General features: G+C 37.8%; 5 protein-coding genes and 1 long non-coding RNA gene across 20 annotated transcripts in view; 4 read left to right on the forward strand and 2 right to left on the reverse strand.

The window, feature by feature from the left end:
• Positions 1–13564: 13564 nt before the first annotated feature.
• On the forward strand, positions 13565–97068 carry LOC113117268 (gephyrin-like). Of its 12 annotated transcripts, XR_003294143.1 has the most exons (27): positions 13566–13808; positions 43825–43903; positions 49289–49346; positions 49994–50086; positions 54677–54771; positions 54909–54975; positions 58901–59173; positions 59429–59545; positions 62349–62480; positions 74304–74345; positions 75405–75518; positions 77753–77815; positions 79416–79458; positions 79543–79680; positions 87020–87112; positions 88223–88278; positions 88719–88838; positions 89335–89393; positions 89769–89922; positions 90016–90137; positions 91012–91099; positions 91563–91636; positions 92967–93031; positions 95123–95176; positions 95280–95328; positions 96439–96535; positions 96708–97068. XR_003294143.1 is itself a non-coding variant. In XM_026285823.1 (26 exons), the coding sequence occupies exons 1-26, from the start codon at positions 13745–13747 to the stop codon at positions 96839–96841; spliced, it is 2544 nt and encodes an 847-aa protein (XP_026141608.1). In that variant the 5' UTR covers positions 13575–13744; the 3' UTR covers positions 96842–97068. The 12 variants fall into 12 exon arrangements, 11 of the variants coding, with proteins under 11 accessions (XP_026141618.1, XP_026141614.1, XP_026141608.1 ...); XM_026285823.1 differs by lacking the exon at positions 95123–95176 and having other exon boundaries at positions 13575–13808; positions 95225–95328; XM_026285825.1 differs by lacking the exon at positions 95123–95176 and having other exon boundaries at positions 13745–13808; positions 75444–75518; positions 95225–95328; positions 96708–96847.
• Positions 13870–16484, forward strand: LOC113117270 (protein ALP1-like). The gene is made up of 2 exons (XM_026285835.1): positions 13870–15161; positions 15249–16484. The coding sequence occupies exons 1-2, from the start codon at positions 14845–14847 to the stop codon at positions 16168–16170; spliced, it is 1239 nt and encodes a 412-aa protein (XP_026141620.1). The 5' UTR covers positions 13870–14844; the 3' UTR covers positions 16171–16484.
• Positions 16692–43248, reverse strand: LOC113117271 (uncharacterized). 3 transcript variants are annotated; one of them, XM_026285837.1, is made up of 4 exons: positions 42960–43243; positions 17999–20865; positions 17763–17919; positions 16692–17430 (listed from the first exon to the last, which is right to left on the reverse strand). In XM_026285837.1, exons 2-4 carry the CDS (start codon positions 18141–18143, stop codon positions 16923–16925), a joined length of 810 nt encoding a protein of 269 aa, XP_026141622.1. In that variant the 5' UTR covers positions 18144–20865; positions 42960–43243; the 3' UTR covers positions 16692–16922. The 3 variants fall into 3 exon arrangements, with proteins under 3 accessions (XP_026141622.1, XP_026141624.1, XP_026141621.1); XM_026285839.1 differs by lacking the exon at positions 17999–20865 and having other exon boundaries at positions 42960–43248; XM_026285836.1 differs by lacking the exon at positions 42960–43243 and having other exon boundaries at positions 17999–21762.
• A 1716-nt stretch (positions 97069–98784) lies between the features above and the next one.
• On the forward strand, positions 98785–128500 carry pals1a (protein associated with LIN7 1, MAGUK p55 family member a). The gene is made up of 15 exons (XM_026285840.1): positions 98785–98940; positions 108466–108590; positions 114009–114534; positions 116332–116540; positions 122754–122831; positions 123053–123202; positions 123300–123461; positions 123606–123683; positions 123780–123963; positions 124057–124128; positions 124214–124285; positions 124410–124577; positions 124642–124844; positions 125066–125176; positions 126254–128500. The coding sequence occupies exons 3-15, from the start codon at positions 114075–114077 to the stop codon at positions 126428–126430; spliced, it is 2124 nt and encodes a 707-aa protein (XP_026141625.1). The 5' UTR covers positions 98785–98940; positions 108466–108590; positions 114009–114074; the 3' UTR covers positions 126431–128500.
• A 477-nt stretch (positions 128501–128977) lies between these two features.
• Positions 128978–132420, forward strand: eif2s1a (eukaryotic translation initiation factor 2, subunit 1 alpha a). 2 transcript variants are annotated; one of them, XM_026285841.1, is made up of 7 exons: positions 128978–129157; positions 129458–129705; positions 129800–129879; positions 130496–130647; positions 130755–130959; positions 131671–131814; positions 131917–132420. In XM_026285841.1, exons 2-7 carry the CDS (start codon positions 129465–129467, stop codon positions 132040–132042), a joined length of 948 nt encoding a protein of 315 aa, XP_026141626.1. In that variant the 5' UTR covers positions 128978–129157; positions 129458–129464; the 3' UTR covers positions 132043–132420. The 2 variants fall into 2 exon arrangements, with proteins under 2 accessions (XP_026141626.1, XP_026141627.1); XM_026285842.1 differs by having other exon boundaries at positions 128984–129118.
• A 10494-nt stretch (positions 132421–142914) lies between these two features.
• Positions 142915–144179, reverse strand: part of LOC113117274 (uncharacterized) — a 10194-nt gene continuing 8929 nt past the window's right edge. Inside the window, exon 3 of the long non-coding RNA XR_003294144.1 lies at positions 142915–144179. This exon is cut by the window's right edge and continues 700 nt beyond it. This is a non-coding gene — a long non-coding RNA (uncharacterized LOC113117274).

The raw sequence follows: 144179 nt of genomic DNA on the forward strand, positions 1-144179 counted from the left end.
ATGTTTGATGGTATCAAAAGACCAAAACGTGCAGAGCGGATGTGTGTCTGCATTCCATGTACCTGAGTAGGAGAATGAGAGAGCGCGAATGTGATAAAACACAGAGGAGAGGAAAAATAGCCAGGGGGATGCCTTATGGGGTGTGTTTTAAAAAAAAACCGAAAACTCTGGTTTTACTTTGAAGCATAATTGGCCACTTCGCTACAGATGCAACAACTGAGGGTCCCTTTGCTGTTCTCTAAGCCTGCAGAAGACTGAAGATCAAAGAAGATGTGATGGACATCCTCCCCATGGAGATGGAGCGTGTGTGTGTGTGTGTGCTGCATGGGTATATATCACCATCTGTAGAATATGAAAACACAGTGCATACGTGAATCTACAGATTAGAGATTTTACTGCTAAATCATAAATGGATAAGATGTGAACACATGCTAATTCATTTACATCAATTATAACCCTTTGCTTAATTGAACATTCTCTATTAGATCATTTTAAATTGATTGCTTTTGTTTATGTTTATTTATAGAGACACTAGATAATTTGAAGAACATGATGACAAACTAATTTGAAGTTAAGTTCAAATGCTTGGCAGCCGCTTGACCGCCGTGAGTTTTGGAGCTGGTAAGCAACCACTTATCGAACACCTAGTAACATTGTAGCAAGTGTATAAAACAAAATGCTAAAACACTCAGAGCATTCATCATACATACATTTTCTCAAAACCCCTTAGCAGCACTGTGGCAACTAACGGTGGCTTGATACCATTTTCCAGAACTGATCCTGATCCAATACCAACAAATTTGAGTATCAGACAATACCGATCCGATACCAGAACAGTTTTTTTTTAAATCAGTGTAAAACATCTGTAACTTAGTGTGTTGATCTGATCATCACTCTTTTGTGTTACACACCATCTACTAAATATAGACAACTTCATTATAAAGAAAAATAATTTCTTTATTAAAGAATAAAGCATAGATTTAAAATAACAAAATATATATATAATATAATCATAATATGACAAAAATACTTTTATAAAATTCAGTAGCAAAAGTTGCTCTAGAAAAATCATGAGCGCAAAATTTTATAAAATCTAAACATTTAGTGAAAAAATATTATTAATCGGAGAAAAAATGAAAGTAAATAGGTGCAGGACTAAATCTGGTAAAATGTAAAATGTAGCTCTTTGTATTTTTGTAAAATACATTCATGAAAAACAATAAATATATTTCTATATAAATATATACTATACAATTAAAATACGTTTTTGAGTAGTAATGTTAATTTAGTAATGAAGCAGCAGCATATGATAGATAAGATAGATTGAGAAAGGCTATTAATAATCTTTCATTGCGCAAAAGTATTATGATTTGAAATGCTCAATACAGAGCTGCACAAAGCACTTTATGCGCATCCCGTGCACAGAATGATGCGCTTGAAGCAACATGGAGACACAGCACGCAGCTCTCTGCATAGAAAAGTTCAAAGCACCTAGGGTAGAAATATTGATGCGTAGTGTATTAAATCTTTGGGATAGTTTGGGTTTTAAATTTCAGTTACTGTGCAGGTGAAGAAAAATTCATAATGCACTCTACTCCAGTGTAAAGATCTAACGAATATCCGGTAGAAAAGTAACATAATTTAGAAACAGCACTAAACTACAGCAAGATAAAGTCCTTTTATGAATAACCATTGATCTTTATCTACAGATCAAGTGTAATAATAGGAACATAGAATCATCTTGGAGAGAGTTTCATCGTCTTGACTGTCATTGCCAAATGCAACAAGGATTGAATGCAGAATGGAGGATGACAGACAGCCACAGCGGAGAGGATTTTATGTGAACTTGACTTAAATTATCTGTACCTCACATTAAACTATGGAATGTTCTCAGAACACCTCAAATATAGTGCAGAAAAACTGAACCGATATCTGATCCGACAGAAGATGCCAGTATTGGAGTGATGCTGATACTGAAAATCCTCTAGTGGCAAACACCCATAAGACGTTAGCAACTGCATATGCCCTAAAACTCTCAACACTGTAGCAATGCCTTGGCAACACCTATCAAAACCATACCAACTGGAGAGCAATGTCTGAAAAAAACTGTGAACACCTTAACAACACCCTAGCAACCACTGAGTAAATTCATTAGCAACACCCTGGCAACCACATAGCAACATGCTAATGCATTTGGAACACCTTTAACGACACCATGTTAACCACATAGCATTGCACTAAGATTTAGAACACCAGAAAACAATCGACAAAACCCCTAGCAACAACACTGTGCTTAAACACTTAGAATACCTTAGCAACGCCTAAGCACCATAGAAACCACATGGCATTGCACTAAAACTAAGAACACCACAGAGATGCCCTTGAAACAATCGACAAAACCTTAACTACAACATAACATGCCTAAAACACTCAAAACGCCTTAGTAACACCCTGGAAACGACACAAAACACCACAGAAACCACATGGCAATGCACTGAAACTTAGAACACAAACATGCCCTGAAAACAATCAAGCAAAACCCTAGCAGTGACATAGCAACATGCTAAAACATTTAGATCACCATAGCAAAGCCCTGGAAACTGCTTATAACACCCTAGCGACTGCATATAAATGTGCATAAGGTACTAAAACCTCTTAGCAACACCCGGGCAATCACTTATAAGACTGTAACAACTGCATGCTAAGACTAAAAACAGCTTAGCAATGCCCAGCAATGCACTCAAACTAAGAACACTCAGAATACCTTAGCAAGACCCTAGCAACTACTCAGAACACCTTAGAAACCACATACCAATAGACTAAAACTCAGAAAACTGTAGCAACACCTTGGCAACAACCATCAAAACCATAGCAACTGCATCGCAAAGTCTGAAACCCCAGGAACACATATCAACAGCATGCTAAGAACACATTCTGAACATCTTAGCCACACATTGTGGTGAATTATGTGGCAAGCAGCACATTTTCTTCATCTTCTTATCTTTCACCCACTCCCTTTGCTCATCCTTCTCATAAGTCTGAGACTCTCATAACTTGTGTGAGTGAGTGAGTGAGAGGGAGGGAAAGAGAGAGATTACATGTTGAGGGATAATTGGAGTCACACAGAGATACAGTGTTCATAATTACAGTGCTTACCTCAGTACAGCAGGTTGCTCTCACACTTTCTCAGTAATACAATAATAAAGATCAGAGTGGTGTTTTCACAGGCCGAGGCTCATTGTGGGTTATGAGACCTGCACTTGTAACCCAACTATATCTCGTGACCGCACAAGTATATTGCACTTTAAATTGAGGCGCAGCTGTAAATCTGGACATAAGAGCAAGCAATCAGACTAGTGAGGTTAGGTGCTTTTCACAGCTCAGAGATCACAACATGGGTCTTACTCTGATCTACCACTCTGTTCATTTATGTTTTCTCACCCCTCAAGCAGTTCCTGTACCTCACAAGCATTGTTACCAGCTAAGCCTCCTCCTCTTCTCCATCATTTTTTCTCTCAAATTTCAGCCTCCTATTCAGGGTTGTTATAGTTAACTAAATGTAAACCCATTAAAAAAGATAATTATATATATATATATATATATATATATATATATATATATATATATATATATATATATATATATATATATATATTACTTTAAATTTAGATAATATATAAAACAAAATAAAAAAACTAAATAGATTTTATTTTAGCTAGTTGTTAAGATAATAATTATAACTGTCATTTAACTTAAACTTGATGTACTTGGAGTACATTTATGTAAAAACACTTTTACATAAAATGAAAATGAAAACGGGAAACATAAAAACACAAATTAATTCAACATATTATTATGATACTCATTTATACTAAAAATAAATGTTTAAATGTTTGTCAGATTAAGCACACATTGAGCTCAACGGGTTTACATGGGTTTCTGATCCCTGTTATAAAGCACTAGATGTTTCTTAAAGATATAGTCCACCCTTAAAATACAAATTCTGTCATCAATTATTCACTCTCATGTCATTACAAACCTGTATGGTTTTCTTCTATGGAAAAATATTTAAAAAACATTTTTTAAATGTTGGTAGCCAACATTTGGGTTTCACCCATTGACTTCCAAAGTTTGGACACAAAATTCAAAAGTCAATCCGACCTGAATTAGTTTTTGGTATTTTGAACAGAAGGTTGAAGTCAGAACTGTTTGATTACCAACATTCTTCAAAATATCTTCTTTTGTGTTCAACAGAAGAAGGAAATTCATACTGATTTGGAACGACATTATATAATTGATATATACATACTTAAATGTAGATGCACTAATTTGACATAAAACCATCAGAGATCTGAATTAATCCTAATGTACTTATATATATTACCATTATAGTCTGTAAAATAATGCTAGTTATGCCTCATTTGCCTTTACGATTGACATTTTTAAATATATTTTCAAGAGCTCATTTAAAAATTAGGTCATGCAGTTCTTGTTTTATGATTGTGGCACCGTCTCCACTGCTATATGCCAAAATGGTGGCCAAAGCAGAACAAATAAGTGAAGATGTAACCGACTGGCATGAACAGGTATTCTGGAGTCATAACCTTCCAGCCCAACACCTTTCATCAGCTCGCTGCTGCCATCTACTGGCTAATTATATTGCTTATATCAGTGTGGCACTGCAAAACAACGAGCCTGAAGGAGTGTGATGGTGAGCACAGCACAATTCAGTGATGTGTGGACCTTCTGTGTCAACAGTATTTCAGTAAACACATCTTGTAAAGAGAGAGCATGAACGTTTTTATCATTTAAGCCTTTCACATAGTAGCATCCATAATTCTTTGAATTTTATGTTACAATGTATTCCCAAAAACCTTTTTATCTGTGGATCATATATTGTTCTTGTCCCAATAACAAAAAATGATATTTTCTCAGCACTTCCTCATATAACACCAGTCACCATTTTGCACAGTTGCTTGCCTGATAGTTTTATTTTGTTCTGTTGTGACAAGAGCCACTGTCTAAAAAGACCTCAACACTATGTTATAAAGCCTCAATTAGTCATGATAATAGGATGACAGTTTTGCATTCTGGAAGGGTAATGGCTTGTTTTAATTGTGCATTTGCATGAGTGCGCTCTGCGTGGAGGTGAGGGGTGGGCCTCATATGAGAAACATTTACTCAGCGCTTGATTAAAAGAATAGACACACTTAATTGTTGAGAATTGAATAATGAGCCTTTATTCTATTTACTGGATTATGGAGCCTTTTAGCGGTCCCCCGCTGATAATTTCAGAGGACGCTCAGGTCACACAGTATTGTCTTGTTGGGAGGTGAGGTGAGCAGGTCTTTGGAGATGAGCAATATTAATGAGCTGGATGCCTTCGTAATAAGCAGAAACTGAACCAAGACTAACAGTTATAGAGTAAAAAAAAAAAAAAAAGACAAAACTAAACCGAAAACACCCAGTGACAGTGAAAACATAAATAACAAGTAAAATAAAAAATCCATACCTATGATTAAAGTAAAGGTTTGAGTAAAACCAGATAAGGTAATGATTCAGAAAATACCATTTAAAATTTTACACAGTGTGATTAGGGTGCTGTTTTTCTTCTTCTTCTTCTTTAATTCTCAAGAAATACAAAACTCAAAAGGAATTTTTGAGTTAAATGCCGGTGGATTGCATGGTGAGGCATTTATCTGAGCATTTTCACTGGTTATGTAGTTGCTGTGCATTTTACTTGTGGCTTGATTAAAATTACTATCATTGAGTCAAAGCGTGTACAGTATGAAAATAATGAATTGTTAGTGTGAAGATGTGTGACGACAGCCACCGGCTCCATCCAAAGCCCTTCCCCCCTTTATCTTCTGCTGCTCAGACAAATCAATGCCGAAATGAATTCTGATTAACTTAAAGCTCACTTTTTTGCGGTCAGAGCAATGTCCAGCGATGGATGTTTGTCTCGCTGGCTGTAACTCATTTGAAATCCAATTACAACAAAACCGTAGTGGAAAGACGCTAAGCTGAAACACTCTAAGATGAAAAATGAATCGGTAGAACGTTAGGTCTGCTAGAGCTGTTTGGCGAGGCCGGCCGATACTCGAGCACAATCTCGGTTAGGTCATACTCGCTGGAAATGCACATTACGCTGACATTAGCATAAATGGGTTATCGATTCTCATTGAAGGTAACCTTCAGTCCTGTCCTGTGGAATTAGGGCCGGAGAGCTTGTGTAGGTGTGCGCATGCGAGCGAGGGACAGTAATGAAGATGTGACCTTTCGGGTTGATCCCTCCTGCCCCCGACGACCCTCACCTCTACAAGTGCACCCCTGTGTCACAGTGTCATCTGCTCCATTTCCAGACATGTAGCTTTCTTTCACGATCTGTCAGCGAACAGCCTTCTCAAGTTCTACACAGGGATTTTTGAAAGCCTGTCTTAAAGGCATGAGTCGATGTCCTTCCCATCATGGAGTGATGGAAGAGGGGAAAAAAGTGAGTGATGGGTTGGGGAGGGGGACATGCAGCGGAGATTGACCAACGAGGAGAGGAGATCAGTAAATAACAGTCACCCCAGGGGCCGTGTCTGGGGTGCCTTCTCATCTGGCCCCCAGTCAATTTAATTTAAATGTAAATTTCAGGGATGCGTGGCGTTAAAAGGCTTATATTAGCAAAAAGGGAAAAGTTAATGAATGTATTTCAATCTCTGTAACCACACAGCCTTGCTCATTTACCTCCCGGAATATATGAGCGGTGCTGCTCGAAATTGGGACCGGGGTAATATATGTGCTCTCCAACAACCCACTTAAACCAGCCTTCACGATCCCCTATCCAGTCCACCATCTCTGGTTATGCAGAGACCGTGTTTGAGTTTTACTGTATATTAAAGAGATGATGCTATAACAGCGACATTTTTTAAAATGAAACCTTAAAGATATGTCCAGGTCGGAAACCCAAGACCAAAAGATAAAATAATTGAATCTACTATTTGTATAGGATTTGTTTGTTGATTTATTTATTTTAGTGCTGGGCAACAATTAATCATGATTAATCGCATTCAAAATAAAAGTTTTTGTTTATGTAATATGTGTGTACTGTGTATAATGATTATGTGTATACAAATACACAAACATGCATTTATATATGTAAAAAAAATGTTTATATATATATATATATATATATATATATATATATATATATATATATATATAAATAATATGAATATAACATTGTTTATAATATGTTATATACGACTCACATAAGATTTATATGCAGTACCGGTCAAAAATTCATGAAGGATCATGCTGTGAAGACTGGAGCAAATGCTGCTGAAAATTCATTTTTGCCAGCACAAAATATATTAAAATAAAGAAAATAGTTATTTTGAATTGTAATAATATTTCACAATATTACCGTTTTTACTGCATTTTTATGAAATAAATGCAGCCTTGTTTTTTTTATTAAACTGCTTCACATATATTTAAATTATATATATATATATATATATATATATATATATATATATATATACAGTATAAAATATTACAGTAACGAGAATGAGACAGTTTCGACATCTGAGCTGTTGAGCTGTTGAACAGTATGGTTATGCTGCTACACCAGCTAAACCAGCACTAACCAGCCCGGACCAGCAAGAAAATTCATGCAAGAGAGGCAGGAGGATGCTGAAAAGACACTGGTGAGGAAGACAGCGAGATTGAGAGGATGGGGGAGGTGAGAGAACAGACTAGCAGAGCAGTCTTAGGAACAGGGTTCACAGGCTAGTGCCTACTTGGAATTCTGGTTGGTTAAAATTCTGCCTGCATACAATATGTGTGAATTGGAGAGCAGTCTCATCTAAGAGTGCTAAGGCTTTCCTCACAGAGTGCCAACAGCAGGAAATGTTCACGTCAGCTGCAGTGAGAGGCCTTCCTGTGTTATTGCAATACACACACATTCAGTAAAGCAGAGGACGGTCAGACATAGACACTGAAAAGATACTGTCAAAGAGTTATGGAGTAATAGCTAAAATCCGTCAAATTCTAATTATTCTGCTCTTCTCTGGCTTGAACTAAAACTCCAATAGTGATGTCAGAGAAAAAAAGCACCTATATACTGTACTGTACTATATGCTTTTTTTTTTTTTTTTTTTTTTTTTTTTAAGAATAAGATTTAATATTTGTATTATATTTAATTTATTTCAAAGTTTTTAATGAAGGTCACTTTAAAACTTTCTTGGAAAACTTTTTCACCCAAACTTTATCAATTAGTTTTACTACTTTTAAATGCCTTTTATCTGTAGATTTATTGTTTTATACTGTACTTGTCCCATACTTCCTATCTTTAAAAATTATACAGAAAATTATAACAAGCTTAAATTATGTTAGTTAAACAAGAATGAAATAATAAAAAAAAAAACTATCGCAGTATTTATGTGAAACATATTTATATCCGAATTTCTGTATACTGTTATAGATTTTATTCATATTTTGAATACATTTTTATCTTTATATTTTCTGTTTTCATTTTCATTTTGGTTGAAGGTTAATTAATTTAGTTGTGTGTGTCTGTATAGTTTTTATTCATTTTTATTTTCAGTTTTAGTTATTTTAGAACATCAACATAGACTAAATAAAAATTAGAAAATTAGCCTTGGCAACAAGCTGAAATGTAAAGTTTTTTTCAAATTATTTTATTTTGGTTCATTTTGGTTAAATTTGGGGTATGTATATTTCCGCCCAGTGGACGGCGACGGCTCCTCCAGTTTTGGGCAGCCGGCAGGAGTCCCCCGTTCCCTGCTCCTCCCCGTTCCGGTGGATGGCAGCAGGCTCCGGCCCCCTGGCAAACAGCGCAGACTCCTCCGCTCCCTCACGGACGGCAGCCGCCCCTCCATGTCCCCGGCAACTCGCTCCATCCCACCGCCTCGAGCGTCCATGGCGGCACACTTCATCGCCAGCTCGAGGGCACCGCGGATTCACCACAGCGGTGAGGGATCTTCAGCAGCGCGTCCCTCCTTCTCCCGGGCTTCGGCACCACTGTAATGATAAAATCTCCATACTCATCGGGAAGAAGGAGGCGGGAACCGGCGGACAATCCAATAACATTTTAATAATTCAAAATAAACACAAAACAGCGCACCAGCCCCTCACGGACGACTGGTGTGCATAAATAAACACCAAAACATAAAATATTGCCCAGGCCTGGTCCTCTCTCGTCCTTCACTATCGTCGCTCCAGTTTTATATCCTTCCATCTCCTCTGTGGGACTCAGGACCAGCGGTGTGGCGCAGGTGTAGCTCATCTCCAATCACTACACCTGGCCTCACTCCTCGTTCCCACATCTCTCGGCCCCGCCCCACTCGTCACAAATATATGCTGGCTTTTGCTTGAATATGCTCTTGTGCCATGTTTGCTTGTTTGTTCATCTGCAAACGTATTGTTGTTCCCTTCAGCTTTGATAAAGACACATTCATTTCCACACACTATAAACCTGGAGCATCTTAACTTCCTCAACTGTCTATTTCAAGCGTCAGCTCCCAAAGTGTGTCCAAAAAGTAAGACAATATACTTAAAGCTGCAGTCGGTAACTTTTGAGGCTCTTGCGGTTAATAGACAGAACTGCTTGCTTCTTGCGGAAGAACATCGTAGCCGGAACTACTTCTCCCTGTTTAAGTCTATGAAGAATCACAAAGGTACTGGGTTACTCCGCCGCGGTACCTACCCGAAGGAATCTAAAATAATCAGAATATGAACACTTATTATAGGTGCACCCTAGTGATTCAGGACAAGCTAAAAACACGGTTTGGAAAATGGATTTATGGTGTACTTGCTTATTATATACATTTTTCTACATTTTGAACACAAACAAAGTTACGGACCGCAGCTCTGATTGGTTGTTTTTTACCGGGAGCGCATGGGTTTCTGCAAATGGCAATAGGACCACTGGGAGGAGCCAGAGGAGCTTGATTTTTTTCACAGATTATCTACTGTCAGGACATAATGACAGGTTTAATAAATATGTAAAAAATATATTTTTACAAAAGTTACCCGCTGCATCTTTAATACAGATACAGTAGACTCCACTATAATAGTTGCCTGGGTTGCATATGTATGTGAGTAACGGAGCTACTAAAAAAGTTTTATATACACAGTTTTAAAACAACCGGAGCTGACTAAAGTGCTTTACAACACTATACCAACAATAGGCAAATTAAAACTTTAAAATTACACATTAAGTATACACAGAATATACACAAGCTGAAAAACTGTGTGGCGTTCCTGAGAACAATGTCAAAGACAAGTTTGTCATGGGATATCGAACGGCAATGAAAATAAATAGGTCTTTAGAGTGGATTAAAAGCAGACAAGGTTGGGGCAGTTCTGATTTGAGAAGGGAAACTAATGCAAAGTTTTGGGCTGACAACAGAAAAGGCACGGTCAACTCTTGTTTTTAGTCTTGTCCTAGGAACATGCAGCAAGTCAGAATTAGTAGATCTGAGGGTTCTTGACAAAGTATGAGGCTGTAAAAACTCGGTTGAGTACAGTGGGGCCAGATTGTGAAGAGATTTTGAAACAAATAATAGAATTTCAAAATCAGTTCTGTCCTTGACTGGAAGCCAATGAGGTGAGATTAAAACCGGTGTAATAGTCTCATATTTGCACTTTCCGTTAAGAAACCAAGACTAACTGCAGACGAGAAACTGAGGAACACCAACAGAGAATTATCTATTTTTAATTCCAGAAATGTTTAAATGTCATTTCACTCGGTGTCAGTTTCACCACAAAATGCTACTGAGCACAATTCATTTGAGAGTGTGCAAGCACCTATACAGCCAATAGTGTTTGCATTTCATTTATATATTTTAGAGATGGAAGGATGGATTGTGATTTCTATGCTGGGTATTTTTGTGCTCTGCCAGCAGAAAACAGCCGCTCATTTTGTTGGGCTTGATCTTGTTGCCAATTAAGAATGCTTAAATAACGACCTGAAAAGAGCTGTTGTCCTCCTAGGAGGCCTGTGCTGACGTGCTGACTTTTCACTCAACTCCAGTAAAGTCTGACGTCCTGCATGGGGTTACATGGTGAGCCCTGATCTAGATTTAGCTGTGCTTGGCTGAAAATCTCTCGATGATCCTTGCAACAGCAGAAAATGGTTACTTCTAATAACACCACAGCAAACATTCATGTCTATTAATGGACAAGACACAAGCTTCCCCACAGCTTTCACTGGTACTGTATTTCCCATAATGCTCTTGTGCACGTTAATAAAGCTGAAGTGCTTCTACCGGAGCTGTGCACCTCAGTGCCGGAACTAAGCTTGTGATTCTGTGATGCAATAAAGTGTGTAATTAATTTCTGATACCGGTACCAACTCCCCCGGATTTGTCCCGCACTGATACTCCAATAATATTATCACTAAACATCAACCCTTAAAGGAATATTCCAGGCTCAGTACTTGTTAATCACAATCCACAGCATTTGTGAAATGAAGTTACCATAAAAGTTGATTTTGTCTTGTGTCTTTTTTTCTCTCTCTGTGCATACAGTGGAAGTAAACTGGGACAGTTTTAGGATTTGAAATATATTTGAAAAATTAAATAAATAATAATAATAATAATAAAAACACATCCAATTTTGATTAAAAAGCTGGCAGCTGGTTGAAAGAAATTCACTATAAAAATACTGTCACAGCTTATAATCATGTGTTTCATTGAGTGATATAATGTTAATACCTGTACATCTATTACTTGAACTAAAATCTCCCTTTTACCTTGACTTTTTCTTTGACCATTTGCAGTAATGCTGAATATGTCTGTGATATATTCAAATTCCTAAATTAATAGGCAGGCTAAATGGGAGACTCATGGTGAAATATGTGAGCTATCACTGAAACTTTCAAAATGCCAAAGGCCACAGAAAAATTGATTCTTTTGTTGTAAATCTTTGCAGCTGGGCATATTGTTGGGATACTTCTTATATTGCCCCTTCAAGCTCAAACAAACTAGAAGAAAAGTATATGATAGCACTTTTTCCTACATACTTTACAGCGGACTCATAAAAAAATCACCCAAATTATTCTCATTAATAAACCATTTTTATTATATAAATCAGTCAGTTATTTCTATCTTTTGCTCTAGTGTGTCCATAGGAAATATTAGTTTACATTTGTGGCACTGGCAACGTCTCCAAGATGCTTCAGAAAATCATTTTTTAGCTGGTGAAAATACCAGTGTTCTAATCATTTTGGCCACCACTGTAGTTTGAAAAAAATAAAATAAAATAAAATTTAATAAGTTATATAATCGGAATAAGATGTGTCTCTTGGTAAATGTGACACATATGATATCATTTTGTTCCCTATGTTAGAATTAAATTATCTGTTGACAATAGTAAAATCTCATGTGTAAACATTAGTTAATGGATTAGTTAATATGAACGAACGAACAAATATTTTACAGCATGTATCAACCGTTAATATTATTTAATAAGACAATACAGTTATTCATTGTTGTTCATGTTGCATTTACTAAAGTTAACAGTTAGCCTACTGCTTTTAGTTGTGAAAATATTGCCTTATAGTAAATGTACAAATTTTACATTAACTAAGATTAATAAATGTTATAGAAATATTGATAGTTTATTAACAAATTTACCAAATTTTTAAAACGACTTGTGGGGGGTGATAGAGGATGAAATAGCCTACAATTTTTAGAATTTAAAACTACACCATGTACATTGACAAACACATGAAATAAATAAATACATAATTTTAAATGACACAAATAACATCATCTGAATCTGCTGCTTGTTTAACTGGATTGTAATTTCATGGATTAACACTGCAACCAATTGTAGATAACCACTGATTAGACTCCCAGTCTCCACCGCACATTCATGGAAGAGGAAAACACTTGTTGTAGTGCATCAAAAGCCTTTCATTTCTTGTACATTTAGAGATTTGCGAGTAAACAGTATATTCTTGCCAGTGTTGGGAAGTTTACTTTGAAAATGTTATAGGTTACAAGTTTCCCCATTTCAAATTAATAGGTAATGTAACTATTTCAATAAATTTATTATTAAGGCAATGTAACAGAATACATGTGATTACTTTTTGATTACTTTTCTAAATTTCCAATGTTTTCAAGTCCTAATCATTTTTAAACATGTAAACCAGGCAGGGTTAACCTTACAGTAGCACTCAACACTGATTACTCCCAGACTTAAAATTTTAATCACTTTAATTGATAATAATTTAATTTAAAAGCACAGACACCACAAAATCTTGAGCAAAAGACTTGAGCACTTCTTTTTCCTTTAAGATCGTTCTGAGGTAGGCATTTAATATCATAACGAGAAATAGTTATGATACTTATTTGCATAGTTGACAGGAAACACTGGCATCTAACAATGCAATGCCTTGGTGGTAAAACAATTAATCTAAAAAAATAAAGCATATAAATAATCCCAATTAGGAAATAAAACAGTTATCAAATAAGCATGTGTGTCCTATTGTGTGTCCTAAACCACTGAAACTATGGTGTCTCTTATTGCAATTTATAAAATATTTACACGTAACTAGTTATTACCCAAACTGTGATTGTTGCCCACCAACATTATCCCCAAGCTTGTCAAATCTCCAGGGCTTGTGATCAGGGTTCGTTTGCTCTCGCCTGACTCCTCCCCCGAGTTCGATGCGCTCGTCTCTCGGCTCTGCTCAGGCTTGTCAGTGCGGGCGAGAGCGCTGCTAAACATGGCGTCGGACGGGATGATTTTAACCAACCACGACCACCAAATCCGAGTTGGAATATTGACAGGTAAATACGAAATGACAATAGCTCATTTTACACCTTGTCGCTCGTGCTGGTCTGTGCGTTCGTGCTGTCGCCCGCTGCTGTTTGTCGTGCCGGTGGTGATTCCTATCTGAGCGAGTTCTGCCCGTCTATCGCTCGCGTTCCTCGACTCATTCGCAAAAGCTGTGTGTTTATTTATCTGCATGCTCTGATATTCATTTCTACATCTATGCGATAATGTATCCGGCTCTATGAGATCTGCCTTTGGTCTGTCATGCAGCACAGCTCAGTGTCAAGACAACAGTTTGTGTGATGAATTATTCATAGATTGTACGCAAGACATCCACATACCATACAGCAGATCGTTGGAAAATCCTCTTATATCTGTGAATGAACTCTCTGGTCGCTGCCATGTGTCTGTTTATTGTTATATTAACCTGTGTGGTGGTTGAATAGTGCTGCTATGTAGATAAGTGTTGGTATCTGGAGTTGGTCACGCAGTGTTTTTTTCTTTTTTTTTTTCTCATGGATTTCTGCACAGCAGCATCTCAGCTTCGGGTTTGCATTGAGGCTGTATTTATACACATGCATGCTAATATATTAATATATACAGCGTCTCGTGCAATAGACACATCCACTCAGGAATGCACATTAAACACGACTTTCAGGGTTAGCAATAATGCTTTCACTATGCACGCGATTAAGTGGTGTTCTCGTGCATGCGTTTGAATCGTCTTCATTGATCGCATCCCAATTTTGGCTAAAAACGGGAGTGAAGCAGCCGCCTCAAGGGCCGTACACACCGGGACGAATATCGGCGCGCGTTATTCGCCAGCGTTTTCCAACACGTTTTTTGTGTTCACACCCAAGCGATTTTCGCTGACGATGAGCCGAGTGAACATGCAAATTCATTCCCTGACATTAGATGGCGCTTAATGTAAAACAGAAATACCCCTGTACACAAGGTGGCGCTGCGCAACTTTACGCTTCTTAAACTCGCTTTTCACTCAGAAGAAGAGTGCAAGTATTTACGCGCTTGTCAGAATCATACAAAGAAAACATGAATATTTCAAGCACCAGTAACTCTAGCTCCAGTTCCAGCGATGAAGAAATTATTGTTCTGTTGAATGAGGAAAGACGCCGGAAAAGACGCCGATTTTGGGTACATCCCATAGTTACGAGAAGAGAAGAACATGGGGAGTTTTATCGACTGGTACAAGAGCTGAAAATGTATCATGAGCGTTTTCGGGGGTATTTTAGAATGTCCGTCAGTGAGTTCGAAAATTTACTTCAACAACTGGCTCCCTTGCTGACGAAAGAACAGACACACTACCGTAAACCAATCGACCCAGAACAGCGTTTGGCCGTGTGTTTACGGTGAGTTCGTTTACATAATTCTTCACTTCAAAGAATGTTGTAAAAACATATGTGGAGCGTTGTTAAAAATTAGTATTTCTATTTCAGTTTTCTAAGCACTGGGGACTCGTACCGCTCTATTGCGTTCAGCTTTCGACTTGGTGTGTCAACTGTGGCTTCGATAGTGAGTGAAACCTGTGATGCATTGTGGCACTGCCTCAGAGATGAACATTTGCCAGTGCCTACTGAAGAGATGTGGAGGAGTACAGCCAGGAGATTCCATGAAAGATGGAATTTCCCTAACTGCTTGGGAGCCATGGATGGGAAACACATATTCATCCAGGCCCCTGCAAACTCTGGTTCTCTATACTTTAATTATAAAGGTACATTCTCCGTTGTATTGCTGGCCTTAGTTGATGCAGATTACCGCTTCCTGGTGGTTGATGTGGGGAGCTATGGCAGCAACAGTGATGGAGGAATCTTTGCCAATTCTGTACTGGGAAAGGCACTCAGAAATGGAACTCTGAATGTTCCCCCACCAAGTGAACTTCCAGGTGCTCCTGAGCTGGGAAAAGTTAACCATGTCATTGTGGCGGATGAAGCTTTTCCGCTGAAACCATATCTCCTCCGGCCATACCCTGGACGCCGCCTCCCCACAGACAAGAGAATTTTCAATTATCGTTTGTCTCGGGCACGGCGCATCTCTGAAAATGTATTTGGCATCCTCAGTCAACGCTTCCGGGTTTTCCAAAGAACTTTACAGGTTCAACCAAGTGTTGTTGACAAAGTTGTCAAAGCTGCTTGTGCGTTGTGCAATTATTTGCGCCCGAACGGAAATGACCAGAATCGTGCCACAGAGGATGACCATGATTGTGAGCAACCACTACAAGGCTTTGAACATTGTAGGGGGCAGCGGGCATCTGTGGAGGCCCAAAATGTCCGAGAACTGTACAAAGAGTACTTCAACTCACCAGCAGGAGAAGTTGCTTGGCAGTATGACCATGTGAACCATGCTCTGGGGAACAGATAATATCAACCTATAAATTTGAGCCATTTTAATTACATTTTCCATTGAGAAAACTGCTAGTGTATGTGTATATATACAATTTCTGTGAACTTGAATACACTATCAAATCTATTGCATCTGATTCTTCATTAATTAATATGGCAGCACTCACCACAGCAAATTAAATATTTTTGATATAACATGTTCTATCAAAGTTAAAGCATAGTTTTTTTTTGCAAAAAGTAAAGTATTTGGTCACTTCAACATATACTTATTTACAACTAAATGTAAGTTGTATTTTTGAAAATGTGTATTTTTAATAAACATTTTTACTAGCATTTTCTTTAAAATGTTCTCATTCCCTGCACAATGCTGTGCCCAAAATGGTTATGTTCCTGTAGATTGATAACTGTTGCCTATAAATGCAGTGACTCCATAATTAGCCACATAGCTATTTCAATAAGAGGTCAAGAATACTTATGTACAAATATATGCCAAATCCCAAAATATGTTACATTACTTTCAAGTCACTTATGCACAATTTCTTTTGGAAAAATGAAACATTTTTTAATGAACTACAAGTTGCAATAACAATCACAAACATAAAGTAAAAAAGGGCGTCAGAAAAGGTTGTGCAAATAAGTCACAATGACTGTAGTGCAAGTGAACAATAGTGCAAATAAACATTTATGAAACGGCCATTTTCAACTAAATTTCTTGAATGTAAAAAAACAAACAAAAAAATACAGAATTAAAATGTATACAGTAAACATCTATTAGGGTAGCCAAGAAGTTGTAGAGCAGCCATAGTTTGTTGGGGTCTGTGGGGGGACCTGATGGTAGGACACCGGTGACTGCTGTGGAAAAAAAGCAGAAGAGGCCTGGCCAAACTCAGCATCATGCAACAGCTGATGTATTTTTAATTTGACTGAAGACTGTACGGCTGGGGACAATCTCCTTAGTGCTGGTATCAAGCCAAGAGCAAACAAGTAATTTTCATCATTTTGTTGCTCTCTTCGTTGCTCTCTGCGCTCCTCTTTCTCTCTTCTGCGTTCCTCTTTCTCACTTTCCCTGGCTTCTTTGGATAAAAGGTACCGGTCCAACAAGTCTGGTGTCTCTGGCCGTTTTCTTTTGTTGAAAGTAGACCTGGTCACAGTTGGGCTGGAGAAGGATGATCCTGGAGACGTGCTTGCTGATGCTTCTTCTCTGTCGCTGACTTCTTTTTGAACCACCACTTGCTCAACCCCTTCATTCATATTTTCAGGAGAAATATTGCTGTGAACACTGTAAAGACAAATTCAGTTTACATCAGAAACAATAACTCACACTGTGGGCCATGCCACACTTCATACCCATCTTGACAAAATACTCCAGAGCTTAATGTTTAATTACTAATTTAGTTTAGATTCATACAAATTTTAATGTACCATATGTCAGGCAACAAAATTTCAGCAGAGGTTACCTATACACAGAACATAAACTAATATATTGAACTAGAGGTGTGATCGCATGGTGAACAGGGAACATGCAATGATATCATGTTAATCAATGTTTAATGTCAATGCATTATAGCAGAGCTCACACAGCTATGTATTGTAATGTTCTAATAATATTACCTTCGAAATTCAGTTGATGTTGCGAGGAACTCCATGACCTTCATAAATTTCCACGTCTTCTTGTTTTTAGCAGCCTGTCCACTTCGGCAATCATCTTCGCGCTTTTTTCGTGTATATGTATCTCGCAGGCTTTTCCATTTGTGTTTTACCTCCTCCACTACAGCACACAAACGATGGCGATTGTCAAACGTTTGTAGGAACGTACATGAAAGACAATTAAATTAAATGAAACTCACCATCAAGGCCCATTTGCTGTGCAATACCACTCCATAACAGTTCTCTTTTATCAAGATTTTTGTAATCGCTGTCACGTTTGTCATATAGTTCTTTGTGTTCCGACACCAACGAGACCAGCAACTCTACATTCATCTTGCCTTGCATCTTCTTCGTCTTATTTCTTCCCGGCAGTGTAGACGCTACTTGGCGTATATCTTCTTCGCCGTTACGTATGTGTGCTCACAGCAAGACAGTTTTGTGTTTGAGCGCCCCCAAGTTGTGTTTTACTGTAACTTCAGAAGCTCCAGACACGTGTGCAAAAGTGCCATTCTCATTGGTCGTATAGTTTTTGACGCGGTGCGTCAAACCAAAAAAACGAACCCGAAGCGTTTTTTAAAAAATGACTCTTTTACGCGTGGCGTTTTTCGCGTCGGTGTGCACACTCACATTGGCGCCCTTTGTTTAGTCACGAGGCGTTAAACGTCGGCGAATATCGCGCGCGGAATTCGTCCCGGTGTGAACAGGCCTTTATTGTTAAATATCGCTGCCGTAGCTTCCTCTCGGGAACAGGGGGAATGGGTGATGAATAGCGATGTCCGATTCGTGAACGAGTCAGATCTTTATAATGAATCTGTTCACGACTGGAGGAAGAATCTCTTCGTTTATGAGTCAGATTGGTCGAATGTCAGATCAGTCTGTCAGTCAGTGAGTGATTCTGACTCATTAACTCATCGATTCGAGAACCGTTTTTCGAACATCTAAATAATATGCAGAGTTCCATAAATAGGGTTAACCTAGAACTTAATTATGTGACAGTTGTATCAACAAGCATGAATGTTTGGTCGCATTAGCAACATTATGACAAAATGTGTCAATAGTTTAGCAGTGAGTTGGTCATCGTTGCTAATTTGTTTGACAAACTTGAACCTGCTTCGAAATGAGTGTAGGGACATTTTTTTTCGCTAAATGTACTCATTTTCTTGAATTTTGCCCTGGCAAATTTGATGATTAAAAAATAAATAAATAAAACAGCCTATATAAAACACGCAACAACTTTTACATTGGTTTTGTAAATGTTAGTGATTGTTTATGATCTGAATGATAACTACTACAAACGGAAGCAGGACACATTAAATTACAATAGTAAACTTTATTAACAAAGTTTACTTTGAAAAGCTTCATAAACCGCATTATGTGCCTTCAACTGGTTTTATTGGAAGGTTTTAGAGCATGTAACATACCACAACCGTATGTCAGGGATCACGTCGTGATGACATAAAAGAATCACTCAATCGTTTTTTTTTTAATTGGTTCTTTGCTTAAATGTAAATTAATCAGACTTGCCATCACAAGTGATGAAATGCATACACTGACTGAATGCAAATGTCAGTGACTTTGCAGTGTGTCACATATTCATGACATTCCTCTTGGTGTGTTTCGGTGAGCCTATTCCATGAGCACAAGCCTCAGAGATGCTTGTCGCGAGGGGGAATGGCATAAAACATTGTGGGAATCCCCCTCCCCCCACCACACACATACACACCCCTGTATAAGCATGACTGCTGACCAAGGGTGCTGTCCACTGTTTTTGGTGCTGAAAAGCCAACAGACTCATATTTGTGCTTGTCAAAACATTTTCCTCAGCTTTGTGGAGCCGTAACGGAAATATATTTGAAGAAAATGAGAGGGAATTTCCCGAGGACATTATACACACCCCTCCTTTTTTTTCTCTTATACTAACATCAGCTGATCTAGTCCATCATTAGTCGCAGTCACGCCTAGCCCTTCTAGGAGATTGGTTAGCATGCCTGCACTGTGTAGGGGCATTTCGTGGAAGCTCACGCTTATTGATGAGGAACTCTGTGTGTGTTGAAGTGTGTGTGTGTAAAGAAGGCTTGGAGGGAGTGAAAGTGAGTATGGATGCCTTAGAGTGAGATGAAAGTATGACCAAGCACATCGAACTATGGAACGCGCATACTTAATCGTGAGTAAGCGACACATTGTAGTTTCTAGACAGTTGTGCATTGACAAGCAAAAACCTTTTGACCTCTTGTTTATAATGTTGTAAAGTAGTGAAATGGAAACACAGCAGGGGCTATCAAAAGTGGCTTAGTCTAAAAATAGGTCTCTAAAATGTTTAAACTATGCATTAAAATTGCACACAAATAGAATTTAAATTAGAAAGGATTGATTTTGTGCTATTCAAAGTTGATTTGTTTTGGTGTGTATTTTTTTGGGTAGCAGGCGAGACCGAGTCTGCATTTCCGAGTGGTTTCCAGGCAAATGTTATCATTGTTCCAAGTGCTGTCTGGTATTAGAAATGTTTAACACATAACATTTATAGCCTGGGACATTTAGGGGGAAATATTGAATGAGTATAGAAGACAAATACAGAAATCTCTGGAGTCTCAAGGTTGTGGTTGAATGCTGAGCTTAGAGGCTTTAATTTTTGGAAGGGTGTTGATTTAGTTTTTTCATAGAATAGTAAAATATTTATGTATCCTACAAACCACCTCTGGAAGGGGATTGTGATATTGAACTGAATTTGTTGTGCTGTAAGTGCCATATATTTACTTCATTCATCAGGTTTGCTCCACCAAACATTTTTTTCCCTTCTGAATCCGTGAGCTGTAGTTGCATGCTATGGAGGGTCAGAATCATTTATCGCTAAGTCGTTGGTTCCTCTTTGATATCTGATACATGAAATGACACATAGAGAAAAAGTGCAAGCTTTTAGATCGTTTTCTCTCCAGCTCTCATCTTTCCATTCAAAGGTGCCAGCATCAGAGTTACATTCACGGCTGTGGATGCTGTCATGGCTTGTCTCTGAGGTGTTCAGAGCAATCCTCCTGGTGGACAGGGCTCCTCCTTCTGAACAGCTGTCGTGCTTCAATGAATAAACTGAAGTCAGGTACATGATTTACCCAAACGAAAGGAAAAATAATTAAAAAAAATTCACCTCATGTCATGTGCAGGGATTAGAGCTGCACGATAAATCGAAATTAAATCGAAATCATGATTAAAACAGAAGCTGTGATTGTCATGCATATATTTCAGTGAAGCACGACTCTGTGATGAGTAGTACATCTCCGTCCAAAGGCCGTAGGGCGTTCTTGCACTGAAACCCAAAATACACTTTGCAGAAGAAACCTAGGAAATCCCTAACACAACACAAAGTAACACAACACAAAGTACCGATAAGAATACCATTAAAGTACCGGACCGTTAAGCAGTACCGGTAAGAGTAGTAATACCGTTAAAACCTTAACGATACCCATCCCTAATTATTAGACAGGCTTCTATCAGTATTAGACAGACCTGTTAACAAAGTGTTAGTGCCACCTTTTCATTATATTAATGGGTATTATATGCTGCATTACTTTGTGAAGGGTTAATCCCTATGCACTCATTCCTTTGAGAAATGAGGTATGTAAAAACTATACCTTATAGCAAATTTTTGTCATCTTCCCGAGCCAATTAAGGAGGTGCTATCATTGCACATCTAAACCTCTGCGAAGAATCATGGGAGCAAAGTCTCCATCAGTTGAACCCTTTTGACATTATTTTAAAGGAAGCTTTGAAGTGGCCAATTTTGACCACAGGTTTGGAATGACCCTTCAATATGGCGGCCATGATTGTTTTCACTCCAAAGTACACATTCCAAAGGTTTCCATTTGGAACACAGTGATAGAGTGATGCACAGTGATGGGAATAACGGCGTTATAAATAACGGCGTTACTAACGGCATTACTTTTTCCAGTAACGAGTAATCTAATTGATTACTCTTCTCATCTTAATAACGCCGTTACCGTTACTGCCAAAAAATGCGGCGCGTTACTATAACTGATGATGAAGCTGTTTTTTTTTTTTCATCAGACCAACTAGATCTCTGAGCGAGAGGCAAATACTTTTTTTTACTGTTCTTCCTTGGTTAGTGGGCAGAGCACGAGACAAGCGCATAAATGCTGACGATTGGCTGAGGTAGAGTAAAATTTCATTGTAAGCCAATCAGAGGTAGAGTTGGGCGGGTTTTCGAAAGCACGCATAGTAGTGATGGGAATTCGGCTCTTTTGACTCAGCTCACTGAAAAGAGCCGGCTCTTTGGCTCACAAACGGCTCTTTAAATGACTTTGACTATAATATTTCAATTTTTATTACATAATTATTTAATTTCTATAGGCTAAATTTGAAAAAATAGAGTTGGCTCTTCAGATATGCGAGCCAGCTCCCGAAGTTCAACTAAAAAAGCCGGCTCTTAGAGTCGGCTCATTCGCGAATCGCGAACGACTCATCAAAAGCTCATTCGCGAACGAGTCGATCCATCATCATAACGCTCATTCGCGAACGACCCATCATCGGACAGGACAGGACACACAACGAACAACACAAGCCAGTCAGTCAACGAGAGACAGGTATGGCGACGAGCCCAAATAATCCAAAAGTAGCCTTCTCTAAATAGAAGTATATACATTACTTTTTCCTTCAAGAAATTAAAGAAACAATAAAAGGAAATATCAAAAGTTCCCAAAAATCTATCGTGTTATTTGCATTGATCCACTATATAAACATAATATCTACATACATGCCATTTGATTGGAGGCTAGTCTCACTTTGTCCCACAGCAACTTTTTTTTTAGATGTGTGTACAATGTTTCATGTTTCTGTTAATAATGTATTGTATTAAGTGTCCATTTCATTATAATATTCAGATTTATCATAAATAATTGAACATGCACATGTATTTTAAGTTCCTTTAAAGAGGGGTAGAGGTGGGGTCACGTTTGAGCATTTAAAATTTAATTTTACTTGAAAGTAACGCAATAGTTACTTTCTTAAGTAACTAGTTACTTTAAAAATTTGTAACTGAGTTACTAATTTAGTTACTTTTTGGAAGAAGTAACTAGTAACTGTAACTAATTACTTTTTAAAAGTAACTTGCCCAACACTGGTGATGCAGGAATTAGTTCCTACAACCAGAAATTCAAGTTTTTGAACTTTCCATTCTGTCATCCCAAAGTTAATGGATTTTTGGTTAAATGGCTGAAATAAGGACATGATTTATTTGAGCTTTTACATGTTTTGAAAAAGCTGGTTGCTGACAATTGGCTACATGGGACTGCAAAGGTTGTCTGGGACATTAAATGACACCATGACAAACCCTGACAAAACTCATCTACTCACTAGTCTGCTTTTACAGCTCTTTATATTTATACTTGTGCTCTTGCAAACTATTCCAACTCTTTAGACTAGTTTTAAATGAAGATTCAAAGAGTTGCCAGAAGCTTAGTGGTAGTGATGTTTAAGTCATATGTCGATTGTGTAGATCTTAATAGCATGATTTTAACGTTTACTACTGCTGATTGCTTTTAGGCTTCGAAATTTGTGTTCATTTTTGAAGATTAGCCTATCTTGATCTCATAAACTTCTTATTTTCTACTGTTGCCCATATTCCAATAGAACAAATCCTTTTGGCTTTTGAAGGAACCAAGTTGATGTTAATTTCCAGGTTGGCCTACAAAAATACATCATCGCTGCATTCCAATTTATTATAACAAGCACTCTATCATAGCAATCCATTAAATTCTCTAATCGTTGCATTGAATTTCTACATCCTGGTCACCTGTGAGCTGCTCTGTCCACTTGAGATCCACCTTCAGATGTAGTTGCTCATTGCCATTGTGGTGTCAAAGCATGTTAGCACCCTTGTGAAGGGTATCTTTGTGCTAACACTCAAACAGCTCTCCAAAAGTTTACACTTCAAGTCCCTTTAACACCTCCTGAAACCCTCCAGTGGCGAAGGAGCAGACACTTGAATAGCAATTGGGAACTCATGTGCCAGATTTAAAGGCAATAGAGGACCTTGTATTTGAAAGACATGGGCCTCTGCCAAGATCTAATCTCAGCTGAGCGTCAACAGTTGCCATTAATAAGCCTTAATGAAAGATAGTTCAGATGTCAGTCCCCAGGTATCGTTTCGAAGCCATCAGTATTGAATTACAGGGGCATAATTGCACAGGTGTTTGAAATTCAGACAAGATCAGCCCCGGAGAGCGCAGATAACAGAGCATTCTGGTCAGTGTTCTCAGAACGGCTCATCAAATCAAAGCAAAAGGCAAATGTGTGGCTTTTACGTAGTAGTGGTTTATGTGAATACTCTTTCACATGTAGACACAGATGACATTTTTGTGGATTTATTTATGCTCCTTTTTCTGTGACTGTAGTTACCCTTTGAGGATGTAGAATACAAATGACTTCAGCATGATGTATATATACATTTATGTTATTCGAAAGTTCAGCATCCCATAGATTTCACCACAGACGCATAAGGGTGTATTTGTGCATAGGTTTGAAGGCTACTGTCAAGTTAATGGCTATGTACTATTTAATTCCTGAGGTGTTTTGCTGTAAAAATTTCTATGCTCGTGCACAATGTTTTACGTCAATCCAGTTTCTTTGCCATCATATGGACCAACCATAGAGACCAATCGAAAGCCGTTTTCATTCTGGTAAACGCATTATGCAGAAAGTATTTTCAGTTTAGCAGATTATTAATCTATTCCATCGAGGGATTTCTGTCCAGATGTGGGCGAGATGAAATTGCATGCTCATGATAAATCCACTGCAGTTGTTATCTGCATATGTTTAGAGCTCAGATCTCTCAGCATGGGCACAAGAATTTATTTTTGAAGCGGATTATCTTTGAAGCATCTTTCTGCCGTTTAGAGAGCCATAGCTTGTACTGAGATATACTTAATGTAAGTCTCGGTTATAATGTAACCCCATGGCAATGATGTATTCTTTGAAATGCCTAAGGGGCCCACTTAGTCCAACTCGAACAGACAGAATTAAAATGGAAGTTTTTTTTTCGCAAGTACGACGCAGAGATTTACAGTTAAACACTAGGTAGCTGAGTTTAAAAAAAATGAATCTTTATTATAGCTATTATTTTACATAAAGACATTCTTTCATGCAGAGTTATTTTGGTTATTATTTTACATATACTTGTATGCATAGTTATTCATTATGTTTTGAAAATGTTTTACATAAAAGATTCTGACTTGCTAACTTTTTGTGGCTATTACATTACAAAGATGCTTGTATGATAAATTATAATTATTCTTCTTATAATTATGCAAACAAGCATGTTTTTATGACAAAAATGCCTTAGTCAAAATAATACAATTATTATTCTGACTCTTATTTTACATAATACATATTTGATATTTTACTTGCTAAGTGCCAATTTTTATATTCACATCTGTTTTATGTTATATAAGAGCCTTAAGGTCGTTAAAGATTTAGTTATTTATTGAAATGTGAGTCATGTCTTCTATGTCAATCTGCTATGACTGTTAAACATATTTTACTCGATAGTTTTTAATGTAAAACATTTTTACTCAGAGATATGTTTAACTGATGCATTTAAAAAGTAATCAGCTACAGTTAATTACATGTTTAGTATTATATTAATTGTAAAAGTTTTATGTAGTTTTTTTTTTTGTGAATTGCATGATTTATGTTATTCTTTTTGTTTTCGCCAAGATACCTTTGATGCTGACATGCATTTAAAAATAATTATATGCAAGATTTACAGTGTATTATTCCCATCTGGTTTTATCATTGTTTAATTACACATTTATTTTGTCAAGAAGGTCACCCAGCTAAGATCTCTCACTCTCCCACTCTGCTATAGGTGTCCCTGCTGACTGACAGTTCTCTGTCCTCTCGCAGTTTTCCAGCGGGGTTGGCTCCAAGGCCTGCCTCTGTTACCACACCACAAGCTCTATTCATAAATGCATAATGGCTCATGAACGTGTTGGCACTGTGTCTGTGTCCTGCTGGGGATTTGGAGCAGTGGGAAATGTGATCCAGCAGGACGTTTATACCATGCAGTCTAGCCTATGCTTCACTTCCCACTTGTACTCGGAGTGTGTGAAATTATCGGTGTGTTGTGCGTTTTACACAAACAGTGTGTTTGACCTTCACACAGCCAGACAGAAACCTAAGTTTTATTTGTTTTTCTAAGGAATAGTTCTCCCAAAAATGAACATTTTGTCCATCCAAATGTTTGCTCACCAGTGGGTGACCAATTGGTTCCGTCGTGAGAAGTGAAAAGCTGCATGTTTTTGTAGAAACATATCCATCATGAAGGCATTTTAACTTTAAGGTTCACTTCTGGCCAAAATATGAGTCCATGATCCATAATAACACTTTCTGCATTGAAAAAGTCTTTACCCTGGTCTGTTGTCCTCTCACATCAGAATCCACCAACATATGTTTAGAACGTTGGACTCTTTTTGCTTGTAAACACAGAAGAGCAGATTTCATACGAGATAACATTTTTACTGGAGGAAGTTTTATTATGGATTGTTGACTCATATATTGGCTAGAAACAATTTGTTTCTTACAGCTTTCACAGCTTTTTTTTGGGGGGGGGGGGGGTGGTTAATTGATGGAGTCATGTAGATTATTGTGATGTCTTTAGCTGATGGCAACCATTAACTGCAGAGGATCCATTGTCCATTATATAGAGAGAAATCCTAAAATGTTTTGCTCAAAAAACATAATTTCACTAGGAGTGATTCATAGAAATCAATACAGGGATGATAATAGTTGATCACCACCCAATAAAATTGTCATTTATGCATTAGCTCCGCCCACTAACGGAGAATATGGCCGTACTTAAAAGCTGAAAAAATTCAAAGCAATGTGATTTTGACAGGAAAATATAACAAAGATTATTGTTAACTTGTAGCTGAATAATTCTGCATGTTATTTAAGCCTCTCTCTCTTGCTCCCTCTCTCTCTCTGTCACTTTGCGCTACTGAGAGATAGCGATGGCGAGTTGTGCGCCTTCACACTAGAGTTTACGGTTTGCCAAATTAACACAGGTGCTCTGCGCATCCATTGACATGAACTGAAAAATATCACTGATCGCTTGATGGAGAATGAAACTCTGAAGCACTCAGTAAGAGTTTTTGGCGAGTGAAAATATATCTGTGCTAAACTTATACTCAGTCTCCAACTGGCGAGTAAACTCTAAGGATTTATTAGTCATTGGCTAATATCATTTAGTCGCCCAGAGCGAAGATTTAGTTACATATGCTAGTTATTTACTTGCAGATACATCACATTTTTTCCAAGTGTCTTCTTGGTATCCAAATGAAAGTCAGCGTGTTTACTTGTTTAGCTGGTTTTGACATGTGTTTTGCACAGACGGGGTTAGTAAGCAATTCCACTCCAGCAGTATCATGTCACCATGTGTACTGTTACGGTTACATTGTTGAAACAGTGCAGTATTTAAATGTGTGCATAGAAACCTACATGTCTCCTAGGCTTCAGTCGCTAGTATATTTACTGTTAACACATTTCTTGTTTCTTGTTAAGACACTGAGGGGGACAAGTCAGAGTCATTGTCTGTAGTAATCAATGTGATAAACAAACACATGCTGAACATAGACGTTAGGCCAGCAACTGTGATTTAAATATTAGTAGCAGAAGTGCTGTAGACATTGATTTATGTCCATGTTGCATGAAGTTTTGGTGTGGCATTTTTCAATCTTGGTGTGAGTTTTTAATTAAACATAATTATGTTTAATGAAATATTAAGCATATCTTTGTACTGAACTTTTCTCCAGGCATGAAACATTTGAGATATATTAGGGATGTATGATATTGGATTTTGCTGATATCCAGTATGCGATATATTTGTTTTGTTCTGTTTTTTTTTTTTTCTTTTGATGTTTTATATTGCTTACAGTAGCTCTGATGATGTAATCACTATTTTAATTTATTTACTTTAGTAAAATATTAAGTGGTCCAATTACTGCCTCCTCTCTTTCCCCTTAAAAAACATTTGTAAGTTATTGTTAGTTGCTTGCTCCAATATGAGTGCTAAAAATAGATTGTCTTCTATAAACATCTATGTAAATGAGAAACAGATTTTGTTTATTCATAAGAAATTGATATGCTCAAATGCTACTGAGATCCATTCCAGTATGGCAACATATCCGTCTAACAAGATATAATTATATACGATTATGACTCTTATTTCAGAGAACTCGTGCCTTTTTTGCCTCTCTAATTATCAAGAAATGACCTTTGGCCTCCCTTGTCCCATGATGCCCCGAGAGCTGGCCTTGAAATGGTGTATTTTTCACGCTGGCCCCCTGACTGCTGATTAAATGGACTTCTGAAGGGGTTCATGGCTGGTCATAAATTTATCACATGCTCAACCATTAGAGTACACAGAGCAGCACAGATAACAAGATGCGTGCAAATTACACACAGCAGTGTTTTGCATCCTTCAGAATCGAATTGAGAATGCTTTTAAAATTCCAGCTCACTTGCTGAATTTCTAATATTTTAATCAGTGATGTAAAAGCTACATATAAGAATGTGTAAAATGAATGCATACACACAGACACACTAGTGCATTGGCTAAAATGCGGCAGCGTTTGATAGTTAGCAAGCAAGAGCAGAGGCTGAAAATGAGCACGATAATCCTCATGCAGTTTTAATCTGCCTTTAATCATTACTCTCATTACACCCTCCACTGTCAACGGCACTCAAAACACACATCCGTACAACGCTAGACACATCCAACTCTGAATACATAGAAGAAGGCCTGTGTGTTTAAGAACATGGTTATGGTTTTTTGATTGGGTGAGCAAATGTTGTAATATAGAATAGCTTTTGTAATTCGTCAGATATGCTGGGTAATATATTTTTATATAAAATATTTGTATTAATCTTTTTTTTTCATGATTGTGAGCATGTCACTGGTGGTGATGTGAACATGTACACGTCACGTGTTTGGATTCAGAGTTGAATCCAACTTTTTTTTAACTTTTTATTTTTTTTTATGATGGATGGACACACTTTCTTTTGCTTGAAAATCTTCCAAATCAAACCCTTTCACTGCCATTATAAAGAGCCAGGAGATTTTTTAAATATAACTTTGTCTGAAAGAAGAAAGTCATATATACTATTGGATGGCTTGAGGGTGGGTAAATCATGGGGTCATTTTAATTTTTGGGTGAACTATGGTTTTAAGGACCTGGGTTGAGTGTTGGTCTCAGGAAACAAGATCTTGTTTCCAGTTAAGACCATCTTTATCATGAGTCACTATTACTACTTTTATTCAAATATTAACTTTTTAAATATTTTAAATTAAATCTATGTTTTTTGTAATATAAAGCACTTTAAAAAACAACAACCTTTTTTTTGCTCTTTAAATGTTAATATAGATACATTTTAAATACATTTTTTTTTTATTATTAATGTAAGTGACAAATTGACTGGACAGGCAAAAAAAAAAAAAAAAAAATCCTTATTGTTGATGCCTGAACAGCTCGGTTATATTCCGGGAACACTTCTCACAGTGAGGTAGAAACTGTATCAGTAACAGTACAAGAGGCCCATATGGTGGAAACAGACTGTGTGAGAGAGAGAATCTGCCAAAGTGTCTCAGTAATGATCTCTTCTCTTAAACATGCCTTCCCATCTGAATGTGCCTGCATTCTGTTGGCCCATGTCTGGATGAATAAATTTACTCAGGCCTTATCTGGACACAGTGTGACTGGAGCGTTTTAGATAATAGAATACAGACATTAATCACAGCCCCCCCTCACCCACGGCTAAAGGAACCCCCTTGAATCAAATTGACATGCTGCTCTTTAGGTTTGTGTAACCTGTTGGAGTGTGTGTTTCAGAGCGAATGTGATTTGTTAATGTTTTCTTTGCTTGGCATTATTTCATATTTCTGTGAGTGCAACATTTTGGAGGTGGGTAGTGCCCATCCTGAGAGGAGGGTGGTAAGTTTCTCTCTTCATCGAGTAGACATGTCAATTCATTTGATTCATTAAAGAAGGGTTGTTCTTGCTAAAAAGATAAGGACATGGCTAGGTGTTGGGCAAGCAAGCTTTTCAGTGCCAAAGTCATTTAACCAACTCTATTATACAAACAACTAACCAGGTATGATGCAATAACTGCTCTCTCCATGTGAGTTTCAGTTTTTTGTCCCAAGCAGCTGCAACCAGAAAAGTGAGTTTTGTCGAAGACATTATTATTTTTGCACTGACATGCCTGCCCCCATGAAATCTCATTTGTCCAAATTTGTGTTTAACGTAGGGTATGTTAAACATCAAATATTTCCAGTTGGCTATAATAGCTGTGTCACAGAGCCACTGAGATACACATTAATGTTGTCTCATATATTTTATATTTACACATACAGCTCGAAAAAAAATAAAAAATAATAATAATATTTTGAAATATTAATAATATTGAAATATTTGTCATTTCTCATTATTATCAGTGTTGAAAACACTTGCTTGTTGCTTGTTTATTTACTTATGTGGAAAATGATTCAATTTTTGTTTAAGATTCTTTGATGAATAAATTATAAATGTTTTTACTGTCACTTTTGAATAAAAGTTGTTGCTGAATAACTATTAATTTCTTAAATAAATAAATAAATCTTACTGGCCTGGTGTATAAGTAATAATAATAGTATAGTTATAGTAATAAAAGTAATAATACTTTATTGTTGTTGTTGTTATGATCATTGTGACTTCATGGTAACATACTGTATATCCACATAAAAAATATTTCTTTGCAATCTTGAAAATTTTGAATATTTGTATATTTGAATCTTTGAATCTTTGAATCTTTGCAATCTTGAATATTTGTGCATTCATACAATATCTCTTGCAAATTGTGTGTTATATATCAGGCTTTTTTTTTTTTTTTTTTTTTTTTAAGCTATTAAAGGCGAAATAAATCCAATCTGGTGCATCTGTATAATGGGGTGTCTTCAGTTTGCAGAGCAGTGTTAAAATAACTTCTGCAATGCTATTTCATGCATACTGAGTTTTTTACACTGTTAAAGAGTTGGATTCCCATGCTAGGGCAAGACAACCCTGCACAGATACCAAAAGAGAAACAGCATTAAGGGACCAGTGGATGGAGTTTATTTTTACAGAGCATCAACGGAGTTGTGCAAGTGTTTTTGTTTGTTCCCTGCATTTCGAAGATGCTTGTTTTACAAACAAGGCCCAGTTTGACGCTGGATTTGCACATCGTTTATTTCTTAAGGATAATGCAGTCGCAACGAAAAAGGGTCACGATCGTGTGTTGGAACCGCATGCGGTGAGTAAAACTGTTTCAAATATCTCTGTGTTGTTAACTTAGCTATCAGCGCGTAAGCACATCAAGTAAACAACATGCGATGTTGTCGTCAAACTGGCACTTTCCACATTTACAGCTTAAAAAAATAAATAAAAAAGACGACATCAAGTGGAACTTAGTCATTTTCCAAAACCGCTAAGCAAATATATACAGTTTCAGTACATACCACATAGAGAAGCCTTTGCTGATGCTGCTCTTGTTAAATTTCAGCCTCTGGATCTGTGTCACAGCTTCCAAACGCTCTCAACGCAAAAGCCTACTGGCGCTCGTGATTCTTTAGCTCCGCCCACACGTCACGCCTCTAGGCGCTCGTGTTTTTCCGGGAAAAATTGGTACAGACTATCTTTCTCTTATAAATATAATAAAAAAGGATGGATGATAAAAAAGGATGCAGTACTACTCTATAGGTACTCAAGCTTAACAGGATTTAAAGAAACCTTGCCAGTCTCAATGAAAAAGATTTATTCTAACCAATATTTCGAAGCAGTGCTATTTGTTTTGAATAACCCTTTATAATGCTAATTGAAGCACACCACAATTGGGTAATATGAGATAGCCATAGAGATGCGTTTGGTGAGAGTGACTCGCAGAAATGAGAGACTGGAGGAGTGGAGGTGAGTCCGCAGACATCTGTCTGGAGAACACTACTTTTGCGAACTCAGACTTCTTGATTCATTCTCTATCTCTGTGTTTCTCTTCATTTTTTTTGATGCAATCACTCACACATTCTGTGATTCTCCAAACACACAGATGCACAAAGTGAATGAACAGAGCACCTTAAAATCAGCGTGTTGAGTGAGACCCAGGGAGTCGTTCCACAGCATATTAAGCTTCCGATTCGGATACAGAGCTGGTTTGTGGGATTACAGCCCAACTGAGTCTTCATCTGCAGTGTCTGTCTAGTGAAGGGCAGTACTGCTGTTACAGTCCCCAGAAACCATTTTCACTAACTGGTATGCAACTTGAAGTTCTCTTGTTTTTATGTGCATATTAGAGACATTTGAGAAGGGATAGTTTACCCCAAAAATGAAATTTCTTTCCAAATTTATTCAGCATTATTATTTCAAACTTGTCTTTTGTTCATCTTTAAAACACAAATTAAAGGGAGATGCTGTGATGCTGCTGGACGCATGGATCTCATGAACACGTATTGAAAGAGAGTAAATTGTTGAATAAAGTCGTTATTTTAGGGGTTTTTTTGCGCAGAAAACACATTCTTGTAGCTCTATAACATTACGATTGAACCACTGATGTCACATGGACTTTTTTTTTTTACGATGTCCTAACCTTTTTGGGCATTGAAGGTGTTAGTTGTATTGTCTATGCAGGATCAGAAAGCTTAATAAATGAAGGTCTTAATAGGTTTTGGGATGGCATGTGGGTGAGAACTAAATGAAATAATTTTTATTTTGGGGGTGAACTATTCCTTTAAGATATTCTAATAAAACCTGAGAGATTTGTCCCTCCATTTAAACTCCATTACATTACATTGCAACATTGACAAAAACATTCAAAACGTTCATAAATGTAACCCAAATTAATTAAGTGGTTTAATCCAAGTCTTCTCAAGATTCTTTTTAAAAAAAAAAATTTGTGAACAATGCTTTTAATCCAGAAATCTAATAAGGAGTAGAATCATTTTAAACAGAATTGATGAGAAACTTTGTACCACATCACTCTGAGGGTAATACGAGGCTAGCGTCTTTATATTTTTGGGCTTTTGCCACTTTTATTTTTAGAGGTTGTCATGAGGGCTTAGAAAGTCATGCGATATCACGAGTTAGCACATCAACATGTCTGGCTGACTTTAATTTCTGTTATATTTATCTGTTTTAAAAGGAAGATGTGTTGGGAGATATTAAAATAGCTTTTAGTTTGTCACAGTCTTACACCATGATTTGCTACCTGCTATTGCTAGTCAAAGTCTGGTGATATTAGCTAAACGTTTTCATTATAGAGTCTATGAGATATTTTGGCATGCCCCATCTACTGTAAGCATTTTTGTTTCTTTGCGCTTGTTTTGTTATTGTGTGGTCTTGGTGTTGTTTTCACGTGTATGTGTGTTCAGTGTTGAGAGATGGGCTACATTTTGCTGACTAAGTAAGTTAGCAGTGGAGCTGCTGTGTATGATGTTTTATTAATATGCTCTGGAAAGAGAGAGAAGACGAGGGCAACTTTCAACTCATGCTTTTTAAAGGGGTCATATGAAGCGATTTCAATTTTGCCTTTCTCTATGGAGTGTTACAAGCTCTTGGTGCATAAAGAAGATCTGTAAAGTTGCAAAGACTAAAGTCTCGAATCCAAAGAGATTTATTTATCAAATGTTTTGAAACTTTAACTGCATTAACACATTTCATTACACCAAATACACAAAACAATGTTCTTTTTAGCACCATAAAACGACCACTTTAATTCATTTTTCACTTAGGCTTAGATCAGGGTGGCGTTCTTTAGATTGACTTCACAGAATATCATGAGAAGATGTTTAGAGTGGATTCTGTTGATGCAGAAAGCCGGTGAGATCAGATGGCCTTCGTTTTGAAGTGCATAGTGTTTACAGAACAATTTTGGGAGTGTTTTTATTTATTTATTTCATGAAAAAGGCTTTACTGATTTAAATTAATTTACTTTTTATGAGGAAATCAGAAATGTTTCTTATTAGAGTACGAAAAGAAATAAAGAAATAAGCTGGCCACATAAAAAAACAGCTTTAAAACCCAGCAGAAGCTTTTGCCAGTTGGGTGCAACGAAAAATGCAATTGGTGAGTGGTTTATCAGTTACAGATTGGTTACAAATGTCTGGGGAATTTAAAGTTACCTAATTCATATTCATGAGCATGGTTCACAATGTTTTGGGGATAATTTCTATTCTTGTATATGTGGAATAGCAAGTCTGAATGGCTAAAGGTTTTGCAAAAGTCACAGCCCTGACTGAATTGAGATGTTGCAGCAGTGACCTGAAGCCAGCAGTTATTCAAAACAACCAAAAATACCAGTGACTTGAAGCAGTCCTGTGCAGAAAAATGCCTCCAAGCTGATGTGTTGTAGGGATGGGAGTAGTATTAAGGAAATGTTAGGAAGTCATGACTGACTAAATGAAGTGCTACCAAGTACTTCCTGTCATCACTGTATAAATGTGTTTGTGTGTGTCTGTGTGTGTTTGAAGGAAAGATGATGTTGGTATTTTCTCGATTTAATAAGACGCCCTTCATTTCTCTCTAAAACACATCCACTATTCTTTCACATTCCCTTCAGCACCCTGCCCCCTAAACAAATTATTATTCTTTTTCTCCGTTCCCTCCTTTGCCTTTGTGAAACGCTTATCTAGAAGCTGAGCTTTTGCAGACTCTATACGATACATTTGTATAAGGTTGCTTTGAAATGCAGCTCACAGATCTAAGTTCCATTGTGACTTTCTCTCTTCTCTCATTAACATCATCCCCTCACACACACACACACACACACACACACACACACAATGCGTCCAGCACTGTTAACTACGTGCCTGGGGATCAGCGTGTTCCTGTCACTGATCTAATGGAGTTCATCTAAAACCTACACAGACCATCTCCCTCTCTTCTTGAAAAACCTTTTCTTTTCAGCCCTTTTTGCTTTTTCTTTCCATATCTCTCATGTTTCCAGAGCATAGTCATGAAGGTGGAGGCAGGGGGCAGTAAAGACATTTATTGATTAGATCTAGATAGAGAAGTGAGTAATAAATAAGTTGCTCTTGGGGAGTTGGTCCATGGGGCTTCTCTGATTGGTCAGCAGGATGTTACGCATGCATGACTCTGACTGGACACATCTGAACACAGAAAAGGGCTCTAAATTATTTTGATACTAGTGCTTGAGAAGGCTACTATTGCTTTTATTTGTAAAAAAGATAAAAACCAACACAGACCTTATGTATTGATCTTTGGCACATAGCTTTTCCTGCATCATTCATACTAAGAACATGAATGATTTCAAATTGTGCACCTGGTTTGGAGGGTTAAGACTCCAAGGATGATTTGTCCACTTTTGATAAATTTTACCTAAAGCAACTTACATTCAAGGTATTCCTTGGGAAATGAACCCAAGACCTTGGCATTGTTAGCACCACAACTACAGAAACGCAACTAGAATATCATTGAGACGTGGTGGTAAGCTTTTGTCATTTTTAGATTCTTTTTTTCTTTAACAACGTCAAATCAAGTGTTACCCAAACTATTTTCTAAATGCATTTTATTGATATTTTATATACCTAAATATACATGGGCAGTTTTTTTTTTTTTTGTATTTAGTTAGGTTACTGGTTTGTCTGTCAATAAAACACTTAGCCAGTTTTGTTATGAGCTGCCTGTTTCAATTTGCAGACGGTTTTTGATAGACAGCTAGCTATTTGAATAAGACCACCTCCAAGCACTATATGTAGGCCATGGCAGAAACAGGTTTGCGTCAAGTTACACATCTGGGGCAGAGTTCAGAAAACATTCGGCTTAATTAAAGGTTCAGGAAGGAATCATGTACCCTTCATTATCCATAATGGAAGACGTTTGAAACAACTAGGACTCTTCCTAGAGCAGGCCTCCTGGCCAAACTGAGCAACTGATGAAGAAGGGCCTTGTCCCGACTGGTGACCAAGAAGCTGATGGTCACTCTAGATGAGCTCTATGATCATATATGCAGATGGGAGAAACCTACAGAAGGACAAACATCACTGCAACACTCCAACAATCTAGGCTTTATTTTGGTGTCGAGTGTCGACAGACTCAGTCTTCTCCTTAGTGAAGTCACAAGAAAACCAACTTGGAATTTGCAAAAAAGCACCTAAAGGACCCTTAAACACTGAGAAAAAAGATTCTCTGGTCTGCTGAACCTCAATTCCAACCATAATGTTTGAAGGACACCAGGCACTGCTCATTACCTGCAGAGTACCATCCCAGAAGTGAAATGTGCTTTTAGCAACCTAATGCTGTGGCGCTGTTTTTCAGCAAGAGGGACTGAGGGACCCGTCAGAGTAGAAGAAAAGCTTAGTGCACCAAAATATTGAGATAACCTTAATGAAAACTTATTCCAGAGTGTTCAGAACCTTAGACTGGTCAGAAGGTTCACCTTCCAACAGGACAATGACCCTAAGCACACAGCAAGAGTGGCTTACAGACAACTCTGTGAATGTCCTCGAGTGGCCCAACCACAGCCTGGGATTGAACCCAATCCAATATTTCTGGAGAAACCTGAAAACGTGTGTTTGCCCCCATCCAATCTGACAGAGCTTGAGAGGTGAATGGGTGACGTGAATAATTGTCAAATGATGATATGCAAAGCTTGTCGCATCATACCATGAATACTGTGCACACAAAAAAAGTATTCTCGTAGCTTTGTAAAATTATGTTTGTGGTGCGGTGTCACATGTCTATTTTACCATTGTCCTTGCTACGTTTCTAGGCCTGGGAACATTGCAGTTATGTTGCTGTCTATGGAGAGTCTGAGAGCTCTCGGATTTAATTACAAATATCTTAATTTGTGTTCCAAAGATAGAACGACATGAGGGTTAGTAAGTAATGACAGAATTTTTGTTTTTGGGTGATCTAACCCTTTAAAGCGGAGGACATGGTCAGTTCACATCCCGCTGCAGCTTCTCTTTATCTGAGGTGCTGCAGCGATCTTTTACTTCACAAATTAAACACAAATTAAATCTGAGACTTAATGATTCTTGGAACATAAGAGTTGATATTCTTTCTTAAAAATGAGAATTGATTGATTGATAGAAATTTATATTTTTTTACTCCTCCCTTCTACCAACAGCAACTTAGAGTTTTGAAACGCTCACATTTGCCTCAGAAAATCTAATTTTAGTTAAGTAAGGGTGCTTAAGAGTTTTTAAATAAAAGTTTCAAACTTATTTGCTACTTAGTGTCAGAATAAACCTTGAAAACCTGAAAGGGGATGAAACAAGACAGAAAGTAAATTGAACCAACTGGATTAGCTGATCGTCCAATCGGAGACATACTCGTCCTTGTTCAGTGATCTTTAGTACCGAATGTTTTTATATGCAGTCTTTTATAGCAGGAGTTTTCTTTTAAACGGAATGCTGTTCCACTGAGGATTGCGGCTCACAGCTGGGCTTATCTGCTCCCAGGTGTTGGACCTCTGGTGTTTGAGGAACAGAGCAAGGTCCACAGGTCTTCACTGGATGTAGGCAGGGGTTAACTAGACAGGGTTTACACCAGCTCAGCTCATGCAAGTCTAACTCCTACTCACAGCCGCAGGCAACACACACTTGCGCACACACTCACACAGTCTCACACTGAGAGGGAAACTCTCACCTCACCAAAGTGTCCATGCGGACAGACTTTTCCGTCTGCAGAGCTGTGAGTCACAGACATAAGGTAGAAAGAAATAGTGTGTGTGTGTGTGTATGTGTGTCTTTGACAAAATATGGCGTTTCTTTTTAAGTTGAGAAGTGAAGATTGAGAGTTGGCGACATTCAGTATTTCCTTTACACTAATTTTACTTAATATAACACTATTTGCTTTTAACAACTAAAAATGTAACATGGTAATTTCATGCTCTTTTAGACATGTATCATACTATTTCCATGTTTATTCCTCTGAGTACAATGGTATACCACAAATTAATGTGGTATTACCATTCATTAGTACTGTTCATTAAGAGTACTATAATACTGTGATATTAAAAAAATACTATAATAATAATAATATATAAATATTTCAAGTACCTTGGAGTACCATATACATACCATTGTGGACTAATATAGTAGTATTATCCGATACTATCATTGCACCATGGTGAATACCATCACAATACCATGGTGTTACCCTCAGTGTTTTTTGTGAAGCGTTATTATATATCATTATATATTTATATATGATATGTTTTACTATTTACAAGCCTTATTCAACTGACTGCAAACAGTCAATGGAATGAGCAAATACAAAATGAATACTTCGGGTGTGATGTAATTATATGATAGGCTGTAGTCTGACGCGCTACATGCTGTTAGTTACTGTACTGTATTGAGTTGTGATTCACTGACTGTTAGTGCTGTGCTTGGTTTGAGCTACTTTAATTTGCATTTGGGAATGCAACATTCATTATTAGAAATGTTTATACATCTGTTGTTGTTTACTAAGAAGTTTCAGTGTCACATAATCCTTCAGAAATCATTCTAATATGCTGATTTGCTGCTCAAGAAACATTTCTCAATATTATCAATTTTAAAATTGATTTTTGCTGAATTGAAGTTTTGCTGCTTAATACTTTGTGGAAACAGCGATACCACTCAAACATTTGTATAAGATAAAAAAAAAAGAGAAATTAATAATTTTATTCATCATGCATGAACGTGACAAAAAGTGAGTGAAGACATTTAAAATGAATTCTATTTAATAAATGCGTTAACGTTAATTAATTTTATTTATTTGATAAATGCAAAAAAAAATGTGTTCATTAAACTTTATCCAAAAATCCTGAAAAAATAAAGTGCATCATTTCAACACAAAATTAAGCAGCAAAACAATTTTCAACCTTGATAATAATCAGAAATGTTTCTTGAGAGTCAAATAAATTGTAAAGATTCCTACAATCATGTGACACTGAAAACTGGAGTAGTGATGAAGAAAATTCTGCTTTACATCACAAGAATGACATTACATTTTAGAATATATAAAAATTGAAAAAAAAAATTTAATTATATTTCACAATATTTCGTTTATTATTATTATTATTATTATTGATTATTATTACAGCCTTGATGAGCAGAAGATTATTTCAAAATCATTAATAACTGTAATGTTTCCAAACTTTTGGCAGGGACTTTAATAATAATAACAATTCTATATACTTTACTATTATATATTATAAAACTTTTATTATAATTATTATATTGTTGTCATGATTATTAAATGTTGCCTTTAAATTTTTACAGGACAGTGTGTATTTTTACAATATAATATACAGGGTTTACCATACATTCATTAATTTGTGGCGGCTCGCCACAATATCAACGCGGACCGCCACGGATTGATTCAGATTTTTTAAATATTTAATATGGGTACAATTGTATTTTATTGTAGAGCTGCGCGCTGCTTGCTCCCTCCCTCTCACAAACTGACAACGGAGGCACGCGCGACTAGCCCCTCCTCTTCGAACACGATCTGAATCAAAACATAAGCATGCGTTAGTTAGAGGACAGATCACCGGTGCTTAATGCTTATTCCCCCAGCGAAGATTCCAGAATCAATCCGGAGTTGAATGGTTGGTAACACTGTTGCTCAACATAACTCTGAGAAGTTAGTCTATGTTAAGCGCTGTCGCGTTTCCATTACAGATCCGCGCAAAAATTTTGTGTTTTTTTTCTAAATAGCGACAAACAACTATTGCAAAATGACTGCGTTTCCATTAACCGATGTTATGCGACTAAAACGTATTTTTTTTCCTCTCGCGATCAGTCATTCCAAAAATCATGGCAACGGATATATATATATAGGTTTATATATATCACAGCCACCAGACTACACATTATATTATTATTATCTCCAGGTTGGTGTGTGTTGGTTTTTGTCCACCTCAATCTCCAGGTCTCTGTGTGTGTGTGTGTGTGTGTGTGTGTGTGTGTGTGTGTGTGTGTGTGTGTGTGTGTCAGAGTCTGTGTGTGTCCACCTCCAGGTCCAGTTTAGTGTGTGTCTGAGTCTGTGTGTGTGTGTGAGTGTGTGTGTGTGAGAGTCTTTTTGAATTTTTGAGTCTGTGAGCCTGTGTTTGAGTGTGTCAGTAAGTGAGTGAGTTTGAGTGTGTGTGTGTGTGTGTCCATCTCCAGGTCCAGGTTTGTGTGTATGTGTGAGCAAAATTTGCAACAAGAAGTCTGTGGAGCAGTCATAGCATAGAAAGTGTAGCAATGGCATAGCAATGTAGCAATAGCAATGTCTTTAAAGGGATAGTTCCCCCAAAAATGAAAATTCTATCATCGTTTACTCACCCTCAAGTTGTTCCAAACCTGTATGAGTTTCTTTGTTCTGCTGAACACAAAGGAAGATATTTGGAAGAACGTTTGTAACCAAACAGATCTCGGTCCTCATTGACTACCATAGCATATATTTTTTCCCACTATGGAAGTCAATGGAGACCAAGATCTGTTTGATTCTGTCAATCTTCCAAATATCTACCTTTGTGTTCAGCAGAACAAAGAAACTCATACAGGTTTGGAACAACTTGAGGGTGAGTAAACGATGATAGAATTGTCATTTTTGGGTGAACTATCCCTTTAAGATATCTGACACTACATGTAAGTGTTGGCAATGGAAATGTGTACTAGTCAAAAAAATATATGATATAACTTTGTGTTTGAATATATATATATATATATATATATATATATATATATATATTTTAATGTGATAAAATATATAATTTTAATAATGAGTGCTGGGGGCGTTACTTGTGACTTGGGGGGGAGGGGGGTTGCGTGGTCAGAATTTTCTTTCTTTTTTGTCTGTACCTGATCACAAGCCTGGTAAAGTAATTACCATGTACCATGGTGTTTGAATCAATGTCATCATTGATATCAAAGAACTATGTTATTACCGTCAGTTACTATCAGTGTACCACCACAGTTGTTGTGAGGTTTGACGGGAACAATAACAATGTCTTTGAATATATGTGCTCAACAACAATTTGCTTGGGAGGTGTGGCACTTTATCAGGTCTGAAAAATAGAAAACTCTCATGTCGTGCAGGGCAGAGCTGTAGTGACATTAAAATTCTGATGCCTTAACGTCTCAGATGAATGTACCAACTGCTGCGTCTTTCCCTCTCTCTCCCCCTCTCTCTCTTGCACACACATATACATAGGGTCCTATGAAATCCATTTCATTTTTCTGGATCCATCCATCATATTCTGCTTAACCGGGGCCGGGTCGTGGGGACACCAGTCTAAGCAGAGACGCCCAGACTTCCCTCTCCCGAGACACTTCCTCTGGCTCTTCCGGGAGGATACAGAGGCATTCCCAGGCCAGCCGAGAGACATGGTTCCTCCAGCGTATACTCTGTCTTCCCCGGGGTGGGATGTGCCTGGAACACCTCCCCAGGAAGGCGTCCAGGAGGCATCCAGAACAGATGCCCGAGCCACCGCAGCTGGCTTCTCTCGATGTGGAGGAGCAGTGACTGTACTCTGAGCTCCTCCCGAGTGAGCGAGCTCCTCACCCTATCTCTAAGGGAGCGCCCAGCCACCCTATGGAGAAAGCTCATTTTGTATCCTTTTGACAGTAGGAACGTAGATTGACCGATAAATCGAGAGCTTCGCCTGGCAGCTCAGCTCCTTCTTTACCACGACAGACAGGTACACTGACCGCATCACTGCAGGAGCTCCACCTATCCGCCTGTCAATCTCCCGCTCCATTCTTCCCTTACAAATGAACGAGATCCCAAGATACTTGAACTCCTTCACTTGAGGCAGGAGCTCTCCACCAACCTGAAAGGGATAAGCCACCCTTTCCCGGCTGAGAACCATGGCTTCAGACTTGGAGGTGCTGATTCTCATCCCGGCCGCTTCACACTTGGCTGCAAACTGTCCCAGCACACACTGAAGGTCCTGGCCTGATGAAGCCAACATGATCTGCAAAAAGCAGAGACAAAATCATGTGGTCCCCAAACCGGACACCCTCAGGCCCCTGGCTGCGCCTAGAAATCCTGAACTGGACCGATGATAAAGGGCAGCCCTGCCGGTGGCCAACATGTACTGGGGAACAAGTCTTACTTGCTGCCGGCAATCCAAACCAAGCTCCTTCTCCAGTCGTAGAGGAACCGGACAGACCTTAAATGAGGGCCCCGGACATCGTACTCCCTAAGCACCCCCCACAGGAGGCCATGAGGGACACGTCGAAGGTCGAATGCCTTCTCCAAATCCACAAAACACATGTGGATTGGTTGGGCAAACTCCCATGAACCCCATTAGCACTCCGGCGAGGGTAGGAAGCTGGTCCAGTGTCCCATGACTGGGACGAAAACCGCATTGTTCCTCCTGGATCCAAGGTTCAACTATCAGCCGAATTCTCCTCTCCAGTACCCTGGCATAGACTTTCCCATTTTTCTGGATTTTGGTTTTAATTTTGTTTTAAGTGTTAAATTAAAATGTATTCTTCAAAAAGCATGTCTAATTAATTGAAATTAAGAAAATAACAGTATTAAACAGCATTTTTTTTTAAATTTTAACAAAAAAAAAAAATTTTCTTAGGCCTTATGAAATGTTTTATTTTGTTTTCTAAAATTCAGTTTTATTTTTACTAAATTGTTTTTCATAATTTTTCTGTATTCCATTTGAATGGTTTCATTAAATATTAATAATAATTATGTATTAATAGTAGTAGCACTATCATTACATTTAAGTACTATTTCTTCAAAATAGTATTTCGTCACTGTTTCTTCAAGTTAAACCGAACTTTTATTTTGATCTGTTGCTGTGAAGACCTTTAGGATTCTTGTATTCTTGTATTTATGATGATAGTTTTACTCAAAATAAATGGTAAAATGCTTATGAAATGACTCTCAGGGCAGAGATCAGAGATTTTTCATGTGTTCATGTACTCATAAATTGAGATGGCGGAGGCTGGAATCACAGCGAGCGTCACGCAAGCTTCAGTATGTCTAGTCAACAGAACCTCGTGACTGCACCATTTATTCACACAGAGACACGCAGAATATGTTCAGAATAAATTCATATTTAAATGTTTGGTTTTTTTTAGCTTAAAATTCACAGACACTAGTCCATACCATGCTTTGATTTAAGCATACTGACCTACTTTTGTGGTATCCATCCAAAACTTGCTAAATTCTGTGATATTCCATGTTATACAATAAGCTCTGTTTTTATGGCTGGATAACGTGATTCCTTCCATGTTTTCCACAGCATGGAAATCATAGGGTCCTACACACACACACGGTCACTTGTATACAATACGCATTGGCAGAACAATCCTCCACCTGTTCCTTCATTCATATGCACTCAGAAGTTGCATTTGCGTGCCTGTGACGAAGTTTTTTGCAGCCTCTCTGAGGAGAGCTCACTTCTCCTGCCTCCTGCAGGGAACACCAGCCTATTTATAGATCAAGGGTTAGCAGGGTGGAGAGAGAGAACCGAGAGAGCAAGAGATGAGGAGAAATGAGAGAAGGGTGAGAAAATGCTGCAATTATGAAGCAAGTGTTGCACTGAGCCCTTGTGCGTGATAGGAAATGTGATGGTGAATGGCAGTGCTTCATAATTCATTTACACAGCTCTTCTCTCGTCACAGAAATTGACCTGTTTTGAGTTACACTACTAGACCCTTTTACAGGGCCATCCTTAGGGAGGTGCAACTGGTGTGTCCCACTTAACACGTTCGTGAATAGACATAGTACACCCCATATGAGTCCTATTTTCTCTTGCATAATTAATATTGCACTTTAATTAAGCAAAAACACATTTTATCCGATTACTCGATTAATCTTTGGAATTTTTGGTAGAATACTCACTTACTAAAATATTCGATAGCTACAGTCCTAAATCAGATGATTTGTGAAGTGTCATTATTTTATTTCCATGCAATGATGTGCCTTTTTCTTATCTTTTCTCTTCCTTTTTCCATGTCTCACATCCTTTCTCTTTCTCACTCTTCTGTCTGCAGTGAGTGACAGCTGCTTCAGAAACCTTGCTGAGGACCGCAGTGGAATCAACCTCAAAGATCTGGTCCATGACCCGTCCTTGTAAGTGACTCACATGCAATACACTGGCTATTTACAATACTACAGTGCTCATGCATCAGGTCCTGTTAAACATAGAACATTGCCAGACAGTCATTGTGTCCCATTCCTAGTATTTCTGTGTACTGAATGGATGGTTATTCTTCATGGAGATCAAGGCATGAATTTCAAGGCCCTGTTCCAAATCAAGACATGTTTGAAAAATCCAAAGAAACAAAGGGGAGCAGTGTTCAGTCTTGCTCCGGGAGGGCCAATGTCCTGAAGAGTCCTCTAACCTGCCTCAACACACTTGCCTGGAAGCTTCTAGTAACCCTGAAGCTGGTTCAATTAGGATTGAATTCCTAGCTAAATTCTTCAGGATAATGGCCCTCCAAGAGCCGGATTGGACATCCCTGACATAGCTTAAGCCTCTTTACCATCCATATGTGCCTCTGAATGCTACTGTACCTTAAACTGATCCCACAATGATGTGAGCTACTACCCAATGATCTAGACCAATATGTGGACTTGGTGGAGGACTGCAAGCCTTTAGGTTGGCATTTGGGACATGGCCCAAGAGTCCATCCCTGACAAAGGATAACGGCAACTACAGTTTCTTACTTGGTCTGTGTGCATTGCCTTTCATCCATTGTTGCAAACATTATTGATTCTGTGAAATGACAGAAGAAAAGCTTCTATACAATTTCACATAATGCAGGGCTCTCGTATGGCAAATACTTCTCTTATACTTCAGCAGATACATCTCGTGCTTTGAGAAACCTTTAACAATCTTTAAGCAAGAAGGAAAGCTTATTGTCCTTCCACCTCTCTATATAAATGCTGGCTTCTCTAGGTATAATGTGAATGTTGGAAGGCCTCAAGGTACATCCAAATCAAATGTTCACTAACAACCTGTCTAAAAAGATGCACCAATCTGGTTGATTTCTGAAGTGCCTTGGAAGACCTGTTTCCTTGGGAAGAAAGTTAATACAGAAAACGCTACCCACTAAGCTATTGATATTTGAAACTCAGCAATGCATGCTCCATCCTAATAATTGAATTAACTGGGTTTTTTGGTGTTGTTGCATTTATGGTTAAATCAATGCTGATTAAAATTTATTTGATGGATTACGAATTGATGATAAATTGTTCCAAGACTGCATCTGTTTCCACTTTAGTATCAGAAACCAAAGCTTCTTTCAGAGCAATTCTACATACCTGGACCAAGGTCAGAGGGGTGACAGAGACAGCAGGATGTAGGTCTCTGAAAGATGTCAGAGAGGAAGAGAAGCATGGAGTGCAGCCATAAGGTAGAGCGAGTTCAGAGAGTATTGATGGATAAGCTATGTGTGTGTGTCAGTTCAGGTGAATTGATTCATAGGATAAGCTGTCAGTTTTACTAACGAGGTGTGGTAAAAATAGAGTTGAATTAATCATTGTGGGGACACATGGCTCATCGTCCTCTGGATAGAGACTATTCCGATGTCTTCACCTACAGAGAGGTTAACATGCAGACGTTTGAGAGAGGGACAGCTGAGTACTCACCTGAGAAATGGACGTGTTTTCACCCCAGAGCAGAAAAGTGTCACCAAGGTCATGGTTCCTTATGAGAGTGAATTTTATTTGCTGCGGGTCTGCAGACAGTTATTTATTAACCCTCTGAAGTCTAAGGGTATTTTTGGGGCCTGGAGAAGTTTTGTCACGCCCTGACATTTGTGCTTTTTTCAGTTTCTTATACACATCTAAATGGCTAAAGTCTAATCTCACGGTAATCAGCACAAACTGGGCTATAATAATATGTGAGCAGCATGTATGTACATGATTGTGTTTTTGAGAAAAAAAAAGTTATGGGTGGTTAGTGAAAAACTAAAACTTTTGAGACTTTTGAGAGGGCCTAGAATTGTTCTTTCTAAATTATGTGAAAATCATCTTGTTTACTCACTTACAGGAAACAATATATTGATTTACATTTTCTAAGACACTTTTTGTTGGTAAAAATCTAATGCGAGTAGGCGTCAACTATCATGAATATCATTGTGATTTACACCTGAGAAAACAAAGGGCTGCATAATGAGCTGCATATTGAGCCTTTCAGTCAGCAGTGTCACTGAGAGTTGCAAGAAAGAATGTGAGGACAAAATAAATGTATATAATTTCATGTTTGTATTTTATTTAGAATATATTTAATTATCCCACAACATAATTTAATATTCTCTTGCGAGTGCAATTAAACAGTTTATTGGGAACAATCAAAGCTGACTTTCAAAGCTGAATTTTTTGCATCATTACTCCAGTCACACAATCCGCGTTCCCCTACCCCTCCATTTTGGGCGTTCACGTTCACAGTAAAGAGGCTCCTGTAACTAGAAGTATTATCTCCAGCACGTGTGTTCAGATCAGGGTTGCCAGGTTTTCACAACAAATCCTGCCCTGTGCTTCTCAAAACTAGTCCAAAACTAATCGCGATTCCAGGAGGTTCCCAGATAAAAAAAAATTGCTTCCCGGGGTTAAAATATATGGTTTTTTTTTTGGCATGGTTGTCTTGTAAATATTTGCATTTTAGGGGATAAATATCACGTTATTGGTATTGGGGTTGCTTCGAACTGCGGACATGAAAAACTACCGCAGACTTGGCAACATTGGTTCAGGTGGAGCGGCAGTTACTACACAAGAGCCGTGGTCTATCGAAAACTAACACAAAATCACTTTCAAAATCGACAAAGAATCGCCACCGAATTTAAAATCGATTTTGTGTAAATTGTCAGTGAATTACAGCTCTGTGTAGTAAATGCCAACCAATGTGTAACGTGTGACTGCATAGTAGTGGTGTCCCAATCCTTAGGGGAATATTTTCTAGTAGGGGTAGGGGAAGGGGAAGGGGAAGGGGTATAAAATAGAATTGGGATTGGGCCTTAGTGGTAAATGAACAACATGCTGTTTTTATGCACTGAAATACTATATAAAATTTGTGTAACATGGTTAATACATTCTTCCCTATATATTCCAATGCCTTGTCTACTTGGAAGAGCTATTAGTTGTGTCCATGCACTGCACCACAGAGTTTTGAAGTTTTCAACGTCTTTTCAGGTTGAAACCTTTACTAAATCAGTAAACACAGACACGTTAACATACTCGTTTGGGTTTGAGAAAGGCTGTGCAGCCCAACCCACATACACACTCATTAATCAAGCCATAATCGATCACAGATTCAGAAGACTCTCCAGTCAGATTCAGCATTCTTCCTTCACTTTCCTTTGTTCGTGAGTACTCACTTACACAAACAAAATACCCAGGTTGAAATCCCAAACTCATCTCCGTCTTAAAGCACCTCTCCCCAAACCCCCAATCTTCACACACCAGCGGTTTCCCTGGCAACCGGATTAAAGAGCTCTGCATCTTTGTGTTCAGCATATTCTTCTTTTAGTCTCCGCTCTCCATGTCTCTCTCTACGTCTCTCTTTCTTTCTGGTTCTCTATTTTTTGCTCTTTTGTGGGCATTACACCGTAGTAGTTAGATGGACAGATACATCAGGAGAAGGTATATCATATAGATAGATCAGTACTTCATGAATAGATGCAGAACATCAATGTAATCAACACTGAATATACAGACAAGCCACAGAAAATCGCACTGAAAAATGGGATTTTGCTAAATCATTTCAGTCTCCTGACAGATGAGCTTGTCCTTGTTTAAAATCCTCTTTATTTTAACCCATCACGCTATGGTTGGCCTATGTGCTCTGGACACGGCAAAACATGGTGCTCATGCAGGTTCGAGTCTGACTTGCATCATCTCCTGATCCCATCCGTTGTAACAGGCAACTGATTTCCAGAAATGTGCCCACATCTGTCAGAACTGCTATTTATTGCTAGTTGCAGTACTAGAAGCAGCCACTAGTTTGTGCAGCACTTCAGAATTTAAAGGGGGGGGGGGGTGAAATGCTATTTCATGCATACTGAGTTTTTTACACCGTTTAAGAGTTGGATTCCCATACTTAACATGGACAAAGTTTCAAAAATTAAGTTGTACGTTTGAAGGAGTATTTCTGTTCCAAAAATACTCCTTCCGGTTTGTCACAAGTTTCTGAAAGTTTTTTTCAAGTATGGCTCTGTGTGACGTTAGATTGAGCGGAATTTCCTTATATGGGTCCTAAGGCACTTCTGCCGGAAGAGCGTGCGCTCCCGTATAGCGAGGCTGAGCACAAATATTTCACTGATCAGAGCGAGAGCGTCGCGAAAAGTCCCAAAATAAATGTGTTTTTGGTTGCCAGGGCAAGACAACCCTGCAGAGATTACCAAAGAAAAACAGCATTAAGGGACCAGTGGATGGAGTTTATTTTTACAGAGCATCAACGGAGTTGTGCAAGTGTTTTTGTTTGTTCCCTGCATTTCGAAGATGCTTGTTTTACAAACAAAGGCCCAGTTTGACGACGGATTTGCGTATCGTTTATTTCTTAAGGATGATGCAATCCCAATGAAAAAGGGTCACGACCGTGTGTTGGAACCGCAGGCGGTGAGTAAAACTGCTTAAAATATCTCTGCCTCCTTGTTAGTGCGTCCGCCTCCCATCGGAGACCCGGGTTCAAGCCCCGCTCGGAGCGAGTCGTTGCTGCTGCTGCTCTCGTTCAGTTTCAGGGATCTGATTCTGGATCATAAATAAACGGCTGAATCTGACTGTAAGCCATGGTTTGTTTTGGATGATGTTTTTTTCCTCACGGTAATGTCACAGCTTCCAAACGCTCTCAACGCAAAAGCCTACTGGCGCTCGTGATTCTTTAGCTCCGCCCACACGTCACGCCTCCAGCCGCTCGTGTTTTTCCGGGAAATATCGGTACAGACTATCTTTCTCTTATGAATATAATAAAACTTAAGACTTTTTGGAGTTATGAAGGATGCAGTACTACTCTATAGGTACTCAAGATTAACAGGATATTGATTGAAAACGAGCATTTCACCCCCCCCCCCTTTAAATATGGTCTGCTCAAAAGTTTTGTGCATGTCTGTTCAAATTTCCTCTATCTCCAGAGAATGTACATCATATATTTATGTAGGAAACTGGTACTTGAAAACTAGCCATTGCGCTAAACCACCTGTTTTGTGGCCTAAAAACAGGGCTGCCAAAGTTGAATCCTCTGTGAGCCGTCACCCCTTTGAATGCAGATGTGAGTACAACAGCAAGAGTCCTGTGAAAGAAGAGAAAATGTCTTCTTTAACTGTCATTCCTGTTGTGGGTGGAGTGTGTGGGGATGTATCTTGACAGCTTTTTGGTACCTACCTCTGGCATTGTGTTGCTCTTTCTCGTTCCTGCACTCTGTCACATTGTGTTTTTTCCCTCTCACTCCCCATTTCTCCCCTGCTGTTGGGACTGAACATACACTTACGGTTGTTTTCATTTGTGTTTCATCCACAGGCTCGGAGGCATAATCTCTGCATACAAAATAGTCCCTGATGAAATTGACGAGATCAAGGTAACACTTCCTCTCTCTCACCCTTTCAGTGAGTCTATGCGGCGCAACCATACACACCTCTGCACACTGCTGCCCCCTGGAGGCCAGTAATTCTGCTGCACTCATAGTCATAACATGCTCTTCTTGAAGTTTATCTGAGCTTACAAATGAAAAAATGTAATAAAGTATCTAAAATGGGTTTGGACACTTGAGCTGCATTTAAAAAGTAGAAATATAATTGTACTAGAAAACACAAGTACACTTTTTTTAACCAAAATATTTAATTAAAAGAATACTGTGAGGTTTTAAAATGATGAAACAAATATTTGTGGATCATGTTTGTAGTTAATGTGATCTTCACCACTTTATCACCTTAAAATCACCTCGGCGGACTAGTTGGTTAAAAGTCTGATGTTGCAATGATGCAGTGACTTTTGGAGCCACTGTATATGATATTTTTTGTTGGTATCAGCAGTTTAAATTTTAATATTTTAATTATCAGGGCAGACAATATGTCCGAAAAAGCTAATGTGATGTTGCACCACTAAATTGAGGGCAACTGCTCATATGGTGCACAAATGCACATACACAAATGTACCTTTGTGCTCTTTACAAAATGACTTCTGAGCATTTTGTGTTGATATACGGTGTGTTTGTGTGCATTAAAGGAGACGCTGGTGGACTGGTGCGATGAGAAGGAGCTCAACTTGATCCTGACCACTGGTGGAACAGGTTTTGCACCCCGTGATGTCACGCCTGAGGTACATGGGAGCCCACCTGTTTGTGTTTGTGTCCATGTGAGTGTGTGTTTCTGCCCCCACCCCAATGTGTCCTTGTTTTTCTGAGTCTGTTTGTGAATGAGAGGGAGAAATTGTGATGTTTGTGTATTTGTGCACCGTGTTTATGTACAATTTATTTTTCCATTCACATGCATGCTCCTTGGTTGATGATTTCTTGTGAAACAAAAAATGTGACTTTTTAAAGGCTTTTCACTAGGGATGTAACTAGTGTTGTCAAAAGACCCGGTACTTCGGTACCAATTCGATACTTAAATGAAAATGTGACGGTAGCAGGTTTCTTTAAATACAGGTGGTACCGAGTACCCACTCAACCCGGTGGTTCTTGACACATACAGCGCTATGATTTCCGCGAAGCAGAAAACGTGGATGGAATCTCAAAATCCAGTCATGGAAACTTACATTTAAATATGGACAGCCACGGAATTTGTCAAAGTTAGCATAAATTCATCAAATCAAATCTCTGTATGGACCAGTATCTGTAAATGTTAAGCCGCCAAAGTTGGGTTGAAATATGAATCCTGCATGTTCTGAGCATCTCTGTATGAATGAATGAATGGCAGAGACATGCAGGTTTGTTTACTACATAGACTGATGCACGTGGCGCTTGCAGTAATTTTAGCATCTGCGTCTCAATGAGGACATAAATACATAAACTACATCACCAGAACTGTTCTGAGTCACTTCACAAGCATTTTACCATTTCATTTGAGTAAAACCAGTGTCAAAATAAAAGTAGCCCGTCAAAATAAAAGTTCATTTTTACATAAAGGCATTGTGCTAGAAATATTACTATTATTTAGTAGAATGTATGTGATACTGCTACTACTGTTACTGTTGACTACTAACTTATTTTTTACTATTTTTTAATGAAATAAATCACACAATATTTCTTCCATGTTTAAATTTTAATAGCAAATCCCCTTTATTTATCTCAACAAAAAAAATATTTACATTTCGTTAATTAAAAGACAAATTAAATTTGGGTGAAACTTGTTTACTGTTTTTCATAATTATATTACTTGTAAATAAGTATAAAGAATGGCATTGGTTTTATTTTTTGTGATAAAAGCTCTTTTTTTTTTAGAATATTTTTGTGTTTTGCTTTGGTACCGAAATTGGTACCGAGAACCGTGGATTATAGCTTACAGGGAATCCAAAGGGCACTCAAACACCAGACCTGTTGGTTATTGGAGGATCTTCTATTTCTGGTCTGTTAAATGCATTAGACATTTTGCAACGAGCCTTCAGCGCGTACTGAGTGAGCGAGTGCCTTAGGGGCCGTTCACATATTGTGCCTAAAAACGCGTGGAAAACGCTAGGCGCGTCTTTCTCCTCCTTTCCAAAGCGCTCGGGCAGAAGCGCCCCTGAGGTGTCTGCCTTTTTTTTAAGCAACAATGACGTGCTCTCTCCATGAAGACGCGGAAATTTCAGCAAAGGATAAATGGATTTGCAGCTCTAAAAATCGCTTGCAGTAGGCTAGCTCTGCTACTAAATTTATTTCACAATTGCAATCCATATACAACTATGATCAGCTGTTCCTTCATCTTGGCTGAGCTTTCAACGTTGTAACGGGAAAGGATGAAGCTGATTGGTTAGTTCTTGTCACATGACCCGTGGTGCGCTTGCGGCTCTCTGAAAAGTTGAGTTGTTTTTACATTTTGCTGTATATAAAACGTACCGAATCGTACCGAACCGTGACATCAGTGTATCGTATCGAACCGTGAATTTTGTGAACCGTTACACCCCTAATATATATATATATATATATATGAATTCAGTGCACACAGACTGAAGTAGTTTAAGTCTTTGGTTCTTTTAATTGTGATGATTTTGGGTCACATTTACACATTTGGCTCACATCTCAACAAATTAGGATATGGTGACATGCCAATCAGCTAATTAACTCAAAACACCTGCAAAGGTTTACTGAGCCTTCAAAAAGAAATGAAACAATAAAAAAAAAAAAAATAATAATAATAATAATTCTGTAGCTGTATATTGTCATGCTATTCCCCTAAAAAAAATATCTTACGTATTGGTCATAGACAGTGTTGAAGATATACTGTACGTTATTGTCAAAAAAATTTTTTTTCCGATTTTATTCTTGTTTGCAGTGTTACTTGACAATATTTTGAAGATATTATTGTTTTTGGTTTTTGCACGGCCTGTTATTGGAGTAGTCTCAAGGAGTTTTAATGTGTATCGACTGAAAAAAAAAAAAACACTTATTCAGTTGATGCAGAGACATATAGACCGGGGGAATCCGATCTCTCCACCCTCAAATATTACATATCATAACATAACTACTTATAAATTTTATGTAGCAGTTTTTAACTGCAAAAGCAGCTACACTCTTACAAAAAAAAAGGTGCTTCTAAGGCATCTTTTAGTGATGCAAAAAAAAAAACATTTTTGATTCCACAAAGAAGCATTCAATCAGAGGTTCTATAAACCATGAAGAAACTTGTGAAACGTAAAGGTTCTTCAAATATTAAAGGTTCTTCATGGAACCATTTAGACAAAAAGGTTCTTCTATGGCATCATGAAGCACCTTTTTCTTTTTTTTAAGAGTGTATATGTTTTCTAGCATTCGGATAACTATGGATAAACCATAATCATAATCTAAATTATAATCTTAGCACTCCATACCTGGTGTGTATGTGTGTGTACCTGCAGACCTCTATACAAAAGTGCTGTAATTCAGTGGTCCCCAACCTTTTTAGCACCAAGGACCGGTTTAATGTCAGACAAAATTTTCACGGACCGGGCTTTATGGTGTGATGGATAAATACAAAATAAAATGATACGACTGGCATAAAAACTGTGGTATATTGTAAATATAATAATAAAACATTAATCCACTGTGTATTCGTATAAAACTTTATTTAGCAGTGTCCTTTTAACATCGTGCCAACAACATAACACGAATTACATCCTCTCTGCCCCCTAACCCACTTTTTTCACTGATTATGGTCACTATGGTGACGTTTAAACATGCCTAAAAAATAAGATGCACCACAAAAACGAATATAAAATCCATGAAAATAACACAGAGCATCTGGCCTTTTTCCAAAATAAAAGATCGTTATGGCTCAGCACACTTCTGCCTCCACCTCTGTTATTTGTTTTGCAAAAATCCACCGCTCACGGCTCTTCTGGTCCAGTCAGCGCAAGGCTGTGCCACAGTGTTGTTTTTTGTTGAAAAAAAGTTACCAACTGCAGCTTTAATGTAAATTATTTATTCCTTCTTGTGCGGCCCGGTACCAACTGACTCACGGACCGGTACCGGTCCGCGGCTCGGGGGTTGGGGACCTCTGCTGTAATTGACGAATGAAACAGTATGTGTGTATCTTTATGAGATTCTGGTGGGGATTGTGCCTGGTGGAGCGACGCTGTGTAGCTATTTTTTTATGTATCCTGCACTCCTTCTCCTTTTTACTAATGTGAGTGTTTGAAGTGTCATTCAATTCAAGGGCACAGTGCGTCACATCGGAGAGAAATTCTCTCCTTCTTTTAGCCCGAGATCCCCTTCCTTTTCGTCTCCTCCCCTCCCTGCTGCGCACTTTTCTTCTGACTTTGCGTGTGTTCTAGAATGTGTTTGTATGAATATGACTGTGTGAGGGTGTGTGTGTTCCACCAGGAGGGGATGGCGGAGGTGGAGGGACGTGTGTCCCAGGGGATGCTGGGAAGGGTTCAGTGAACGGGGATTTCAGATCAAAGACCCACCAGAAATGTGTTTGTAATGAAAAATCTCAGCGATGGAGCTGTGCTTATGTCATGAGTATTGTGCTAATGCCACTGCTGTGAAGAACAATTGGCTCTAAATGATGATTTAGCTTAGCCTGTTAGGATGCATGACTGCAAATCATAAAAAAATGATGTTTAGCAGGGCCCTCATGTTTTGTGGCTTTTACATTGTTTTTTTTTTTCATATACTGAACAAAATTGGCACCATTTACCCAGACAAAACTGGAAGGCCATTCACTGTCTAACAGATATTAAAAAGCTCTGCTATATAGGCTATACTTTATATATATTCAAGTTTACCTAGAAATTAAAATCATAATGTCTTTCCAAACCTGTACAGATGAATTTATTTCCCCGAGGAACATAGACAACTGAAAGAATTTCTTGTAGGATTTAATTTGTAACAGTTTTCATTCAGAAATTGCAAGTAAATTATTCATGTTTTTAATAAAGACCGAAATAGTATTTCCTAGTAAAACCTACTCCAATAACTGTTTCATGTACATCAAGTGACATCAAGTCAGTACTAAAATTTATTTATAATACTAATTTTAAAGTCAGTTATCCTTTGATTAATATTTATGACTTAATGAACAGGAGGAAGATGTGAGACTCGAGAACTCTATAAATAAATATTCTAAAACAAAAACAAATGAAGCAAAATCAGACAACACTGTACTGTAGAAAGACTGCTTTCCCTCCCTTATTATCGAATTGTACTGGTACTTTTGACATCCCTAAAAGATAAGATTGATGGTTTATGCACCTGCTGTTGTTTATAGATGTGTGTTCTTTCGTCTGCAGGCCACCAGAGAAGTGATCGAGCGTGAAGCTCCGGGGATGGCTCTAGCAATGCTCATGGGCTCCCTAGATGTCACGCCACTCGGCATGCTGTCCAGGTGAATGCACAAGCACAGACATGTCCTCTCATCTCACTCCTTCTCTCATCTCCTCCCTGTCACTCTCAAACGCACAAGACTGAAAGATGTGTTTGGAATACTAATTGGATTAAATACTAATCATCTCCTTCCTGTAGACCTGTTTGTGGAATCAGGGGCAAAACCCTCATCATTAATTTACCTGGGAGCAAGAAGGGCTCACAGGTAAGATGTTTATTTGTCTGTGTCTTTCTGTGTGTGTCTGTGTGTGTGTCCGTGTGCCTGTGTGTGTGTGTGTGAGAAAGACTCTGTATAATGACATGGGTATGACACAGGTATTACTAGAAGAGAGTGACTTATGAGGACATAACCCATCCTATTTCAAAACACTTATAAATCATACAGAATTTTTTTTTTTGAGAAAGTAAAAATGCACAAAGATTTATTTTAGGGTTAGGGTTAGGTGTAGGGTCTGTCTGTCTGTATGTGTATATATATATGTGTGTGTGTGTGTGTGTGTGTGTGTGTGTGTGTGTGTGTGTGTGTGTGTGTATATATATATATATATATATATATATATGTGTGTGTGTGTGTGTGTGTGTGTGTGTGTGTGTGTGTGTGTGTGTGTGTGTGTGTGTGTGTATATATATACTGTATAATACATACAGAAAAATAGATTTTTGTTACATATAAATTACAGTACAAATACATACTTAAGAACTGCTTTGATAAAAAAAAAAAAAATAAAAAAAACCTGTTCCATGGAAAAACACACACACACACATATATATATATATGTGTGTGTGTATAAGGATGAACAAACAATGACAAAAAGTTTCAAGTGAGGATACGCCCCTCCACTTCCTTCACCTCTCACATATACGTTTTCCCTCGTTTACCATGTTAACATTGTGGCCAATCCTATTACAACTCCTTCCCATGAAGCTCCGCTGATTGGGCCGTGGTATTAATCTCCATTACCCATCAGCCCCAGCCACGGAGCACTCTGCTGTCACAGCCTCTTTGAAGTCCAGAAGCTGAGCCGATAAGGGGATTCAACTTTGAAGAACCCCTTTATGCCCAGTCCAGCTCAGCTACAGCACTCCCCCTCTCCCCTCCTCCCTCCCCCAGCATCCCTCCATCCCACATCCTTCTCACAGCCCCGGCTCCTCTTCTATGACAACGACTCTCTTCTGGACTCAGTTTGCCCTTCTTGCTTTTAAAAAGGAGACAGACCCAGGCCACAACGCCACAGGTTCAGAAAGACTTTGATCCACAGAGAGATTCTGCAAAACCTTTAGATTGCAGCAAGAGTTTTGATACAGGCAAATTGTTAACATTTAAGTAAACTGAGTGAATACGAAACAGAACCACAGACCTCAGCACATCAGAGAAAATGAGATGTGTGTGTACCCAGTGTTTCAGTTTGCACTAGAATGTCACCTGGAAACACACACAAACACAAATAAAAATCTATCCTATTATAACGAGCTCAAAAATGTAAAGTGGCATACAAACCGTGTGCAAATAATAAACAGACAATATTCTTTATAGTTATAGTTCTTGGTGTGAACGGGGCTTAAGACGTAAAGGTATTTATTCTTCTTCATTTGAGACACTTTGGCTGTTATTATACAGAATATCTGTGGAAGTGTAACTGATTCTGGATCTGATATCACAGATAGTTTATTTATGAATATAAAGTACTTGCTCTGGTCCTTGTTTTAAATTATTTTGTTCTGTTGTCGTGCCTCTTTTTGTCATCTTTTGCTGTTGTACAAGGGAGAATTTGGCGGTTGTTTGTGTGGAATTTGTCCCACCCATCCTCCACTGTGATTGGACAGCTGACTTAAAAGTGACAATGATGCATTGTACCCAAAATGTATCATTCTTCAACTCTCTGTGACAAAAAACAAACAAACAAAGGAATCAAAAAAATGCTGAGCGCACAATACTAAGTGGGAAGAAAATGCTCAGTGCCTAAAAAAAACGCAGCACCCTCATTGAAAACAATTCATTTAAAAATTACGCTAGTTTTCTTTGTTTAGAATGTAATAATCATTTTATGTATTTTCTTTCTTTCTTTCTTAATTTCTTTCTGTCTTTCTTTCTCTTAATATAATAAATAATAAATGCATTGTATCAAATTATTAATTTAAATGTAATTATGTAGTAGTTAAGGTCACTAAAAGGACCTTTTTGATAAAAACTGTCTAAGACGTTTCCAAAACAGCTTTTATTTTGTTTTTGTGAAAATGTAAAAACAGCTTTAATGTGACAAAAGCCAAAAAGTTATATTCATTAGCTGCATTGCACTTTGATCTTTCAAACACAACAAAACCGAAACCAAGCAACTGGGGAAAAAAAGTATTTTGCTTTGCTTTGTGGAGTCAAACACCTTTAGGACGCAGTGTTGCTGCCCAAGTGATTTGTAAGGCCTTATCTCTGACAATGGGCTACGTTGTAATCTACCGTTTTCTCGAGGAAATTGGACATGAAATATGTCCATCTGCTTTTACAGTGATGTGGCTTCACATCACACATCCACTATCGGCATGTTCTTGTCTGGTCAGCATGTCTGAGTTGCCCATCATTCTTTCTTTGAGCTCAGGTGCCATTATTTGTACAGAGGAGCACACTCTGTTCTGGAGCACTGGAGCGTCAGCGCACACACATGTGCCTCACCTTGCAAAGGGAAGACAAAAATAGACCATCCCTACATGCACCAAGAGGACATGAAGTAGCCTATGGACTTCTGATGTCTCCACACATTAATCTTCGTTTTAACTCTGAGTCACCAAAACGGAGAGATGCAACCACATCAGACCTGCAGGGGGGAATACTCCACTGCATCAACCCTCCCTGGACCGGTCTCCATCCCTTCTGCCGTTCTTTGCTTTATTATTATTAATGCCTCTTGTCAGAATTACTTAAGAAATGCAGTTTAAGAGCAATCGAGTTCGGCCACCTGTGTTAAGTTCACACAATGTGTCCTTATCGGACTTCAGCCCCTCAGAATGGAGGATGTCCAACTGTATTAGAAATTCCATTAAGTTAGTGTCAATAGGTTGGCCTGTATGTCATCCTATTAGGGGATTCGGATAGATAGTGGCCTGTTACATTGGAGGAGAACAAGAAGGATTTATGCTTTAAAGACCTCACATTACTGCTAAACAGTACACTTGAAGCTTGAGGAGCTAGAGAAAGTTGAACTCTGAGAAGGTTACAGATTAAATTATTATTAGTATTAGTATTAGTATTATTAGTATTATTTTTTTTTATTCTACTGTTCAAATCTTGAAGGAATAGCTCAGATTATATATTATTTAAGCACCGGAATGTGTCTAAACAAATGGTGTATAAAATAAATGAAGTTTTTTTTGAAAAAATAAATTTTGAAATAAATGAAAACCACACTATGACGTTTATATAATTTAACAATCTGTAATTTCTTTTTTGCCATACACGCAACATGCAAATGTTGTTTTTGTAATTGTTAAAATTATATTTTGTTAATTATACTGAATGTTACACAAAATTATTTTACATGACAATATAATAAAATAATGAGAATTTATTTTCTTTAAAATTAGCCTTTTAATCTTAATTTTATTCATATATATATATATATATATATATATATATATATATATATATATATATATATATATATATATATATGTTCTGTACTGTTTATCTAAGTGTAAATATTTTTTTATTATTAATATATGTTGTTTAATTATTTGCTGCTTTTATTTAGTATTTTTTTGTTGTGTTTAGTTTTTTTATGTGTACTGCTGTCTTTTTTGTTTTGTTTTGCTTTTTTGTTTTGTGTTGTGTTGTGTTTTGTTGTTTCGTTTATTTTATTTTAAGTTTAGTTTTGTTTCAATTTGGTTCATTTTGTTTTGTTTTGAGTTACTGGCTCTTTTCCACAAAGCTTCTTACTGCCTAGTAGTAACTGCCATCTAAGGCTGCATGTTACTATGCTAACAATGTAATACTCATGCTAAATATAAATACAAATTTGATTTTCTCTAAACTTGTCATGATTATGTCTCTGTAGAATAGAGTTTAGAGTTTGAGCATCTAAAATATCTTTTCGCTTTTTCATTCCTTCTCTTGCTTCATCTGCATCTCTGTCTTTTCTCAGGAGTGCTTTCAGTTCATCCTGCCTGCTCTGCCGCATGCCATAGACCTGCTGCGGGATGCCATAGTAAAGGTAAAGGAGGTACATGATGCTCTAGAGGACCTGCCGTCCCCTCCACCGCCCCTCTCCCCTCCACACACCTCCAGCCCCCACAAGCAGACAGAAGACAAGGGTGTGCAGTGTGAGGAAGAGGATGAGGAGAAGAAGGACAGTGGCGTGGCGTCCACAGAGGACAGCGGCTCCTCTCACATCACAGCAGCTGCTATTGCTGCTAAGGTGAGCTCCACTGTTAATAATAATAATAATAATAATTATTATTATTATTATTATGTAATTTCATGATATTTCATGTTTCTCTAACAAAACTGGAATAGGAGAAAGTATTTTGACATTTAAAAGATGACACTCTGCCCCTTTAAGACTCTGTATCATTGTCTTTTGCCCCTGATGTTCCATTGAATCATCTTTCGTGTTTGTGTTTGCACGTGTGAAGTCTCCTGTCATGTTTATGCATGTCATATTCATCATCAGAGCATGAAGTCTCATCCCAGCCATGCTGTTGTCATTGCGAGAGGTGGACAGCCCTTGAGTGGCTTCATCCCGTCCACCTCCATTCCCTCCCATTTCACCTGCTCCTGCAGTGATACGGTAAGCCACACCCACTTTTCCATTCAGATTCACCTCTCCTGCTATTCTATTGGCCTTTTTGAACATCCTGTTTCAAAGCCAACCAATCAGAGAAAGGAAACGTCATTGCAAGTTACTATTGTTTTATTTGCTCACTACTATTATTGCCTGACAACAAAACAGAAAACCAGTCCATTCGGGGCTGTCACACAGAATGTATTGTTGTGTCTAAAAAACTTGAGATGTATCGTACAGGTTCTAAAACAACCTCAGTGCCGAATGCCTCCTCTTCCATGTTACCATCAAATAAAACAGTTGCTGTGCTAATTTGCTACTGTAAACAAAAGCTTGCAATGCTTGCAAGTCTTTTGATTGGTATACGGTTCTGGAACGGACATTGATGAGTGGCACTACGTGTAAAAGTTTAAATTCGTTTAACTTAACACAATGGGCCCTATCATACACCCGGCGCAATGCGACTCAAGGTGCAGCGCAAGAGTGTTTGCTAGTTTCAGTCCGGCGTTGTTCCCATTTTCCCATCCAGCACCACGTCGTTTAATTAGCAAATGCATTTGTGCTAATTTTTGCGCCCATGGGCGTGCTGGTCTAAAAAAAGTGTGTTCAGAGCTGAAAATAGACTGTGCCATAGACCAACTCAAACCTGGTCTAAAGTCTGGCTCAGTGTTTTGTCTTTGTTATTTAAAGAGCGTACATGCTGATTATTAAACACAAGGATGCACAGCAGCACACAAACATGCCAAATATTTAAAATGAAAGGATTGCAATGCATAAAAAATTTTTTGTCCGTCGTTAAAATAGCAAAAGTGGATTTGGACACGCCCTGAGTGCACCTGCGCCGTGCGCTTTACACTTTGCGTTTAGATCATTAAAATAGGGCCCGATGTTTTAAAAACTTGGTAGTAATGTGTGAGACACTTCAAAACACTCGAGTACAACTGTGTCTTGTGTGTGTTACATAGAAAAACCATGGAAATAACTGCATTGGAATGGAAAAGTGCATTCGGTGTGAACAGCCCCTTAGACTAGCATTTCATATTTAGAGACCAAATACTATAACAATACTGACACCTCCAGGTCTAGCTTTTTGACTTTGACTCTAGTTTTATACTACTAATCTACTATACATTGGTTAACTTTTGTGTTAATTCTTTAATATCAACATGTGTATAAAGCTGTACCATCTCTTATAACATTTAATAATAATTTAATGTTCAGCAAACCATAATGTATCATTCATATAATTTAACATTATATCATTTTGTTATACCATACATTTTGGAATCGGAATCTTTGTTATTCTGAATGTTACACAAGATGACTATACATTAACGCCATATCTATTGACCAAGACTTGGCACCTCCAGGCCTAGCTTTTGCGACTTTGCCAATAAATAAGACCCTGGCAACCACCCACAACATGGACAAGCATGACTCACTTTCTTTCTTTAGCCTTCTGTTGTGCGTTTTGTCAGTTATACTCTAGCAAGCAATATTTGTCTTGTTGTTCAGCCTTGCCAGGTCTTGTAAAGTTTTTTTTTTTTTTTCTGTTAACAGACGATTGAGTATATATCCTGTTTTAGCTGTCTTTATATAGTAATTATAATGGGGTCGTGCAGGTTGGCATTACTGTGTTCTCCACAGGGAGCGCTCGTAGCTCGAGTATCATGGGAAGGCAGAGGTTGAGTCGAGTGCTATTATTAGCGCAAGGTTAGCTTCTGCGCTGGTAATTAAAGCGCTGGTGGAGCTGCTCTTTCCTGTGAGGCCTTGATTTAGCCTCGGTGTTAATTAGTGCTTCGTTAAGCCCCGGCGTTCCTATGGAAGATCCCTGTGCTCTTCGCCCTTCTGCCCATCAGACTCTTGCTTAATCCCAGCACAGTTCTCCCAGACAGCATAGCTGCAGTTTGTTACCTTACGAAGACTCGCCTGCTGGATCAAACGCAATGCGTCTCAGTCTGAATACAGTAACAAATATCACTGTTTAGATAATGCTGTTTCAAATATTTATCTGTAGAGGTTTATTAATACTTTGTCTCAAGATTGTGTGGGCTATATTGCTTCTGTAGTAGTCAAAAGTCAATGTTAGTCAAGGTTTCATGTAGTTACATGATTATTTACCACACCGCTCTCTGTTGCTCTTTCTGTATGTACAGTATATATGATGTGTTATGATTGGCTAATGCTTTGCAACATGCCATATACACGTGTGTGTGTGTGTGTCTGATTGAACATTATGAAATGTTATCATATAGAATTATATTTTAAAAAAATAAATCTAGAATTATTATTCTACAATTATATAATTCTAAACAATTACATTTATGATTAGATATGTATGATAGATATATATTTTTATGTTATTTAACTTTTTAACAGCAGTGTATGTCTCTTATGCTCACGTAGGGTGCATTTATTTGATAAAAATGCAAGAAAAACAGCAATATTGTAAAATTTTCAGCAGTCATTACATCAGTCTTCAGTGTCACATGATCCTTCAGAAGTCATTCTAATAAACTAATTTAGTGCTCATGAAATTGTTATTATCTGTGTTGACAGTTGAGCTGCTTAATATTTCTGTGGATACTGTGATACACCTTTAAGGATTCTTTGATGAATACAAAGTAAAAAACAAACAAACAGCATTTATTTGAAATACAAATCTTATGTAAAATTACAAATATATTTACTGTTACCTTCAATGTATTCATGCTCAATAAAAGTATTAATTTCTTAGAAAAAAAACTCTTACTGACTGATCATTGCCAGTTCTTAACTGAATTTGACTGTCCCTGTCTTCTGTCTACAGATACCAGAGTCCATCATCTCACGAGGCGTGCAGGTTTTGCCGCGGGACACCGGCTCTCTCAGCACCACGCCCTCGGAGTCTCCTTGTGCTCAGCAGTCCCGCCTCTCCACTGCCTCCTGCCCCACCCCCAAAGTAAGACTCCGCCCCTTCTCCCTTGATTCACACCATTCCTTCTCCCCTCAGCTCTCTTTTCCATCATGCACTCCGTATCCTCCATGGCTGGATCCTCATCTGCTGCCACCTCATTGGCTGTTTGACACACTGCTTTGCATTCCAAATGGCAGTGACTCAGTATCTCATTGGGCCGTGTGAGAGGAGAGGCGGGAACTCTTCACTGGCTTAATTTCAAGTTCGGCCAAGTTGATTTTCCTCCTCTAGCAGTTAACAGTTTGTTGTTTTAGATCCAACAGTGTGAACCCCTGATGTCCCATGGATTATTTTACCGATGTCCTTGTTACATCAGTGTCCATGTGAGGGCCAGAGAGCTCTCAGATTTCATCAGAAATATCTTAATTTGTGTTCCAAAGATGAGCAGGTTTGGAATGACATGAGGGTGAGTAATTAATGACAGAATATACATTTTGGGGCGAAGTAACTCACATTGTGTTGACTTCCATCTCAGTTTTTGACTCAAAAGTGCTATCAGTGTAGCTGACCAAGTCGTTTACTGAATGGAGTCATTCTTTTGTGCTGTTTATAACAAGTTACATTTTGTTGTGGATTGCGTGATCATAAGATTCTTCAGTTTCAGCTCTTTCTCAGCTGTTTCCTTTTTGTAGAAGTGTCTTGGTATAAATGTGTGCTTTGTGTCGTGGCCCTGATGATGCTGGCCCTGTCAAAAATAGCATTCACTTGACAGAATCCTGTTCAATAGTACTGTTTGAATCACAAAATGATAGACAAGGCACCCTGCACATTTGTGGACACCATTGACAGACAAAAAACATAATCAAAAAACACATTAAGTGCAAAATTCGGTCTGGACCAATCGAGTGTCTGTTTAGATCATGAGAAGGTCATATGTGTGTGAAAGCTGTCAACAAGCTGTGAATAAGTAATTAATGGCGCTTCACGAGCCTTTTTGTCTCCCTCTAGTGAACACAGTGTGTATTACAACTGTGTTTTCCTTTAGCAGATCAGAGTATTTGTGTGTCTCAGTGTCAGACTTTGGAAAGTTGATAACCCCGAGTACTTGAAGTGTATAATGGAAATGTTTAGAGCTCTTTTTATCATTTCTGTTTTAGGATGTATGTGAAATGCCTGTAATAAGCAGAATTCCAGCAAAGTGCTCTAAGCTTCCGCTTTGACCTAAGGCTGGGTCTGAATTCAGCTGACTGCTGTTTTTTTGACAAGTGTCTGGCAGTTTGGCTTTAGTTGCTAAACAAGGGTGTCAGGTGGCACTTAACACTGAGAGGCTACATACAATATGTGTGTGTGTGTGTGTGTGTGTGTGTGCTGTTGAACGGTGCACCTATGATATTAAGCCTCTGGGAATTCCCAGACCTGATAAAATAGTCATTGCATGTTCACACTGGGGGAATTTATATGCGGTGGAAATATTTGTGTGTGTGTGTGTGTCAGAGAGAGAGAGAGAGAGAGAGAGAGAGAGAGAGAGAAAGACTGTGGAGACCACATAAAAAGAGCTAAATGTATATGTATTGTTGAAATATAATGAGAACCTGTTTTCTTAATGCATGTTATTGGTCTTATTGTGAACAATTCATTCATGCAAAATTGCAAGTTTTAAAAAAATACATTTAACTTTGTAATAAAAAAAGGCTTAGACAAGATCTGTCGCTACCTTGTATTAACTAAAACTAAAAAAAAAACCTAAAAAAAAAAAAAAAACCTGCCACCTAATTTAAAGTATAATGCATATACTGTGTTTACATAAAATATAGAATTGGACTTTCTACAACTTGACATTTTCCAAGATAGGCACTTGAGGTGCCAATAATGGTTTAGTTAGTTGCTTCACCTGTGAACACTAGAGGAAATAGAAGAAGAGAAAGAGTAAGCACATGAACATAAAGGAGAAATAGGTGACAGTTCTTAAGCTTTGTTGCAATTCATTCTTCTTTTTGTCTGAACAGGAAAGATATAAATAAATCCAAAATCTGAACTGTTAGATTGGATATCAGTTGGATATATATATATGTATGTGAGAAAAGATTTCTATTTCACATAATTGCTGTTTCCAATGTTCATCAACAAATCCTAAAAAAGACATCTGTTTTCTACATGGATTATAATAAGAAAGATTTTGTGAGCAACAAATCAGTTTATTACAGTGATTTCTAAAGAATCATGTGACACTGAATACTGGAGTAAATGAAAACAAATAAATAAATTACATCTTCATATATAATACAATGGAACAGCTTTTAAATTGTAATATTATTTTACAATATAACTGTTTTAAGTGTAGTATGATTAAATACTTGATGAGAATAAGAGACATAAATAAACATTAAATATTTTTCCAACCACACAATTTTTTTTAATGTTAATATGTGTAACATCTTACATAATATACACAATATTTTCTGGAACTGTGTCTGAATACTGTTCTTTTTGTTGACTCTTTCCTTACATAATAAACTGTGTGATATTCACTGTTTACTGACCGAATCAGCAGTTCTGGACAAATATATGCATGAATGCATAAAACGGCGTGGTAGACAGCAGAGGCTAAATTCCAGTTTTCCCATCTTCTCTGTCCACGTTGACAGCTTTTTGTACGAGAAAGACTTTTTAAATCCTGCTGACACTAAAATTGATGCTAAACGCTTGAATCTTTACCGTCTGAACAAATGAATCGCATTTCATCAAAATAACAATCAGGCCGAAATATCGCATGTGAAACGAAATTGGATTTGTGAGCAGTGAGAATCGAGCTTGTGATTAAAATCCTTTCCCTAGCATACATCATCCAAGGCAACACACACACACACACACACATATATGCTCACTGCATTCCCTCAACACAACGTCCAGCTGTTACCTAAGACCCCGTTTGGCTGTGAGCTCTCCGTGCACGCTATACGCAGAGGTAATAATGCATAATAAGTTTTTACACTCTCGCTTTTCCTCTCTGAACCCACTCAGATGCTTCGCCTTAGCCGATCTGATTTCAGAAAAAACACTCTGTACCCGCACACACAGCCGTCAACCCTGTTATGCTGTCTATCCTTCAAATCTGTGGTTGCACTTCCTCCAAATTTAGATCCCAATGGGGATTTTACTCATCCTCCGCTTTGCATGCTGTCTCACTCCACCTCTTCCTCCCCTCCTACACTCTCTCTGGCTTCATGCGTGTTATGTGTGTGTGTGTCTGTGTGTGAGTGCGTGTTAGTGTGTGCACGGGAGACGTGTGGCATTCCTCTGTGTGTCGGGATAAAGCATGGTAAGCGCAGTCTTTCTCCGCTCTGATGTGTCACTCTGTTTTGTTTTACACGTGCCTGTTTTGGATGTGTGTGTGTGTGTGTGTGTGTGAGAGGGGTGTAGGTTGGTAGGGCTCCACATAGACTCCAGGGGGGGATCAGTGGGACAGGGGGATTTCAGGGTGCATGATTCTACAGCGAACCGAGCAGCCAGTTGGTTTCATAACAGCTGCAGTGGACTGATGTAGTTATACTGTGGCTTTTCTGAATGGAGGCTAGTGCAAGGTGCTAGTGTTTGGAGATGTGGCTGATGTAGTTTTAGTGCTGGTCCACATCTCCAGGTGCAGGTGCTTACAGAGAGAATCATGTTGTTTTGTTCATGACTTGTGTATTCATGTTTGTCTCATTCTGTGGCTTATTTTGCATGTCGCATGTTGTGCAAGTGCATGTCTGTGTGGTGATGGTGTTGTTGTCCATAGTGTGTGTTTGTGTTTATGGGGGATCTGTGTTATTTTACACACTTTAAGTGTTTCATTATGGGGATACAGTATTCTTATGAGTTTACAACAGACATTTCATAATTTGGCTTTAAATAATGGTACTACATACTATGATATAATATAATATAATATAATATAATATAATATAATATAATATAATATAATATAATATAATATAATATAATATAATATAATATAATATAATTTGTGCTGGGCAACGATTAATTATGATGAATCACATCCAAAATAAATGTGTGTGTGTGTGTGTGTACTTGGTGTATTTATTATGTTGATATAAATACACACACATGCATTTATATAAAAAATGTTTAGACATTTAAATATATTTATATATAATATAAATTCTATGAATATTAATTTTTCAAAATATATACTCATTGTATGTGTGTGTCTATATACAGTATAAAAATGTAATATGCACAGTATACACACATATATTATGTAAAAAAAAAACTTTTTTGTATGCGATTTATCATTGCCCAGCACTAAATATTATATAATATAATGTCATGTCATATAATTCTTATACAATAACACTACTACTGTACTACTACTACTACTAATACTACTACTACTAATATAGTATAATCTAAAATATCTAAAAGGCTTCTCTCTGCCAGACTATTTAGTCTTGTCTAGTCGCTGTAACTATCTAATGTATTTTAGCACAGCTGGATTATATTGACCAATCAGAATTCAGGACAGGAGCTTTGAGATTTATACATTAGATGCTGTGAATGTAATGTTTCAATAATTAATACAGTGATTTCAATATTTCCAACAACGTCGTCTGTGGCATTTCAAATACTTAGTCTCAAACTGTAGCAAAGAGAGCAGCACTAGCGAAAGAGTTAATTTAATTTGACCTAGGGATAAGAATGACTGAATAAGGATGATCGCAAGAGAAACCATATGGTTTGGTATTCCAGATTGTGACTATTTCAGCTAAAAAGACAATGTGGCTGCATTAAATGACTGTACTTGGCTGTGCTCTATTCTATTCTATTCTATTCTATTCTATTCTATTCTATTCTATTCTATTCTATTTTATTCTATGTTATTGTTTACATTTGATGTATTTTGCAAAACTTATTGTAGAGTGACTCGCAGTGTGTGACATATGATAGGAACAGCAGTATATAGTGCTTTGTGACACTGGTATCATGATAGGTTCATTCCACTTGATCACTGGTGATTCCCACCGTGTGTGAGGTATAATATGAGATAACAGAAGTATGAGATATAGACAGAGATTCATACTGAGGCTCACCCTGTGCTTCAGTGGCTGGAGTTGTGTGGGTGCTCGGAGGACAGTGTGTGTGTTGTGTGTTCACTGAGGCAAGTGTGTGGTGTGTTCACTGGTGTGTGCTTGCAGGTTAGGGTTGGCTAAGGGTACCGCCTGAAGCAACGGACAGATATGGAGGAGACAAAAAGAAAAAGAAAAAAGAAACGGTAATTAAGCAGCGGCGTTGTTTATGCTGAATTACAGTCACATCTTTCACCTTGGAAATTATGCTCGAAAAAACTGTCAGTTATTTCTTAAGTGAAAGTAAACAGTTTAGGGGAAAATGGGATGTGTTATATTGGATGCGTTCATTGTCTCTTAAAGTGACCGCGTCTAATTTAGCTGCTGGCTGCTGTAATGTTAATCCAAGAAAATGAAAAGGAAAATCACTCACTGCTCTTGACTGAATTACTTTGTAGTTTTTATAGTCAAACCAAAAATTATTCAGACACCAGGTATCATTTTTGATATATATATAGCAAAACTGTAATAATGTGATAAATGTGTCTGAATAAATGTAGGTTTGATTGTATATTTAATTTTTACATTGAAGACTATCCAGTGCTATTTTACATTTAGTTATTGGTTTCTGTACCTTGACACCTACAATCTTGAAAAAAAACTTAAACATTGGTGTGAAACAGGCGTAAGGTTGTTTTCACCTTGTGCAATGTGGAATTAGTTTACAGCTTTTTCAAGCACTTTGTGATGCATTTTGGAAACAGGAGATTAGCCCCTTTTCTAATGCACCACCTAGCTTGATAAACCCCTTCTCAAAGACTTACTGTTTGTCAATTATATTTGGGTAACACACATATTCTGGCAGAATTCGAATGAGCCATTTTAATCTAGATTAATCTAGATTAATTTCAAGATCACAGTGAGATTAATCTCTGACAGTGAAGCATGCTTAAAGAGCAACACATCGTGCCGTGATCTAAAGAAATTCAAGAACAGATGAGAAACAGGGTTATACAGCCATTTCTAAAGCCTTGGGACTTCAGCGAACCACGGTCAGAACCATTATCCCCAAATGGAGAAAACTTAAAACAGTGGGGAATAGGAGTGTAACTGTACGCAAAAATCATGGTTCGGTACGTACCTCGGTTTTAAAGTCATAGTTCGGTTCATTTTCGGTACAGTAAGGGAAAGAAATGCAAACATTAAACTGCAGGTTGTTTATTACTAGAAACTTTTTAGACTTTTTTAAAATGCTTTTTAATAAAATATATATAAAATAAAAAAAGAATAGGAAATAAAATACTGCTGCAAAGTTATCCACTATAGGGGGTCGCACACCGGACGAGAAGCGCAGTGCCGCGTCGCGTCGCGCCACGTCTTTAAAATTCGAACACATTATTCTCTATGGGTGTACACACACCGGCGGCGCCATTCGGCGTCTGTCCGTGGCGCCCAGCTATGACTCAGAACACTGTTCAAATTTCTGCCGCGCCACAGAGCGCCATCCGCATAGTTTTATATTAAAAAAACCCAGATGTTATAAAGTGAAACTGAAATTAAAATACAGTACACTTGTTTCATTCAAATAAAACATTACAAAAAGTGTTTGGTTACGTTTTCAGCTGCACAGTTGCCTAGACAACAGATACAACAAAACAATAACAGACTTATTATAATAACACAGATTCTTTTCATTAATTAACGTTCAAAACTCAGCTTTTATCAATTAAAATCATATATTTAAAATAATAATAATAGATGAAGTTAAAACTCTCCCATCTTGCTGCGAAATTGAGCTCACGCCGATAGAATGTGCGCGTCCAGTGTGCGATACCTTGAGTTGTCCTACATGTGGCGCGACGCGGCGCTTCTCGTCCGGTGTGCGACTGCCTTTGATAAAATACTCTCAGTCTCAAACCAATATCATATAATAAAATATAATGAAAAATAAAGATAAATAACTATGATTACTGTGCAGCATTACCAATCCCAGCTTGTAGGCCTGCTCATATTTTTAAAGTATATACAACTTTTCCAAAGTGTAAAGTGCAGCATCAACAGTGTCAGTTTTTAGACCTGCTCAGATTTCGTTATTGCGTTGGACTGATCGGAATTAAGAGCAAAAGTCTATTTAAATGCCGATGGGAGCTGCGTTTGAATTACAATCGTTTTTTCCTAGTTGTAGTGATGTTCACACTCGCGTGATGCCTTTTGAAAACCTTAGGCCGGTTACACACTGGCATATTGCACCTGTCAAACATAGTCTATTTTGATGTCAATACTGTTGACGGTGTCCTTTATCAGTAGGCTTTATATTTATGCTCAAAATTTAGTATAGATATTGCTGTCGTGAAGACAAGATCCTGGTCTGTGGGCGGTCTCCCTCTATGTCACCTATAAAAGGAGCAGCGCGCCAGCGCCTCGTCAGGCATGATTCTGGTGTGTAAAGACACAGAAAATGCGAAGCAGCCGTCACGCAACTGACAAGCAGCAGAAACGCAGCAGAAACGCCACGCTCACGCCACGCAGGCAGTGTGTCACCGGCCTTAGAATCAGCTGCAGGGTGGGATTTGCGCTGAACGCTGAGACTTCCACCACTTAATATGTTCGTTTGGAAACACGAAAATGTATATTTTCCGCAAACAAAATATTTCATTCGGTCATTCGGTACACATGTGCACCGTACCGAAAGCCCTGTACCGAAAAGGTCCAGTACGAATACACGTACCGTTTCACCCCTAGTGGTGTACCTTCCCAGGATTAGCCAACCTTCCCAAATTACTCCAAGAGCGCAACAACGACTCATCCAGGAGGTCATAAAAGAACTGCAGGCCTCACTTTGCTCAATTAAGGTCAGTGTTCATGATTCAGCAATAAGAAAGAGACTAGGCAAAAATGGCATCCATTAAAGAGTTCCAAGCTAAAGCCATTGCGGTCCAAAAAGAACACAAAGGCTCTGTCTAACATCACATGATGGTGGTAGTGTGATGGTCTGGCCTGCTTTGCAGCTTCAGGACCTGGATGACTCGCCATAATTGATGGAACCATGAATTCTGCACTCCATCAGAAAATCCTGAAGGAGATTTTCCGGCCTTCAGTTTGTGACGTCAAGCGCACTTTGGTTATTCAGCAGGACAGTGATTCCAAACACGGCACCAAGTCCACCTCTGAATGGCTCAAGAAAAACAAAATTAAGGTTTTGGATTGGCCAAGTCAAAGTCTGGACTTAAATCTGATTGAGAAGCTGTGGCATGACCTTAAACAGTCCATTCATGCTCAAACAATGTTTCTGTATTAAAACAAATCTGCAAAGAAGAGTGGGCCAAAATTCCTCCACAGGGATGTGAAAGACTCACTGCCAGTTATTGCAAACATTTAATTGCAGTCGTTGCTGCAAATGGTGGCACAGACAGTTATTAGATTTAAGCTGCAATTGTTTTTTTTTCTTTCTGTTCTGTTTTGCTATCTAGTTAATAATGTTTTATGTTTATTTGTTTAAATTCCCAGATGTTTTTCAGTAAAACAATTGCCATTATTTTGATGTGGAAAAGGTTTGGTGAATATTTATATGCTTTTGTTACTTGCATCATACTAAGTGTAAACGGCAGACCTTCTTTATGAATAATCAGAAAGAAAAAGTGTCTCCAAGAAATGTTTTAATATGCTACCACTGAGATACTGCTGTTACAGAAAGCAAGCACTTAAAGGTATATTCATACTGCAGACTAGGGCTGTGGGCTGTGCGATATGGTAAAAAACACAACATTGATTTCATATCCAAACGTTGTTTCTGAAAATGCTTTTCAGCATTGTGATTCTGTTTTATCACAGTAGAGTAATACAGTCTTTCATAGACATATTCACATTTAAACTAAAAAAATGACTAATATTGCCTTGTTTATCTAAAAGTGCATTTTCCTTGTTTTAAATCTAGCCAAAAAGTGATGTGTTAACTGTTAAACAGTAGTCATTAATTATATGCATTTACTGTGTGATTACTACATTTCCATTTCAATCCAAGTTAATTTTTTATGTGAAACATTTGTTTACACTTTAATTCAGCGTGTGCACTGACTCCGTGCGGAAACGATCGCTGCATGACTGCTGCTGACGCATCGCTCCTGGAGTATGGCGTTATTTTAATCACAAATGTAGAGTGTGCATTATTGTACCGCGAAAGCACATTAATATAATGCGCGAGCATGAATTTCTCCGCTTGCATGCAGATTTCCTTTGCTCTCGCACAAAACCAGATGCATGCGCTGAGAAACACGCTGCTCTCGCCCGAAGAGAGTGTGCGTGCACTTAAAACTCTCACTCAAACTGTGTCCTGTGCACTCACAAATCTCTCTATGCTCATGCTCTAGATATTAATTATTTTTGCACCTTTCTATTTCTAACCTGTTCCGTCCACATTTTACACATCGTTTACCATGTGCAGTCTAAATGCTCTGATCTGTTTAAATTGGCTCAGAAAAAATATGTACCACAGACGGAGTGTGTGAAGCTGGTGATACATATGGAGCTGCGGAAAATCGTGCTATAAAAGTGATTTAGAAAACGCACAAGCTCAAATCGTGATTTTATGACGATTCCGATTAATCGCACAGCCCTACTGCAGACATGTTTAGATAGCATGTGTTGGTTTGAGGGACATACCCAGGCTTACTCTGTCTGGAAGTGTGATAAATGGACATTGACAGTCCAGTGACCCTTTGCCCCTGAGCCCACTCCACCCCTCCCCCTCTTTCTGTTCGATTGATGAATGGAGAGGAGATTGAAGATCAGGTGAAGGGGAGAACAGGCCCTTACGCTTGCTGTGGCGATTACTACACAGCCCTGTCATTGAATCTGACAGCTGTGTGACAGTTGTGGAGGAGATACATATTGTATCTGGCAGTGCCCCTGCATTTAATTTTTTCAATAATGTGTGTGTGTGTGAGGTTAAAGGTTTGTGCAAAAAAGCAAGGACAAATAGTGGTGTATTATAGGTTCGACCAGCTGTTTATTTCAAAATGTGTGTTTGTCCAGTTGTATGTTTCCATTTACATGATTTCAGATCTTTATATTCACACATCAGTCCATTCTGTATGGTCATTCTTTAGCTTATGTTAGTATAAACCACGTTTATACACACGTTAAACAGGTTCTGACACGTATAGCTACATTTGCAGTCTATTAAAGCGACCATATTCTAATTTCGTATGTAATCTTACTCTGAAAGTTTACAAAGTGTAAGTGAATGTTTTTACATCAAAAACAATTGAGATTAAACGGGATATTTTTGTTACTGTAATAAATATTAAAAGTTAATTATTTGGCTTGTGTTATGAATAGCTAACTGTATGTGAGAAATACAAGCCTATTTCACACTGTTGTTCATCAGAGAGGGATGAGTTGAAGAATACTGAATGGGCGTTTATATGTAAATTCTGCCAGTCATATGTTAATGTTGTTCATGGTTGTGATGCCATAACCATGGTGATTTCCGAATCACCTTTTTTGTAGTAGTTTAGTTGCTCTAAATGGAGGGAGAAAGCGGTCTATTGAGTAGGATAAACAAGGAAAATCCATTGCTTGTCCTATTTACATTTAGTCATTTAGCAGACACTTTTATCCAAAGCGACTTACAAATGAAAAGTATACAGTAAATGTAGGTGTTAAAGTGATAGTTTCTATATATACGGACTGCATATTCATATTTTTTTACGCACCCATGTTAACGGATTCCAGTGTTCACGAAGTTGCGGTCCGTCAGTGCGTTCCAGGAGCAATGCGTCTGCAGCAGTGCAGCGATCGTTCACGTACCGAGTAGCGGACTGCAAACGCGTCCTGTGTGAAACAATGAGTCCGTGCTGCTTCTGCACCACATACGAAACGCACACGGACTGCATACGCACTGCAGAAGGATTATGTGTGAAACAGGCGTGCATCTTATCGAGGTTTCCATTGGGAAGCTTCTTTAAAAAATAAAAAATCCATGAATCCAACCTCGGCGGCTTCAGCTGCATCCATGTTTGCAGCGCCCGTTTGATGTGGTCATTTCACAGTAGGCGTACATACAGGTTTAAGACCCGTTCTCGCCCCCTACAGATTCGGCTAGGTATACAGCCACGCTAAAATATCAAGGTGAAAGTCATCATAGCTCACGTAGTATAGATCCAGCTCTCAACTCAACTTTGAGAATAGATTAACAGTGATATTTTTTTATCACCCGATAAGAGTCTCACGTTAACGCAGCACGTTAACGCCAATTACCGATGTTTTTTTCTTTCTTGAAAGACCACAAATGGCCTTCAGAGAATTAATGTGGTATAGTCGTGGAAACAAATTATTAATGCATTGCTATGGTTTCTCTCTCTCTCTCTCTCTCTCTCTCTCTTATTTTTTTGGTCATTTTGTAAATCCACAAACTGCTCATTCTCTTTCATAATATAAGAGTAGCCAACACATTCTTCAACATTTCCCCTTTTGTCTTTCACAGTAGAAAGTTTGGAATGACATGCAGTAGTGTGAAGTTGTCTGCATTTAGATTTTTTGGAGTGAGTGATCACTGTAAATATTTTGGTAAATATTTCTGTTTGTAGAGACTCTGGAGGTCTTGACTAACTTGTATAGTTGTGTCCTGTCACACTGGCAGTGGGGTTGCTGTGTCCTGGTCTCCTGAATGTCTTCTCTTCCTGTTTTTAGCCAACACTTGACCATTATCCACTGTAATGATGGGAATGCTGTTTGTATGTATTTCCCTTGCTTGTGGCTGCTGTGTTAACCCTCCTCTTCCCTGTTCCCTCTCTCCCTGCACCAGGCCCGGCTCACCTCCTGTTCATCCACTTGTAGTGTCACAGAGGTACAGCATTTTAATTCATTAGTTTCTCATAAATTCTGAACTTTTCTGTCCTAAATAAGGATGAAGTGACACAACGTTTAAAGCTGCTGTAAGCAATATTTTGAAATACTCCATCAGCCCAAAATCAACTAGAAATAGTGTGAATAATAATAATATTAATATTAATACATATTTTATCATTAGAAATGATAATGGAAACATTTATTATATTAAAATTAATTAAAACTCCAATATTATGATAAGTTATTATTATTATTTCTTATTCTAAATTGATCTTATTCTAGTTGATTCTCATTATTGTAATAGTCTTTTTTTATTATTCATGAAAAAATTATTTCAGCTAAAAAATGCTATAGTGAATCATAAATACTGTTAATTTTTCAACTTTTATAGATAATATAATACCATTAAAATGATACTCATAATTCTTCAAATTACAGTACCAAAAACTTATTTTTGTTAAAAATATAATGAATATAATATAATGAATATAATGAATATAATGAATATATATATATATATATATATATATATATATATATATATATATATATATATATATATATATATATATATACACACATATAATTTTTTTCATGGTCTGTTCCTGAAAGGGTTGATCAGATTCTCACTTAGAACGAGTGTTTGAAGGGATGGATGATGGTGGCAGAAGTTAGCATGATGGCTAAATTGCTTACAGCATCTTTAATGACCTCACTTTAGTTCCTCAAGACATTTATTTCTCATAAAATAGGCTTTTTTGCAACACTTCCAATTTCATAAAGTTGGAGGTGTTGTAAAAATGAGCTTTGATACAATCCCAAGTTCTCATTATCCACAGAAGCCTCCTTGGTTCTTTGAAATCAGGTGAAAGGTCAGCGTAACACACAGAGACACGCTGCAGCTGCTTTGCTCCTCTTTGGTTGCGTAGTAGTAGTGGGGTTATGTTGCTGTTATGACTTCGCTTGATTCCCCTTCATATTTTTCATATCAGTGTTAGATGATCCTTAGAGTGTGTGTTTGTGACAGTGTATAATTGTGTATTTGTTGACGGGGAAGGCTGTATCAGGTGAGTTACTGTCCTGTGGCTTCCTCCAGGCCTCACGGAGAGAGTTCAGGGCTCACCTGGATGAGGTCATCACGCTCAAGTCAAGGTACTCTACCTTGGACCAGGTAAACAGATTAATCTTCACATAAATCAACACTCAGTTAATCACACAAACAAACATGCACTAAAGTCTTCCCTCAGAGTGTTGCACGCGGCCCTCTGCCTATTAATGTAGCATCAGGCCAGTTTGTTTTGTGATAGCTTTATCTTTGTGTCTTAAACAATCTCCGTATCTCTCTCTAGCTCTGTTCCAAAACCTTGTCAGCTGCCTTGTTGTCTATAAAGTACTGAAGTGACTATTCTAGCGCTTCGACTCAAATACATTTTTTTTGATTAGATAAAAAAAAAGTTCTATACCTTTTGGTATGAAATATATTTAGAATCAAACATTTTCAACAACCATAAATGGATTTTCCCACAAGAATATGTCGCAGTACATTTTGTGTGACGCATTCTTCCTTCTTATAGTTTGGCCAAATTAAGTTATATTAGAAGGCAACATGATTATATATAACTCTTTTATCTAATTTTATATGCAAGTTTAATTCAGTTTTGTGTTTTCTTTCCTTAAAAACAGTGAACCCATAAAGGTTATATAATCTAACATAATATAATATTTACGTTTTTATTTAGTTTCATGTTTTCTATATATATATATATATATATATAAACACATATTAACTTGATACTAATATACTACTGTTTTTTTATTTATTAAAATAAGGTTTATTTTACTTTACTTTTAATGCATTCAGTTTTACTGCATTCATTACTTTCCTTGGGAAAAATGCTCATTGTACAGTGAGGTTAGTGAATTGTACTGTGTTAAATAAAGCATGAATATTTAATTAATCTTAATATTTAAAACATCTCATTATATTTTAATATACATTTTAACTTAATAATACAATACATTTCAGATTTAAGCAAGTTGAACATTTTATATTAATAACATTATCACGCAAAAAAATCTAATATCAACTAATATGATTTATAATTATTCACCATACCCTTTGGAACAGCTTTCGTGTTGAAAGTGATTTGGTTTTGGTCACTAGGTTTAGGAAAAGAGCCTCCTTTTCCCCTCTTTCTCACTTTTTTCTCTTCATCCCTCTATCTGAGCTAATAAAATGGCTCGCCAGCATTAAAGCTGTTAGTTCCCATACTTTCTTATCAATCATTTCTGATTGGTTAATCACAGAGCGGAGTTCCTCTAATTGGGCCTGACACTCACTTGTTAATAATTCATTCCCCATTGCTGTTCCCCAATTACTCCATTCTCATTTCATTGGTCAGGGATTAACTCTCATCTGCCTGTATGCTGACACATGGTTCCTTATCCCTTGTGTGTGTGAGGACGTGTCTGTTTGTGAGCGTGTGTTTTCAGTCCACTGAGTTCTTTGGTCCGGCTCTGATTTAAAGAGACTTGACGTCTCTGCATTGCTTTCATTGCCTCTGTCCATTCCTGCAACCCCTCCTGTGATCACTGGTTACCTCTCATCTCCACTCTGAGCTTGTTCTGTCTGTTGTATGATGAAAGGAGATTAGATGTACAAATACGAAGAGGGAATGAATAAAAAGTGACAAGGATATACAATTTTCCTTGCCTACTTACAGGACTGGGTAAAAAAAAAAAAAAAAAAAGTCTGGTTGACTGGACACTACCAATTTTAGATCTGCGTGTTTGTGTGGTTGTTAAATCTAATGACAATGGTCTATTTTTATTTATTTAGTTTTGGGTTACATGCAATAATAATAATTAGTATGGAAACCCTGATATTTGAATGTTTATCATTTCTTTATGGTTTCTTTGTCTTTCATTCATTCATTCATTTACCCATATGTCCATTCCACGTGTGCAGTTCATTCAGGCCCCTCAGACCTTAAATGCAATAATGTAACATACAAACTCTTCCACTGCACACACTGATGTTTTTTTCTGGTGTCTTCTAAAACCTCACTGGAACAGAAGTGCAGTATGTGGCGTCCGATTTTGCTAACTTTGCCGAGTGACATTGTGCCTCGCCGGACTCCTCTTCCTTGCTAACCTTTGCTACCTTTCCTGACTGGTCGACCGGTATAACGCCCCCCCCCCCACCTCCCCATACATATAGGACTGAATGATGCCCAGTCAGATCTCTCTTCACCTCTCAGTGCTCATTGTTGTCATCTCAGCTTGTCGTGTGTAAACCGAGCGAGCGCGGTCTCAGAAAGCCTTTAAAACTCATTTGGTTTTCTTTTTTGGTCTCCCAAAGCTTCTGTCTGTTGTAAACCCTTTTGTTTCTGTTCATTGCCAAAGCTCCACTCTAGGCTGGAGGGGCTCAAAGATGATCGCAGGAACCATAGGACCTTCGACTCGCGAGTAACTATTCCCAACCCACGCAAAAAAAAAAAAAAAAAAAAGGAGCTGCTTCCATCCGCAAACTCTGCTTTGCGTCAGGAGTCCAAACTCCTTGCTTTACACTCTTGTTCTCTCTGCTCGTCTCTGTTTCTTTCCTTCTCTCTCATTATCTTGTCTGTAGACGTCGCTCTTTCTAATGCTCTCTTTGTTTTATTAGCCGTTTGGTGTGTTGGAGTCTCATGTGGACATTGAGTTCTGTTTCTTAGATCTTTTTTTTTTTTCTCCTGTTTTTCTGTTCATTTTACGTTTTACCTCCATTTAGATGCAGTGTTTTATTGCTGTTTGCTGTATGTGAACTGCGCCTCATCGTTTTCTTCCACTTCCTGTCCTTTCCTAACTCTCTGTCTTTCTTTGCTTTGTGTCGATCATTGATTTGTCGTGTTGGTGCTAGTCTGTTGTAACTGGATCGTGAGTAGAAAGGATTTGGAACTTGCTTGTGTGTCTCCCCCTATAGGCCAGGGGCATTGCGTCTCAGCACGAAGGACACATAAAGGGCTGTTTTTAATGCTTTCATGCAGTATATCAAAGACTTAATATCTATAAACTTCTGTCACTATAGCCTCAAGTCAATTTGTATTTTTGCATGGAATTTGATTGCCCTCTCATACCATTACTCTTGGCCTAAGGGAACTCCATACTTTGATACTTTGTATTGGTAGATTCCACAGTTACAGCTGAATGTATAATCAAATTTGCTATTATTATTATTATCTTAAAACATTCATGGCTCATTTGGAAAGAAATTCAGCTTAAAGGGTGTCAAAATTAAACTGTATGGGAGAAGTGCTTGAGTTGTGTTCCATAACATGGAGCTTCTAGCTGTTAAAGTCAACATGAAATCAGAATGGTCAGTATTTAGTCTGTATTTGGTATCTCATAGGGCCTTAAACATGTCTTTTGTGTTAAACCTTTTATAATTTGATGTTTCATGAAAATTTTTAAGATTTCAAATCCTTAATCCTAGGCAAAACACTGTATATAATACTCCCTTTTCATGATACAGTGAATTCATGATGGATAAAAGCAAGTTTTAAACAAACAAACAAAAAAAGTAGTATTTTTAAAGTTTTCACAAGTTTAATATTATTTTATAAGGAACACTATTTCGATATGAAATGCATTAATTTGTCTTTCTAAATGAATATTTATTCTGAGATACATCACATTGCAGCATTAAAAAATGTTCACGTTGACTTTAATGTCTGTTTTATCTGGAATCGGGTTGATTTGGATGCTAGAATAGTACCATGACACAACACTTTCCAGATTGCTACAGCATTTGGTCAAGACCATGATGATAATGATAATAATGGCAGTAGGACTGAAAATGTTGTTTTCAGTTTGTTTGTTTTCAAGCTAGTTTCTTTTGGTTGTTTTGTCTGAATGTGTAGATGATCATCTGGATCTTTATGAATCCTGTCAGTGGAATGCTAACTCTCCAGGATGGAGGATGGGGCTCCTTTTGTGCTCTAACTCATGTCTTTTTGTCTTTCTTTTCCCAATTCCTTTCTCTCTCTCTTCCTCATTCCCTCTCATTCTGTCTCTCTCTCTATATCTGTAGGTGCAGTCACGATGCAGCAGCAAGGAGAACATCCTGAGAGCAAGTGGGTGACCGATTGTGCATTAACGGGATGATTGTGCGTGTGTGTGTCTTAAGAGCGCATATAAATTCTCACTCTTTGTCTCAGGTCACAGTGCAGTGGATATCACCAAGGTAGCTAGGAGACACCGCATGTCCCCATTTCCCCTCACTTCTATGGACAAGGCCTTCATCACTGTGCTGGAGATGACTCCTGTCCTGGGTACAGAAATCATCAACTACAGAGGTAAGGCCCATGCTTGCTCATACCAACCTAAACTAGACCAATGGCCTATTTGCACAAAGGTAAACCACGTGAACAGACTAGGGATGTCAAAGGTACTTGATGATAAATGTTAGATATAATCAAAGCAGTTTTAAAAAGCACACAGACTGAAGTAGTTTAAGTCTTTGGTTATTTTAATTGTGATTTAACAAAAACCCACCAATTCACTATGTCAACAAATTAGGATATGGTCACATGCCAGTCATCTAATCAACTCAAAACACCTGCAAAGGTTTACTGAGCCTTCAAAAAGGTCTCTCAGTTTGGTTCACTAGGCTACACAATCATGGAGAAGACTGCTGATCTGACAGTTGTCCAGAAGACAATCATTGACACCCTTCACAAGAAGGGTAAGCCACAAACATTTATTGCCAAAGAAGCTGTCTGTTCAAGAGTGCTGTATCCAAGTATGTTAACAGAAAGTTGAGTGGAAGGCAAAAGTGTGGAAGAAAAAGATGCACAACCAACCGAGAGAACCACAGCCTTATGAAGATTGTCAAGCAAAATCGGTTCAAGAATATGAGTGAATTCCACAAGGAATGGACTGAGGCTGGAGTCAAGGCATTCCTACATGGTGAGACATTTAGCTACCGTTGTCGTATTCCTCTTGTTAAGCCACTCCTGAGCCACAGACAACGTCAGAGGCGTCTTACCTGGGCTAAGCAGAAGAAGAGCTGGACTGTTGCCCAGTGGTCCAAAGTCCTCTTTTCAGATGAGAGCAAGTTTTGTATTTCATTTGGAAACCAAAGTCCTAGAGTCTGGAGGAAGGGTGGAGAAGCTCATAGCCCAAGTTGCTTGAAGACCAGTGTTAAGTTTCCACAGTCTGTGAGGATTTGGGGTGCAATGTCATCTGCTGGTGTTGGTCCATTGTGTTTTTTTGAAAACCAAAGTCACTGCACCCGTTTACCAATAAATATTCGAGCACTTCATGCTTCCTTCTGCTGACCAGCATTTTGAAGATGCTGATTTCATTTTCCAGCAAGATTTGGCACCTGTCTACACTGCCAAAAGCACCAAAAGTTGGTTAAATGACCATGGTGTTGTTGTGCTTGACTGGCCAGCAAACTCACCAGACCTGAACCACATAGAGAATCTATGGCGTATTGTCAAGAGGAATCACCTCCATGCCTCGCCGAATTGAGGCAGTAATTAAAGCAAACGGAGCCCCTACCAAGTATTGAGTACATGTACAGTAAATGAACATACTTTACAGAATGCCAACAATTCACTAAAACATTTTTTTTATTGGTCTTATGAAGTATTCTAATTTGTTGGCATAGTGAATTGGTGGGTTTTTGTTAAATGTGAGCACAAATCATCACAATTAATAGAACCAAAGACTTAAACTACTTCAGTCTGTGTTTATTGAATTTATTTAATGCACAAGTTTCACAATTTGAGTTGAATTACTGAAATAAATGAACTTTTCCATGACATTCTAATTTATTGAGATACACCTGTATTAACGAGAATCTGTTCATGGCTGAATAACTTTAGTAGCTTTAATGAGTCTTCTGCAATCAAACATGAACGTATTCAGTATTATTGTATTGAATTTAGAAATCATTCTATGAACACTATTTATATTTTTCTCTGAAAAAAGACAGATTGCCTTAAAATTTATACGGCATCCAGTAAAATTGAATAAGTACCAGAATTAAAAAAATGAAAAACTAAACAATCATAGCAATACAGTATTTGAAAACTCTGAATGGAGGAAGTTCAGAGAGTTTAATCATCCATGTTTTTAGGATTAAAAATGGATACTCATTCAGACTTGTGAATGGGCCTTAAAGGGATAATTCACCCAAAAATCAGCATTACTGTCATTTATTCATGCTTATGTTCTTACAAATCTATATGACTTTCTTTCTTCCTTCTCGCCGCTCCTTTCCATACCAAAAAAAGAAGAAGAAAAAAACATAAAACACCATAAAAATACTCCATGTGACTACTTGTGAAGAACATGGTGAATAATATTTTTATATAGGGACATACAAGACATTCTTTAATGAATAACTTGTTTTGTTATACATGGAAGGAATGTCATATGGGTTTTGAAAGACTTTTTGAAGACTATTATTATTATTATTATTATATTTTTTTTTGTGAACTATCCTTTTAACATGAAGTAGTGTCCTTCTGATGGTACCAAAATGAGTTTTCATTGGCTGTTGGACTGTGTTATATATAGGCCAGTAAGTGCTGAAGGCATATAGTCACCAAGCTCTTTGCTTTGCTGGCTTTCAGCTTTTGATTTTTTTCATCTTCCATGCCTGTAGCTCCTCATCAGTCACACATCTGTTCGTTGTTTCTTTCACCCCATCGTCTTTCCATCTTTCTAGCTTTAATCTTGTCTCTCATTCCATCCGGCCATCTTCTGTTGTTTTTTAACTCGAGGAGTTCTCTGAAGCTTTGATGCCATTTTGATCATCCGAAGACAGATCCTGTGGTCAGTTTCCAAGTGAATCCAACCTTAAAGGCCTTCTTTTTTAATTTCGGGAAAAGCACCGGAAGATATTCAGTTACTTGTAGTTGCTCAATCCACATGAACATCAGGGCCAGTCCAGTTCCAGGGGCTAGATTACATTCCATAGTCTTTTATTTACTTTATAGTTGGCACTCTGACACAGCCCATGCTATTTTTTGGTGGCTCTTCTTTGGTTTTTCATGGCCATCACTAACTTAGGGCAGCCACCCTTGCATGTGGATGTGAATTGTGCCACCAAGATGCAGGCTGTGAGTTGGGCGTTAATTTCAGTCCATGTTGTGGGGGATAGCGGGATTGCCCATGTAGTAGTTAAATATGCCCAATACATCTGGCAGGGCCCAATGCAGGTGACTTGGCCCCTCCAGCACGAAAAGGCATCTGGCGCCAGAGTGGCTCAAGTTGGCGGAAACTTCCTCTCTGCACTGGCGCCGAAGCAAAGGCAGAGAGGAGAGCCCTGGCCAGTGCCACCCACACCCCAAAGTATAACACAGGTCAGTGTGCACCATTACCCAGCACCTTCATGTCCAGCGCACATCTTTGAGCATGTCCAATGCTCATTTGGCCCCAGTAATGTGTGGAATACTCATCCATGCCACAGCGCCATTTCATCTTCAGACCAGCAGGGGGCGATTGAGAGTTGCTTGTGTTGGGAACTCAGAAACGAAGACCAGGAGACTCTTGGGTAATCTTCAGCAGGATTCTTTATTTCTTTATTGAAAACACTCTGCGTGGTGCTGCAGTCATCAAAAGTCTAACTTGTCCTTAAGACATTGTAGTTTTTATACATTTTAAGGGGGTGGGATACACAGAGGTGGAGGCAACCTAAACAAAGCGTGCAAATGCAATACAGGGATCAGCCTGATACTGGCCTTTTTCCTATCTTTGATCTTGTCAGCATAACAGTGTCATTTAAATACGGAGGTGCCTGACAGTATCGCTGATACCTTCACGTTATCATAGAGACAAAAGGCACAGCTGTGCCTTGAGCTTAAAAAGCCAAATGGCAAGGAAGAGCACAAAGACAAAAGGACATTATCTCAGACACCTGATTTTCCTGATTTACCTCAAAATGCATATCAAAACGTTTCAGTTCATATGCTATTACATTGGAACCTAGATTTAACATTTTATAAATGTGTAATCCCACACTTGCAACAATTGACAAAAGGGCGGAAATAGAACCTCATGTTAAGGACTGATATAAGTATGAAGTATGGCTGAATCACAGTTTGTGTACTTGTATGCAAAGTCAATTAGGAAAAGTTTAAAAAAAGTAGACGTCGATTGGAGGCGAGTACAAAATTTGGACCAAATTTGCATCTTGATATTGAATTAGTGAACCATTGCAAACAAATCCATTTGCATTGCATTCAATGATCCATCCAATTATATATATATATATATATATATACATATTTACACAACAAACTATCATGGAAAGTATGTCGAATTGGGATTCAGCTTATAATAGAGAAGTGATTCACTGGAATCTTTTGTTTTCCTTGAGCTTGTTCCACTGATTTGAACATGTCATGGTTGTCATTGATAGTCAAAGAACAGAATCATGTTTCATGTTTTGCTGTATCCATGTGGTTTATCTATGGAGAATGGCCTAGTTTGGAAGAGTTTTGTTGACATTTGCCATTCCAGATCATTTGCCCAGGACTGCTGCTATGAAAGCCAGTAAATTAATCAATCGTGATGCGTGACACAATGGTTAGAGATTTTTCAGTGACCTACAGTAGCATACAAAAACCAACAAAAACTCCAAACTTAAAGCAAACATTCAATACGCAAGCTTTTCCAGCATCACCTCCTTTCACAAAACTCAGCAGCACCTCAAACATTGTGCCTTTAATCTATCAGTAACCATGTGCAGAGCTTCACTGTTTCCCGACAGATAAAAATGATAGATTTTCAGCTCAGCGCGAGCGCAAGGAGGGCAGGTCCAGATCAGCGTAAATTGAGGAAATATCCTCACCCAGCCAAGTAATGTCACTCATAAATTTTTTAAATGCGTTGTTCATACAACAAGATGGGTGTAAGTTATAAGCAGCTGTCTGTTTTAAAAACCCTTTCTGTCACCTCGGTTAATAAAATGAATTTAAAATGTATAAATGGTCTCAGCCTTGGAGAAGATTGGCTATTTAAAGTATGCTGAGGTGGAACTGTCTGCCCTGCTGAATGTTGATGTACAACTAAGAGTTTCTCATAGACCAATATAAATTACCATTTTTTGAAAGAAGTCTCTTGTGCTCATCGAGGGTGAATTTATTTGATAAAAAATACAGTAAAATTTATAATACTTTAAAATATTATGGTAATGTAAAATTTCTATTTTAAAATATTTAAAATTTTATTATTCTTATGATGGTAACATGATACTTCAGTCTTCAGATCTTTCAGTAATCATTCTAATATGCCGATTTAGTCATCAAGAGTAATGTCAACATGAAAACATTTGTGCTGCTTAATGTTTTTTCAAAAACTGTGGTGTATTTTTTTTTTTTTGTACTTTTTATTATACGTAAAATACATCTTCTAATAATATGGCCCCCCCCCCAATATGTTTGTTTATTTAACCTTTCACCTTTTACCTTATGAGTTTAAAATGAATCGAGTGCTAGGTAACGTAAAAATTACTAGGGGTGCTCCAATCACGATCGGCCGATCGTTAATGCGCATCTCGTCAGTAAAGCCGGTTATCTAATCAGCGGTTAATTCCATCAGGTGCGTGATTTCACATAGAGCAGCTGTTACTACACAGAGCCGTTGTTAACTGAGAAGATGCGCCAAAAAATGCTGAAAATGAAGTGGATTTCCGCATCTTCTCTATTAACAACGGCTCTGTGTGGTAACAGCTGCTCTATGTGAAATCACGCACCTGATGGAATTAACCGCTGATTAGAGAACCGGCTTTACTGACGAGATGCGCATAACGATCGGCCGATCTTGATCGGAGCACCCCTAAAAATTACATCACCTTTAGAATTAGTTTTAGGTACCCTGTTTTAGCATTCATTTCAGACGACAGCATTTGGTATGGACTTCAGTCTTACATGTGGTCTCTTTACGGGCCTGTGCTCGGCTCTGTTGAGTAGACCTGAGCTTGTTGTACTGTAGCTGCAGGGAATCATTGCAGTTTCACGGTGACTAGGTTGTCAGCGTTCTGTGATGTGCGTTTGTGTACTCATCTCTGTGTGTAGATAACACCGTACCCATCTGTTTGATCTCCCAATCCAGACACTCGCTATATTTAGAGCCTCGTCAGATGTGTTGTTTTAGAGAAATAAGTATTTTCTAATCACCCTCCAACCGAGGAGAGGCCTCATTAGCATCAGCTTGTTCTCTCTCTCTCATTCTCATGCTGTATCTCTACAAGAGCGCCTTTGCACTCTCTCGTTCTTTTCTTTTTCTGTCTCTCTCGCTTTCCTTCTGGCTCTCCCTTATTCTTTATTCATTCCCCTCTTTCTCTCTCTTCTGTCTGTCATCTCTCTTTTCTCTATTTCTTTTCATGTGTGGGAGGGCGCTTGTTTCTCCCTCAAGAGATCTCAGGCTTTGTGTGTGAGTGTATTTGTGTGTTCACATTACACTGTGTGTTTGGTGCTCATATGGCACAGGGCACACTCTTATCCACCTTTCCTACCCCTTTATTTAGACTTTATGCAAATTCCTACATTTTGTTATGAATGTATGAAATGTTTGACCAGTAATGCATGCTCTTTATAAATAATATAAATACATTCCTGGACATACTGCATTGTTCAAAATGGATTGGATCTTCTAGATAAAGAAAATAACTTTTGATAAACAAAACAGACAATCGAAGATATTCTTCTAGATCAAAATTATAAGATCTTTTTTATGGTTTGTCTTTTCATAGCAGTGGTAGCTACACAACACTAAGCAAATAATTTTGTAGTAACTTGTGCCAATGTGTTAGCAGGTTTGTCAGTTAGTTACTACTTTAAGCAAATTTAGAAGCTTCAAATTAGTTTTCTGCAAAGCCTCTAGTTGTAAAAACAACTACGATTTAAATTCCTAAAGAAATAGGATAGCCTTTGACAAGTGAGAATGTTGTTTTGTGCTTCAATATGACAGGTTTTTAAACTATGCTAACTTTTAAGCGTCTTGTTAGCTAGTGTTGTTGTATTGTGTTATTTTAGCAAAATCGTCTGCTGAAATCTATTGCAGATATAGATATTCATATAGTAGGCCGACATGCACTATAACCACGGTTGCAGACAATTACAATATGAAGGACAGCTTACTTTTAGTGGCCTATAGAAACAGATGCTACTGAGGCAGAGCTGGTTAGCGTGCCATGTAGCGCTAATTCCCCAATTAGAGAAAACTGAAAAAAATGCTTTAAAATTTTTTTTTTTTTTTTTTAAGGAAAAGGGATGTTTTTTTCACTCTTTAAGAGTGTCAGAATTTGTTATGGGTGATATAATTTTCTATGAATGCAAGGTTAGCAGGCTTGTTAGTTAGCGGTATGCTAATATACCTAACACACATAGAACATGAAATAGCTTTTGATTGTATAATATATATGATTAACGTTTTTTTGTGATATTTTATTAGTTAAGATAATGTATATCTTCACCTGTATCATCTCTTCCATCGCTTTTTTCTAGTTCTTACATTCCTTTTTTAATGTTGTATGGCTGCATGAGTGCATTTGCTTTGTCATATAGCTTTTGCTAGCACATGACCTCTTTTTGACTTTTACACAGAGGTTAACTTGTTTATTGTATTGATGATTGTGTTTATCAGACCTTTTCCCTGTCCTTTTTTCTGTGTCTGTAGATGGAATGGGTCGAGTTCTGGCTCAGGATGTCTATGCCAAAGACAACCTGCCTCCTTTCCCTGCATCAGTTAAAGATGGCTACGCTGTTCGAGGTGAATACTAATTACTGCAAAATTACCCACTTTGCTTACCACTCGTTTACCACTTGCAATGGTGCAGTATTCTTGCCGAAACTGTGCCTGGCCTGGCAATTTTGTTCTGAATTTAAGAGCAGAGAAATCACATAACTGATTATATAACAGTATAACTTTCCCATAAACATACATATGCACATTATGGTTTTTGTTTACAAATTTTAAGGCTAGTTCACACTTCTCCAACAAATGCCAATGAACACAAACATTTAGAAAACATCTAACATCAAGTATAATTTAAGTCTAATAAATAAGCTGAATTTTCATGAGATCATTTAGAAATTATTCAAAGATGCTGATTTGCTGGTCAAGAAACATTTCTTATTATCAGTGTTGAAAACAGTTTTGCTGCTTAATATTTCTACACAAACCATGAAACCTTTTTCCAGTATTCTTTGTATGGATAGACAGTTAAAAAGAACAGTGGTAATGGCCAGACTAAGACAAGCGTTGTAGATCCAAGTGCGAGCTTTTATTAAAACACTCCGTGGTCAAAACAGACAAGGTCCAAACACCAGTAAACAGGAATATCCAAGAGCAAAACAGAATCGTAATCCAGAAACGTGCAATGGTCAGGGTAGGCAGCAACACATTCACAAAACACAAGGCAATGGTCCAAGCTCAAAATCCAAATGGGCAATCCAAAGTAACAAAAAAAGACAAAGAAAGCATGGCAATACTTCGCAAGTTCGGTTTGGCATGGCATGCTTATATGGCTGCCAAACAGGAAGTAACCATAGAGCAAGCAGAATCGTAAACAGTGCAGAGGTGAGGGAGCTGGCTAGACATTACAAACAGCTTTTTATTTGAAATAGAAGTTTGCATTAGTAGCATTGCAAATGTTTTACTCTCACTCTTAATCAATTTAATGCAACCTTTCTGAATAAAAGATTTAGATTTTTAAATCATTTTAAACAAAGAAGAAATATTATTTATATTTAATGCTTGCTCATATTGAGCTTAACAAGATACAACAACCTTCTTTTTGACTTTAACTATTGTGATCACATTGGAAATTGTAAACCTTTGAAAATGACAAAATTAGATTCTCTTTTTACTGTTTTTCAGCTGCTGATGGTCCTGGTGATCGCTTCATCATTGGAGAGTCTCAGGCTGGGGAGCAGGTCAGTTAAACTCACAAATATTAGAACTGGCCTTCTTTCACTGTTGTGCCTTGAAAACCTGACATGAACATAGTCTCTCCATCACACATACAAGCCAAATGCCTGCTTTTGCACTGGCACCTTGTGTCAGCAGGAGGCTTGTGTGCTCAGATGGCAAGCAATTCAGACTCAGTGAACATGTTTAATGAGTGCATCACACACACAGAGAGACAGAGAGAAAGAGAAAGAGGGGGAGATTCCCGTGGGCTGTGTGCAGCAGAGTGCAGGCCAGCACTCCAGTGCTCATGGCTGACGTCCATACAGTGCTCTGTCTGGAGAGTGTGTTTGTATTCGAGTCATGGCTCATTCTGTTGTTTTTCTCAGCTAATGCCATATGACTCTGGTACAAATAATAAGTGTAGTATTGCTTTCACACCACAAAGATCTTTTTCTGTCTGTAGCCCACTCTCACAGTTATGCCTGGCCAAGTGATGAGGGTGACGACAGGTGCTCCTATCCCATGTGGTGCAGATGCCGTAGTGCAAGTAGAAGACACAGAACTGCTACGAGAGTCTGAAGACGTAAGTGTATCTTATTCTTAACTGCAAACTATTTTAATGAAAACAAAAAAAAAAAAAACCTCAGATTTCTAATAAATAACTTTAACCAACTTGAAATCAACCACATCTCTAAAAGAAGAAAATATGTTTTATAAATATTTTTTTCCCTTGAGGATGTTCCCAATTTTGTTAGTTTTAGCAAGCTTTCCGCAAAACAATTTTCATGTATTTTGTCCCAATGGAAACTGCATAGTTCAGTTAAGGCAGTTAAAAAGAAAAATAACCAACTATATTTAAAATTTAGAGAACAACACAAGGATTTTATGAATGCATAATTTCTATGAATTATACAGCAGTATTTTTTGCAATAGTATTTTTGTATGATTCTCATATGGAGGAAAACACCACACAAACTTGCTTCTAAACAGTGTCTAGCAACTTCTCCTATTAAAAAAGTCCAGTGTTGTTCATACAGGTTGTTTGTACATGTCTCAGTCTGGTTGGTTATGAATTACAGGGTACAGAGGAGTTGGAGGTGAGGATCCTGGTTCAGGCTCGTCCAGGACAGGATATCAGGTGTGTGGGACTAAATTTATTTCCTCAAAAAATGCCATAGACTGACCATGTATTTCATTTTTTATCATTACTGTGTTTTTTCATCTCAGTATCCATTCTTACAAGTCCATTTCGCCCAAAGTATTCACATCCACATATATTTCAATTGTTGAGTTAAGAGTTGTGTTACTTAATATTTTTCAGTATATTTCAGTGTTTCGTGCTGTCACTTGTATTCAGTTCAATGCATCCTTGCTAAATAAATGTATTCAGTGTACAAAAGTGCATTTACATGTATCATGTCATGATACTAATTGATGTGAACAATCATTTCACCTTTTTCACAAGGAATTAATCAGTCTCTTTGAGGAATAAAACTGGTATTATTATGCACAGGCCTATAGGACATGACATCAAGCGTGGAGAGTGTGTTCTGGCTAAGGGCACTCACATGGGTCCATCTGAGATCGGCCTCCTGGCCACTGTAGGAGTCACAGAGGTGGAGGTGCAGAAGTTCCCAGTTGTAGCAGTCATGTCCACCGGCAATGAGGTAGGACTTGTTTTTGTGTCACTTTGTTACTCTCTTTCGCCCATGGTAATTTGAAACATTTTTGACCGTGTTTATGTATGTTTATGTATGCAGTTGTTAAACCCTGAGGATGACCTTCACCCAGGCAAGATCAGGGACAGTAACCGATCCACACTGTTGGCCACCATTCAGGAACATGGCTATCCCACCATCAACCTCGGCATCGTCGGAGACAAGTCAGCATTCCTTCTTTAACCCCCACCACACACACACACACAGAGTCAGCTCTGCACATGTCTAAATCTTTCCAACCTCAGCACTCCTCTGAAACACCAGCTCTTATATTAGAATCAATACAAGATCATACAACTACTCAGCAGAATTTACTGAAAGACAGCATTTCCTGCAATCCTCTGAAGTATTTTTCCACCTTAATTTTTTATGTGCATACCTATACTGTAGGGATGTATAAATGTATAATATTTATAAGGGGCATGCATAAAAAGCAAACACAAGTAGGTTAATAATAAGAAGTCAGTGATAAGTAATTAAAAAACAAAATAAATATGTAGTGTTTCTTTTTCTGCATTCAAATAAAATAACTTTAAGGTTTTTCTTGAAGTCAGTAATGCTTTTTTGTGCTGTCCTCAATTTTGTGGATATGAAATATTGAGTAAATAATTTAATACGTTTAGTATTAATATAAAATGTAACAATATATTGTGTATTTTGAAATAATATAATAATATAACATAATATTGCACTCAGAAGTTTAAGGTTGGTAAAAACAATTATGTTTTTAAAATGATGTCTCTAGCACTCATAAAAGCTGGATTTATTTGAATTATTATTGTAATTTAAAATAACCATTTTCTGTTTTAATATATTTAAAAAATGTGAATGTGATTCCTGTGATAGGAAAGCTGAATTTTCAGGCAAACCCCTTTTTTTTCCTCAGGAAAAATTGAATGTCTAAAAGAACAAAATTTATTTGAAATATAAATCTTTTATAAAAATGTTAAAGCCTTTACTTTTAATCAATTGAATGTGACACTGATGAAAATTAGATGTCATTAATTTGGCATGATCGTGTTTTGTAACCCCCTGCAGCCCAGACGACCTGCTGAGTGCCCTGAACGAGGGCATTAGTCGTGCTGACGTCATCATCACCTCCGGGGGCGTGTCCATGGGTGAGAAGGTCAGTTGATTGGAGTTGTCTGGAAGTGCTGTAGTCTAATGAAAGGTCACATGCTTGAAATGTCCGAGCTTCTCAATACAGAAATGTGGCCTCACAGATCAGTCTGCTTTATGTCAAGAAGAGGATTCCATTGGTTCACCCAGAGAGCACCAGATCTCAGAGCAAAACTCTTTTTAAGAGCTTATGCCGCAGTTCAATGTATGTTTTACTGCCATCTAGTGTTTCTGCTTGTTTCTTGTCACAAAGCAGCATTTGTTAACCTGACCTTTTATTTTGGGTCTTTGCCCAGGCAGCAGTGCACTGGCCGCCTCTTGCGCTTGATTTTCTGCTCTATTAATTAAAGCTCTTTAATTACCCGATGCTTCACTTCACCAGACGCGGATAGATGTTGTTGTCCTACATGAGTGGAGAAACGAAAACACTCACGTTAACGTCTGTGTGTGTGTGTGTTTTTTTTTTTCAGGACTATCTGAAGCAAGTGCTTGATATAGACCTGCATGCCCAGATCCACTTCGGTCGAGTGTTCATGAAGCCAGGGTGAGTGAGAGAAGCAGTCTTAATCATGCAGAGCCAGACTTGTGTAAAGTCTGGATGGGGCGGCACTGGCGTGAGGGGAGGGCCTTGGTGGTTGAATTGAGGATATCTTGTTTTCTTGTCAACAAACTGCCTTAAAAGTCTTTCACGGATTTAATGCCATGACCTAAAAAATTTTGACAATGCCAAAATATTGATAGGAACCAAGTGCATCCTGACCCCCAAAAGTTGCAAAGTACCAGGACAATCATTTTTCATCAGTTTTTGACTTTTTTGTGTGCAGTATCCATCAGATGGTTTGTGAACATAGGTATCTGATTCAACTAAGACAAAGCAATGTAGACAGAAAAAAAGCAAAATATTATTGTTTCAGCGCTAATTAAGTATAAATTATTTACTACTATAGTATTTATGAATATGAATATATTGTTTTCATTAATTTTAGTCATTTTGTCATTTGCTTTTTTCAGTTTATATTTATATTTTAGCCTTATTTTTATTTTAATAAAAAAAAAAATTGTACAGCATTTCATCTTATATTGATATTTTATTCCAGCTTTATTTCAATCAACCAAAAATATTTTTAGTTAACGATTACAGCACAGGCTTAAATTAGATACAGTGTTACATTAGTTGTAGCTTTTATTTTGACATGGGAACTCGCTTAAAGAAAATATATATATATATATTTTTATTTCATCATATTTTAATGTAAAAAAGATATTGTGTAATACTGCTTTTGTTTGTTTGTTTGCTTGTTTGTATTTTTATTGTTTTTGCCATGAAAATAGCCTAAGATGCTGACATGGCATTAAAAAATATATATATTACAACTACTTATTTCAACATGGCTCTCTGGAATTCTTGATTCTGATTGGTCAGTTGTGGCATTGATCCATCATTTTTGAATAATCAATGCTCATTTGGGTAATTAGCTATAAATGACCACTCATACAAGCAACCAATGACTTTATACATCTTGTAATACTCCTGCAACAATATTACAGTATTAAAACTAAAGTCCTTGTATAAAACAAGAGCCCATGAGTCTGCACTGACACAATAGACTTGAAATTGACTTATCCAGATGAGCCGTTTGATATAAAGCAGTGCCCATATGACAGAAAACATTTGGAAACGTCTGACTGCTTAATGCTGTGATTGACCAATCAAGAATCAAGTATTCCAGAGAGCTTTGTAACAATTTGTTGTAACAACTGGCTGACTGTATATTATCATTCACGTATTATTCTGGTTAAGGCATTTGTTAAAACATTATTTTGGTTGTTGCTGGTATATAGAATATTAATGCTTTATTCTGTTTCTATTTTAGTTTGCCTACTACGTTTGCCACCTTAGACACTGACGGTGCCAGAAAGCTGATCTTCGCCCTTCCAGGTACAATATGCTGCGTATTTGACATAGTAAGTGTGTATGTAAACAAAAGGAGAAATGTTGACGGGAAGAGTGTCTCAGAGTTGGAACCAATTTACACAAATGAAATCGCATACATACACAAACCCATGTGACAGAGTTTCCTCTTTTCCCACATACTGTATGTATTATACTACTTACAGTACAACAGCTTCCTTTATTCTTGCTATTTAAAGAAACTGACATCTATATATCTATGTAGTACTATCTCCAAACTAAATGGTCCCTTCTCCATAAAACTGAAACAGCCCACGGTTGCCCACCTGTGTACCTTTCTGCCCACCGGTCCGATCAGTTTTCCCAGGCTTGCCCCCATCCCGAGCCAACTGTACTCCCACCTCGTGCCTTCAGAAACCAGGTGGTCGAGGCAGTGGTGACAGTGGCGATTTCTATATTCCCCTTCAAAGGTAATTTCACCTACAGAGACACAGGGGCGACTCTTCTGGAGACTGTGCCCCTGAGCGACAGCGAGGCCAGCAGACTGCCCGTGTCTCCTCCCCCACGAGGAAGTAGGTGCTCTTAATTCAGGAAATAAGCCCTGTCTTCAGTCCGAGCTCAGAAAACGGAAATGGACTTGAAATTTTCACACCAAACCCTAATAAATTGGTTTTCGAAACCATGTAAGATGAAATTTCTTTTTAGCACACTTGGGCTCATTTGGGACCAGTATGTTATAATTATTACAAATTACGTTACAAGATAAAAACCTGAAAAGGCCTTGTCTAATAATCCTTAGTAACATCCACAATGAAATGAACCATAGAAATAATATATTTGCTCTGATTTTCTAATGTGACGCTTTCTGTTCTGTTTTCTGAGAGAAGCCTTATGTTTTTGCTTTTTTGCATCTGTGGTGCTATTAGTGCTGTTGCAACCTCCCGAAGCCCTTCTGTTTTATGTGCCGTGATGTGGCTTAGTGTCTTGAAACTGCTATTTGTCTGATGTAGTGCTGTCCTCCTTTTGCTTTCAATGCCCTTCTTCCCTTCCTGTTGATGTGGTGGAGGGCACCTCTGCATTTGATACTCTTCTTTCTTAGCTGGTTTCAGTAGTTGGTACACATTTATCTTATCAGAGAGTATTGGGTTGTTTCCACCCTTTATTTTATTGCTTTGGTACGAACCAGAGTTCATTTCCATCCCCTAGTATTATTGGGCTTCGAAACGTACATTTGCATCATCAGTGTGCGTGACACCAACCAGACAAACTGAACTCTGATGTCAAAAAGATTCCTTAAAGGGGCAGGTGACCCAGAAATGAACATTTTGGCACTATTTAATCACCCTTGTGTTGCTACAAACCTTTTCCCTTCAAACACAAAAGAAGAAGCTGAGAACAATGTTAATGCTGCTATTTTTAATGTAATGATAATAAGGTATACAGAAAGAAAGTAATTAGTAGCTTAATTCATCAAGGACACGTTGCATTGATCAGAAAGAAACTAATAATGTTGCAAATTTTCAAATAAATGTCTCTATTGAACTTTCTATTCATCAAAGAATCTTTAAATGTATCATGGTTTCCACAAACAGTATTATGCAATACAACTCATTTCATCATAATACAAAAAAGAAGAAATGTTACTTGAATGTTACAAATCAGCACATTGAGGGATCATGTGACACTGAAGACCGGAGTTATTTTAAACTGTAAAAATTATTCACACTATTACTGTTTTTACTGTGTTTTGATCAAATAAATTCAGCTTTAGTGAGCTAAAAAATTGCAGAGACTAAGATCTGTGGAAGACTTTCAGCAAGTAATAGTTCTGTCAATATAGTTGGTGTCAGTTGCTTGATTTCAGACAGATTTTGTGTTAATTTTATGGCGTTTTGTTCTTGTAAGTGGATAGCCACTGATCACTGTGAACTTGAATTGTACAGTTTATAAAAGAGCAGCATACACATTCTGCTAAATGTCTTCTTTTGTGTTCTCTGAAACACAAGATCGGACAATTTTGGAACAACATGAGGGTGAACAAGTCACAGAATTGACATTTGGAAGTGAGCTGTTGCTTTACAGAGGCCAGGAAACAAACTGAATTCCTATCTACTACAGATGATCCACAGTTCAGAGAGTTTCTGCCCCAGACCTCCACCCCGAGCCCAAACCGTAAGCCATGGTCTTCACCTCAACACTCGTCTCTTCTTTCTGTCTCAGGTAACCCAGTGTCAGCTGTTGTAACCTGTAACCTCTTTGTTATCCCTGCATTAAGAAAGATGCAGGGGATCCTGGACCCACGGCCCACCATCATCAAAGCCAGGGTAAGTTTGGCCAATAAAGCTCATGTTCTTGCAGTGGTGGATTGTAACTATATGGTATTTTTCTTCAAGTGTCTTTTTGTTTTTGTTTTTGTTGAGTATTTTATTGTGTAAACCTTTCCAAATTTCTTCATTCCTTGTTATTTTGAACTGAAGAAATCATCACCTGCTCTGAAACATGATAGCCATGCCCGATTTGTGAACTAGCTGATTGCTTTCAATGAACCTGTTGAATCGGATCGCATATAGCAAATCATTCACAAATTGGACTGATCTGATAGCAGCTGTTCTCGAGTCAACAACTCACCGATTCAATGATCCAGTCGGAGTGAGTCTTCATGTCTACCTTAAAATGAGCCAAGAACCAGAAGATTCTTTGATCTTGATTCTGTGTGCAACTGACAGTTTGAAAAGGAAGCTACTGATACCAAATTTCAGGAATGATTATTGTAAAAAAAAAAAAAAAAAAATATATATATATATATATATTGTTTGGTCATGAACTTCAGTTGTTTGTGAACTATAGCTGCTGTGAGCTGTTTAAGTACATATTATATAATATATTATACAAACGTGTGTGTGCACAATACTTGCATTTGATTATGTCATGTATCTGAACCATGTAGGTTTTAGGTAAAAACAAAACATGATATTGAAATAAAATAAAATGAAGCCAATGTATCGTCCCTGCTGCCGTAACAGTTTCAAATTATCTAAAACTATTATGTTGGCATAGCTTTTCAAAGTAACACACTTTGCCCTGTTATGTCTGTTTTTTTACACTGTTTATTACTTGTTTGCACATTTGAATTTGGTATCCTTAACTGATGTATTGATAGTGTTTGATGCTGTATGAGACGTTTTGTAAATGAAATGTAAATAACTTTTTCTTACTTACAAATAAATAGTCTGCAATACATCATATAAAATGGAGTATGAAAAAATTGCAAAATAAAAGGAAAATACTTTTCCTGAAGTAATGTAATATTATGGTTCTCTGTCTGTAGTTTTACTCCATTCCTTGAGCTGTGTACTTCATCCACCACTGCTTTCTTGTGACTTACATTTGCGTTTCTGCTGTGATTTCATCAGTATGTGTCCTTTTCTTGGCAGCTGTCCTGTGATGTAAAGTTGGATCCACGTCCAGAATATCATCGCTGTATACTGACATGGCACCATCAGGAACCACTTCCCTGGGCACAAAGCACAGGTATGCATGATTAGTTATGTGTGTGTGTGTGTGTGTGTGTGTGTGTGTGTGTGTGTGTGTGTATATATATATATATATATATATATATATATATATATATATATATATAGCTTACAAATAACTAACTTATTTGGTTGCAAAAAAGCAAGTAACACCCTGTTCTGCTTGACAGGAAACCAAATGAGTAGTCGGCTAATGAGCATGCGCAGTGCCAACGGCCTTCTGATGTTGCCTCCAAAAACAGAGCAATACGTGGAGCTGCACAAGGGTGAAGTGGTGGACGTCATGGTCATAGGACGGCTATGATGTCATCTTAAGGGGACAGACCAAGTACAGAGCAAGAAAGTGGTGCATGTCCACATATCATTACTATTCTGTAATATGCAATGGCACAGCTAGGTTTTATTGATTTGGGAGAAGTTGATCCAATATAATCAACATTTCGAAAGAAGACGAATATGTGAAATTTCTGAAAATACGACTTCGAAGACATCATAGTATTTCAAAGACAGAAAACATTATATCTTTTAAAGTGAGTATATATATATATATATATATATATATATATATATATATATATATATATATATATATATATATATATGAGAGATTTATTCTGTAATATATTGTTATAATTATGATTATTAATATAATGATGAATATTATCATATTTAGCAACTCTTTTCTCTTTCATTGCAATTGCTTTGTGTGTTCAATGCTAGAACTTATAGATAGCCGTAGCATTTTAATAGACAGCTGTTGACACCTGTCACACATACATCAGAAAGCTTATTTTCTCATTGGTAGAAAATGTCATTGAGGAATGAAAAGCTCTTCAAAATGACAGGAGCTGGATCTTTTCATCTCTCCTCAAAGTGCACCAAGGTGACCCAGCGATCTTTCCCTTTAGTATTATATGCTCCATAAAGATATCATTATGCTTCATAAAGGGTTTACAAAACCGCTTTGCTTGTCGTTTATCTTGTGAGTCGTGTTTATGTGCGCAGTGCCAAAAGCCTGGGCTGTGGGGGAAGCTCTTGTGGTCGCAACGGCGAAAAGCAGCACGCGCCGCCGGGTGGCACAGATTTTGTGCGGAAATGATGACCCGAGGGGGTCTGTGTAAATTCTGTGCTACTTTAGCGCTACAGGCTATACCTCAGTCTGGAAGATACTTCGTAGTAAACTGGCCCTCATAGCTCTGCCCTTATTACTCTCTATTTTACACACTACCCTCAAATTTAAACTTGCCCGGCCGAATCCTTGAAGAGGCTGAGCTCCCTGGAAACTTTTGTTTGTTTAACTTTGAAGATGAAGACACAGCTTATTTAAGTGCTGACTGCCTTTTTAAATGAATTACATAAAAATGTACAGTCCCAAAAAATGCAAGAGTGATATTGTACAGACAAGTGACCAGCACTCCTGAGGAATACTATGGTACTGAAAAGATATTGAAAACCTCTGTACTATAATATCATTTTCTGTAATACTGATCTAATGCGAGAATTAAAATTCTTGATCATTATGTAAAGACATGATTCAGTTTCATTTTTTTTAATAAACACTGAAAGCTGATTGACTCGAGTTCTCCACATCTGTTTTTCATGCATACATGATCAATGTTTATTATTTAATAATATGCAGTATTCACATTTGCATTAAATCAAACTTAAAAAAAAAATATATACATTTCCAAGCAATGATTTGTCCACTCAGGTCTTCTTTCTTTCTTTCTTTCTTTCTTTCTTTCTTTCTTTCTTTCTTTCTTTCTTTCTTTGTCCTTGCCTGAACCTAAATTAGGGACTTAAGGATGTTCACACCTTTATTTATTTAATTATTTTTGCATTGATAAAGAGATGCCATTGTCTTCAAATATAAGCTGTTTTCTCTTGTATTTAATGAGACATTCTTTAAAAAATACATATACATTTAAAAATGTATATCTGCATTCTTCTGTAAAATTTAACATGTAGAAAGCAGTTTGTCAAAGTAATGTCTGAACATATAAATATATTTTCAGAAAAAAAATATATATATTTATTAACGTTATGGTTCTACAATACAGAAATAGGCTAAAATGTAAAAATTGAACAAGCCTCAAAAACCCAAGCCGAAACTGGCCGGCTTCTCGTCCGCTCGATATTCTCAAGTAAAACCACATCTAATTGGACGATGCAGTTGAATCATGGTCGTCCTGTCCAATCAGAAGCGTCGTCTCATGCAGTTGCCGGAGGCGCTGTTGAGCCGCTCTCCGTCAGTCAGTCCTACGGTACTCCGAGACTGGAGCCGCGGCGAACCGTCACACAACATGACAACAATCTCATGAGCTATTCTGTGAAAAAAAAACTCTTGTTTGGGAGTATTTATACACTAACTGGACTAAAGGGACGGCGTATCTAACTGTAGAGGTAAGCTAAGCCTATCTTTAAATTTGTTTGGCCGCTTAAACGCGGCGTAAGTGTTGTTTGCAACAGGTTGCCTGGGAAAGAAAGCAGCGATGCACTTCGGGAAGTGGCCAGCTAGCAGTGTTAGCAATGCAAATATATTTAACAATACTCTAAAGCACACTCTAATTTATTTGAAATAGAACTCTAGAAACATTGAAGAAACGGTTTATATGATTTATACGTTCTGTGTTTCACTGTTTTTGGAGTTTTAGGCTAACGTATACTGACCAGACACATACAACGCCTGTCTCAAAACCCAATGAGCAGTCTACCTAGGCAGCATTTTTAGGCATCATAGGCGCGTTCATTGCTCAAAAAGTGGCAGCTCACTTGGTCGTGAGACCGTTACCCTGCTTCTTGAGATTAAGTAAATTTGAATGTTAAGATACAGGCTGAAAATGGCAGAACTGAAGCTCCTCAAACAAGTTGTTGGAAATGCATGGAAGTTTCTTTTATCGATACACGGACTGCCATTGCTCATCTACCTTCATTACAGCCATCAGGACACAAATGTCGCTTTGTTCCCTTCGAGAAGGTTCAGAAATCTGATATCACTGACTCTCCATATTCTCTCTGGAGTGATTACTGGGATACTATGGATCAAAGCTGACATGGGAAGGGCGTTATCGTTTTATTTTATGACTGAAATGCCTTGGGGAAGTAGAGGACCATTTATTTCACCAGTGGGATATCGTTTAAAAGTTCGGATAGCGTTTAAAAGTTTAGTGATCATTTTTGTGTTATTAGTGAATTAAAGAGCGTGTGTCATTAAACAAATGATATTGGATTCTAGACACACTGGGCTGTGTTTATTAGGCTTGTTAAAAGTGTTTATGTGCTTCTAAATTGAGTGTTAAGTGATATTTTCTCAACCTTCTTTTTGCATGACAGTTTGATGCGCTAGTAAAGGAGAAGAAAATACAGTTTTTCCCTCTTGATCTATTCTTGTGTTACTAGTTCACACTTAGTGAATATATTACATGTAACTTGCGGTCTCCAAAATGTACTTTAAGTTCCATAAAACGTTTAAACTGTGAAGTAATTGTATTTACAGGTAAAGTCTTGATGAAATGCAGACTAAGCTATGGACAGTATCTTGCTGTTAATTAACAAGGTGAATAATTTTGACAACAGAAATATTTCTTCAGTTTCAGTTTTCCCACATCCCTGGCATAATAGCATTTCATCCCCCCTTTAATAGTAAGTGCTTCACTGTCAACATTTTTGGCTATGATGTTCCCTTTTGTCACCAAGAAGTCCGTTCCCAGCAGGGTCTGGCTGTCATCCATGTCTTCATTCCATTATTAGGAACACAATTGACAATCTTATCACTTCCTCAGATCACAAGCTGCGAGTCAGCTGGCAGCTCGGTGTTGTTTACAGATAAGTCTTCACTGCATGCTGTGATATAATTCAGCTTCGGAGGTAACCTGTTTAGGCACTGTCACAGAGTTAACCTTCCCTGCTCTTTATGCTTGTGTTAAAGTCAAAGATCATTTGATTCATAAAATGATTCAGGGCAGTTGATGAAGATTATGATGATGGTAATGGGTTATTTATGGCAGTTTTGTTTGTTTGCTCCAGGTGTAGAGTTACTGCACAAATAAATTATGCTATAATAGATGAAAGAGGGATTTGGCTCTAAATCAGATGGGCTTTCTTTCAAGGAGACGTATCTATTTTCAGAGTAGAGAGAGAGGTGTTAATGCCAGCACGTTCTCGAATCATATTACCTCACCGCCACATTTCTTCAGTGAGTCTGGCCTGTCAGACCGATGAAATCCGATGGCCTGATGGATATATTGTAGGATATAGCACATAGGGTAGTCCCTTAATGTTATTAATATTATCTTAATATATTTGTTCATATAAAATTATTACACATAATATAAAAAATAATCTATAAATAATCAAATATAAGACTTTTTGTTTTATTATATTGTTAGTGATTGTGTAAAAAATAAATAAATAAATTCTAAAGAACTTGTTAATGTATTTTTTAAGTTTTTTTGTGTAATTTATTTTATGCTTACCAAGGCAGCATGGTATGTAAAAAAAAGTGTAAAGTGGTCATATTTTAAAAAATAAATGTAAAATATTATAATAGTGTTGAATATATTGTAAAACAATTCATTATTTAGCAGAGGTGAATTTTCAGCAGCCATCCAGTCTTCAGTGTTGCATCTTTCAGAGAACTAGTAGGAAAAAAAAATCTAATATGCTAACATGTGCTTACGAAACAATTATTATGTTTATAAATGTTAAAAGCAGTTGTGCTGCTTAGACATGTGAAGGTATTCGGTAATGGGATATATCACTGTAATGAACATTTATTTTAAATAATCTTTTGCCATATTAAAATGATTTTACTGTCACATGTTCAAATTAATGAATTGTTACTAAGTATTAGTAAATATAAAAAAATACTGCCTTCAAACATAAATGATAGTGTATATCTAGCCACCCTTTCTCTAGATAATTTTTCGTTGCTTTGCATTGACTAGTGAAATACTTGCCTGTATTTGTCAAGCACTAGTTCATATCCACTGTAGTGACAAACACCAGCATTAAATGTTATCAGCAAGCACTGTATAGTTATATGTGTAACTACCAAGAGGGCTGACTGTCTCAAGTGTTTCATCCTCATTCTCAAATGTGTGTGATGCATTGATGTGGGAAGAGAGTTATGAAGGTGTAGACAGGACTTTATTTATCACTTGGGTGGTGGTGCAGGAAGGGACTGGGACCAGTGCCAGCAACGTACAGAACCACTGTAACCCATGAGGAATTCTCAATATGCAGCGGCTCTGCTGTTCTGATGGACCACCACAGCTAGGAATTAACAAGCCACAAACTCTCCTAGAGAGCCCATCCAAAATGCCAGGGGGCTACTGTCTAGACCTGGATTTCCCACTAGTTTTCAGGAGGCCAGTGGAGGTCAATAACAACTTGGCCCCTTAGTGTGCAAACTAACGACCCCGAAAGGATAACATGCGGCTCTTGAATCACCAACTTGAAACATTTTCTCATCAGTTGTGTGAAATGTTTCTTATCACTGTTTATCACTTGGCTAATACTAGCTGAGGAATCCTTATTAATCTCTTGATTCCATTTGGGGTCTGTCAAATCTCTGTCATTGCAGGATGGTTTAGGTGCAGCGACCAGTCAAGAGTGGATGAGCCACAGATCACCTTCACTGTCTAATAGGCTTTCAGTGCTATAAATTGCAACACACCAGCACAATTTAAAACATGCAGAAATTTTTTAATTCTGCTTTTTTTTTTTTTTTTTTACTGTACTGATAATTTCATATTCTTATTACTGTGAATTGAAAATTAATGTTTTCAATGCAAGATGGTAGGTTAAGCTTGTCTTTTATAGTGGTTAGGGTTGTTTTTTAAAGTTGCAATGCCATGACCCTACAAACTATAGAAAGTCCTGTGGTTAGTTCTTCCTCAGAAGTGCTCACATTGTATAATTTTGAGAATTAAAAAATAAAATAAAAGTTGCATTCATCCATCCAGCTTTAAAGGAATAGTTCACCCAAAATTGTCATCATTTTCTTACCCTCATGCCATTCCAAACCTGTATGACTCAATTTTTTCTGTGGAACAAAAAATGTTTTAAATAAAGTTAGTAACAATACAGTTTTTACAGTTCCCCTTGACTTACACTGTATGGAAAAAAAAATACAGTGGTAGGCAGTGGAAAATGAAACTGTTTGGTCAAAATATTTCTAAATATTTAGTTTCACAGAAGAAAGTGTCCTGTAGGTTTATAATGACATGGTGATGGGTAAATGATGACTGAATTTCCATTTTTTGGGGGGGGGACTATCCTTGTAGACCTGTTCACACAAGGATTCATTTTGGGTTCAATTTTCATTCAGATTTGAGAATGTAAATACATTTAATGAACAGCTGTTAATTCATCTGTTCAGAATCACACAAACAAGTGCTACAGAACAATTGTTGGCACTTTTGGTCACATGCCCAGAGAAACTGCTTTTAAGTAAAACTATAGCTGTTACAAACATTGTGTAAGCATTTTGCTAAGCATCAGTAAATAGAAAAGTTTTCAGAACTGGAATCTATTTGATGTTTCTGACAAAGAGGTCCTGTAGGCTTGATAGGTGGAGCCTCACAGTGTTGGTTTCACACCTGCCAGTCGCTTGGGTCGTTTATTTTCCAAATATATTTGCATGCATATGACTTTCTGAATGTCTTTTGGAGGTTATAAGTCAAGGGAAAGCAAGTAAAATGGTTTACTTAGTAATAGCTTTGAAGGTCATGTGTTGGTTTTATTTTCTGTTCTGCACTCCTAAGGTCAAAAGTGATTCATCTCTGCATGATAGTGTTGTCTATACTATGCTCTTGCCGCATATTTTCCCTCTGTTTGTCTATTTCCCTTTCTTTTCCACTCTCTCTTCAGCATTGCTCTTCCTCCTGGTACTAGGTGGTACGTGCCCGATTCTTAGGAGCCTGGAATCTGGAATTTTTTTGGTACACAAACACTGGGTGTTGGAATGTTGAGCTGGAGCTTTGGGGAAGATAAGGATCCTGGTCTGTTTCTCCTCTACAGTGACAGCCATGGAAGTGTCGGCCTGTCCAGCTTCCCTCTATCCTGCATGATATCATTCCAGACATTGCTTTTTCTGTTGTCCATTTTCCAGTTCTCTGATGAGAGAGATTCATATCTGTGAGGTGTCAGTGCATAGTGTCTTTTCGACTGTAAAGGTGTGGTAGACCCCAGACCTTTGATATATTGTCATACGTTACAAAACCTAGTGAAGGCTGATGATGGGAAAAGAGCTTCGTTCCCACCCTGTCACAGCATTCAGGTTCTGTTTTCCATACTAGCCACTCCTCAGGACGAGCCGTTTCATGTCTGTCAGCGTAACAGGTTCATCCTGTGCAGGGCTGAGGCTGCCAGGCCAAGAAAGAAAACATCCTTCCTGTGAATAATGCGTGTTATTCAGTGTGTTAAGTGGAGTTCTTTGTTCAGGTAACAGGGCATATGAATGTCAATGAGATTATCAAAATTATTGGTTGACTGATTTATGAACATTTATGTACATTACATTTTCAATAATATTTGTTTGGGTCATTTATTTATTTCTGTTACATTGCGAAAAATACTGTGCAGTGCACTGTTAATGGGCCAGTCTTTTATGAATAGTGCTTGATAATCCTAAATTAGCCAGCAGAACTTGTGAAAATAACTCTTTATGTGTAAAGTAGAATATGAATATGTTTGGACTTGATCATTTTCACACTTGTTCACTTGTTCAATTTGTTTTGCATTAGCGAAACTACTCTACCACTAAAGCTTGCCAGGAATGTGACCGGTGAGAGTCCACTGTGTGTATTGCGTAGTGTGTGTTCACAGCCGCAGTATCTGTGAGGACCGTTTCCCAGGTGGAATGAAAAACAACAGGGTTGTTGACACCGTGCCCACTATTGCTCACATCCTATTGGCTGACACAGTGAGGACACACCCACAGCCTCTGGGCCAGCCGTGCTGCACCTGCTCTAGAAAACACCTGCATGTACCACAAACATGCAATGCCTAATCTGCCTCATCTCATCCCTGCTTAGTCTTCCACACTGGGAAATATTAGCCTTCCCATTGGCATTTATCATAGATCAGCCTAATTATTTATCTAAGAAAGGCTAAGATTCAGATTTTGAGTTGACAGAGCTGATCCTATACCAGTGTAAAGGGACGATTCTATTAGTAATCACCCAGATGTCCCTATTCCTTGTGTAAGAGGCCAGGGGCTTAGTGTGCTGGGCCGAGCTGTAGTTGAGTTGTGGCCAGCCCGCCGCTGAATGGAACAGGAGGTTTTGAAGTAGGCTACTTAAGCTCTTGAGCAGCAGATGGTTCGAGGCTATATTTATATGTTTTTCAGTCTTGGGGCTCTCCACTGCGTGTTGTGTCATCCAGAAGGGGAGAAGGAGAAATATCCCAAAGACGGTCCATGTTGGTGTGAATACGTTTGTGTTTAAACGTGTGCACATGCTGTAAAATGACATTAACTAAAGCCTTGTTGCACAGCACCAGGGCACAGAATGACCTTATTGGCTGTAATTGCTTGGCAAAAGAATTGCATTTTTATATCCCGATATTTGCTGAGTCTTTTATCAAAGCTTAAACAGGTTGAGAGATAAACAAACTTTGTTTATTGTGGTGTGTGTTTTAAACATCTTTTAAATAAAGAATTAAATTAATACATACTTGTAAGAAGTGTAGTTTGAAGAGGGGCTGGGAAGAACTTGATTGGATATGTAATTAAAAAGCTATATAATGACAATTCTGATTATATCAATGTATAGTTTGTTGCAGGCACATCTGAAAATTTATGAAGGCACACAGTGAATTGATGCTGGGAAAGTGCAAAGTCCTCTTCTGAACATAAGACATGCTTTAAACTAGCTAAAAAACAAATTTATGGCAGCTTGCTCTATCAGGTTCTTTGACAGATATGTCTGTTGACAGATACTGGCCTGCTTGATATTTGTTGTTAGATGTTGTTTGAAATTTGTACATATGGCAAAAATATTTGTATTTTTATGAGAGCAGTAACCTTAAAACAAGTATTGCAATGTAGATTAATAGATTAATATTAATATAATCACAATTTAGATGAGTGAATGTGTTCCTCTGACCTCATCGTTTTTTTTTTTGTTTGTTTGTTTTTTCAGTTTATTTTCATTTTTAATTTGGTGTTTTTTTTTTTGTTTGTTCTAATTTCAAAAGCATTTGTGTGTGTGTGATTGTGTGTGTGTGTGTGTGTGTTAGAATTTAATTTTTATATTTTAACAGTCTAGCCTACATAGATATTGTGATTTGCACATTATTGGAGGATAACTAAGCAATGGGAAGGATGCTGAATAACATTTTTTAAATAAATGCAGACAAAAAAAATTGACTGTTAAAAATATTTTTTTTTTTTTTTGGCTTCCCGTCTAGATTCTAATGGTAATTCTTCTTCTGTAAAACTTGTTGGGAGACATACGATCTGATAATGATCATCAGATTTGATTTTCTTACGTCACCGATGCCAGATTAAATAGCAGAGGTCAGAATACATTTTGCTGTTTAAAACCATGTTGTATTTTCTAAACAAAAATTATGGACAACTTTCCAGTAACTTCATACATTTTCTTGCCAGAGACCAATTTTAACTTTTAAACTGGCTCTTGTTGTGTGTTAATTTTGGACTCTGGAAAGCACTATACCTCACTCATCCATTTGAGCTGCTCTCATGAAAGATAGATGGCTGTTATGTAAATGTAAGGGGCTTTTGGCATCGTCAGTCGGGGGTTGTTTGATTTAGCTCAGTATTGCATATTGTCTCTGGTACGTTGTAGGGGGCGGCTGTAAGATTGTTCTTATCTTCAGCCAACAGGGTGAAAACCACCTTAATAATGACATCAGCATGACTACCTGAATAATGTAGTGTGTGGAGCTCAGATGGATGTTGGCTATGCTCAAGCTACATCTGTGTGTAGGTGTAAAGCTACAATCCTCTTACCTTTTTATAGGAAAGATTAATTGGATTTTGTCCTGTCGATATCTGCACAACTGCATCCCAAGAAACAACAGTGGCTTAGAGGTCTTAATGAAATAAATCGCTGTGTGTAGGTCTGTTTTATTTTTTTAAGCACTTGTTCCTTTGTCTTAATGTAACCTTGACTTTGGTTTACACTAATAATCAGGTGTTGAGGTTGCATGAGAAAGCGTACACATGTGGGTGCTCACAATAGAGCCCTTATGTTGGTCTGGCCTGCTGAGGAATGTCGTTCCGAGAGTATTTTGCATTCCTGCCTGGTGCATTATGGGACTGTTGCTTCGTCATTGCACTGTCATGAACTCAGAGATTTTATGTGAGTTTTAATGCAGGAAAAGCACTTTAATATGTATATATATATATATGTGTGTGTGTGTGTGTGTGTGTGTATATTAAAGTGTTTTTCCTATATATATATATATATATATATATATATATATATATATATATATATTAGGGGTGTAACGGTTCACAAAATTCACGGTTCGGTTCGATACGATACACTGATGTCACGGTTCGGTTCGGTTCGGTTCGATACGTTTTAGATACAGCAAAATGTAAAAACATCTCAACTTTTCAGAATGCCGCAAGCGCACCGCGGGTCATGTGACAAGAACCAACAATCAGCTTCATCCTTTCCCGTAACAACGTTGAGAGCTCAGCCAAGATGAAGGAACAGCTGATCATAGTTGTATATGGATTGCAATTTTGAAATAAATTCAGTAGCAGAACTACTGCAAGCGATTTTTTAGAGCTGCAAATCCATTTATCCTTCGCTGAAATTTCCGCATCTCATGGAGAGAGCACGTCATTGTTGCTTAGCAAAGACAGACGCCTCAGGAGAAAGACGCGCTTAGCGTTTTCCATGCGTTTTTAGGCACGATATGTGAACGGCCCCTAAGGCGCTCGCTCACTCAGCACGCGCTGAAGGCTCGTTGCAAAATGTCTAATGCATTTAACAGACCAGAAATATAAGATCGTAAAATAACCAACAGGTCTGGTGTTTGGGTTGGATTCCCTTTAAGCTATAGTGTCTAAATGCTGCAGGGATAGTTTGCTGCGTGCATGTTTCTCCTTTTTTTCGTCTTTTCCCAGATAGTACTGACGCATATATCCCAGATATTCCCGCTGTTTTTTTTGTTTTGTTTTTTTTTGTAATCCCGCTGGTGTACCCTGTCATGTTGCAGATGCGACATACCGTTGTTTATTTATCCACCACTCTCTTGCCATCACCATTATAGCTTAAAGGGAATCCAAAGTGCACCCAAACACCAGACCTGTTGGTTATTGGAGGATCTTCTCATTTCTAGTCTGTTAAACGCATTGGCTATTTTGCAACGAGCCCTCAGCGCGTACTGAGTGAGCGAGCGCCTGCTGAGTAGCCTAACATAAACATATAAGATGGTGTTTTTTTCTTCTTCGGAGTGTCAGGGGCGTTGCCTGTTACGTTGTTTGGGTATTGGGCTACCTTGTTGAACGCATATCATTATATTTCTTTCTCTCTCTTTTTTTTTTTTTCAAATATAATTAATTACTCCAACGAACCGTTCGGTATACATAATGCGTACCGCGTACCGAACCGAAAGCGTCGTACCGAACGGTTCAATACGAATACGCGTATCGTTACACCCCTAATATATATATATATACACTTTTTATAAATCGGATAAAATGCATATATATAGAGAGAGAGAGAGAGAGAGAGAGAGAGAAGCAAATACTAAATATAAATTACATATATTATCCTTGTACTTTATTCTTGTCTGGGACAAATCAGGACAGATTAGCGTTTACTCTACAAATGCAGTGTGTGTGTGTTTGTTCACCTGCATTTGGTGTCATCCGCTTGTGGTGAGGTGTAAATAAGGTCAAATTTGTCACCTGCACTCACAATTTCTCTCTCTTTATTTCAGGAGGAGTCAAGAGAGATTTTTTTTAGCATTCAGTGGAAGACAGGAAGCAGACGGGTCAGTACTGACGAGAGAGGAGATCCTGCTACAGTCTGGAGGGCTTATCCTGGGCTGACTGGCTAACTCGGGTGAGGACCCCCGTATAGCTTCTCCCCTGTGTGTGTATGTGTTTTCCCCCTTGTTTGGTTCTCAGGCCTTGGGACCTCCCACCCACACACAAAGCTGTTGTCACAGCAACGGGTTAGGCAGTCGTGCAGCACAGTAATCTCCGAGCAGTCTTAAGGGAGGAGGGGAAACTGATGGAGGGCATGGCAGAAGTGAGGGGAGCAGTGCATTAGTGAGGAGTGAAGCTAGACTAAATGAGGGATAGTGTTAAAGATAAGAGAGGTTCTGTATCAGACAGAAGGCTCCGCTGAGGTCAGACGGAGAGGCAGAGTGAATCAAGAGTTTCCAGGAAACTGCAGTGATTTTCATCTCAGACATCACTTGTGCTGTAACAACTTCTGTAATCAGCGCAGCTTTACTTCCTGACTCCAACAATATGGGGGCTTAGTTGATGCATTTGGGCAGGCTGGACTTTTATTACATTTCTTTTTCAACAACTTCTGAAATGAGCTTACACCTTTTTTTTTATATTCGGGCTCATGTGAGGTGTGTTTAAAAATATTTCAGTTGCGTCTGAAACCATGTGATGGCACTGTGTAAGGAACAGGCAGTTTTATTTTATTTTTATTTAAAAATAAAATACATTAAAAATCATTTTATGCACATCTTACAAAATGGAAAATCATGGAATTTCATTTGTCAAAATGATTATTCATTGACTGCACATGCAGTGGTATCAATATGGGTCACTTGAGTTCTGATATTTTCATACCCTTATAGACGTGTAACTGTCAAGAGGTCAGATTCATTTTGTTATATTTATGATCACATCTTGGGCAGTTTCAGAAGTGAAGTATGAGGAAAGAGGAATGTAGGAGGGTAGATGGGGCAAGGTTTATCCATTATCTTCATTGTGTGGTCACATGTCTTTTCTTTATTCTGTGGGATGTGTTTTCCTGGAAGAAGACACCCATTTGACATGGTATCACTGTCTAATGCATTATTCAGTGGTAGACCGTTGGCATCTCAAGTCTACAGCAAACACAATCTTAAATCCTTTATCTCATTACAAGAGCTTCCTCCAGCGTCAACACTCAAACGCACGCCTCATCACCTGACTCACTGAGTGACAGAGCTGTGACTCAGGGCTCTTTGTTACCCAAAACTGTCTGAGAAGATTTAAGGAAATGCTTTTGGGGCCAAGGGTCAGGGCTGCTCACATCTGCAAGGTCTTGTTGTGGGGGTGAGAAAGCAAGTTGGGTTTTCTGAAAGTGTCAGCTGTCAGAAATGGGGATGATAAAGGGGCAGATAACGGTGATCTGGCCTGTCTCTGACAGCTGACACAGCACACACTCACAGGCACAAGGCCACTACAGTGGAGAGGAGCACTGTGTGAAGATGGCTTGTTTGTTTTATCTTTATATTGGGCAGTTTTTGATACGGCGCTTCAAGTAACTGTACACTCATAGAGGAATGAATGCCATAAATATCACTGTAATTAATCAGCAGTGCGGCCTGAGGGTAAAGTTGGTAAAACAACAGTGCTGGGTATCGATTCAAATGTCCCGATTCGATTTTGATTAGGGCTGCACGATATTGGGAAAAAATTTATTTTTCTGCGATATATATTGCGGTATGAAATCTAATTTTTTCTTACAAACAAAAATGGGGTGAGCACACTTACATTCCCATTTTAAATGATTTAAACATCGACACCAACGTGTCAATTGATTAATATGCGCGTGGGAGAGAGAACAAGACAGCGCTCGTGTTGTTTGAAGACATTGAGTGTGCGGCCGGGACTCGCTCTCTCTTTCTCTCTCTCTTGCGCGCGCTCTCTCTATCAGACCGGTGACAGGTGCAATATTTGAAAATCGATAATTATTAATTTATTTTTTAAATTACATTTATATCTGAATATATGTCAACCTATAGACTTTCAAACATCTAAGTGGTCATGAAATATGTACCGGGGTATTTTGATTCTCAAGCTCTCAATCAGATTCTCAATTTTTTATTATTGCATTCAGTGAATGAGTGCTATTTCTAAAAAATAAACAGTAAACCTCAGTTTAGAAATGAATTAAAAAATAAAATAAAAATAAGTCTGTATTTTAAACTTGTTCTTTTTTTCGTATAGGGTCCTATTTTGAACAATAATAGGACCCTATAAAATGTTCTTCTTATTTTTTTCTGGCAATCAGATGAAGATATAAAACATTAATTTAATTTATCCTAATCAAATGAAAATTAAAACCTTTTATTTTTTGGCAAACAAAGTGCTGCACAACCGAGGTTTACTGTTAAAATAAGAAAATAAATAAAACCGATATGTAGGGCTGCAACTAACGATTATTTTGATAATCGATTAATCTGTCGATTATTTTTACGATTAATCGATTAATCGGTTTATGTACTTATATTTTAGTTTTTTTCCATTTTTTCCCCAAGTAAATTATTAATAAAGGGTCTTTATCATTCAGCATAGATTTTTAAGATATTTTAACCATTTTGCATTGTCATATCCTCATCAAAAATATACCTGGAGTTGTTTTATTATGTTAGTAATCCTTTGTCGAACTCTTCTGCAATCAAAACACTGACCCATACTCTAGCAAAATTCACAAGGAGATTTCAAATATTGTTTTCACCATGGCAGTCCTTAGAGCTCCTAAAGTAGTTTAACATCCCAAACAAAGCTTAAGGAATCTTTGAGAACATATTTTCACGAAGTATAAGGATAAAACAGAATAAAATTGCAGTGCATTGTATTTTATTATTTACTGGGAAAAAGCTTTATAGCTTTTTTTGCTGTGAAATTGTAAACAATCCTTCGAAAAAAAAAGTGCCAATGGCATGAAACCTGAATGGAACTCACAATTTAAAGTAAAATCCATCAGAAGGTTGTCCAGAAAAAAAAAATTGGGACACACACAAAAAACCTGCTGTGTGAAAAAGAGCAGTGAATACTTAGAAACGAAGTGCATTTTTAAATATACTCAAACATTTACCTCTCTCATTCAGTCATAATTAGGCTGCAAGTCTGAATTATGAACTGGTAAACGACAAACTGATCACATAACATGTTTGTAAAGCTTTAAATGTTAACTGTTAAAAAGCAATGTTATCAGCTTTTACGACTAAACATTTGCAAACAACCTTGTACTGGAGAATCTGCACAAATAAAATTCTTAGGGGCCGTTCACATATCGCACCTAAAATCGCGTGGAAAACGCTAGTCGCGCCGCTTTCTCCTTCTTTCCAAAGCGCTCGGGCAGAAGCGCCCCTGAGGCGTCTGCCTTTGCTAAGCAACCATGACGTGCTCTCTCCATGACGTGCCCTCTCCATGAAGACCCGGAAATTTCAGCAAAGGATAAATGGATGCGGTGTGGACGCGCCTGGAAAAACGGGCGCATCGCACCGCGTGCGTGTCGCGACCGCGTCGCTTCCCTTATGAGAGTGCATACTGCGCGCCTACATAGGAAATAACGAAATTGAGCACGCAAAAGACACGATATGTGAACGGCCCCTTAAACAGTTCAGTAGTGCAGAGTTTACAGGTTACTCTTCATTTTGAAGGCTCAAAGTAAAGTACTCCCACTTCCCGCTGAATGCTGCAGAGACGCTGTTCGGGAAGCACGTGACATAAAACGAGGCCAGCTATTGGCTATTCGCTACTTCACCTGCTGTACTGGCTGAGTAAAACCTCCGGTGGCTCATTACTGCCACACTTTGGTCACCGCAGATTTGAAATATGCACGAAATGAGCCGCTTATGGAAAATAAAATTTATTTAGCGACGAATCGATTACTAAATTAGTTGACAACTATTTTAATAATCGATTTTAATCGATTAAATCGATTCGTTGTTTCAGCTCTACCGATATGATTATTCCTTTAAAAATAAAGATTTATTAATATGTATTAGCAGTAGTAGCATTAAGTCTTAAGACCGCTAAACATTAATATGTTCTGATGTTTCTTTTAACCTTAAACTATACTTTTATTTTGACAGGGTGTTGTGAGGAACTTGCAGCTGCTGTGTATGTGATATGACTGTGGTGTTCTCAAATGAAACAGTAAAATCCTTATGAAGTGAATCTCAGAGCAGCTGGAGATGACATTTGTGTATTCATATCATCATAGTGAGACAGCAGAAACTGAACACAGCTAGCATTGTCTGTGCTTTAGTATGTGTGTAAGTTACGTCAGTAAACAAAATGGTGCGCTCCGCCATCCATTTATTGATTGCTGTAATCATGGTGCCTTATACGTGATATCAAATGCTTCTGCAGATTTATAGTATTCCTATAGCATTTCACCTGAGCATTGTGAAACACGCATATGGCTTTGTCCTTGGTTTTTTATCAACAGTATCTCCGTTATGATGAGTGCTGAATGAATGACAGGCTTTCCATTGTAACATCGCGCAAAGTAAATAAGGGTGACATCAAACGTTAATGGAGAAGAGAAATTATATGATTCACGTTAATCAGATCTTGTTTTAAATGTGTGCTGAAATAAATACCGAAAAATATATATTTTGCTCAATGGTCAAATCTGCACTGTCCTATGAGAAACTTTGTCAAAACAACTTGACATGTGATGGATCGATACATAGGCTAAATATACAGCTTTGCCAAAGAAATAAACTGCAAAATATATTATGACAAAAGCAAAAAGTAGTATTTTTACATGTTCTGAAAGAAATGAATTTTGCTTACCTAGGAAAAACCTGTTGCTACGATGCAAATGTGTTATGGGTAATAAGCAGGGCATTCTTATGTGGTTTCTAAGGTGTTAAGTACATTTAGGATGGTTACTGGCCCCTGTTGTCTAAAGAGTGTAACTAGGTCTGCATGATGCAGGTAATGTTTCAAATTTTTCTGATAAGGTTTTATTTTGGTGACTGGGTTTATAAATGCTTCTCATTACAAATCTGATAAAATGGGCTTTGCATGTTCCATTCCCAAATGCACGTATAAGCAACTTAAACCCAAAGGAGATGCAGAGATAGAGTTTGTGTAAAGCAGCATTAACTGTGAACTGCTCGTGAGACACTGAAAATCTCACATTAAGACAAATAATAACAAAAAAAGAATAAGTTTTATTTCAATTAACCATTTAACTCTAATTCTCTGGTCTCCTTAAAGGGTATATGATTTTTGCCTGTTTCAATGTTTGCCAAAAGATAATCATAAATCGGGTCCCTTAATAGCCCCTAACTCCTCAAGCCACAAGATCTGAGGTGCCATTTGTGTCTGTAGCAGTAGTCAGTCCAAATAAAATCATGAATGAAGTTTAATATTTAAGGTTAGGGTTAGACCACCACGTCTGTGAATAAATTAGTGTTATGTAGGTGAGATTTTAAATTTCATATGAATGGAAGTATTTTAAAACGTGTATAAACTTTCCTGGAAAACTCTGCTCTCTTTTTTCCAGGTGTGGCTCTTTGTCTGGAGCTGCTACTGACCTCCGTCCTGCTGTCATGGCCTCAGCCATCACACCATGCAGAAAGCACCCCTCCTAACCCTCATACCTCACACACACTCACACCACACTTCACCACACACACACACAGCCATGATGACCACCTCCCACATGAACGGATATGTGACCGAGTCAGACGGTGGGGGAGGGAGCGTCGGAGGCACTGACTTTCTGGAGGAGGTGGTGCAGAGGCACAGGGAGATGGCGGTGGACTGCCCCAGTGAACTGGGTGCCCGCACCCTGCCCGTCAGACGCAGCGCTCAGCTGGAAAGGATCCGTCAGCAGCAGGAGGACCGCAGGAGACGGGAGGAAGAAGGCCGCAATCGACAGGAACTCGACCTCACCTCATCCATGCGCCTGAAAAAACTCTCCCAGAATCCCAAAGTGGGCATCGATAACCCCACCTTTGAGCAAATGGAAGGTCCGGGAGGCTCTATAGGTGGTCTGCAAATTCTCACTGCACCACCATCTCTACTAGGTGGGTGTCATAAACTACTAATGGGGATTTTTTTCCAATGAGTGCTGCTATAAACCCGCCCCCTGACATGTGCAAAGCATGCAGCAGCATTGTGGGTGTCAGTGCCATGGTGTTTAGTGTGTTAAGCCTAAATACTGAATCATAGTGCTCATAGGGCATGCATGAGTTTGAATCTGGCTTGCAACATATTCCCACTTTCTTCTCCACATTGTTTCTGTTCTCAATCCAATAGTGGTAGACTGATAGATCAGATACAATCAGTTTCATTTAAATAAAATATGTTTGACAGAATTCTTTAAAATAACATGAAAATTTGAAACATTAAGTTTAGATAGGTTGAAGTACTAAAAGTAGAATAAAAAAAAATAATTAAAGGTTGAAACATAAAAAACTAATAAAAATTAGAAAAACACAATTACTAAAACTTAAATATAAAAGCTTATTTAAACATCTATAGTCTATAATTTAAGTTTATATAATAAAATGTATATAATCTTTATATAAATAATCCTAAAATACTAGTGCATGATATGCAATGAAATTTAGACTTACAAAGTGACCAGACATTGTTAAAAAAACATAACAATTAATTATTACTTTTCACAATTGTATGACATAAAAATACAATGGCACAAATAGTCATGGACATGTGAGGTTGAAACTGATTCAGAGGAACCGAAGGGACTTTGACTGCTAAAATCAGCATGCATGAGTGAAGTCATTCTTAGAGGAGGCAAAGAGCCACGTTACTGATGATGACTAATGAGAGTGTTCAAGAGCCAAAGAGCCATTGGACTTGAAACTAAATGAGGACAAAACTTCATTTATATACCCCATTATTTTAATATTTTTAGCAGATTTTTTACCTTCACTTTCCTCACACCACAACCTCTTACTCTTTCTCTTTAGTTACTCTCAACAGGAAGCCTTTCGCTAGAGTTTAATCCATTAGATTGGACAGACACACACATGCTCCGCTCTTCCAGTGAATTCTTGGTTTTGAATAGATCTCCATTCAGGGGAAATCCAGAATGCATGACAAGGATGAACGCACTGAGTTACTGTGCAAATGAGAGGGGCACTTGGAGCTTCTGCTGAAAGTCATGGCCGAGGGATATGTGTGAGAGGAATTCCTCAGGGAGGGAGAAGAGGACCCTCTGAGGGGGAGGTTAATTAAAAAGCCTTTTATGAAACATTCTGACTCAGACCACTCTTGCTGTACTGTTTTCCTCGGTTTTCCTTCATAGTTTGTGTTCCAGTTCATCTCTCCGATTTGTTTGTCACACTCTCCCTATGCTATTTTTTGACAGTCTAACTCTCTGTGGCACTAAAATGTCCGTAAAATATATCCTATCAAGAACAAAGCAAAGGCAACACTTAAGATATTTGATATGCCCACTAATACCTCTATTAGCCACCCACTTAGACATTACACAACACACAAGGAAAACACACCCCCATGTCTAACTCCTAATGTGTCTTGTTGTGTAGTTAGATACTATAAAGGAGAATTACAACATAGCTGAAACTTGGTTAGCCAAGGACAACGCTAGAATAGCTGAGTTACATTTGTGATTAATGCAAACGTTGTGTGATGTGGATAACGAACAACAAAAAATGCTCAGTGGGGGAGTCTTTGTGAGAGGCCATGTCATCAGTTTTCCGGGTGAATGATTCAGAGGTATGTACTGTTGTTCCTCTGTGAAGTTACTGTTTCTTCTGTTTTTACAGGCAGAGTGTTTTTGAGATACACGAGTGATCTGCAAGCATACTTATGGTTTGCGCTTGTGCTTTCAGAGCTGGAGGACCTGTTGATGTCCCTCAAGCAGGTGCAGCATAGTTTGAATGACTCTCAGAGTCAAGAGGACATGGAGCTGGTTCTACAGCTGGTCCAGAAGTCTGACTTCCAGAAAGCCTTCAACATTCATAATGCTGTGGCCCACTATATGAACCGGCCCAGCCCTCCCTACCCCCTGACGGATCATGCACAGAGCCTCGCACAAGAGGTGAGCAGCACTTGTTACATACGTGGATTGAGTGAAAGATGCAGGGAAATGGGGATATATAAGAAATGCTCTGATACATATGGTATCAAAATAGTCCTATTGATTGTAAAAAGCAATCAGACATTAGGGATAGCTGCTTGAAAAAAAATAAAATAAACAAAAGACTTTGAAAAGGCTTACATCTTCTTTGTCAAACTACTCTTGGTTCAGTTAAGCAGTCTGCAGGCAAAATGTCAGCATATGTGCAGAGTCAGGAACTTTTGAAAAAGTGTTTGTGGATTAATTGATTGGTCATCACGAAACCATTTTAATTTGTCACCACTTTATCTGTCAGCTGGAGACATCTTAATGCTTTTGCTTTCATTTTAACTATGAATCCATGTTTAATGAAGGTCTTATGTGTTGACTGCGATGGACTGGCTAGATGAAGAGGTACACCATCATTCAGCAAGATTTTTAAGATATTTTTTTTAAAGAAATGTTTATCATGTTTATCAAACATGATCAATACATTTAGCACGTTACAAAAAATTGTTCAAAAGATGTTCTTCAACTGGCCGCTTGAGGCTGGCTGCAAAAGGGAGTCAGTCCCATAGACTCCCCATGTTAAAATGGCCAAAAAACATGTTTGCAGCCTGGTGCAAAAAAGATTTTGGTCTAAATAGCTTATTCTGCCCTTTATGACAACTGTGAGGGGGGGTGAATTTTTTTATAACTCTTCCGTTTAAATTATTTTAAGACTTAAAGTTCTGCAAAGTTCTGTCACTTGAGTGACAGGGGGATTGGAGCTGTTGACACTGCCGTCACACTAGGTGGGCGTGGCTTCAGCAACTAGCTCCCGCCTTTTTGCCCATTTTTGAATGTCCGGGAGAGTCGCGCGGCGACGCACTGCCAAGATGGCGACGGCCCGCTCTACACACTTTAGGCTTCAAAAACACACTTCAGGAGTTTATGGGCGATGTCACGGACACTATGTCCATGTTTTTATACAGTCTATGGTTTCCACCAGCGGGCCAGAAGCTCTGCTGTGCTTCACTAAAACACGCCCTTTACACGCCTCTCGGGAATAATGTCATACAACCCCATAATTTCACCAACAAAAAAATTATCAGAAAACTAATAAGATATATGTCATTGGAAATAGACAAAACAAACACGATAAAAGCGGCTGTTTGTTTGCATGCTTTGTTAAATATTTAAATCCAAAAGCATCTATGTTTTACTATAATAAGTGATACATTGATCATAATGAATTAATTTATCAGGATTGAAAATTAGTCACACTAAAATAAAGCGTTATGAACATAGCCTGCTTATTCAGTCGAGTCTGATTCACAAATCACAATAGCCTATATACATCAGATTTAAAAAGAATGATAATTTCTATATTTTAATAAAAGTTCCCAAACAAAAACCATTATTATATTTTTTAGGGGTGCTCCGATCACGATCGGCCGATCGTTATGCGCATCTCGTCAGTAAAGCCGGTTCTCTAATCAGCGGTTAATTCCATCAGGTGCTTGATTTCACATAGAGCAGCTGTTACCACACAGAGCCATTGTTAATAGAGAAGATGCGCAAATCCACTTCATTTTCAGCGTTTATTGGCGCATCTTCTCAGTTAACAACGGCTCTGTGTAGTAACAGCTGCTCTATGTGAAATCACGCACTCGATGGAATTAACCGCTGATTAGTGAACCGGCTTTACTGACGAGATGCGCATTAACGATCGGCCGATCGTGATCGGAGCACCCCTAATATTTTTATGACATAGGCTACGTGGAGCTAAACTCTTGAGATCAGACTTATGACAGATAAAATATGTTACAAAATAAATACACAATTTTGATAGAGAATAAGAAGCTGACGTCTGATTTCTTCAAGTTATAACATTAATGCCTAACATGAATAGTCTTTTGCATTGCTTATAAATAATCCTTGTATGGTGATTATGATCCACATCGGATCAAGTTATTTCAAACACTTGCTCCTGACTGAAAGTGAGTTTTGAGCTCAACTTATTTTAAAAAGATTTTAGCTTTCTGAAATGATCCGGGACACTGAAACTCTCCAGACACGGAGATACACCACCTTTGTTCATAAACACTCCTCTAGCCCTGTCTGGCCCGCTTTGGCCCAAGGTTTTCATCGTGGCCAAAAAACCTGAGCCTTTGGCCCAGAGGAGGCACAGAAAAGGCACGATCAAGCACCGGAAGTGACAGTGGAAACACTACTGGCCCTGACACGCACTAGTACGCCCGCTTTTGGCCCGACAGTGGAAACGCAGCTAATCGTCATGTGACTCTGAACACGGAGGTAATGGCTGCTCATAAATTCAGCTTTGCCATCACAGGAATTACTTCATAAAATATAAAAATATTTTCATATATTACTGTTTTTATTCTATAGTTTTGATCAAGTTGGAGTTTGGTGAACCTTAAAAAAAGAAAAAAAAAATTAGGAACCCAGTCTCAAGGACATCTGAAGAGTTGTGTGACAGGGACTAACGGTGAAGCACAACAACCTCAGACTTGATTTGATGTTTGTCGCTTGTACTTACTCTTTTTAGAAGCTCTGTTAGGTGAAGTGAAATGGTGCCATATGTGTCTTATTGACTATTCATTTGTTGATACAGTTATTGCATTGTTTGAATATGTGATTGTGAACCCAGGTAATAAATAGCCTGGAAATCATCAGCAACAAAGAACAATTCAGGACAAGAGGATTCAGAGTATTCAGTGGTTAACAACAACAAAAGGGCAATTAGCAGACTGGTTAATAGGGGAGGATCTGCGTTTGTGCTATTAATGGCACTAATAGCATTGGACTGTTGAAACAGAAAGAGTGTGTTTGAATAGGAATAATAATTCATTTTGTTTTAAATAATTCTGTCAACAACACAAATAAATTAAATTCAGTATTATAGTCATACAGCCATTTGACAGTCGCAAGCCGTCAGTGCATGTCTGCATGTATCTGCTTGTCTGTTGTGTGTATCAACAGGTGGTTGGTAAACTTGACATTGCTGAAGTTATTAATTATAGTTAAAATACCCCATCCAGCTCTTCACTTCTGAAGTGCAATGTTACCAACATAACCAATGTCAAGAGTACAAAAATTAAGCGCATTAACTTTTATTTCAGTCTGTTTGTTAAGATATAATCTTATTGTGTCAATGCCATTTGACTAACTACAGGAAAATTTAATCTTGACTTGATGGCACCATCAGAGTTTGTTAATAATCCAGAGTAAAGTAAGTTCAGACATCTGACATTTTATAGCGGTCCAAATGATTGGCTAAATAAGTATGTGCACAAATGAAGCTGATATTTGTTGAAAAGACTCTTTGGTTGGAATCAGTGTTGTGTGAAGTGCTAATGAGAGCCTGATAAACTTATGGTTGTTGTTTTTGGTTCTCTCACTCGGTGCAGGACAATACAAGACAGAGAGTTGCTCTGTCCTCCGCATTCATTAAGACACCGATCCACTGACCTGTGCTGTGCTCTCACAGTAATACACTCCCTCATGGGACATGTTACCAGAGCCTGTGTGGACTGTCTGTTCAATGGTGGGCACATCCCATCCAGATCTCTTGTATATTATCCCCTTATTTTCTCATAAAATACTCATATGCACACAAACTGACAGTCACCACTTATAAGCTACTACTAAATATTGTAGACATGTAATTTTCTGTAAAGTTGCTTTGTAATGGTTTGTATCGTAAAAAGCACTATACAAATAAACTTGAATAAATACTGTATTTCTCAAAGTTCTCAAAAAACCTCCCTTTATGCTGCATGTTCTTCATCTGTAACTGATTTGAACATGGTGGAATCAAACGACTTGTAACTGTAGGATCATTTCCAGAACCTCTCCAAATTCCCCTGTTGCTTTGACCCCTTGATACAAAGCTGTACTTTGTGTTTACAAAAACCTAAAGGAATCTTGCTGAAATATGGAGCCTTACTTTCCGTTACTGTGCTGCTTCACTGTGGTATAATCTGAAAGTAAACAACATCATTCTCTCTTAGTGTTGTGCCGAAGTCATATGGATCATTTCTCTTTCCTTTGCCACAATGTGATTTTTGTATGACTGTTATCATCCGAAATTAGCACAGTTTAATTTCCGTAACAAGACCTTTCTAAGTAAAACTGAATATATATATATATATATATATATATATTTATTTTATAGACATTTATTTTAATAGTGAGCACCAACAGTTTTAATTTCCTAATATATCTGTGAAATCATAAACATGAACTACTATTCAAAGTTTGGGGTCAGCAAATTTTTATTTATAATTTATATATATATATATATATATATATATATATATATATATATATATATATATAAAGAAATTAATACTTTTAGTCAGAAGGGATACATTTCATTCATCAGAAGTGTCAGTAAAGATGTGTAATGTTTACTATTTCAAATAAATGCTGTTCATTTGAACTTTCTATTTACAATCACAGTGTTTACTAAAATATTAAGTAGCAAAACTGTTTTAAACATAAAAGTTTCTTGTGCACCAAATCAGCATATCAGGATCTTGTGACACTGCAAGAAATTCCACTTTGCCATCATACGATGAGCTTAAATTTTTAAAATATGATAAAACAGAAAATTACTTAAAATTATATATATATATATATATATATATATATATATATATATATATATATATATATATATATATATATATTTATTTATATATATATATATATATATATTTATTTATATATATATATATATATATATATATATATATATATATATATATATATTTATTTTAGTAATAATGTTTCGCAATATTACTGTTTTAATATTTAAATAAATGCCTTGATAAAGACATGTTTCAAAAACCTGAAAAAACTTCCTAGTCTTAAATATTTGATTGGTAGTATACAGGTCATGGTCATCTAATTAGAATATCATCAACAAGTTGATTTATTTCACTAATTCCATTCAGAAAGTGAAACCTGTATATTATATTCATTCATTACACACATACTGATATATTTCAAATGTTTATTTATTTTATTTTGATGATTATAAATGACAACTAAGGAAAATCCCAAATTCAGTATCTCAGAAAGTTAGAATATTGTGACAAGGTTCAATATTGAAGACACCTGATGCCACACTCTAATCCGCTAATTAACTCAAAACACCTGCAAAGGCCTTTAAATGGTCTCCCAGTCTAGTTCTGGAGGCTACACAATCATGGGGAAGACTGCTGACTTCACAGTTGTCCAAAATACCACCATTGACACCTTGCACAAGGAAAAGATGTGGTAAAAAAAAGTGTACAAGCAATAGGGATTACCGCACCGTGGAGAGGATTGTGAAACAGAACCCATTCAAAAATGTGGGGGAGGTTCACAAAGAGTGGACTGCAGCTGGAGTCAGTGCTTCAAGAACCACTACACACAGACGTATGCAAGACATGGGTTTCAGCTGTCGCAGTCCTTGTGTCAAGCCACTCTTGAACAACAGACAGCGTCAGAAGCATCTTAAGACAAAAAGGACTGGACTGCTGCTGAGTGGTCCAAAGTTATGTTTTCTGATGAAAGTAAATGTTGCATTTCCTTTGGAAATCAGGGTCCCAGAGTCTGGAGGAAGAGAGGAGAGGCACACAATCAATGTTGCTTGAGGTCCAGTGTAAAGTTTCCACAGTCAGTGATGGTTTGGGGTGCCATGGCATCTGCTGGTGTTGGTCCAGTGTGTTTTCTGATGTGAAGGTCAACGCAGCTGTATACCAGGATGTTTTAGAGCACGTGCTTCATGCTTCCTGCTGCTGACCAACTATATGGAGATGCAGATTTCATTTTGACCAAGTTGACCAAGATTTCTAAAAATCCTTTCTTTGTATTGGTCTTGATTGATGGTATTGGTTTTCTGAGATACTGAATTTGGGATTTTCCTTAGTTGTCTGTTATTATCATCATAACTAAAATAAATAAACATTTGAAATATATCAGTGTGTGTGTGATGAATGAATATAATATACAAGTTCCACTTTTTGAATGGAATTAGTGAAATCAACTTTTTGATGATATTGTAATTATATGACCAGCACCTGTCTATCATAAAATTTAAATGCATTTTGTCAAATGTCTACTACAATACTTTAAGGAATGATAAATGTAGCAGTGTTGTATTGCTATAATGACCTGATGTTGTTGAATCTGTCATCACAGGTGGAGGTCATGATGCACAACAGCTCGCAGAAGGAAGGACTTGAGCTAAGCACCCTCCTCAAAACTCCTCACATGCAGGTATGTTAACATTAAATGTACACACATCCCCCAATTCCCCCATGTCTCTATGTTGCTGTGTCGATGCCCACAACTGTGATCACAATCCCTGTCTCAGAGCCTGAGCTCTTTTGAACTCTATAACATGACGTTGAGGTCAGACTCATGTCTACACTGTAGAACTCTGTAGTGGCTTTCATCCTGAATATAACCCATCATCTCTGGCTTTCTATATCCTCCAGGCGCTAATGATGGCCCATGACAGTGTGGCTGAACAGGAGATGCAGCTGGAGCCTCTAGTTCCTTCTGTCAATCAAAGTGAGACTCTCACCCAGTGGGGCGGGGAGACTGTCAAAATCGTTCGGATTGAGAAAGCAAAGGACATCCCATTGGTGAGGACATTCTTTCATTGCTTTTCTCCAGAATATTTTGCACTTCTTGACATCTGACCTGTATTTTAACTTAATGTGCACATGTATATTTATGCAGGGAGCGACTGTTAGAAACGATATGGATAGCGTGGTCATCAGCCGCATTGTGAAAGGAGGAGCAGCAGAGCACAGTGGCCTTCTGCATGAAGGAGATGAGATCCTGGAGATCAACGGTGTGGAAATCCGTGGCAGAGATGTCAACGAGGTCTTCGACATCCTGGTAATTATTTTTTAAAGAAAGATGATAGGAAGTAGTCTGTTAGGTTTTTGATTGTAAAACACTTAAGCTTTTGTAAGTACTGAAGCATCCAAAAATATTCGTAGGCCACTGAACACTGAATGTTGTTTTTTTTCATGTTCACAGGCGGACATGCATGGCGTACTGACTTTTGTTCTCATTCCCAGCGCGCAGATCAAACCACCTCCTATTAAAGAGACTGTGGTGAGGCCTTCAGTCTGAACTAAATTAATTGCTCCTTGAGTAAAACAATACATAAAAGTAATCAACGATTAAACCAATATTCTTGTATTCACCCAGATGCATGTCAAAGCACATTTTGACTACGACCCTTCAGATGACCCATATGTTCCGTGTCGAGAACTCGGCCTGTGCTTTCAGAAGGGAGATATCCTCCACATAATCAGTCAAGATGACCCTAACTGGTGGCAGGCCTACAGAGATGGGGATGAAGACAACCAGCCACTTGCTGGCCTGGTCCCTGGTACTGTATCTCACGTGCTGTTCTGTGGATCCAGATGTGTGGTGTTGTTTTTTTTACATTGACTTAGATGTCTTTTTCTTACTGATTATCCAGGCAAAAGTTTCCAGCAGCAGAGAGAGGCAATGAAGCAAACCATAGAGGAGGATAAAGAGCCTGAGAAATCAGGTTAGGCTTGCAGAACACCTGAACACTCTGAAGTGCATACATGCGCAGTTCTTAGTTCTCATTAACACTCATCTTATTTTGACAGGAAAACTTTGGTGTGCTAAAAAGAACAAGAAGAAGCGAAAGAAGATGCAATACAATGCTAATAAAAACGATGGTGAGTCTCTTCAGACTAACACTGGAAGGAAAATGTACATGCTGAGAGGTCTCTACACACCTGTGGGAACTCCGATTAAACTTTTTATCATGTGCTTCATGAAGTGTTTCATCTTGCTCTGCAGACTTTGATAATGAGGAGGTTCTCACATATGAAGAAATGGCTCTATACCACCAGCCAGCCAATCGCAAGCGGCCCATTGCTCTCATCGGCCCACCAAACTGTGGTCAAAATGAGCTCCGACAAAGACTCCTCTCCAGTGAGCCAGACCGGTTTGCTGGTGCTGTTCCTCGTAAGTATCAGAAACGTACTGTTTATCAGCCTGTGTTTTTCAGTAACAAACTCTCTTCTCACAGACACCACACGAAGCCGTCGCGATATTGAGGTGAATGGCCGCGATTATCACTTCGTTTCCCGTCAGGCATTTGAGATGGACACTGCGGCAGGGAAGTTCATAGAGTCTGGAGAGTTTGAAAAGAACCTCTATGGCACCAGCACAGACTCAGTCCGACAAGTCATCAACACGGGCAAAATCTGCCTCCTCTGTGTACACACTCAGGTGAGATGGACCACTTTACTGCAGAGTTTAGCTTCAACATACCTGCCTGGAAGCTTTTAGTGATCTTTGATTATCTGGATCAGGTGTGTTTAATTAGGTTTGGAGCTAAATTCTGCTGGAAGGCTGCCCTACAGGAGCAGAATTGGACACCATTTAAAAAAAAAAAAAGTACCACATGCTTGTTGGATCGTTTTAATTGACTATGTATTCTACCTTTTTAGTCTTTGAAGGTTTTACGGAGCTCAGACCTCAAGCCCTACATTATCTTCATTGCTCCTCCATCCCAGGAGCGATTGAGAGCCCTCTTAGCTAAAGACAACAAAAACCCAAAGGTAAACATCTGCCCTGAAAGATCAACTCTCAGGAGCCACTCACAAAGAATGTTTTCACATTCCACTGTGCTTATTTCCATTGTTTTTCTATGTAAACATTATGGCTACGATGATAAATCAATGCAGAATTGATTTGTGGAGATGCATCCCGATTCTGAGCTTAGATTTTAACAGAAGATGGAACACTAATCTAGTTTTTGTCTGCACACTCAAATGCTCGTGAAGAAATGTGCCTGTGCATACGGAGTCCTGAGACCTCAGCTCAGAATGCTTTTATGACATGAGATTTCATGTAAACACAGCCCATTGTGAACACTCTCTTGTAATTCACTTCAACCATATCGAATTTAATGAATAATTATTTTAGGTTCAAGTGTGTGTAAGGATTTGGAAACAAGCAGAGTACAGCTGTTTCTAAAGCATGCAGTGCCAGCTGTTTCTAAAGCATGCAGTGCCATCTGCTGTTCAAAACTGAGCTCAGAATCGACTCGAGAAAGAATCGCTACGCATTCGGAAAATCTCAGAAACGATGCCGAATCATTTCTTGATTCGCGATGCATTGATTTATTTCCCCAGCCCTAGTAAGCATGCAATAGACAGATGTCCTAAGCCTTTGCATGAAATGGCACTGTAACTTTTAACCCTTGTGCTGTACTGAAAATCCATTAACTAATTTTAGTTTCAGGTCCAAAAAGGCCAGCCTTTTTAAAATTTTGGAATCTGTTGTGGACGAAGGCCTCATTGATATGAGCTTACTCACCTCAGTTTTTGAGTAAAAAAAGCGTTGTTTTTTTGGACAATATTCACTCAGAAATGAGATGCATATGCTCATATGAATGAGTCCTATGAATAATCATAATTTTTTAGTCCACTACAATAAGATTTAACTAGCATTTTAGGAAAAAAGAAAATCATCTCTGGGTCAAAATGACCAGAACAACAACATGAGGATTAAAGAATGCATCATTTCATTCCTCTGTCTTCTATCTCTGTGTGAACCAGCCCTTTGGACTACTACTCCCATTCTCATGGTTTCACACCCCCTTTTGTTTTTTGTTTTCTGTTTTTTTTTTTCAGCCCGAGGAGCTGAGAGACATCATTGAGAAGGCCCGTGAGATGGAGCAGAACTTCGGCCACTTGTTTGACGCCGCCATCGTCAACACCGACCTGGACAAGGCCTACCAGGAGCTGCTGCGTCTCATCAATAAACTAGACACTGAACCTCAGTGGGTCCCTTCATCCTGGCTGCGCTGAGATGAAGCCAGCACCCCTCCACAGACGTGTGTAAACGAAGAGCAGACTGTTTGAGAATCGGGTTCCACAGAGTCGACTGAAAGCCGCCGTTTTTACACTACAGGATTCAACACTAGATAAGGACACTAGGCCCCCTCAGACCTCTCCAGAAGTGTCTGTCTGCACTGTACTGTCAGCAGGCTGAGGGAATGAGCGTTTTTATGTCAGAATTCATTTGATCATGGTGTGTTTTTGAGTCCGGGCGGTTACCCACATTCCAGTGAGAGTTACCAGCATTTGGTGCAGCAGTAGAATAAGAGCTTCTATACTGCCTTTGAAAACTATTTATGATTGTAAATATTCTATATGTATTTTTAAAGAAGTTTTTGGACAAATGTGGAGGGTTTAAATAGTGTGGGAAAGCAACTGTACTAAAAGTCACTGTTTTAAAAGTCCAATGAGATATTCAGACTTCAGAATAGTTTGGGCTCCCTGACATTATTAGTGGACAAAGACATTCGTTCATCAGTTCTCTCCTCTTTCACCCTGAATCTCTGATGTACAATGCTACGTGAACATCAAGCAGTGAGTCCAGTGCCCATCTGAACAACTCTTTCAAGCTTACAAGACACTAAAAGGGATAAATGTCAAAGCGACTGATGCCTTCTATCCCTGTGGCTCTGCCTCAGTGTTCCTATGGCAAGCAACACTGTGATTATGACAGAGGTTAAAAGTACACTTCAGGTTTTTATTGAGAGTTTGCAAGGCCACATGTGAACACCGCTGCAAGATGAAAGTGGCTAAATGTAAGTCTATGCTCTCTGTCTCAGTATTCACATGCACTTCCAGCACTCAGAAGTGTAAACAGTATTTGACAGCAATATAGTCAGAGGTTCACCATCTGAGCGTCAGCACGGCCTAGTCTTAGTCAATGCTTCTGCACAATTTAAAATGTTTCGTTTGTGATCTGTTTTGATTGGATTTGAAGGTTCTGTTTTGTTTTTACCCATTTCAACATGAGCAAAGGGCTGGTGTTTTAACTTGTGGTAATGCTCTACATTATTAGGATCTCATGAAACCTGCCAAGAACATGTCCTGGTCTTATTTCGCCCTAAATCAGAAAGAAAAATATACATTTTATGAGTGTGTGTTCTTAAAATTACAGAATGCAATATGAATAAAAATTAGCATCATCAAATATTTGACCTTAATTTGCACATCGTATAATGTACTGGTCGTATTATTATAATAAAGTCAAAATGCTGTTTAAACATTAAAATCTAATTTGAATCACTTTTGAAAATAAAAACAAAAATACAATAAAAAGATAAGAAATGCTGCATTTTTGTGAAAAAATGTGGTCCAAACACAGGCTTCATTTTCTTTGTGCAACATGTGTATGTTTTTCTGTTTGGTTTCGGGGTGTAATCTTACCTGGACATGTTTCATGAGATCTCACTGGTTTGAAACGTCAGCTCCATGTTGAGGTGAGATGTGTGTGCTGAGAGTATGCTTATGAACGCATGATTGTTTTGGGGAATGTTTAGCCCATGAGTGCAAATGCTGGAAGTGAGGAACACTTGATCTTGATGGACAGAAAAACTGTGTGTGTGTGTGAGAGAGAGAGAGAGTGTGTGAATATGTGTGTGCGCACATGATTGGTAACAACTCTTTTAAAAGAAGGACTGTCAGTTTTTGCAGGCAAGTATTATCTCCATAGCTGATTCAAGCACACACTAGAAACAGCTTTACGGAGATTTGTTCAGCAGAACTGTTTTGTTTTGTTTTCATTAAGATGATCAATGTATATTTAGAATGCAACCTAAATGTTTTGTTTTTATGTACAGAATAGCTCAGCATCTAGAATCACACCGCTGAGGTTTTTACGCTTGTGCACTACACTTTGGTTTGTGTTGTGAGTGTGGACAGAGCCAGTAACCCGCTGTGCAACACCTCACTCTCATGTTGATCTAGTTATATGCCAGACAACTGGAAGTAGAATTAATGAATGTAAAAGAAGAATCACCTTTCCTTCTCGACTGTTTTTGTATGAATTATACAAGTGAATTAAAGCCCAGATTAATCATTTAATGTTTGTCCTTTTTCTTTATAGATGATCTGGTAATTTTATGCTGTGTTATATGCCATAGCTGTGCACAAGGAGTGTTGCCAGATTGGATGGAAGGTTTTCATACAAAAACAACAACAAAAACAACAACAAAAAAACTTTACCTGTCAAATTAATGTGATATAAATGCGGTATTTGTGACCTTCATTCAGCAAAACAATTAAGCAGCACAAATGTTTTCAATATCTATGATAAGAAATATTTATTTAGCACCAAATCAACATATTAGAATTATTTCTGAAGGATAATTTGATACTGAAGAAAATTCAGTTTTGTCATCACATTAATACATTAAATATTAAAAATAGAAAATTTTATTTATATATTTATTGTGGGAATTTTAAAGAAAAAAAAGAAATACTTTGTGACTCATTGGCATGTTGCCTTCATTCGCAAATGCGCCTCCGCTTCACTAGATGGCGATACAGAGCATCTTAACACGCCACTAACGGAAGAATAACTTCCTCTTCCGCCGGATTTTCAACCGATGAAATAGCAGAGAAACCGCTCTTCAGTTTTCCTTACTTCTTATTTTTTATCTATGCACTTGGATTCTCATCATCAGATTTAAAGGACATTAAGTAAACTATAGTTCACATATCTTTTAACGTTATATATCAGTAAGTTAAGTGATAGTGGGTTTAGTTCGAATGGCAAAAAGTGGTGTGGCTCGTGTTGAATTGTTGAACTGTATCCGATTTGTTTATCAATTAACGTATAGTTTACCGTGTGTTTAAAGGACCGCTTTTGTGTCTCCATTCTTAACACTTTTGCCGAAGTTTTCTATAAAAATAGCTGTTTGACGTTACGTTACAAGCTTCTCTCATTGTAGCGTTACACACTTTCTTTGGCTGTCTGGAACCCGTGTGTCGTTTGTACACAGACAGCTGGACTCACATCAGACTGTTTCTCTCTGCCAGGATCAAGATGCCAGTACTCGGCTGTAGATTCTACCAGCACAGGTTTCCCGAGGTGGAGGATGTGGTGATGGTCAATGTCAGGTCGATAGCAGAGATGGGCGCCTATGTGAGTCTGCTGGAGTACAACAACATCGAGGGCATGATCCTGCTCAGCGAGCTCTCCAGACGACGAATCCGATCCATCAACAAACTCATCCGGATCGGCCGCAACGAGTGTGTGGTGGTCATCCGTGTGGATAAAGAGAAAGGCAGGCTTCGGTTTCAATCTCGTCTTGCTTTTTTGCTTCTCTCTCTCTCTCGATTCGTTCTTCTTTATAAGCTGTGATATCCACATTTCCACAGGCTACATCGATTTATCCAAAAGAAGAGTGTCACCTGAAGAGGCCGTTAAATGTGAAGACAAGTTCACAAAATCTAAAACGGTGCGTATGACTTTTCTGTTTAATGGTGAATACACTTGGATCAGCTGTTCAATCTCTATGTAAGAGTAAGTGGCTAAACTTTTAATATTTGACAGCTGTGTTGCGACAAAATGTTAAACGACTGACGGTAATGTCATTTCCAGCATATTAGGCATATGTTTAAGAATAAACGTGTGCATATTGTTCATGAGTTTAGTGAACTTTGTTACAACTTTCTGTTAATCTTTTAGTAAATTATCGTCAAAACCTACACTAGAACATGGTAAAACGTGGATCTGAGCTAATATAAACTTGTAGTTGTATTATTTTGTATTAGTAGTTGTTCTTTTTCTTAACTAATGTTAACTAACAGATGTATTGCTCATTGTTAGTTTATGCTCTTGCTAATTTTAACTAATGGGACCTTATTAAATGGCATTACTAAAGTTTCATTTCATTCATTCATTCTAAACCCAAATGCTATTTTTCACTGACAGAGATGAAAATGAAGTCAGACACCGTTTTAAAGCCATTGCTTTGCCCTTCAGTCAATCCCACTTAGCAAGCGGAGTTCAGCCTCTCTATTTCTAAAACCTATGGTCTCATAGATGTTGTGTGTATGTGTGTATTTTTATAGGTTTACAGCATTTTGAGGCATGTGGCAGAAGTCTTAGAGTACACCAAAGATGAGCAGCTAGAGAGTCTGTACCAGCGAACCGCCTGGGTGTTCGATGAGAAGTACAAGCGGCCTGGATACGGTGCTTATGACATCTTTAAGCAGGTTGTGTCGTAAGTATGCATTCATCAATCAAGTATTGACTTTGAAATGACTCGTGACTAAAATGACTTGTGACTAAAATGTTTGTATATCCTTGTGTAACTTGTGTCCTGGGCAGAGACCCGTCTATTTTAGATGATCTGGATTTGACGGAGGAGGAAAGGACCGTTCTGATCGATAACATCAACAGACGACTCACTCCCCAGGCTGTTAAAATCAGAGCCGACATTGAGGTGGCCTGCTATGGCTATGAGGGCATCGATGCAGTGAAAGAAGCTTTGAGGGCTGGACTGAAGTGTTCAACAGAGTGTATGCCAATCAAGGTAAGAAGCCCATTTTTTTTTTTTGCTCTGGTTATGTAAATTCACTCAAAATGCGTTAAAAATGCAATTCATACAGTAACTTAAATACACTTTGATAAATGTGGTGGTGTTGTTTTTTCTGAATTAAAAGCATCATTAAAAGAATCAAATTCTTGAAAAGAAAACAGTAAGTGGCATAAAATTATATTATTTATTTAATTTTAATTATGTTGTTAGTAATTGAAAATTTTTGTCAGTCATGTGGTCAAGGTTAAAAATCTAATAATTTGACAACTTTTGAAATGCAGGTTAGTTCAAATTAAAAAATGTCATATGCAACTCCCCAAAAATGTACTGAGATAATTATGAATGAATTGTACAATTTAAATTAATATAAATGTCAAATATTTAAAAGGCATTAAAATGATTGAAATTAACTTTCAAAATTATTCGAATCAACCTATATCAAATATTAGGGAATCTGTTTTATTAGAGTTTTACAATATATATTCTTTAAAAAAATTTACCTTTTAAGATGAAGATCTAAACCTTAAATGTTTATTTAAAATCAAAACATTAAGATGTGTATGCTTGCATGTCTTAAAGATGGAAGGAAGAATGCACTTCTCACTTGTTACACCACACAACATTTTTAGAGCTATTCAACATAAACTTGTGTGAAAGATGAAACCATCCAGATATTCTCTAACTATTTCATTGCTTTTGTTGCAGATCAACCTGATTGCCCCTCCGCGCTATGTTATGACCACAACCACGCTGGAGCGCACAGAGGGGCTTTCTGTGCTCAATCAGGCCATGGCTGTCATTAAAGAGAAGATTGAAGAGAAGAGAGGCGTCTTCAACATTCAGATGGAGGTGAGAAAAATCATGATTTCCCAGTTTTCTGGCATGGTGACATTGCTGACTGAAATTTTATATGAGTACGCTGCTATAAATCTCGTTTCGATATCCCTGCAGCCAAAAGTGGTAACGGACACAGATGAGACAGAACTGGCTCGGCAGTTAGAGCGGCTGGAGAGAGAGAATGCTGAGGTGGATGGAGACGATGATGCGGAGGAGATGGAGGCCAAGACTGATGACTAGCTTAAAGAAACACAATAACCAGCATTGCCATAATCCTTCAGGAGACTTGAGTTACAGTCAATAGTTTATCATACCACACAGACTGAAAAAGCACTGCTTCAATAATACCAAGCAGATTACAGGTGAATTGTGGCAGGCAGTGAAAGTGAAACATGTGAGTTGTGGGAGAAATGCCTTCCATGAACACTAGAGTTTGGCTTGGGGGATACCATTTCAATAGTGTGGTAATTTAAGTGACCTTCTGTCTCCAGCCTCATTCAAGAAAGATACAGTTTTTAGTGAAAATACTTTTCTTTATCAGAATTTACTTCTCTTTATCAAAGTCCACTGTGGATGCATAACTAATAAAAACAAGGATTTTTTTTTTGCCCCAAAGCATTTGTTGTGTATTTTTTGTATTTTTAATATTATTTATTCATTTTTTGGTGTTAAAGACTCTGTGTAAATCAGTCTTCTATACAAAGATGTCGCTGTTGTATCAGTTTTGTCTGTAGGCTCATAAACTAAAATGCTCATTTGTAAAGTCACGCACCATTTTATTTAGGTCTTTAGCATTATTATTCAGCATTTTGCTTGTGTGTTGTGAGGATGTTGTCAGACACTGTACCACCACACGGCTGCACGTGTAAAAGATTTCCACATGTTTTTGAAAAATGGTTCAGTCGATGTTTTTGAGTTATTTTTTTATCATTAGGACTGCCTATGCATAGGGCCCGGGATCTTGTTCAGCGCCCCTGGGTGTGAAGTATATATTTTTAGGTGCTTTATATGTGAGCTTTTTATTTAAAAAAAACTTTTGAAAGCACATTAATTCATCATTTTAAGTCAAAGAGGATCTAAAGGCTTTAATATAATGAAAAACATGAATTCAGTCAAATGTGTCTACACATTGATTGCTACTATAGGCCTATTATTTTCATCAGACTTATTTGGTATATAGTAATTATAATTAAAGATGGTTTTAAGTGCGAGTTTTCTCATATTATCTCATATTTTTTTCTGGCTTAATGACCAAATTTACTATGCCATTGCAGAACCATGAACTCTCACGTCTGCATTTCTATTGTCCCTGGAAGTGGTATTATGTCATGTGTCTGAAGAAGTCTTGGAAAGAACTTTGACTTAAAAGGTATAAGTAACAGCATAATTATATTAACTACACCATTAATAAAAATTGGGCATTTATAATGTTACAAAAGATTTCTGTTTTAAATAAAAGCTATTTAGTAAAGAATCATGAAACAAGTATCCTGATTTCCACAAAAAAAAAAAAAAAAAAAAAACCTTCGGCAGCACAAATGCTTTCAATGTTTATAATAATATGAAATGTTAATGAGTGATTTCTGAAGGATCACGTGACACTGAAAAAAATGGAGTAGCCCAATCATGCTAAAATTCAGATATTTCATCACAAAAATTAATTGCATCCTAAAATATTTCAAAAAGCAAACATTTACTTTAAATTCTAATAATGTTTCACAATATCTATGAGTTTTATGAGAACAGATCACCTTCAGTTATCTTAAATTTTTGTGTCTGCCTCGTGCTAAACTCTGATGAAAACCTAAAAGTGAAACTTTACACTCGCATCCTATTTGTTCACATTTTCATTTTTAGAAAATGTGAAAAGAATGAATACGTGGCTATTTAATGAAGTCTGATTGAAATAAACTTGAGAGATTGTTACGAACTCCTAATCTTGAAACTCTACATGCGTCGCACCTGTTCATTTAATTGTAAGAAATCAATCTCTTGCTGCAAAATCGAGTTAGCTCCCCATCACTGCACACTCAGTCAGGTTAACATGATGAACGCTAATGAGGGGTTATTTCTGTCACTGCTGCGTCAAAGGCTGCGTAAAGTGAGGGGGAGAGAGCATCTGTAATTAAGAGCCATTCGCTTATCATCTTGGGAAAATAATCTCTTCATAATCACCTTTAATATTAATTAACCATCAGTTTTCCTCTGTTTTAAAAGATTACACACTTCCCATGATAAAACATTGTTTTGGGTAATCTTGTATTTTTTTTTTTTCATGTGTATTCTGTCTCATGTTATGTTACAGGGTTCCTATTGATTTGACTATTTTTTTTTCAAGGAGTTATCTTCTTTTAAGGTGACTTTGGAAAACATAAAACATAAATATGAGGCAAAGTAATTTTTCCTGTTCATGGGATGTTTGCATTTCACAAGTCTACCAATTGAGGGAACCAAAGGATCAGTAACCATAATATTCGTTCTTGACATGTCAGAAAGCTTCAAGCAGTTTCAGAAGGGTTTCTGCTACAAAATAAGATCTTGATATGAAACCTGGTTGCCATCCGAGTGTTTGACCATCATAATTTGTGAAGAAAATAATAATAATAATAATAATAATAATAACATAAACAAAGAAAGTTTTAGTTTTTATCGGTCAGATAATTTGTATGAAAAGGACTACATCTTGTTACATTTCAGTTGTTGGTTTAAGTTAATATTTTATAGTAATCATTTGTAGATAAAAAACTAAATTACATTTTAAATATTACCAATGCATTTCTGCCGTGTTGCCAGAGCTAAGAGTTATTTTCCACTTGTTTGCTTTATCTTTACCATGATATCTGTGTTGAAAGTTTGTCAAGTTTGTCACAAGAGCCTAACGTTCTTCAGTTTTGTGTATAATTTAGTCAATACATCTGATATCTCTCGACTATGTAAGACTGTAGTTCAAAGAAGAACTTTAAGTAAATACTGAAACACGCAGTATATGGTAAATTGTATTCATTTCTGCAGTTGGTCTTTGTTGTGAAAAAAAAAACAATATATATATATATATATATATATATATATATATATATATATATATATATATATATATATATATATATATATATATATATATATAATTTTCTCTTTTTAGTAAAATAGGGGTGAAGGAATGAAAAAGTCTAGTTTTAAAGAAGAATGGGCAGGGGTGAAAAAAAGTTTTTTTTTTTTTTAAGTGAAACTTTATGTAAGTTTATTATTATGAAAAAAATAACTATTTTCAAATATTACATTAAATATATTTTCAAAAACATGTTTTACTTTAAAATTGCAAGAAAATCTAAACCATAAAACTAAACAAGCTGTGTTACAAATATGAGGATGATATTTCAAAAAGTGAGTGTTTTAAGTAAGATTTTGTTTGGGTGCGGTACCAAACGTTTCCGCTAGATGAAATTAATAATTTTATTCAGGACTTTTGAATCTTTTTAGTTATTCAGTGTGTGTGTGTGTTCACATGGCAAGTGCTAATTGCTAAATTATCAAAAAGTGGATAACAAGAACCTTTGTAGATTCACGTTCCCCCGTTGTGCAAACAACCTTTGGCTGCTTCACAGAACCACTTTTATAAATACACTGAACACGACCAATGTCCAGCAAGGCCTCAACAGTCTCTTCGACACCTTCATTTATACCGGTGTGAAACAGAGATTGCTGACGGTTTGTCTATGATTGGATTGATTGGATGAGGGTATGTTGCAGCTGGGATGTCTCCACAGGGAAGTAAGGTTAATTAGGAGAAGATGATGAGATTGATGATGGATTGAGGTCTGTAGTGCAATGTAGATACATTCAGGCCTACAGACGACACAACACATTCCCCTGACCTGCCCCGTCAGCCTTCAGCTAACGCAAGCAAACGTGCTGCCTGCATTAATGCTGTTGGCCCAATTCAGCAGCACTAAACCACAATCCAGGTTTGAGTCGTTGTGCTCATGTTGCTAATAGTCCAGCCTTCCAAATGTAGCTTTCACTCACTTGTTTGTACAAAGCTGCCAACACATCAAGCCCTCTTGTATGTTATCTACAACAGCTGCAGCTATATTATATTCATTATGAAGAGGAACTGTCACGTCCGTCAACAGTAAAGGTCCACTTCCAGGACCCCGGCACTCACGCGCTGCTGATGCCGGGAGTGTTTCACCTGAGTTTATGAGCTTTCTCAGCTGCGCTCATGATTCAGATTAGAAATGATTTAGGTGTATCCATATAAATCAGTGGACACACCTTGAGACTAGAGCGTAGGTGAGGAATTTATTGCACATGTTATAGTGCTGGATCTTTTCTAAGAAGAAAAATAATCAGTGTGAGCTCGTCTTTATCTTTGAGCCTTCACAATTGTGAACTGAGCCTCAGCTAAGCCCCGCCTTCACATCATTCTGACCAATCCAACAGTTATTGCCGTTCTTCCATTTTCGAGCTTTCCCTGTGAAAAAACCCCCCCAACAACATCTAAACTAGCTTTTGGCTATTCTTTGCATTTTTTTCTTTCATTTAGCCAAGCTGGAAGAACAGGCTAAGAACCGTTTAAGCAGGTTCTATTAACAGAGGATTTGTTTTTATTTTCCTAGTTTTGAACAATTGTTTGGAATTATCCAAAAATATGCCATCGTGTTGATAGGTCATTTAGAGTAAATTTAATTAGTATTATTTTTCCTTTGCTCTTTAAACAAGTCTTGAGAAGTTCATTTTGTAATCTACATTATGTGTTGCCTTTCATTTTTAGTAGAATTAACATTGTCTCATACATTTGCTCCAAAGTCCATTAATGTTACTTATATAATTCTATATTATGATTCAGGTCATCATTGCATGACAGTAATTAAAATGTTCGTAGTACCATAGTCCTATTTTTTTTTATCCATTTCAAATGAATGTGCCTCATTCACAATTACAGAAAATAACATCTGTCAATACTCCCGTTTTATTGCAACTTCCAACAAGTTCTTCAAAGAAAAGCAGCAGATAAAAATGCTTTGCAAAACCACAAATCACTCAAGTCAGTGTTGCCAAAACTGTGGTTTTACCACGGAATTGGGTTTCTTCTACTCTGTTGCTGCAGGTTGTTGCAGGTTAATACCATCCCTCCGGAAAACACAATTTTGTTGGGGACCCTCATTGGGATAGTTTTTAGTTTAGCTGGTTTTGTTTCGTAGACATGGCTACCCTGACTTCAGCCCATGTAAGAATATTATTCAGTTAATTTTAATCACTTTATGAGGATGTTTAATAATGGCTGTTAATGAAAACCTCCACTTCCCATTCCTATTGGATGTTTACTCTGCATTAACAACAGTAACCAGAGGCGGCAGAGCTTAGCAAAGGGTTAACTGTCACTGTTTGGCTTTATCAACTACATCAACTAAAAGTGTCACTTGATCTAAACAGTTCCTCCTTTAAAGCAATCAACGTTTCTCTGGTGTAATATTTCCTTTTTTTTTTCTATCATAGTTTTGATGAACTGCTTCATATCAAATAATGTACCGCTGCTGGAGTTTTGCATGGCGCAGTGAGCATCCCAAGCAATAAAACAGCACGAGCTTTTGCGAAACGTGTCAAACGGGCTCCCATAACCCTCAGCCGCGCACCTGTGTTGATGTTGCTTCATTTCTCTGATGATGTGTGGCGATAATCAAAAGGAGTTCCTGAACACAGATATGTTCTCTCTTGGCTATTGAGCCATCCACCGCTTCCAGCCATGCACCTGTACCCCTCCTCGCTCCTGCAGCAGCGAGCCGTGTTTTGCTTGGCATTTCTCATTAAAAACTTGCTCAGCTTGACACCGTGGTTTCCTAAGTGAGGCTTTCACAAAGAATCTGTCAGTACAAACACCTGACAGCTTGTTAATAACAGATTTCCACCATAACAATACGGCGCTATTGTCGGCGCTCGGGTCAGACTCGATCTAAGAAACAGAGTAGTCGGAAAATCAACATTTATTCCACACTGGACATAAGGTGGATAAAGTCAGTCTGACTTTGGAAAGACAGCGCATGCCAGCTCGATCTGGATTGGATTGCGCTAACATGACCTCGATGTTCAAAAACATTTATAGAATTTATAACCTTTTTGGGACTTTTTCGAACGGCCTATTTTGGGGCGACGTGACATACTGCTCTGAGCCATAAGTAGAGTCTATCCTCTTTAGCATAGGATTTAATGATGCTTGAATGTGCACTCTCTTACATGTGCGGCCCCTGCCACCAGAAAAGTTTTTGAGAGGCAAGTTAACAGACCGTGAAAAGGCGGCACAGATGGCAACATCCTAGGTGGTAATTATCCAGCACCTCCTCTGGAAAAAAGGCAAGAAAGTAGAAAGTAAAAACACAAGATGGGTGTTACCATCAGGTCAGACTCTGACACCTCTTGCAAGTCAAATCAAATCACCAGGGTCCTGCGGGGACAGAGGCGGGTCTGATGTCACAGGTCACGTCGTCCAATAAGAGGATGATTTCTAGCTTCACTGCTTTACATGCTTGAGAGGAAGTTTTTCCCCTAGTGTTATGTATTCGATGAGCTGGGTAAGCCGGCCATAATAGGAGCATTTATGCAACATTAAAGCTGTTGTTAAGAGCTTAAACGTTTATTTTGGTGCAGATCTATTAAAATTAGAGGTGACGGTTCATTTGAATCCTGTTTGATTTTTGGGGTGGGGGGATTCGATGCATTACAGGGTGATGGCTGTTCCAATGTACAAGTGCCCATGCAAAAATATGTTAATGCTGCCCATATTAGAATCTTTGTCTGGTTGTCATTCTCACATGGGGCACATCAAAGCCATATGACCTGATTTTGCACCTGCTGTCTAATTAAATTTACAAGACAGACACACTCTCCACTCCTGGTGATATACAAATCAGTTTTTATTACCCCGGCCCTGTAATTTACAAGGCAATCGACTGATGTGTGGAGATGGTGCCTGCCAAAGTGGTCCCTCAGAAAAGATATAGAAACTCTCAACACTGCTCCAGTTCTGCTTCTTACGAGAAAGCTTGAGCGGCGTAGATAATGAACTGTAGGGATATATCTGCCTTGTTGGAGAGGGATATATCTGCCTTACTTTAGAGATATAGACTTTTCATGTAATGATGCAATATCCTTGGCACTAACAAAAAAGTGGGATGGTATTGTTTTCTGAAAATGTACTTTGGTTTTATCATAGTTGAATTGATGCTGCTAATTGCACTGAATATATATATATATATATATATCTTGGGGCTCCACATACAGAAAATAATAAGAGTATTCATTTAGCACCATGTTATATTGTAAATTCATACATTATCATACTACAACTTAAAATCGTATTACATAAAAAGAATGTGTGTTCAGTGTGTAAGTAAAATGTTTTACAACTTTTCTTTTCTTCTTTTCTTTTTTTTTTTCTTATATTTGTCATTGATCATATAATTGTTATGTTTATAAAAGTACCATGTCTCATTACCTTCTGACATTACCAGGCATATTTCTTTCAGGATTCAAAAAAAAAGAAAAGAAAAGAAGAAACACTACTTTGTGTATCATATAAATTCTGCTTTGTATCTTGTCAAAGGGCTCAGAGCACAAATGTGTGGCTTGTTGTCAATTAGAATTTGCTCTGATGCTTTTTATTTTAATAATTTATAGTTTAATAAATTGATCAGATTTATCCTCTACTTATCATTCCGAGCAAACAGGCAATAAATCTCTCAGTTAAGTCAGTAAATCCGTGTTATATCTGATTTAAAAATGGCAGGGGTATTTCAATAAAAGACATTTCAACCATCTAAATCCTTTAATTCTGTAGTAACATGTTAAATTCCATAAAGCCATGCAGGCTCAGAGCACATCTCCAATATCTGTGCACTCGGTGCAGATTTGCGATTGCATGTGATTCAGACATGCCCCCGGTCGCAGTGGAGTGCGCTTCTCAGGCAATCCATAATAGATGATGAAATTTGGCAAGCGGTCGAGCCTTATGGTCCATTCTTCCTCCCGCAGCTGCTTGTTTTCCCACAACTCATCTGTGCTGACCAAGTTGTGTGCTGGAGTACGTGTCTGGGTCCGTATGTCACCGGCTCTGCCTTCTAGCGCTCCTCCTGCAACTTTCCATTATTCAACATGTCAGAGGAAAGGAAAGACAGACAGACAGACAGACGTTTAGAGGGTTCCCTCTTTTAGCACACTTACACAGAGAACAGAAAGTTCTAAAGCACACGCAGGTGGAAAGAAGCCTGAATGGCACAGCATGACTAGGAGTGGGTGACTGACTGCATCCCAATTCACATACCTAGACTAATATGGAGTGCCACAAGGATCCGTCCTAGGTCTCTTCTATCTTCAATATACATGTTGCCCCCTGGTAATATTACTTACTCAGCTATATATCTCATAAGAAACCAGATGAAACTTCTAAATTAGACTAATTTAAAAATTTAAAAGATTGGATGACCAATAATTTTCTCCTATTAAATTCGGATAAAACAGAGATATTAATTATTGGACCAAAAAACAGTACACAGAATCTTTGCAATTTGCAACTAGATGGATGCACTGCTACTTCCTCTACAGTCAAAAATCTGTGTGTTATATTAGACACAAACTTGTCTTTTGAAAATCATATTTCCCATGTTACAAAAAACTGCATTCTTCCATCTTAGAAAACATTGCCAAGCTACGAAACATGTTATTTGTTTCTGATGCAGAAAAGCTAGTTCATGCATTCATGACCTCTAGACTGGACTATTATAATGCACTTCTAGGTGATTGTCCTGCATCTTCAATAAACAAGCTACATGTAGTCCAAAATGCAGCAGCTAGAGTTCTTACCAGGTCAAGAATATATGATCATATTACCCCAATTTTACAGTCTCTGCACTGGCTACCTATTAAGTTCCGTATCAGTTACAAATTATCATTACCTACCAATAAGGCCCTAAATGGTTAAGCTCCTGCGTACCTAACTAGTCTTCTACCACGTTGCAATCCATAAGGTCACAAAACGCCGGACTTTTGATAGTTCCTTTGATAGTAAAGTCCACTAAAGGAGGTAGAACTTTTTCACATTTAGCTCCCAAACTCTGGAATACCCTTCCTGATAATGTTCGGGGTTCAGACACACTCTCTCTGTTTAAATCTAGATTAAAAACGCATCTCTTTCGCCAAGCATTTGAATAATGTATCTCATAAAATGTGACTGCAGTTGTATCTGATCAAATGCACATTCTTATTCTTTTGCTTGGGTTAAACTAATTAATTTTACTTTGCTGGAACAGCAGCTACGCTAATGATGTCTCTATTCATTTCTATGTTTTGCCATGGGATTTACATCCCGTGGTAACTAGGATTTACACAAACTCCAGTCTGGATCCAGAACACCTGAGAAGAGATAATGCTGACCATCAGAGGAACTCAGATGATGCTAACCCTGAATCAACAAACAGAACTAACAAATATTGCTACAAGTGTGACTGCATCATATAATAATTGCTATTAATAATGTTCATCGTCTGGTTGACTACGTCTTGTATTAATTTTTCAGAAAAATCCTGTCATATGAGCACAAACTGACAGTCACCACTTATAAGCTACTACTAAATATTGTAGAAACGTCATTTTCTGTAAAGTTGCTTTCTTATGATTTGTATCGTAAAAAGCGCTTTACAAATAAACTTGAATTGAATTGAGCTAACTAACGAAGTATAAACCTTTATTTTATTTATTATTTTTATGACACTGTTTGTATTTGTATTTAAGTCTTAACATGTGGAATTCTTGGCTTTGTGGTTGTGGGCATTATCAGCCAATTTGTTATGAAGCTAGTCCACTAATAATAAGTGAGTGACGTGACATTCAGCCAAGTATGGTGACTCGGGGAGCAGTTGGCAGCCATTTATGCTGCGGCACTCGGGGAGCAGTTGGGGGTTGGAAGCCTTGCTCAAGGGCACCTAAGTCGTGGTATTGAAGGTGGAGAGAGAACTGTACATGCACTCCCCCCACCCACAATTCCTGCCGGCCCGGGACTCGAACTCACAACATTTCTATTGGGAGTCCAACTCTCTAACCATTAGGCCACGACTTCCCTAGCATGCTTGCTTCCACTAGAAAAATTCATTAGAAATAATACACTATCCTAATACGCTCTGCATTTAACCCATCCGAAGTGCACACACACAGAGCAGTGAACACACACACACACTGTGAACACACACCCGGAGCAGTGGGCAGCCATTTATGCTGCGGCACTCGGGGAGCAGTTGGGGGTTGGAAGCCTTGCTCAAGGGCACCTAAGTCGTGGTATTGAAGGTGGAGAGAGAACTGTACATGCACTCCCCCCACCCACAATTCCTGCCGGCCCGGGACTCGAACTCACAAAATTTCTATTGGGAGTCCAACTCTCTAACCATTAGGCCACGACTTCCCTAGCATGCTTGCTTCCACTAGAAAAATTCATTAGAAATAATACACTATCCTAATACGCTATAGACGTTGTTTTTGCTTTTGAGGTTATTTTGAGATGCACTAATATCTCATATACTTTTTAATTGAGAGTGTTTTGATAAAGTTTTGATTAAAAAAACCAAAAAACAATTAATATAAATAACAATTGCCAGTTTTCCAGTTGTTAAACTTAAACTAAAACCAAACTGAAACTAAAACTGTCAATTGAAAGAAAAATCTGGAATTAAATAAAATATAAAATATTACATAAAAATAAATTCAAAGTAGAAAACTAAAACTAAATAAGGAAATTAATTAAACCTAAATAGTTATATGTAAATAAAATAAATAGTAATAACATGTGTTTGTTTGTGTGTGTGTGTGTGTGTGTGTGTTTGTGCGTGCATTTTATGAGGTACAAATTTGCAGTTTAAAAAAATTATAATATTGCGACAATGAGATCATTGTAAGATAAAATTGTCATAAGATCATCATTGTGAAATATAAAGTTATATATAGACATCTGTGAGACAGTTCAAACATTTTCTAAATATATACAATATGTGTGTTTTTCTATATACATAATAAATATACACATCACACGCACATATATTATGAAAACAAAAACTTTTATTTTTGGACACGATTAATCACGGTTAATTGTTTGACAGCATTAATCATTTTTTTCTTTTTTTATTATTTTTGGTCTGGTCCTGCCCAACACATCAACACGGGAGAACTGGACATCAAATGATTTCAAGGGGTCTTCAATATCAGTCATAAACTGAAACCAATCAAAACTGTTGTGAAAGTATACCGAGCACCTATGCCAAAACAAATGAGGTATTGCTCATTGCTCTCTCTCTCTCTCTCTCTCTCACCCAGGAGGTGTTGGCTGATTGATGGCCTGGGTTGAGCCAGTATGGTAAGATGGCTGCGAGATGCTGATCAGCAGCTGTTTTCTCAGAGCGAGGGAAAGGGGGAAGAAGTTTTCCGCTTGCCCTTCAGGCAGACCAGGTGTCTCTAACTCCTCACTGTGTCATCCCCCAATCTTGGCACCGCATTCCCAAACAGGTCCACTTCATTGTTGCGCTTCCTCAGAGATGGGCCCAAATTAATGCACGCACAGTACACCCAGCAGAAGAAACTCCCCAAAAATGTCGCCCAGCGCCTGGGTGTAGGACAGAACGAGAGTTTTTGCTGAATAGAAATGAGAGATGGAGTCAGAGAAAGCCAGAGAGGCACACAGGAGAGCTCCATTTGTTAAGGTGCAGGTGCAAAATTTGAGTGAATGCCAGGTTGCGCTCCTCTTTTTGGTTCCATATTAACACTGTCAGCTTTTTTGTTCATATCTAAATCTTTTTTGACAATGCTGCCTGCTTTCAGTGCCTGCTGCGATTTGCTCATTTGCTGTGTCGTAAAAAGTTCATATTTGTCTAGAAACTAGAAAATTAGCCAGTCATTATGGAAGTCAACACAGAAAGCTTTTAGGAAGTCTTGGTTGGTGCTTGTGCTCAACCGTAGATGAGTGCATTTGAATCGACTTAAGTCGGACTGAAGCAATAATTTATGCTATTTTACTTTAGTCCAAATGAAATCGTACCAGTTCGGGCTACGTATCCCAGAAGCAACATAAACATAAATTGTTGGTAGAGACCACCAGTGCCAACTGTTCTACCATCCACTTAGGCATACAATGCTTTTGGCAAATGCAGTCCAGATCCAGGCTAGACAGATTGCGATTGTGTCATCTATGAAACTTTGCAAGAACAATACTCAAAAACTGGCATTGCAAGAAGATTCAGTTTTTGTTTTTGTTTTTTCATAAAGTAGTGCATCTTTCTATCTAATATAATGCGAGAACACAACAGAAGTTAACCGAGAGTCTCCAAAAAGTCTAATTGCTTTGGACT

This window comes from Carassius auratus, chromosome 17, assembly GCF_003368295.1.
Source record: "Carassius auratus strain Wakin chromosome 17, ASM336829v1, whole genome shotgun sequence".
Classification (NCBI taxonomy): domain Eukaryota; kingdom Metazoa; phylum Chordata; class Actinopteri; order Cypriniformes; family Cyprinidae; genus Carassius; species Carassius auratus.

What these genes read in the sequence shown, in the direction of transcription:
- LOC113117268 (XM_026285823.1), top strand. Translation starts at nt 13,745, where the DNA reads ATGGCGTCGGACGGGATGATTTTAACCAACCACGACCACCAAATCCGA. An exon ending in CCCGTGATGTCACGCCTGAG is followed by an intron (nt 50,087 to 54,676) that starts GTACATGGGAGC and finishes TTTCGTCTGCAG; the next exon opens with GCCACCAGAGAAGTGATCGA. An exon ending in GGTACTCTACCTTGGACCAG is followed by an intron (nt 75,519 to 77,752) that starts GTAAACAGATTA and finishes TCATTGCCAAAG; the next exon opens with CTCCACTCTAGGCTGGAGGG.
- LOC113117270 (XM_026285835.1), top strand. Translation starts at nt 14,845, where the DNA reads ATGAATATTTCAAGCACCAGTAACTCTAGCTCCAGTTCCAGCGATGAA. An exon ending in CGTTTGGCCGTGTGTTTACG is followed by an intron (nt 15,162 to 15,248) that starts GTGAGTTCGTTT and finishes TTTCTATTTCAG; the next exon opens with TTTTCTAAGCACTGGGGACT.
- LOC113117271 (XM_026285837.1), bottom strand. Translation starts at nt 18,143, where the DNA reads ATGCAAGGCAAGATGAATGTAGAGTTGCTGGTCTCGTTGGTGTCGGAA. An exon ending in ACAGCAAATGGGCCTTGATG is followed by an intron (nt 17,920 to 17,998) that starts GTGAGTTTCATT and finishes TGTGTGCTGTAG; the next exon opens with TGGAGGAGGTAAAACACAAA. An exon ending in ACATCAACTGAATTTCGAAG is followed by an intron (nt 17,431 to 17,762) that starts GTAATATTATTA and finishes TTGTCTTTACAG; the next exon opens with TGTTCACAGCAATATTTCTC.
- pals1a (XM_026285840.1), top strand. Translation starts at nt 114,075, where the DNA reads ATGCAGAAAGCACCCCTCCTAACCCTCATACCTCACACACACTCACAC. An exon ending in CACAGAGCCTCGCACAAGAG is followed by an intron (nt 116,541 to 122,753) that starts GTGAGCAGCACT and finishes CTGTCATCACAG; the next exon opens with GTGGAGGTCATGATGCACAA. An exon ending in TCAAAACTCCTCACATGCAG is followed by an intron (nt 122,832 to 123,052) that starts GTATGTTAACAT and finishes TATATCCTCCAG; the next exon opens with GCGCTAATGATGGCCCATGA.
- eif2s1a (XM_026285841.1), top strand. Translation starts at nt 129,465, where the DNA reads ATGCCAGTACTCGGCTGTAGATTCTACCAGCACAGGTTTCCCGAGGTG. An exon ending in ATCTTTAAGCAGGTTGTGTC is followed by an intron (nt 130,648 to 130,754) that starts GTAAGTATGCAT and finishes TGTCCTGGGCAG; the next exon opens with AGACCCGTCTATTTTAGATG. An exon ending in CAGAGTGTATGCCAATCAAG is followed by an intron (nt 130,960 to 131,670) that starts GTAAGAAGCCCA and finishes CTTTTGTTGCAG; the next exon opens with ATCAACCTGATTGCCCCTCC.